Source organism: Castanea sativa, chromosome 8 (assembly GCF_040712315.1).
Source record: "Castanea sativa cultivar Marrone di Chiusa Pesio chromosome 8, ASM4071231v1".
Taxonomy (NCBI): Eukaryota; Viridiplantae; Streptophyta; class Magnoliopsida; order Fagales; family Fagaceae; genus Castanea; species Castanea sativa.
The window spans coordinates 30,201,743-30,321,513 of NC_134020.1; the positions used below are offsets into that span (position 1 = coordinate 30,201,743).

Sequence of the window (119,771 nt, forward strand, 5' to 3'; positions counted from 1 at the left end):
AAAATTTGCACCTAATAATTCACTCGACATACAAATTTAAAAATTAGATGAGACACATGACTCAAAATTAGACTCTAGTTTAGAATTTAATTGAATTTGCCCTTAATTTTGGCTATTAATATATATATATATATATATATATATATATATATATATATGGCTTATAAACTTGAATTGTTTTTAGTTATACAAAAAAAAGCTCATAAATATAAAATCATTCAAAAATTATTTTTTTATATGGTTTACTTATATTGGACTCCTCATTTTTTTACAATAAATTAACTCATTTGACATAGAAAATTAAAAAATTTAGATTAGATGGGACACATGGCCGAAAATTAAACTATAATTGAAATCCAATTTTTACATTGAATTAACTCAATTGACACAAGAATTTAAAAACTTAGATTAAATAGGACACATAACATAAAATTAGACTCTAATTTAATTCTAATTTGAAATCTAATAAGATTTTCTCTCAGCTTTACTTATTATGAATTTGTTCTTAGTTTTGGCTATTAATATATATATATATATGACTTATAAACTTGAATTGATTTTAGTTATACACAAAAAAGGCTCATAAATATAAAACCATTTAAAAATTATATTTTTTTATGGTTTACTTATATGGAACTCCTTTTTTTTTTACACTAAATTAACTTATTTGACACAAAAAATTAAAAATTTAGATTAGATGGGACATATGACACAAAATTAAACTCTAATTGAAATCCAATTTTTACATTAAATTAACTCACTCGGCACAAAAATTAAAAAAAAAACTTGGATTAGATAAGATACATGGCGTAAAATTAGACTCTAATTTAATTCCAATTTGAAATTTAATTGGATTTTCTCTCAGTTTTACCTATTATTATATAAATAGATAACGGTTTAGCTGCACAGACCTTATAATTTAAAAAAAAAAAACAGATATTTTAATTTGATTCATCTCTTGTCCAATAAATGAAATTTTGGGGGTTCATATAATTTCATGTCACAAGGACAAAAAATGTGTAATTATGAGCAAGGGGAGGAGATAAGGAGTAAAAAAAATCTAGAACCTGATCCTTTCCGGTTAATGTGCATGTGTGCACAGCAAATCCCATGTTGTTTTTTACCTTAAATTTAAGATATTAATAATTTTTTTATGATAGGATTAGATTATATATATATATATATATATATTTTTTTTTTTAAATTTAGTTTGAAATTATCTTCCTCCAATCCAATTCATTATATGACGATTAAAAATATCATTTAACAAATATAATTTTGGTTACATAATTTTTTTTTTAACGAGCCATATAGTTAGTTTTAATAATACATATAAATAATTTTATTAATTATTAGATAATTTTATAAATACTACTAATATATTAATTAATAAGGTAGATATCAAACGTTTTCTTATCAATAAAGTTAAGTTTGCTAAAACAGTAAAACTATCGAGACTGAAAAGAAAAAAAAAAGAAAAAAGAAGAAGACAAAACTCATAAATTCACCAAGGATTGCACAGAACATCCATACACCCAAGGGACCGACATACATCCTTTATTTAAAACCAACGTTAAAAATAACTGTAAAACTACCATTCCAACTTTCAAGGTTCAAAAGCCCATGTCACCAGCATTGAAATTGAAACCTTCCCCCATAACCAAACCATTTCAAAATTCTTCACTTTGACTCCACTGCAAACCTTAGGTGCGTGTACTCTCTCTGACCCACACTCTTGCCCTCTCTTTCTCTCTTCGCTCTAAAAATTTCTGTCAAATACTCGATCAAATTAAGTAGCAGCAGTTGAAAACTGCTTTGAAACGATCGTGATCGCATTCATTGAATCGCAACCTGTACTGTGCTAAGGTATGGAATCTCTTCTCCACTCAAAATTTGTGGGTTTTCATATTCAGATTATTTCATTTCTAGGGTTTTGTCTTTATTTTTTTTTAGGTAGAGACGTACTGAAATGGTCATATTAATATATAGGCAGTACTGTTAAAAAAAAAAAAAGACTGTTACTCTAGTGTTGCATAATTTGTTGTACTGAAATATATTTAGCTATTAGAATCGATCAAGATTGCTTTAATTTTTTTTTTTATTATTATTTGGATATTAAGAAAGAATTATAGGTTACCCACTTAAAAAAATAAAAATAAATTATTGTTAATGTACCATACTTTTGGGCCTTGGTGCTTTTATAGCAAAAGCTGACAGATTGCGAGTTCAAGTCAGGGAATAATGTCTCCAAAAAAATTAGATAAGGCCGTCTATCAATCACTTTACCCCGACTCTGCAAAAGTGGGTATGACCTACCTATATTAAATGGTTAACTTAGGATATTTGTCTTATTTAATATATATTTTACAATAATAAATGAACAGTTAAGACTAGGTAAGTATGGCATACTAACCACCACATACTCTTGGGGCATCACTCCACAAGTATAAGTGTTTGTGAAGTGTGGAGGGCAAGGACCGAGATTTAAGTCTTCAGGAGGGAGCTTCACACGCGTATACACTTAGATTAGGCTAGAGTAGAATTATATTTTGTATTAAAAAAAAAAAGTATGGCGATACAACAATTCATGAAAATCTAGGATATAGTGGAGATACTTATATTAATTAATTATTAAATGTATTTTTATTTTTTTTTATATATTGTTAAGCATTTATTTTTCATTGATTGTTTAGCATTTATAAATTTAAGAGCAATAATGAATAATAAAGTGGATCCATGTTTAGAATTTAAACTAAGATCCAAAAAAGTACAAGAAAAGATAGCTAGATAAGTGTTCAACATTGAAACCAATATATAAAAAATATAAATAAAAGTCCTCGCAAATCTTTCATTATCGGAGGGTTGGGTTATGACCGTATTCTGGCTGTATCAAGAGGGTATCCTAGATGTATCGGCACTTTTCTGAGAAAAAAAGAAAAGAGGAACGGCTGAGACATGCATGCAGAGGTATCCGGTAAGGGTACGTATCTGATACTGGTACTTGAACAAATATGGAGTATCTGTGCTTCCTAGATGGTACATACAAAAGAAAAGTGTGAAGTGTAGAATGACCCTTGGATGAATGCTTCTTTGACTTGAATTTATTTGTTTCCCTAACAAATGGTATTTGAATTTTATAACATGGTATATGTTATTGTTTATTTTGTTGTCTTCAAATAAATTGTAGATGGTTGCAGTGTTGTGAAAAGGGGTTTTAGCTTAAGAAGTTGATCAAACAGCGAAATAGAGTGTGCATTGTTGTGTGACATACCTAACTTTTGAGAGAGACAGAGAGATTTTATGGATCGCATGTTAGACCATCTGTTAGAAAAACTCATTTGCAAGTTGTATGCTTCATTTTTCATATTTTCAGCTCTTATATGCTGTTATCCACTATGCTTGTCTGACACAGTATATGTACTTGATGAAGGAAAATGAGAAGAATCGATTGAGCTTTGATTTATCTACGTGGTTGAGTGCAATGGGGTTTAGGTTTAATTCGAGTGTTTGGAGGCCATGTGCAGCTATTTGGTTATGGATTGCTTTGGTACTTTTGCTACAGAATGGTAGAGGAGTAGTCTCAGATTCCAAATATTTGATTGGACTTGGAAGTTATGACATCACAGGACCAGCCGCTGATGTTAATATGATGGGCTACGCTAATACAGAACAGATCGCATCTGGGGTTCACTTTAGGCTCCGAGCTCGCACATTTGTTGTTGCAGAGCCGCAAGGGAACCGGGTAGTATTTGTAAATCTAGATGCTTGCATGGCTTCACAGCTTGTGACAGTGAAAGTGATTGAGAGGTTAAAGGCAAGGTACTTAGTATACTATGTCTCAAGCTATTACTTTCCTTAGTGATCAATACATGTCACAAATTCCACCCCATGATGTAAGAGCAACACGTATTATGATGTATAATATGGAGATATTTTTCAAAATACAAATGGTGCTATGTGTTTTTAAACAGGTAGTAATTGGTGTGTTCTTGAAATGATTGAACTTCAATTAATCATACTAAGTTCCAAAATTTGAATTTGTTGGATACCACAACATCTCTATCCATCTAACTGAAGTCAATGAAAATTGTTATTTGGCAGGTATGGGGACCTTTATACTGAAAAGAATGTAGCTATTAGCGGAATTCACACCCATGCAGGGCCTGGGGGTTATCTCCAATATGTTACGTACATCATAACATCTCTTGGTTTTGTGCGTCAATCATTTGACGTCCTTGTTGATGGAATTGAGAAAAGCATTGTAGCAGCTCATAAGAATCTCCAGCCAGGATCAATTTTTGTTAGTAAGGGTAAGCGAAAGGTTCATATACTGACCACATCATTTCTTTTGATAAGGAACGGAAATTTTATTGATCAAAAAGAAAAAACCCAAGAACACCGGGAGTGTACTTGGGGCGTACAATCAATCCCTCAAATAGAATTTGACCATTTGAGGTGTTTAATTCTTTACAGAGTTCTCATTTGCTTGTTTTCTAATATTATTATTTACTGCAATACTATATGCTTCTTTGGCCAAGAGTCTTGTAGCTTAACTGATTGGTACCTTCTGGTGTTTCCAAGAAATCCAGGGTTCAAATCCCCCTTCCCATGTAACTATTGAAATAGAAATACTATATGCCCCTTTGGAACTGGAACCTATGCTACTCTTTTGTCTTTGGAGCACCTATTTTGTATGCCTACTTGTGTACTTAGTCAGTTGCCCCCTTTTGTCTTTTAATATTTATGGAAACTATAAAAAAGCTGGAATCCATTTAGCAGATTTCTCATGTTTGTACCGTGAGCTGTTCACTTTGGTCAAATGTTGTTTGTGCTATCAAGCTACTACTTCAATTCAGCCAATGAACTCTAGCTTTACTGTCACCTCATCCACTTATAAGTGCTAGGTGGATGGTGTAATCGTTGGTTCAAGAGCCATTGGGTGTGCGTGTGTAACTAACCAATCAAAAAGAAAGGTCTATCACCTCAATTCACCCCCTTCTTTTATTTTCTTTAACTCTTATAAACTCTGTATGATTTGATCCCAATGACTTAGTTTACCCTGCTTTAGATATTACCCGCATCTGTTAGGAGGACCCTGTAATTTACCTAATGTGTTTATTTTTCAAAAGTATGGATTTTCATCTGTCTAGATCCAGTTCTGTGCATATAAAGCTAGTGTCAAGGTTTCTTTAATAAAAGGAAAGGGTAGTTCTCTTCTTCTGTAGATGCATTCAGCAGTGTGCTACCTTGTTGGACATATAGGTCAACTGGAAAGTAGAAAAATAAGGCTCCTATTCTGAACTTGGAATCCTACAGTTAAAGAACATTATTATATTGTGTTGCTTTCATCCTGCCACGTACCATGTCGCACCACTGGTTGTATGGTGTTTTGGTAAGTTGTTACTATACCTTTCATTTTACAATTATAATTCACATTCTGACATAGGTTTTGGTTTTTAACTACAGGAGAGCTCCTAGATGCTGGTGTAAGCCGCAGCCCTAGTGCTTATCTCAATAATCCAGCAGCAGAGCGCAGTAAATACAAGTATGATGTTGATAAGGAAATGACACTTTTGAAGTTCGTAAGTGATAAGTGGGGTCCAATCGGTAGCTTTAATTGGTTTGCCACTCATGGAACTTCTATGAGTCGTACAAACTCATTGATAAGCGGGGATAATAAAGGCGCTGCTGCAAGATTTATGGAGGATTGGATTGAGCAGAAAGGTATTGGAAGCTCATATTTTAAAGGATTTGGAGCTGATGGAATTCCACAAAGAGCCTCAAACATAATTACCGACCTTCCTAATAACCGTAAGTTACTAGCTCTCGCATTTTATTACAGTACAATTATTTGAAGATGGTTTAGGCTATAAAGTTTTATAATATCTAAAGCAGGCCCCAAAAGATATTACACTATTTAAATGGTTTAGGTCTTGGGTCTGTTATAGGACAAATTGTCAAATCTGTACCATGTTGATCCGATATACCAAATTTGCAATTCTCTATGTTCTGTATATCACTAATTATGAGTGATGACTGTGCTGATGGGGTAAAGACTGTGTTGCAGATGAACCAGTTTACCTGAATATGTTGTATATTATTAAACAGTAGTTGGATTGGTTTAAAAATTAAAAGCATGATATTAAAAAAATGGTCATGAACATATCTTTTGTTGAGTTATTTATTTGATTGTTGGTGCATTTGCATGTTAAAAGTTGGATCTCATTGTATTTTAGACTTTTTCATGTTTGTGGATTCAGTCAGGGATGTCTGCCTACAAGGTATATTTGTACTTGGGTAAATGTGATACGTGCCAGTAAATAAGCTATATCAGCCTTCTATATTAATATTTGGGTAAAGTAAGCAAACTTGGGTATGATATGGATACTTTACAGACAAATTTTGTTTCAAGACAGCACATGTGATAGAAATTTTGAAGGATCCAACTGCTGCAATTAAGGAAAATCAACTTTGTTTATTCAACTTTTACATTCTTTTTCCTGATGCAGACCATGAGTTACTGGAGCTTGCTGCATCCTTCCAGTCTCCTCCTGGTAGGCCTGCAGCCAGCATTCAAACTGTTGCAAGACGTGTCAGGGGTTCTCCCAGGCAGGATAACAAGCCTAGATTTGTATCTGCCTTTTGTCAATCAAACTGTGGTGATGTTAGCCCAAATGTTCTTGGAGCATTCTGCATAGACACTGGGTTACCTTGTGACTTCAATCACAGTACATGTGGTGGGAAGAATGAGCTATGCTATGGACGAGGACCAGGGTACTTATCCCTCTGTGTGCTGAAGTTTTTTTGGTGGTTTAACTTATATGTATCTTATGCTTGTGTATATAAATTGCATTCTGTATTTAAAATGGCAGCTACCCTGATGAATTTGAAAGTACACGTATTATTGGAGAGAGGCAATTCAGAAAAGCTGTAGAGCTTTTTGACAAAGCATCTGAACAGTTAACAGGGAAGGTTGACTATCGCCACACTTATATAGACTTCTCACAACTTAATGTGACACTTCCTAAAAAGGGAGGAGGGTTTGAGGTGGTAAAAACATGCCCTGCTGCAATGGGATTTGCATTTGCTGCTGGAACAACAGATGGTCCTGGAGCTTTTGATTTTAAGCAAGGAGATGACAAGGTAATCTGTAATAGCAATTCTTTGTGGGCTGGGCATTGTGAAAATGCCCATGTACTGTTTAGAGGCTGCATGTTTTGCATCTTCACTGTTTACTCTTATGATATGTCAGGGAAATCCTTTCTGGAAGTTGGTGCGAAACTTACTTAAAACACCAGACCAGGAACAAATTGATTGTCAACAGCCGAAGCCCATCTTGCTTGATACTGGTGAAATGAAGGAACCATATGATTGGGCTGTAAGTTGCACACTTGTTTTCACGTAGTTTTTATAAGTGAACATATTTTTTATGTGAGTAGATTGGAACAATTTACTGCCTGAACAAGGTCCAATCATTCTGTTTTCCAAACCAAATAATCTTGATCAGCATGAGGTTCATGTTTAGCCACATTATTTCTTTTAATTTGGTGTTAACAAGCAGTACCTGTATGCATTTTATGAATAAAGATTCTGTATTGTATGTGATTGTTACAATTCCTAGAAGTGATAATTTTATATATTTCCTCTGTACAGAAACCTTATGTATAAGATATAAAAAGTTTTAGGTGAAGATCTAGACTGAGTGTTGAGCGTCTTTCTGAAGTCAAACTTAGACTATGAAAACTTGGTATAGGTAACTGTATCTGTGTTGGAAATGACATTCCAATGAATGATATCTGACAATTTCTAGGTTTTATTCAAATAGGTTGTGCACAGTGTTGACTGATTTTTAGAATTCATATGAGTTAAATTCAGATATGGGACATTGTGATTTCCTTTTGAGCTATGCTAGACTATTGAGCTTGCAGGCATCCACATAGTTGAAGAGAAATCCATGTTGTGAATAGATAGCTCCAAGGATTACTAAATGCATTTTTCAAAGTGGTAGTTCTGCTGGAAAACTTTGTCAAGCAATATGTAATTGTAAGATTGCAGCCATTTGATTTATGAAATTGTTTTCAGGACATTTACTGCCTGTCAAAGAGTTATAATTGTTGATGTAAAAAATTTTAAGCTTACCTCTGTGGTTCATATTTACTGGTGTTGAGACCACTGTTCAGGCCTTTGATTCCTCAAACCACCACTCCCTCAGCATAAAGGTTGATTGTTGTACTTGCTAAAAATTTTGTATGTCATTGGTTTTTGCAGCCTTCAATACTTCCAATCCAGATCCTTCGAATAGGGCAGCTAGTCATTCTCAGTGTACCTGGAGGTAGTGGCTTGCCTTGTATATTCTTCTGTTCTTCTGTTGGTATTAAGCAATTCATGTTTCATTTTCTCAACTAACTCCTGGGTCTGACTAGAATGAGAAAGTGGAAATTATGCATTTTTACTTTCCATAAAGAGAATTATGAAGGAGAACATATACACCTTTCTTGTCAATTACTTCTTACAGTTGTTTCTAGACTCTAATTAATTTTTTCTTCTTCTTTGTGTTGTTCAGTGGGTTCTTTCTGCTCATTTTTCTGATTGTTTTGGTTCTCACAGAATTCACAACAATGGCTGGGAGGCGTCTGCGAGATGCTGTGAAGTCAGTGCTCACAAGTGGTGGTCTTGGAGACTTTAATAGCAATGTTCATGTTGTTATAGCAGGGTTGACTAATACCTATTCACAGTATGTAACTACATTCGAAGAGTATGAAGTGCAGAGATATGAGGTCAGTTCTTGGTTTCATGGAACAAACATGCATATAGAGTTATAGGTTCAAAAAATGGAGTAATATTATCTATGAAATTCCACTAGAAGTGAACTCTTAACCAAGTGGAACCATTTGATGTCATTAGCTTAGAAAATATTATATGCTGCAAGAGAAACTTGGGGGACATTACATACAATCTGTTGCTTCTTAATAATGATTAGAGTACTTGCTGTTTATTTATCTATTATCTTGTTCCGTAAGGTTTGAACCCAAGTCATTTCCCTAACCCCACACCATTCCTTACTACTGAAGGCCTAGAGCAAAGCATCCAAGAGCTGCAAACCTTAAAATTTTGTATAATTTGATTTCAAAAGATATGAATAAATGCCTGCTATATTGGCATACCTATAAGATGGCCTTGAAGTCATATAACCTCTCTGTTTAAAAAGTAGATCTTTAGGTCAAAACACAGCTGTGCAAACTGCACACACAAAACTAAAAAAAATAAGTAAAGTGCAGTCAAATTAGTGATCATACTCTTCCATTTACTTTTGTAAGATAACTATTGTTGCTTATAATTATTTTTTCTCCTCTCTTTTACCGATATTTTGCTTCTCAGGGAGCCTCCACATTATATGGTCCACATACGCTCAGTGCCTATATTCAAGAGTTCAAGAAGCTTGCAAGTGCTATCATCAGCAGCCAACCTGTTCAACCAGGGCCACAACCCCCAGATCTCTTGGAGAAGCAAATAAGCTTGCTTACCCCAGTCGTGATAGATGCAACACCTCGTGGTGTAAATTTTGGGGATTGCGACTCTGACATTCCTCAAAACTCCACCTTTAAGAGAGGTGACTTGGTGACGGTTACCTTCTGGTCAGCTTGTCCCCGAAATGATCTCATGACTGAAACTACGTTTGCCCTTGTGGAGATCCTCCAAGGAAAGGATATTTGGATTCCTGCTTATGATGATGATGATTTCTGCCTGCGTTTTAAGTGGTCAAGACCATCCAAATTCAGCTCTCGAAGTCAGGCAACAATAGAATGGAAAATCCCGGAATCCACACCTCCTGGTGTGTACAGGATAAAACATTTTGGTGCTTCAAAGGGCCTTATTGGATCAGTTCGCCATTTCACAGGCTCATCTAGTGCTTTCGTGGTAACATGAGAATCTCTATGTTGTTTGTTTATGTACGCCATTATGTAAAGTATTTCTGTGGGCTATGTATGACAAGCGGTTAGCATGAGTACGTTCATCTTGTTTGTATATGTAAGGCAGTAGGTAAAGCTATTACGTTGTGCTGTATTGTATTCCTCGTTTCCGGCATTGAACTCATTGCATATCCAAAAGAAGAATAATGTTAATGCCAATCTAATTATCCCCACAGATTGTGTATGATGCATGATCAATTGTTCACAAGCTAAATAAATGAATGAACACATTAATTTATGCAGCATTTTGTTGAGTATGGATTTGAGTGTGCGCTGGTGGAAATTTTGTTTTAGAATTGGTTATGTATACTAAGTTCTCTTGATAGCTGAAACATCGTGGCTTGTGCAAGCTCGGTGAATATTTAGGAGTAATTCTAGCATCAATAAAAGACCTGCTAAACATTGAAACGTAGTGGGCAGTAAGGAATCAAGATCCAACAAAGTTTTATGTGAAAGAGTTGATAAAGATCCACCACAGTTAGTTGGGACTTGGGAGCTTCAACCTTCAGAGTTGAATAAGGCTCCAGCTCTAATCGAATTCCATGTTTATTCTAGCCAACTTTTGTGTGTACTCTCTCTCACTCGATACTACAATGATTAAATACGCTACATTTGACATCCTACTCACCAATCCGACTAATTGAATCCAATCCAAAGAGCATCTTCATCTTGTGATTGCTCGATGTTGCATGTCAAACTGTATTGTCATTGAACATAGGTTTGGTTGGTTTCGTTTGGATATGACATTTTCTCTAACCAGATGTACAGAAACCAACCTTAACATTTTTTTTTTAATATGGGAAGACTGCAAGAACTTTAATTAAGAATGAAAAGCTACTAGTACATCATGGTTAAGAGCTTGTTTAATAAAACAATGATTTTCTTCAACCTAAATAGAGAAATTAGCAATGCCTAGAGTATGTTTTGCTAGTAAATGAGATGGTCTATTGCCTTATCTACGAACATAGGAAAAATCCACATGAAAAATGCCATGAGAAGCCGCCACAGAGCTATACACTAAAGCAACCTTAACATTTTTAATTACACTTGTATTGTTTTTATTGACGATCTTATTACCCTATTTACCACAATCAATCAAATCAGTTTTCACTTACAATTTCATCCTAATCCTATTTAATAAGAAGATATCTAATCTTATCTCTCCCTCTCTCTCTCTCTCTTATATTTTTTCATTCTCACTTTCTCACTCTAGTCTTTCCACAATTACTTTATATGTTTGAGCTAAAGTTAAGCGGATGGGATTGGAGATTAAGCAATGTATTGCTTTAAAAGGTGGGCTTACTTTTACAATTAAATTTACAATACCACCCCATCAAAAATAAAAAATTTGCAATACCACAAATAAATTTACAATTTTTTTAACAAGCAAATTATGATTAGTTATTTACCATTTTTATATAAGAAAAATGTTAGCACTATAATTACACCTGTATTGTTTTTATTGAGGATCTTATTTTACCCTATTTACCACAATCAATCAAATCAGTTTTCACTTACAATTTCATCCTAATCCTATTTAATAAGAAGATATCTAATCTTATCTCTCCCTCTCTCTCTCTCTCTCTTATATTTTTTCATTCTCACTTTCTCACTCTAGTCTTTCCACAATTACTTTATATGTTTGAGCTAAAGTTAAGCGGATGGGATTGGAGATTAAGCAATGTATTGCTTTAAAAGGTGGGCTTACTTTTACAATTAAATTTACAACACCACCCCATCAAAAAAAAAAAAAAAAATTTACAATAGCACAAAAAAATTTACAATTTTTTTAACAAGCAAATTATGATCAGTTATCTACCATTTTTATATAAGAAAAATGTTAGCGCCATAAATTATTTTATAAGATTTTTTACAAACCATTGATGGGTAGTAAAAAAATTGATGCTTAAAATTTGCCATATTTTCATGTTGCACACGTTTTTAAAAAAGTTTTGTGACTTTTTAGTACATAAGAATTTTTTTGCCAAGGTGCGCTGGTCTTTCATGAATTGCATTGCCTATCTCAGAAGAGAAGAGTTAAAAGTTCTTAAACCCCGCGAGCTGCTGCGAAGTGCGAAGGTTTTCAAGTTTAGATAGTAGCGCAAAGTCTCTGTGATTCAAATTCCCAATTCCCATGCCACTCACCAAGTCGGCATAATTAGGGCTTAACTCTCTCTCTCTCGACTCCCAAAGGTTTCCAGACTTTCTAGCACAAGAACAAATTCTTCAGAAAAATCTTGAATTCGTTGCACACACACATTATAAATCTCAAAAGAAATACAAAGCAGAACGAGAAAGAAGAAGCAAGAAATGTCGGTGCAACAGTACCTGGAAAAGCACATGCTCTCTCGGAAAATCGAAGACGCCGTCAATGCCGCCGTTAGGGCCAAAACCGGCGATCCCGTCATCTTCATCGTAATCCCCTCTCTCTCTCTCTCTCTCTCTCTCTCTCTCTCTCTCTCTGTTTCTTTCGCCTCTGTTTGGTCCCCGAGAAAATGCAGGAAAAAAACGAATAATATGAATTCTTTCTAGCTTAATTTAGTTGAGATCTTCATTTCTGGTCAAAGTTTTATTGTGAATGATTCTGTTATGTAGTTTATGTGATTTTTTTACATTGTGGTTGTGAATCAACAGTCTCATCATATGAGGAAATCGGTTCCTTCGGTGATCACGAAGATTAAAGCGAGGCAGATCCTCGATAGCAGAGGAATTCCTACCGTTGAAGTCGATTTGTTCACCAACAAAGGCATGTTCCGAGCCTCTGTTCCAAGCGGCGATACTACTGGAATGTAAGCTTTTTTTATTCTTTTCAAATTATCTTGTTTGGTTGCTCACAAAATTTTGATTAATTTGATATGTGTATTGAAAGAAAAAAGAAATCTACTAGTTTAGCATCAATGAATTTCACAATCGCTTATCCTAGTATTGTTTTCGGACTATGATATACCAATACTACTTTGTGTTGACTATGTCATTCAATGATACATATTTTCTATGGACACTGTTCCTAGTTGTTCTCTTGATGGCCTCTATGGCTGTACTTACATTTGAACTTAGTGTGATGTAATTGTATTATTCGTATCAATATGGCTCAATCATGCCTTTAGAGGTTAACAATTCGAAATGCTTCTTCCACTTTTTTTAGAAAATGTCCGAATTAAATAGCAATGGTTTGAAGCAAGTCTTTTTGTAGTATTTTGGAAACCCCAATGACTCAAATGATATGAACGTGTAAAATACAGGATTTCCAATCATATCAGGAAAAGGAGGGAAATGGATACTCAATTTAGAGCAAGTAAATAGAATTTCATACTCGATCTCATAGATACATATAGGATTCTATGTAAGGTGTATTCAATGAAAGTCGCATGTAAGGCTTGGAAGGCGATCGTTGGCTGTATTGCAAAATCTGCCTTTGTTAATTTGTTTGTGTCTGTTTATCTTCTCAGAAATGAATTTATCTCAAGAATGGTTTTTGTTTTTGTTTTTTTTTTCCTCTTTCATAATATATGACATTCTTATGCCTCTTAGAATTCTATCTTGTTTTATAGTGTTAGAATGCAAGAATTTATTTTTCACTCTATCAAATTCTGGATGTATCAATCCCAGGTATGAGGCGGTTGATTTACGTGATGGGGACAAGGGAAAATTTCTTGGAAATAGTGTGACTAGAGCTGTTAAAAACATCAATGAGAAGATATCTGAAGCATTGATTGGCATGGATCCAACACTTCAGTCTCAGATTGATCATGCCATGATAGACCTGGACAAAACAGAAAAGAAGGTAGTGTTTTTATTTTCTCATGTGATTAAATCTAATTAGTTGTTCTGTCAATGTATTTTTATATGTGATAGCTGACAAACGCTAGATTTCTGGACAAATGTTTAATATTTTAGAAGACCCAATTCCAAAGCTGGTAGGATACTTGTTTGACTTTGCCTATGAGCTCTAGCTCATGTAGGAGCTCCTCCCTTGTAAGAGTAGGTGGAGGGTAAGGTTTTAGGTTCAAGACCTACTAGGTGTATTTGTATCTTACCAAAAAAAAAAAAAAATCTTATTTGACTTTGTCTAGTCCAATGTTTAAAGGTATACAAATATTCTTATGTGACGTTTAAATATAATTATGATAGACATCTTTACCATGACCAGTCCAAATTCTGCACAGAAGCATTAACTACAATTATGATAGATATTTTTACTATGACCAGTTCAAATCACATCAGGTGATAACTGACCCACAGATCAATAATTTAATTCTTGGTTTATGCTGCATTTCCTTTTCTGGATATAGTTAATTCTGGATAACACTCTTTCCAGATCAGGCATGTTCAATTTTTCCCCTTCGATAAAAGAGAAACTATTTACCTTGCCTTGAAACATACCATGGTACCATACAGTCTAACTCACAAGAGATTTACGTATGTCACAGAGGACATCAGTGGTTAATGCACTTTTCTTAATGCAATACGGAAGGAGAAAATTTTGCTTTAAAATAGATAACATTTTGGGTTCAGCTAATGTAAATATAGTAAGTTTATAATCCCAATCAAAGGGTTGGTTGTAGCTCTATTCTAAATTTTGTCAACATAGTTATTGGAAGTGATTTACTTCTTCAGAGTGCTTAGGCCTTTAGCACCATGCATCTTTTACTTTTCAACATTCACTTATGATTTTCATATTATTATAATTTGTGTCCTGGGAAAGATTTCCTTTTCATTAAATTGTGAGTTAAATGTTGTGAGGCATTGTGTTTCTTAGTTAGAATTTATCTTTGCAGGGTGAACTTGGAGCAAATGCAATATTAGCTGTGTCAATTGCTGCATGCAAAGCTGGGGCTGCTGAAAAAGAGGTTTATTGATTTCAAATTTTTATAGTTTTGCATAATTACACAGCAATGTTTCTTTTCCTTAAAAATTCTGAGGAAAAAATATAAAATGATAGGTTCCCCTATACAAACACATTGCTGATATTTCTGGCGAAACCAACCTGACTCTTCCTGTTCCTGCCTTCACCCTCATAAGTGGTGGAAAACATGCTGGGAATCATCTGGCCATTCAGGTATGCTCTTGTAAGGTTTAGTATCTAGTTTTGTGCATATTATACTGTTTGGAATGAGTTGTGATTTATGCTCAGAGAGAGAGAGAGAGAGAGAGAGAAATTTTGTCAATATGGATGTACCTTTTTTTTTCCAGATTTGGGGTAAGGATTGGCTGCGCCTTTTTTGTGTGATATATACATCAAGATTTTTGAAAGATTTATAACTTGAAATATCATCAGGAAATCATGATTCTTCCAATTGGAGCAAGCAGATTTGAGGAGGCACTGCAAATGGGCTCTGAAACCTATCATCACTTAAAGGTGATCCTGCTTAACTCAACTGTCTAAGCTTTTGGATTTATCTTCAATTTATAGTTTCCTTGTGATATTGGTTTGTGAGGATTGCATCAAATTATGTGCATTTTTGTGCAAAGATATAACTGGAGATATAATGTCAAATGTGATAGGAAACTTAGAAATGGTTTCTTTCTTAGTGACTTCGTTCTTTGTTAGCACAATAAATCATTTCAAGCTGACACTGCTCAGTTAAATTTTAGGAACACTATTGGCAATTGCTCTCTATTATTGTCCATATGTTCTCTTTATCTACTTCATTCCTTTAATTGAGTAGTTTTCTATTAATACTATTTTTTCTTACCTATCCAAAAAAAGAAAAAATTTATTTTCTTGTTATCTTGATTCATGTTGATATCATTTCATTTTCACTCTTCGTTTGAGCCATGTCAGTGATGTCAATGCCCACTTGTTGCAATTATAGGTTTCATTGCACATTAGTTGACTGGCAAAATTGTCTCTCCTAAATTGCCGTTAGTTGCTGCTAAATTAATTTTGCCTGAATATATACATTTCAATTTTACTTTTCTAATATTCAGTGAGTATCCAATATTCTAATGACAGATATATTAATTTTAAAACTGCAATCCATTCAGTGAGTATCCAATATTCTAATGACAGATATATTAATTTTAAAACTGCAATCCATACGTGGTGAAGTGTTTTGCAGACAAAAAGTATCTGGCCAAAATATCTTTGAATTTGGCTCGGGTCTTTCTTTCTCCAGTAGTTTGTTTGCGTGCATAGTCAGGCATTAATATTTACTATTTTTATGATGCTTAAGTTCTCTTGGTACAAACATAACAAGCACCCACTGTAATCTCAGAATAAATGTGAAGTTTTCCTTTTTCAACAGCACTTGTGAGATGACTGTGAAGAGTGAACCAATTTTTGGATATACATCAAATATCATTTGTACTATATACTCAAGTCAATAGTCAGCCATTTTATTCTTGCTCAGTTGTTAGAAGTATGTGGTTAAATGATTAAATTTACCATATCCTAATAGCTTAAGTTTTTGGGACAATCAATAATTTAACATGGTGTCATAGCAGAAGGTCTTGAGTTCGATTCCTGTCTCCTCCACTCTACATCCCATTTAAAGTCCCACGTGTTGGGCTAAAAGAGAGTTTGAGCCCACTCGTGAGGATGAGTGTTAGAAGTATGTGGTCAAATGATTAAATTTACCATATTCCAATAGCTTAAGCATTTGGGACTATTGGTAATTTAACATTATATGCACATGATTTTTTTAAATTTTTTTTTTTTTTTGTTGATAAGTAAGATGTTTATTGATATCAAAAATGAAACACCCTAGTACACAGGGAGTGTACAAGGGTTAAACAGTCAAGAGCACAAATTACAAGAATCTAAGAAATCAAGAAAAGATACAGATGATTGGTTCTGCAGAGCAGTCAACCAATCTCTAAGGGTTCTAAAGAAAAATAGCTTCAAGTCTGAAATTGATCTCTCCTTATCTTCAAAGCACCTGCTATTTCTCTCTCTCCAAAGACACCACAATAAGCAATGTGGAACAGTCATCCATATATGCCCATTTCGATGGCAACCAAATTTGCCTTGCCAACATGCTAATAGCCCCACTACAGATTGCGGCATCACCCAGCTAACTCCAAACAATCCAAACATCATTGCCCACATATCCATTGCAACCGGACAATGGAGAAAAAGATGATCAACCGATTCACCATTGCACTTGCACATGTAACACCAATCCAATATCCAAATCTTCCTTTTACGTAAATTGTCAATCGTTAAGCACTTCCCCAAAGCAGCAGTCCAAACAAAGAAAGCAACACGAGAAGGAATTTTCTGTTTCCAAATACTCTTCCAAGGAAAGCAGCAATCATTGGAGCCCACTAAGAGACTGTAATAATCCTTAACCATAAAACCCTTCTTTCTATCAAGTTTCCAGCACATCTTATCCTCACCAAATCCTTTCACCGAAGCACCATAAATGGTATCCATAAAACCAGCCAATGCCTCTAATTCCCGAGCATGCACACTCCTAAAGAAACTTACATCCCAAAAGAGAACTCCATTATCAAACTTCATAAGCTCAGCCACACTAGCCTCCTTGTCTCTGCAAAATCTATACAATTCCGGATAACTGACTACAAGGGAAGTCTCACCACACCAATGGTCTTGCCAGAATTTCACTCTTGACCCATCCCCAACATCATATAGAATGTGGCGAGAAAAAGAAGGCCATCCCTGACAAATATTTTTCCACAAACCCACACCATATGGACCATTAACAGGCCTAGTACACCAGCCACCCCCTTCACAGCCATATTTTACCTCTATCACTTGCCTCCAAAAGGCAGTCCTCTCCATCCCGAATCTCCATAGCCACTTTCCAAGCAAAGCTTCATTAAAAAGTCTTATCTTCCTTATCCCAAGGCCCCCTGAAGCAATGGGACTGCATACAGTAGCCCATTTAACTAAATGGAATTTTGGCTCATCTCCAATGCCACCCCATAAGAAATTTCTCTGTAGTTTCTCAATTCGGTTAGCCACATTAACAGGAATAGGGAATAGAGATAGGAAATAAGTAGGTAAATTAGATAGAGTGCTTTTAATTAAAGTGACTCTACCTCCCTTTGATAAGTACAGACGTTTCCATCCTGCTAATCTCCGTTCTATCTTTTCCAGAATTGGGTTCCAGATTGCCTTATCCTTGCATTTAGCTCCTAAAGGAAGACCCAAATACTTCATTGGAAGAGTACCTTGTTTACAGCCAAGAATAGTCAACAATAAGTCCAAATTATGCACCCTACCAACAGGAACCAATTCTGACTTGCCCAAATTGATCTTTAGGCCAGAAACCACCTCAAACCAAATAAGGATCATACGGAGAAACAGAATCTGGTCCAAATCAGCACCACAAAAAATCAAAGTATCATCCGCAAAGAGAAGGTGAGACACCACCAATGATCTTCCCTCTACACAACCCACACTAAAGCCTGACATGTGACCATCATGAGCAGCCTTTTCCAACATCCTCCCAAGGGCTTCCATAACCAATACAAATAATAAAGGGGATAATGGGTCTCCTTGTCGTAACCCCCTAGAACTCTGAAAAAACCCACAAGGAGAGCCATTTATCAGAATAGAGAAACGAACTGTAGATATACAAAAGAAAATCCACTGACGCCATTTAGCAGAGAAACCACCCTTTACTAACAGCTGCATAAGAAACCTCCAGTTTACATGATCAAAGGCCTTCTCCACGTCTAATTTGCAAAGTAGTCCTGGCAAATCAGATTTCAATCTACTATCAAGGCTCTCATTAGCAATAAGTACAGGGTCAAGAATCTGTCTGTTTCTCACAAAAGCATTTTGTGATGCTGAAATTATATCTTCCATGACTGTACGGAGCCTATTAGCTAAGACCTTAGCAATGATTTTATAAACCCCCCCAACAAGACTAATGGGGCGAAAATCCTTAACTTCAATTGCTGCATTTTTTTTAGGGATGAGAGTGATGAATGTTGCATTCAAACTCTTCTCAAACTGACCTTTAACATAAAAATGATTGAAAACAGCCATAAGATCAGGTTTGAGAATTCCCCAACAAGCTTGGAAGAAAGCCATAGGAAACCCATCTGGACCAGGCGATTTGTCACCATTAAAATTCTTTATGACCTCAAAAATTTCTGCCTCATCAAAGGGTCTATCTAACCAATCTGCATTATCGCCGGATATCCTTGGAAATATCAATACTTCTGGAAATGGTCTATCAACTTGCTCCTCAGAGTATAGATTCTTATAGAATTGAGTAATACAATTAGCAATCATGCCTTGATCGGAAGAAAAATTTCCATCTACCATAAGGCTCTCAATGCCATTATTTCTTCTATGTGAATTAGCCATTCTATGGAAAAATTTGGTATTTGCATCCCCCTCCTTCAATTGCAACATTCTAGACTTCTGCCTCCAACTAATCTCTTCTAAGAGAGTGAGCTTTTCGATATCCGTACGGAGATTATTTTGTTCTAACTTTTCCTCAGCTGTTAAAGGCTGAATCTCTTCTCTAACATCCAGATCATTTAATTTGTTCCATAGATGCTGTTTTTAAATTTTATAAGCGTATATGTTCATGATATTATTACAAAAGATGTACAGGTAATTTGATACTTTTAATAAGGAGATGACATTTGTCCACTCATTCATTGTTTGTAATTTCCGTATTAAAAAGACAGGCTGTTATTACAGAAAAATATGGTGCACATGAATGTAATGTTGGTGAAGATGGTGGTTTTGCTCCAAATATCTCAAGGCAAGTACCACCTGTATAATTCATAAAACTGTAAATTATTTTTAAAGAAGCATGCAGTGTCTTTATATGATATCTTATTATCTGTTGGCAGCTTGAAAGAAGGGCTGGACCTTTTAAAAGAGGCTATTGGCAGAACAGGGTATAATGACAGAATAAAAATCGCAATTGATGTTGCTGCTTCTGACTTTTGCATAGGTGATTAATTCTTCCAGGAAAAAAAAAAGTCCTTCTGTAATAGTAGCATATGAAACTAATTATTATTATTATTATTATTATTTTTTACTTATCAAAAAAGAAAAAGAAAAAGAAATAGTTGTAATTGACCATCATGTTTGATCCATTGTGCAGTCACACTTGAAGTTATATTGTTGAATGTACATTGAAGAGACATACTATTTTGTTAATGGATTTCTATGCAGAATAAAAGCCTGCTTTTACCCTGCTGACATTGCCTACCTATTATTTCTGGATTCATCTATTGCGTCCATTGCTCAGGATGCACTTTTTTGCATGAATGTTGCTTGCCTACTATCAAATAAAGATTAGCTTTCTCTTTTCTTCCTAATTAGGCACAAAGTATAATTTGGAAAAAAAAGTTCCAAACAAATCTGAGCAAAATTTCAAGTCAGCAGAGGACATGATTGAGATGTACAAAGAACTATGTTCTGGTATGTCAGCTTATTTTATGTTTTAACATGTTTCTGGTTGCTTTTGCTGCCTTACTTCCGCAACCATGACTTAATGTTGTTTTCTCTTCCTTGGGTTCTTAGAGTACCCGATTGTTTCAATTGAAGATCCATTTGATAAGGAGGACTGGGAACATGTCAAGCATTTTTACAGTCTTGGAATTTGTCAGGTATGTTCTGCATTTCATTATTCTTATATAAAGTCATTTGGGATTTCTACCTATCACAAAAAAAAAAAAAAAAAAAAAAAGAAGGAATTTCTATTGAAATTAACTTGTTTTACATAAGGCATAAATACTGTGGTGTTAGGTCCCACATTTTCGAAGGTGATATAGATATTTACAACAATAAAATTAGATTTGGTTACTGATTTTTATTTTTTATTTTTTTATTTATAAAATCTGGATGCTAGCAAATGTTTTCTTGACCATCCTTGTGGCATAAAAATTGTAAATGCCAATTGTTGTAGGCTATAAAATATTTCCTTATTCCCAATGAGCTCTAGCTCAAGTGGCACTTCCTCCCCTTGCAAGTGCTTGGTAGAGGGTGAGGTCGTGGGTTCAAGATCCACTGGATGTGTGTGTGACTTGATTAAGTTGCCCAGGGTCACCATATGGTCATAGCTGTGCATCTGCATAGGTTCTTGCATGCATAACTCGATTAAGTTCTTCAGTTGGTCGCTGGATGCCTCTGGTTTTTTTTGTTTTTATATATTTATTTTTCCCTTTTCCCTTAATATTTTTTCCAGATTGTTTTAGGAGTGCTTGATTTTGCAGGTAGTAGGGGATGACCTATTAATGTCAAATCCTAAACGTATCCAGAGAGCAATTCAAGAGTCAACTTGCAATGCTGTTCTCCTCAAGGTATTTAGCCATCTTAGATATTAAAAAAATTTAGGATCTGGTACTTTTAAGTGCTTATTCTCTCTCTCTCTCTCTCTCTCTCTCTCTCTCTTCTGAATAAATTGGCACCACCCTGATTTTAAGAATTGGGAAGATACTTTTTGTGCATTGGCTATCTTTTGTTTTCGGATTTGTTCTGCTAAAGACAATTTGTATTAGTGATTTTTTTATGGCCTGAATCACAAAGTGTGCTTTAGAAGTCTAATAGTTTCATTGTTCAAATTTAGGTAAATCAGATCGGGACAGTGACAGAGGCCATTGAAGTGGTGAGGCAGGCAAAGGAAGCTAATATGGGAGTGGTGACATCTCATAGATGTGGGGAAACTGAAGATTCTTTCATTTCCGATTTATCTGTTGGGCTTGCCACTGGTCAGATCAAAGCAGGTGCTCCTTGCAGAGGAGAGCGGCTTGCAAAGTACAATCAGGTACACTTTCTATCCAGTTTCTACTCATTTTGTTCATTTCTCTTCCATATTGTGTTTTTCAGATACATAACAGCTGAAATTAGATAATAGAAATATATTCCACAGAAAAAATAAAAAGAAAACAAGAAATTTGAGAGATGTTTAAACTCACTAAATGCTTCATTTATATTGATTTCAGAGAGTTCTTTGTCAAACGTGTCAAATATGCGAATTTTTTTTTTTTTTTTGGGTAATAAACCTTTCACATGCTCTATTCTTCTAAATTTTTAAATCCCATTCTCGGTTATGTAGTTTTTCATGCTCTTATGTTAAGAAAAAACTGCTCGTCTTGATATCCAGATCTATTGTATTGGCTGCGTCTAAGAGAAATGTTAAAATACCTTTAATAATGTTCTGAAGCTATCTACAATTACTGAGTGACTCAAATGCTTGACGAGGAAGTGTGAACTTCTGTAATGAGTTTGATGACAGCACAGAGCCCAAAGTCAAATATGACCCAACAGTAGTTTAGCAAATGGGACCTTACTATCTTTTGTGTTTATGGGTTTTTATAACAATTTTTTGCTCATTTTGCTTGGTTAAAATCTAAGCCAAGTAAGATTATGAACTTACAGCCTAGTTTCTTGCAGTTGCTTCGAATTGAGGAAGAGCTTGGGGATCAAGCAGCTTATGCTGGCCAAGATTGGAAAGTTTCATCATGATCTGTCCTTACCCTTAAATCTATTTCATTTTTCAATGTTTGGTGTATGTTTGGTGTTGATTCTGTTGACAGGTCCCATCAAGTTAAACAGCTTGGTATCATGTTGCAATTATTTCTGCTTTTCTTTTCTTTCCTTTTTTTTTATTTTTTTTTTTATTTTCCCCCTTGTGATTGTGACCGGAGAGAAAACATTCAAAGAATGTGTAGTTTTTGAGTTAGCATAAATCCGAGAGATCTTATCAAGCCTATGAAATTGGCAAAGCGCATTATCAAAAAAAAGAAAAAAAAGAAATTGGCAAAGCGCAAAAGCTTTTCCCAGTGGAAAATGACCCCAATTTTTCTTTTTCTTTTATTAAATGGCTCCTATTGATGTATAGCCAGGGTACCATGACTCTTGAATGCTGTAATGGGCTTCTGGCCCTACTGCAAATTTCCTCTTAAAAACACCACGATTGCCATATACCATATATAAAAGTAATTAAGGAGACTTTCTATGTATCAGAGCTCTACAATTCCAGTGGTAAGGCTGGAACCATCAATTTAAACAAAACCCAGTTTCCCTTGTGTTTATTTTTAACCTCAAATGCAAGCCTGGCTGGCCCCTGCCCAGTACCCATCTCTACACTCAGTTGTACTTTTGTCATAATTATTCAGAATTTCGATTCGTTAACCAAGGTTGTTTTGTATAGAAAACGAATTGACAATGAGCTTTAATTGGAGAAATTAAAAGAAACGGAATCCAAGGCTTAAGTGCATTTTATACCAATCATCCGGCGGAAAGAAACAATTTATTATGTTTTTTGTTGGGTTAAAGTAGAGAGAGACGGAGACATCGTTATTAATTTTTCTGTTTTTGTGCTAAAGATGTTATTAACATATGTAGACTAATGTAGTCCACCAGAAGTGGCGTTGAACATTTCCGTGGTGTTTTCTCATGTTCCTATTGGTTTCGTATATCTGTCGGTAAACATTTCCGTGGTGTTTTCTCATTTGCCTATTGGTTTGTTTATGCTTCATATTGTTGTCGGTAAAGGGCATGGGAAGTTTCACACACATTTTTATAATTATTTTATACGATAGATTATGACTAACTATCTTTCATTTTCACATCATTTATTACTTTTTTTTGCTCCTCACAATCAGCCATATTAGACATTAAACAATTGTAAAAATTGCTATGAAATTGGTTGGGTACTCTGGAGATGTTACGTCAGATGTAGCAACCCCGGATGACCACAAATAAGTACAGGCTGGATTCAATTCATCTGATCTAAAGACTAGATTAAGATACGAGAAAGTTTTAGGGACACAATGACGAACTCAACTTTAATCTCTCTCTCTCTCTCTCTCTCTCTGGGGTAACATAAATCAACGTTTTTAAATAAAAATTTTTTTTGGTAACCACATAAATCAACTTTAAAAAATATTGACAATTTTTTTAATTTTTGATAGAATTTTACTAAAAATAAATGACTTAATGTGTATCTTACCGCACCCAAATAGTTAATAACACGCCATCCTCTCTATTTATTTGTACTTTCTTTCTTGTGTGTCAATGTCGAGGTGAATTATATGGGAACATAAACCAAAATTGAAGGAAACTACGAACACAACTGCATAACTGCCAAAAACATCCCTAGCAACTGTCGGTCAGGTGAAACTAGATAACACTGTCTGTCCTTATACTTCTAAAATTGAAATACCATTTCCCATTATCCAAAACCCTTTTCTTTAAAATTATTATTATTTTTATTATAAAAAAAAAAAACAAGAAAATTAGAACAAACAAGTCTCCTCCTACTATATGTCGTACATATATATAAATATCAATATATACATATATATATATACACACACAGAGACACATATTCTCTCTCCTCATAAACTTTGTCTCTCTGAACTCTCTGAACCCACCCACATTGCCTTTTTGTTCCAAAATATTCGATTTTCACTTCCAAATCCAAAACCCAAAACAAAGCAAACCCATGAAGGTCTCAAGCAGATCCTTCACGCTGGGACTAGTAACAGCATGGTACTCCTCCAACATAGGCGTGCTATTACTGAACAAGTACTTGCTTAGCAATTACGGGTTCAGGTACCCAATCTTCCTCACTCTCTGCCACATGCTTGCTTGCTCTCTCTTCAGCTACATTGCCATCAACTGGTTCAAGCTTGCTCCATTGCAGACCTTGCGCTCTCGCCTCCAGTTCCTCAAGATTTCGGCTCTCAGCCTTATCTTTTGCTTGTCGGTGGTCGCCGGCAACGTGTCCTTACGCTATCTTCCAGTGTCGTTTACTCAGGCTGTTGGGGCCACCACGCCGTTTTTCACTGCGGTGTTTGCTTGTTTCATGACTTCGAAGAGAGAGAGTTGGGTTACCTATCTCACTCTTGTTCCTGTTGTCACTGGTGTTATCATTGCCACTGGGGTAAGTAATAAAGATACAAAGAAATTCCTTTGCTTTTTTCAATTGGGGAATTGGGTTTTTCAATGGTAGCAATTTGAATTCGTTTCAGTTAATTGTATTTCTTTTTTTAGTATTTCAATCCTAGAGTCCGTTAAAGTGGGTGCTTTGCTTATTGACTTTTTTTTTTTTTTTTTAAATCAATTGAGGAATTGGGTTTTTCAATGGTAGGAAATTTAGGTTTCAGTAAATTATTTGTTGTTAGCAAATGAGGGGTTTTTTTTTTTCTGTGTTTAATTAGGAAAGTGTTGCTTCAGGATTTGCTTCTTCATTGAACTTCTTCTTCTTCTTTTTTCTGAATTATTTTTTTTCCCTTTTTTGAGGTGGAGGGGGATCCTTGATTGGAAATGGTAAAACTGAACCTCATTGTCCAAACTTTGAATTGGTGTTGGATTAGGTAGATTATAAGTATGTTTCTGTCATTTTTAGGTTTGGTGATGACTTTATAATAATTTCACTTGTTAGTGAGTCATCGGAAGTTTGTTAAGTCACCAACTGCGTTAGTTATACATATATTAATTAAGAGTTCCTCCTTCATTTGAATTTTATTTTATTTGGAGGGGGAGGTGTTCCCCTTGATTGGAAGTGGTAAAACTGAATCTCACTGTCCCAAGTTTGAATTGGGGTTTGATTAGGTAGATTATAAGTAATGTTTCTATCATTTTTAGGTTTGGTGATGACTTTATACTTTCACTTGTTGGTTACTCATCGGAAGTTGAAAGTCTGTTAAGACTTAAGACACTGACCAAAGTAGTTATACTAATTAATTAAGAGTATTTCTCAACTTGCTTGTGATTTTTTTTTCTAATATTGGTGTCTAGAGCTCTTCGAGCACCTAACTATTCCTCGGTTGTGTTGTCCCCCCGCTCAACTCACACCAAGTAATTATAGAGGGGGAATCCTTAGAGGTGGCCCCAATATTCTGGTTAGGACTTTGAACCCTGGGCTTCATAAATTTCATACCTATCAAAAAAGGACTTCATGGTTTTGTGAAAACTACTAGACCAACCCCTTGCCGTTGCTTGTGAAAACCTTTTTGAATGTTCATTTCAACTTGTTTACTAGGTCACTTTCCCATTGCAATTGCAAATTCAAATTCAGAATGATGGTTTTAATTACTCACTCTTAATGTTCTTTTTTCTTACATGGCTGAAGGGGGAACCAAGTTTTCATCTCTTTGGATTTATAATGTGTGTTGGTGCTACAGCAGCACGGGCGCTCAAGTCCGTGCTTCAAGGGATTTTGCTATCTTCTGAAGCGTAATGAACACCTCTATACTTACCTACTAAAAGTTTCAACATTTGCCTATTTATTATTTTAAAAAATCTATGATTGGATGAGTGCCATTATCTTAATTCTTAATCAATTGGCATTTGAACTTATTTTCTAAACTAGTGGTCTGGTAGTACTGAAATTCTTTTTTTGATTTCCCAGGGAAAAGCTTAATTCTATGAACCTCCTTATGTACATGGCTCCAGTAGCTGTTATATTCCTTCTTGTTGCAGCACTTGTGATGGAAGAAGATGTGATTGGGATCACAATTGCACTTGCAAGAGATGATGTGAAGATATTGTGGTATCTGATCTTCAATTCTGCACTAGCATATTTTGTAAATTTGACCAATTTCTTGGTCACAAAGCACACCAGTGCATTGACTCTCCAGGTATTCCTCCCAATTCAAATGCTAGGATTTTCTGTACTCATTAATATATGTAGCATGCGTTTAACTTTTATTCTCCTTTGTCAATTCCTCCCTATCAAACTTCCTAGTAACTCTCTATATTCTGGGGTCCTGCTGAACTAGAATGTATTATTTCAATAGAATAGGAAAGCAGGAAAAGTGATTTAAGAATATGTTATCATGAAAAGCTAGATCAATTTATGTGAAGAAAATAAATATTTTTTATATAATTAGTTGAGCTTCTGTCTGCTGATTCGTTTTTAAAGCTCCATTTCCTGCATCTGTCTTCATACCTACAAATGACCATCACTTACAGTATGTGTTTTCCCAAGTCTGTAAACAACGAATTTTCTTCCCTACAATGCATGCATTTTTTTTTCTTCTAGAAAAGTAATCAGTTTGAATGGTGCCTGGTCTCTACATGATATGAGAGTTGGGTGGCCAGTGTAATTTTTAGATTGTAGAGGACGAAATTATAGGAGAGATGAGTGCTTAGTTGGGCTTTTCATAGTGTCTGAAGCGCACATATGATAATACATGCAAAGCATGCGCATACAAACATAAAAATACACACGTGCCTGTATGCACATGTACATGCATCTACATATGTATATGTGTATATGTATCAATCATGTGGATAGTTTAAAAAACAGCATACATTGAAAAGCAAAATTCTTGATTGAAAATATTTGTGCTTGCACACTGGGAAATCTAGAGAGCTACTGATAATGTTAGGTTCTAGACACCATCAATTGTCTCATGTATTATCCTTTCTACGATTCAATCTATATGCCAATTTGTGTCATAAGCAGAGTCATTTTGATGAGTTTGTTTCTGAGAGAGAGAGAGAGAGAGAGAAGGGGAAAAAAAGTTTATCTCAAATCAAATGCTCTTTTCGAATTCGAAGTATCTCATAAAAGATCTCTAACATAGTTTCACATACACACTGATTCGATCGTTAATGCATGTGTTGTTTACAAGTGTCACTGTCATATGGATGGTGGAAAATTGTGATCTCAAGTAAGCTTGCGAATTATAGAAGATTTTAGGCGTAAATGCACTTTTGGTCCCTACATTTTGGGTCATTTTTCGATTTGGTCCCTAAATTGATTTTGCTCCTAAGTGAGTCCCTTCTTTTTCATAGTAGTTTTTAAAATGGTCCCTGCCGTCAACCCAATTATGGAAAATGTTGAAGTGGCAAATGAAATTCACTGTTTGCTGACGTGGCTAATAAAATAATAATAATAAAATATATTTAACATTTTTAAAATGCCATGTCAGCATTTAAATTAATAAAAAAAAAAGCCAGCTAAGAAAATTTTTAAAAAAAAGTAAATTAAATTAAAAAAACCTAAAATCTAATTTAAACTAAAATCATTTCTTAAAAAATAAAAATTCATAATCGTTTTAATTCTATTTGCTTTTGTTTTTGGTTAACCTCATCAGCTTAAACCCATAAATTGAGATGAACCCAAAATTTTACATGAAATCCAAAAAATGAAGTGAACATCAAACCCATAAATCAATATCAAACAACAAACCCATAAAAATTACATCAAACTCGCAAATTTACAACCCAGAAATAAACATATAGAGCGATCAAGCAACAAACCCACTGAGATAAACAACCCAGAAACCATAAGTAGCTCCTTATTTCAATCATCAACAAACCCAGACCTCAAAATCTCGTCAATGGCCAAATCTGAAACGTCACACCGAGTCACTGAATTGCAAGGCCAACAATGATGGCTTTCGTGACTCGATTTCAACGAGCTCGGTCTGGGCTCACCCGTTTCATGGCTTTCATATCTTCAAAAGCGCCACTTAAGACCCACAACCAGCAGCGTGATCAGCTGTCGTCACCGTTTCCTTCTCACGGCCACCCACCCCCACTGAAACCCAGCCTCTCCAACCAAACCCAATCCAAGACCCATGGATTACCTATCTCCACCCCGACCACCGATCTCCACCACGACCACCCCAACCACACCGATCTCCACCTCCATTACCGACCACCCCACAAAAAACTAGAAAAACCCAGAGATTAGAGAGGATTTGAAAAAGTTTTTTCTTTGTTTTTTATTTTGAATTTTTTCAGTTTAATTTTTTAAAAATTAATTTGATTTTTTTATTAATTGAAATGCTGACTTGTTATTAAAATGTTGACATGGATGCTAACGTGGTATTTTTAATATTATTTTATTAGTCACATCAGCATCTAACATGCCACCTATGCACTCCGTTTGCCACCTCAGATTTTTCTGTTACTGGGTTGACGGCAGGGATCATATTAAAAACGATTTTAAAAAATCAAAAACTAACTTAGGAGCAAAATCAGTTTAGGGACCAAATCGATAAATGGCCTAAAATGTAGGGACCAAAAGTGCATTTACACCAAGATTTTATCCTAACAGACTCACTTGAGCTGTCACACCATGAACAGTTGCATAATTGGTGGGGGGAAAAGATAGGCCCTGAGGATTTTTATTAGATTGGACCCTGCCAATTCCATATTTTTGTGCTTTATGTTACTTATTTGTTACAATGTTCTGTGTCCAAATGGAACAAACTGGACACTGTTAAATTTGTAGCCAAACTCTATACCATTTTCCTTGCTAAAGTTCTCATCCTACATTGAGAATTATGTAGAGGCAACGGAGCTTCTGAAAGTTGCATAATAAATGAATTCTAACCACCTCCTCCCCAACCCCTTTTCAAAAACAAAAAAAAAGGTATAGGTTTGAGACATGGACAATGGGACCAAAACATAGCTTCTAAATGTAGTCACCACTACTGGTTGTGCATTTCATATCATAATTTGAGGATACTGTGTCTTCATCAAGATTAAGATATGCTGGCTGTTACAGGTTTTAGGAAATGCCAAAGGAGCTGTTGCAGTGGTTATCTCAATTTTGATATTTAGGAATCCTGTATCAGTTGTTGGGATGCTCGGGTACATCCTCACAGTCATTGGGGTTGTCCTCTACAGTGAAGCCAAGAAGCGGAGTAGATGAGGCATCCTAGCTTGAGCATACAGATATGAATTTCATATCTTAGGCAGCAGCCGGCTTCTTCAATTCAAAAGAAGAAACATTCGTCTAGCAGATGCTATGGATTGCACAATCTAAAATTCTTTTACAGAAGGCAGAAAGAGGTTCTCCATCGGTTGTCAAAGTGAAGCAACACAAAATTGGAAGAATCTCCAATAAATTGTGAATTAATATGTCAAGTTATAACCATTTTCCCCCCAAAATGAGGTGCTGGTTATATTTTTACTGAACCTTTTGGAAGAAGTGAGAGAAGATTCTAACTTCAATCTTTTTTCATTCGTTTTGGGATAAGCACTTATTTTTTATTCTTTTGTATAAGTCTGTACTTATGAATTAATGATAGATGATAATTTCACGTATTTTTCTCTCTTTATGCACAATTGATTTGGATTTCCAGTTGCAGAGCATTTTCACTTCTGCACGTAATGAGCCTTTTTCAACCTAACTTGAAGTCCATAGATAACTTGTTTTTATTGATAACAAGTTTTGTACTAAAAGGTTTTAATGTGGGTTTGGCTCTCATTGGGAATTTTTTTTTTTAAATTACTATAAAAACCAAACTATATCATTAATTAGCCAAAGTTTGAAACAAATTTGATATCTAACAAATCGAGTCCAAAGGACTCGATTCTGGAATGCTAAATCGAGTGCACCAAACTCGATTTCAATGTGGTTTGTAGTTGACGTGGACAAGTTGGCCAAGTCAGCATAGAACTCGAGTACGTAGGACTCGATTCCTGTCAAATAGAAAGCGAGTCCTACAAACTCGATTTCGTTTTGTTTCAGAAATTTAAGTTTTGTTTCAACAACCGATGTTCTTCTCTTCCAAGCCATCCCATTCTTCCAACCGGCATAAGTTATAATTTATGCCGTCCCACTCTCTACTTCCAAGCCCCAAAAACCCATGAACTAATCAAATCCAAAACAAATCAAACCCACTCTTCAATCGGTGTTCTCCTTCATTGGAGCGGCGGCAAGAGACCACGATCTGATTTCCATCGCTTGAAGTTTTCGCCACCTGGGTTTGGTTGGAATCGGTGCCTTGGTTGCTAGGTTTTAATCTCTGGATTTTGCTTCGACGTTTGCTTCTTTCTTCTTCGTTCTCTAGTTGTTGATCGTTTTGATTTCTGCTTTGGCGTTTGTTTCTTTCTTCTTCATTCTCTGGTTGTTGATCGTTTTGATTTCTAGGTTTAGGTACTAAATCGAATCCATAGGGCTCGATTTCTGTTTGACAGAACTCGAGTCCACTGGACTCGAGTTCTATGCCGACGTGGATCTCATCTCCACATCAACTACGAAAGATGTTGAAATCAAGTTCGGCCCACTCGATTTAGTATTCCAAAATCGAGTTCAAAAGAGCCAATTTGTTAGATATCAAATTTGTTTCAAACCTTGACTAACTAATGATATAGTTTGATTTTTATAGTTATTTAAAAAAAAAATCCCCTCTCATTGCACTAGACCCAATACAGACATGACAAATGTAAAAAATTGACCACAAGTTACTCTCTTGTCTCATTCAGTGCACTAAAACACTAGACCAAAGCTTTGTCCTTTCATTCAACACTGCACTCTACAAACATGCAATCATAAATCCATGCAAGCAGGATTTCTATTGAAGACTCTACTGCAGTACAAAAGAACATTAAACATCACTACAGCCAAATAGTTAACAGCTCACTTCAGTCTTAGAGTTCATTTCGTGGAAAGTCTCCAAATTTATCTCCCCCGATTTTTAGAAACCACAAATTGTATAAACATACATCTCACAAAGTTCATCCTAACTATAAAACGCAACAAAAATAAATTCATCAGTTAGCCAGAATTATCACATTCTTCTAAACTACCAAACAATTGAACACAAAGAAAACCGAGGATAATACATAAGAAAAATCCTCAACATAATCTTAAACAAACAGCAGTTTGCACGAACAAGAAAAATTGGTTGTGAGCTGGCACAACACCTAAGCTTGAGGCTTTGTCTCATCTTCATCCTCTTCTATCTTAGGAGCCAAGTAAAATCTAATATAACCCATCTCTGCAATCTTGTATTCAACCACCACAGGGAGCTCTGAAGACAAGCTAATTGTAACCGTGTTTGACAATGGGGTTGCCTTTGTAAAGGAGTTCATGTACCTCAGTGCAAATGTCAATGACACTGGCTCATTCATCTCCACAATTGTTGCCTCTTCTGGCTGCAAAATTTTTAAACCAACAAAACCCATCAACTATAAGTTCCAAATTGCATTGAACTAAAACTGCAGCACACATTTTCATCAAGCCACTTCCAAGTGCTAAAGCTTTATTTTTTGTAACAATAGACAGGAGAAAACAATAACAATGCTTCAATATCATATTCATACCTTATCTACTGTGGTATTCTGCCTGCAAACAATATTTGCAGTTCCAATATCACCTCTTGTGGAGAACTTCACACCTTCCTTAGTCACAGAAATTACAACTGCAAGCAAGAATTGACCCAAAGTTTTTACAGAATTCAACAAAGAATAATGCTATAGACACTAACATTTTCACCAACTGCTGAATTGACAAGTTATTATTGACTGTCATATAGGTTTATCACTAACACTACTTTCTTATCTACAAGTAAGAACTTGCCACCTCCACAATAATGAAAAAACCACCACAGATAATTGAATGATAACAAATCCATAAATGAAATCCAACAAATAAACCACAGTAGTACCAGTGTCACCAATGCTGCTGAGATCCTTGCAAATCCTAGCAAACTCAGCTGAAGGCATCCTAACAATAGCATGGTATTCTGCCTCTGGAATCCCAAGGTGCTCGCTATCGATGTCCATCAGTTTCATCTCAAAATCAGCAATTTTATCTTGGGCTTTAATCATCAATTACCCCAATCAGAAGCAAAACAAACAAACACATGTCAAATACATCACTCAACAAATTGTCAAAAATAAAACATAAAAAATAGAAAACAAAAAAAATCTCAGGTTAATCAATACAAGTACAACAATTACACCACAAATTTCACAACTGTTCAGGAGGCAGGTTGTGATTATTGAATAATAAAAGGAATAAATCTAGGACACAACAAATTTCACACCCAAATTTACAACATGTTCAAGCAATCAATTGTGAGCAGTAGACACTTTCTGCTCACCACTTTTTCAGGAATCGACTACTTTTTTCCCCCCACCACTTTAACGATTTGTGAAATTGGGTGTGTTCATATTATTGTTGTTTTCAAAAGTATCACAGTCTATTACATCAAATGTGTAAACACAAATTTTAAGTCTTGTATTTGGTATTCATAGAGGCTCAAACTAAATAATTTTACAATAACCAAACAATAAGAGTCTCCCAAGTTTAGTTTCCACTGCAACCAAACACAGAACAAAAAAAATGTTCTTTTGTAAAAAATTAAGACAGCAGCTTGAATTAGCAGAACTAAAAAGAAAAAACCCACAAATGAAAATGAAAATCGAAAATCACAAAATTAAAACTAAAAACAGAAGAAAAGTGGGTACATACTGGGGCTCTCAAACATGAAAGTGACGGTGTCGCTGCCATCGTCAGCCTTGATGGTGATGATGTCATCGTTGCCAGCACACTTGAGCATCTTAGACATGTTGTTAAGGTTCATACCCATGGAAAGGTTACGGTCACAGCGGTAGTGCTCAAAGCCCTCAGATCTAAGCAGCAACGCCACCAGCGCCACGTGGCTTGAATCCATGGCCTGGAGCGAGAACCCAGTGGCGGAGCAGTCGAAGTTTGCATCGTTCACAAGGTCCTTTACGGACTCCAGAACCTTCTTCAGTAGCGAACCCTGGACTAGCCGTAGTTCCAACATTTTCGCTTTTTCTTTCCTTTGGGACTTCGGGGGTTCTGGTTCTTGGCTAGGGTTTTTTTTATTTCAGAGAGTGAGAGTGTGGGAAAGTGAAGGGTAACTTGGTGCGGTTCGACCGGTTCGGTTTTATAAACGAGTAGCGGTTACGAATTGGAATTGGAATTGGAATTGAAATGAATTGGTAGGATTCTATTGGCGGGATCGGAAATGGAATTTCGTTCCCGCCATTGACTTTGGGAAAACTCTTTGAATTCCTAGGGTTCGGTTCTATTATTCTAGTAGTCCTTGTCTTTGTCTTGTCTAATTTTAACTTTTAACCAGTTCTTGGATTTTTTTTTTTTCAAAATAACAGCCATTTTCAATCAAACAATTTTGTTAGTTAGTATCATTTTCAAACTATTTATAAAACTAATATCTCAAGCATAAATTACTCGAGTTTACTGTAGCAACTCAAGTGTATAGGAATCGATTTCAAATGGAACTCGACTATGCAAAAAACGATTTGCAGTGGAACTCGAGTCTAGTTCCTGCTCTGCACAAATAAAAAAGAGAGAAACAGCAGGAAAACTATTAGGATTAGTGCCCTTAAATCCTATTGTATGATGTTATGTATGATATTATGTATGACTTAATGTTGTAATTAATAAATTTATTTTATTATTATCTAAAATAATTATAACATGAATATTAGGACATTATCATATAGTCCATGAGATACATAGTATGTGATTTATGTGAAAAGTCACAAAAGACATAAATCACAAGTTCTTTGTAAACTCAAAATTTTAGTTCATAGTTGGTGATGAAATTTGGCATTTCATCTGCGAAAACTATAATATATCAACTAACATTATTTGACTTGATCATAGAAGGAGAGACTTCTAGTTGGTATGTTGATATGTTTTAAGAGTTAAGACACATTGAACTGGACCGCTTTGAAATTTATTATTCTCCTAACGACTATCAAATGAATAATAAATCTTATAACTTCTATTTACATGAACTCTTAATCTTGAGAAGATAATAGACATGATCATGAAATGTAGGTTTTTTTTTTGTGAAAAAAAATAGGGGTTCGCTAGGTTACGCTGGCCCCTGAGGAATGCGCTAGAATTAAAACCTTTGGGCCAACTCATGTGGATGCCCACCAACGGACTCCTACTGTCAGTGGGACTCGAACCTAGGTGGGTTAGATGCAGTGCTCAAGTCTTACCAACTGAGCCAAGCCCCCGTTGGCAAATGAAGGTTGCTTTGATATATTAGGAGTGAGATCTAAAGACACGATAAAATTTCAGTATGTTGGGCAGCCACATTTAGTGTTGATGGAACATATATTCTCAAGACGGAATTCATAGTCTCTTAACGGAGATGCAAATATTCCCTTAAGATAAGTTTAATGGATTTGGTTATTCAGAATATTAGGCCTAACCACTTTAGTAAGGAGTTACTAAAGTATATATTTATGAAATTGGATTTCATAAATATACGATGAATAACATGGAGGATTAAACCGGGTACTCAAAGATTAAGATGTAGTAATTTACAAAGTGGCAGTTTACATTCATAACTTTGTATTACTACAAATATTTAATGAATGGGTTGCATGTATAATAAAGTATTGGAATCTAATTTATAAATAAGGCCTAGAGTACAACTATATTTATACAGTGGTATTAAATATATTTAATGGTAACTTTGGACCTGTCAAGAGTTGACAGAAAAGCCCAAAACTCATTGGAACTAGTGTCTTATTGGTCCCTTTTGATCTCAATCCAAACCACACACTAAAGTCCAATTGGAAAGGCCCAAAAGGCTAGCTTAATTAGATAATCAGTTAAATACAAAGAGAGAAACATACAAAATTTTGATATAGTATGACATCATTGTAAAATGGTGTGTATGTGAGTGCGAGACACTTTCTTATTCTCCCTTTAAAAAATTGATTGAGAGACCACACTTTTTGGGCGTAAAGTAGAATTAGAGTGAAGATCAAAGTGTTCCCGAGTACTTATGATCTTTTGTTTTAAATTTTATCGCACCAAGGTACGCTCTCTTGTTCTTAAATTTTGAAATTTGCATAGTACAGGTTAACAATTGCGAATGAAGTAGATCAATTAATTTTCCGCTGCGTATGTTTTGTATGCAATACAAACATGTAGTTAACCAACAATTGGTATCAGAGCAGTCTTCAATTTCGAATCTGTATAACATATTTTGTGAGTTTTGAAATTAGAGATAATAGTTTCATGATGTTAGAAGATTATATATTTAATTTTCTGCACAGTTGTTGAAACTATGGTTTTATGAAAACTGATATTGATGTTATGATGTTGTTTAAATTTGAATTTAAGTATGTTGAATTGAACTTTAAGGCTATAACATCAATGGAATTCAGTTTTGATATCAAATTCTAATTTTTATGCTCATATGGTGGTTGTTTGTTCATGAAAAACTATTGAAAACTGTCAACATCTTCCCTTTAAAAACTAAAAACATGCGTTTTTCGCAGGTTACCTTCTCGCGAAGTTACTCGCAAAAAATGCCTCTGAAGCACAAAACTTTTTGCAGTTAAGCTTTACTCGCGAAACAGTGGCGAGACAGTCACGAAAGTTTTTGTCTAAATTTTGTGTTTTCACTATTTTGCCTTAACTCATTTTCGCGAGAACAGCTTAGTCTTGAGTTTCTCGCGAAAATGCCTCTGAAAGGGAATTTTTTGAATTTTTTCTAAGTGTTTTCAAATGTATAAAGTGCAAGGCTGTGTGTGATCAGATTACACATATTTACAAATTAAAAACCTTTCTTTTAAAACATCTAGTGGGAGAGAGATACAAGGGTTGGATCTCACGGCCTCCATTGTCGGTTCATAGTAATGTGAAATATATACTTTGTCTTTGCTTCGAGCTTAGCATTCCATGCAGAGAGTATTTATTTCATGGTCCTACAAGATTGAATTTCTTGGTTTATAGTGGTTTGATCAAACACCTTGTCTTAGCCTCAAGTTTTGCATTCCATGTGGATGGTGTTTTATATCATGGTACTACAAAGTAAGCCTGTTAAGGGGATAAAATGTGGCTACACATGATTCTAGACAATGGTATACACTAGACTAAGTATCACAGTATCCTCTATGCTAAGTTCTTACTATTATTACTTAGAGGCTAAATGTAAAATGACATATTATTAGTATTTAATAAGAGTTATCATGATAGCACTAATAGTGAGAATAGTTCTCAATCAATCATAGTATTTAATATTCACTCTATGTTGAGGCATATTGAATATGAGATTGGGTTGTTATTGCATATATTTTATTATGGTTTTATTAAAGTTTCATACTATATGTTTATATGCTAAATTGATAATGTCCAGTTTACTTATTATATTCATGTTTATTGTTTTCAGATTGAAATCATGGCATCGTTTATCTCACTTGTTATTATTCTTAATCAAAACAAACTGACTGGATCCAACTATGTTGACTGGAAAAGAAATTTGGACATTGTTCTTACTACTGAAGAGCACAAATATGTGCTTACTCAACCATGTCCTAGCTTTCTATCATTAGATGCTCCTCTTGAATAAAAATAGCGTCAAATGCACAAATTTGACCAAGTGCTATATCTTGGCATCTATCTCAAATATTCTACAACATCAGATGCAGGATGTAAAACTGACTTCGAACATTATTGCTAAGTCTGAAGGAGATATTTGGTGGGCAGGGGCCGTTCTGCAAGGCAAGAATCTATGAGGTAGATTTATAATACCAAAATGGTTGAAGGTACTTCAATGAGGGAGCATTGTCTTAGGATGATCTTCAATTTGAATACATTGGAAGTTTTAGGTGCCGAAATTGATGGAGAATCCCAAGTGGATACGATACTCTACTCACTACTAGAATCATTCAAGGAATTCAAACTTAACTATAATATGAACAACAAGATTTATTCATTGTATGAATTAATGAATGAGATGGTAGCGGCGAAAGGTATCTTTGGTACTTCTAATGTTAATGCCAATATGGCTGAAACTTCTACTTCTCAACCTAAGTCAAAAGGTAAGGGTAAGAAGAAGAAGAAGAAGAAGGACTTCGCCAAGCAAGATGGTAAACAAGTTGCCTTAGGAATTGCCAATAAAGGAAAGAAAACCAAAGAAAAGTGTTTCCGTTGTGGTGAGAAAGGACTTTGGAAGAGGAATTGTTCAATATTTAGAGCTGCTAAAAATAAGGGTATGAAAAGTTATTTTCTTTTTGAAATATGTTTGATACAGAATCCCACGGATTCCTGGTGTGTGGATTCAAGTTATACTAATCATATTTGCAATTCTTTGCAAAGGTTCCAAGAGACCATAAAGTTGAATAAAGGATAAATGTTTCTTACCTTGGCTGATGGGAGTATGATTCCAATTGTAGCTGTTGGAGTGTTTAAATTATGTTTTGAATTTAGAGTTTTAATAATGGAAGACTGTCTGTATGTGCCTAATGTTTGTAGGAATTTAATTTCTGCAACTTATTTAGGTAAACATGGATATTGTGTTATCCTGAAAAACAATGTTGTAATAAATAAAGGTAAAGTGCTTATCTGTACTGGCAATATTGTTGATGGTCTTTATATTTTAACTCTTAATAAGCATGAATTATACAATTTTGAATTAAATAATAACTCTCATGTAAAATCATTAAAGAGAAAGTTTTCTTCTACAAGTGATGCATATCTTTGGCACTTGCGTTTGGGTCATATTAATTCAAACAAAATTCAAAGACTTATCAAAGATGGACTTTTAGGGCCCATGGATTTTGATGGTTTTTCAATTTGTGAATCTTGTTTAGAGGGTAAAATGACCAAACAACTTTTTAATGCAAAAGGTAAAAGAGCCCAAAAGTTGCTGGAATTAGTACATTCAGATGTATGTGGTCTTATGTCAATCCAAGCAAGAGGTAGCTATGAGTATTTCATTATCTTCATTGATGATTACTATAGATTTGATTATGTATACCTAATAAAACGGAAGTCCAAAACTTTTGAAAAGTTCAAAGAGTTTAGGGCTGAAGTTGAGATTCAATTAGGTAAATGCATATAGGCTATTCGATATGATCGAGGTGGCGAATACTTTCTTAGGGATTTCAAGGATTACTTAACTGAAAATGGGATTATATCTTAGTTGACTGCACCTGGAACTCCACAACAAAATAGTGTAGCAGAAAGAATGAATAAGACTCTTTTAGATATGGTTAGATCCATGTTGAGTTATTCGACTCTAACAATTCCTTTTGGGGATATGCCTTAAATACTGCAATGTATCTTTTGAATTTAATATCTTCGAAGTCTGTTCCTAAAACATCTATAGAGTTGTGGACTGGGCATAAGCCTAGTATGAGACATCTCTATATTTGGGTTGTCCAGCACATGTGTTGAAAGGAAAGTTTGACAAGTTACAGTTTAAAACAAAAGTGGAATTCTTTGTAGGGTATCCAAAAGGAACTACTGGAGGTTTATTCTATAGTCATAAGGATAATAAAGTGTTTGTTAGCACAAATGTCAAATTCTTGGAAAATGATTATATGAATGATTATACTCCTAGAAGTAGAGTTATTTTAGCTGAAATGAATGAACTTATAGTTGAACAATCAATTAATGAAACTAGGGATGATGTGGCTGTATTAGATACACCACAAGATATTACTCATGAGATGACTAGTACACAGGTGCCTCGTCGTAGTGGAAGAATTGTTTGGCCTCCTATAAGATTTATAGGCTTTGGAGAAACTTATGAAGCTATCTTAGAGGAGGTTGAATTGGACCCCTACACTTATGAGGAGGCAATGAATGATATAGATGCACATCATTGGGTCAATGCTATGAAATCTAAATTAGATTCTATGTATTCCAATCAAGTTTGGGACCTTGTAAAGGTGTCTAACGGTATTAAACTTGTTGGTTGCAAATGGGTTTACAAGAGGAAGAGAGGGATAGATTGAAAAGTTGAAACCTTTAAAGCAAAACTAGTGGCGAAAGGATACACACAAAAAGAAGATACTGATTATGATGAAACTTTTTCGCCAATAGCCATGCTTAAATCTATCAGAATTATCTTATCCATTGTTACTCATTATGATTATGAGATTTGGTAAATGGGTGTCAAGACTGTATTTCTTAATGACAATCTTGAAGAAGAAATCTATATGATGCAACCGGAATGTTTCATAACGAAGAACCAATAACATATGTTATGTAAGTTGAAAAGGTCCATTTATGGACTTAAACAAGCATCTAGGTCATGGAACATCAAATTTGATCAAGCAATCAAGTCATTTGGTTTTGAATAAAATCTTGATGAACCATATGTGTACAAAAGACGTCGAAACAAAGTAGTAATGTTCCTAGTGCTTTATATTGATGATATTCTACTCATTGAAAATGATGTAGGGGTAATGTTATCAGTAAAAGTTTGGTTGTCAAGCCAATTTGATATGAAGGACTTGGGTTAAGCTAACTTTATTCTAGAGATCAAGCTTTGGCGAGATTGCAAGAATAAGATGTTAAGTTTATCACAAGCTGGATATATAGATAAGGTTCTAAAACGGTTTAACATGCAAAACTCCAAGAAATGATTACTTTCTTTTAGACATGGAGTTCCTCTATCTGATGACCAAAGGCCTAAGACTCTTGAGGAAGAAAATATGATGAGACAAATTCCTTATGCTTCTGTAGTAGGAAGTCTCATGTATGCCATGCTATATACTAGGCCGGATATTTGTTATTCAGTTGGCATGGTTAGCCGATATCAATCAAATCCATGACCAAAACATTGGCAAGCTATAAAGCATATTCTCAAGTATCTACGGAGAATGAGAAATTATATGCTTGTTTACCATAGTGAGGATTTGATTCCCATTGGCTATAAAGATTCAGATTTTCAATCAGATTTTGATTTCAGAAAGTTCACTTCAGGTTGTGTGTTCACCTTAGGAGGTGGAGCTATAATTTGGAGGAGTGTTAAGCAATCTTGTATTGCGGACTCCACTATGGAAGCTGAATATATTGCTGCTTGTGAAGCGGCAAAGGAAGTTGTTTGCCATAAGACAATTATAACATAAATTGAATTAGATTTGATCTATGTAATTGAATACACTTACCTTGACAAGACATTCTTCTGAAAAAAAAAAAAACAAAAAAAAAACCTTGACTAGACATGTATACAGCCTACAACATCATTGGTGGTGCAAAAAATTTAGCAATTTAGCATCACAGAAGGCTACTTTATCTATTTTAGAGCTTTCACCGTAAAAGAGTTGAAAATTTTAGCTTTTAACAACTCAAAAACATAATTTACCTATTTTAACAACACACTTTACAATATACCCAACATCAAAACTTCTATTTTAACATACACCACGTTAAAATAATATAAACAACCTAATAAAATAAATATATTAAAACCATAACTCATAGCCACCATCAACCTCAACAACCCACTAGCATTGTCAACCACAACCCACTGCCACCATTAACCATAACCCATAAACACCCAGAGCAACCCACTGCCACCATAAAAACCAACATAATAGCAACAACCACCTCCACCGTCGCCCCACTGGCCATAACTACAAACCACAATAGCAGAATTAAAAAAATCCAACCAACCAATGAATCTGACCACCACGAACGAATTTGACCACCACCTCCACCATTGCCCCACCAACCCACGAATCCGATCTCACAACCACGCCGATGCCTAGCCAAACCCAGTCAATAGAGAAGGGAGGAGAAAGGAGGGAATTAAAAAAAAAAAAGAGAATGGAGGGAATAAAAAAATGTTTTTTATGTTTACCTACATGCTATAGTGAGCCGTTATTGATAACAACCCATTGTAGCATGAAGGTAAAATATAGTTAAAACTTTTAGTTATATCAACTTTGCTGTAGGGCCTTTTTTGTGATTGAGATGCTAAAATAACTTTTGAGTTATTTTAGCATCTTTATTGTGAGTACTCTTACTATCGTACTTTTCAAAACGCTTAACATCAATAGTTTTATTTTAGCATTCAACATAATAAAATGATACAAACAACACAATAAAATAATATATCTACTACAATAAACAACAACCATCACCGCCAACACAATAAAATAAGAAAAATGCTATGTTCACAATAAATCTAATGTAGTAGGTTGTTACGGCCTTACGGGTGGTTATTAGTGAGATAGAAAAGTAATTTCAATGATAAATTCAAATTAAAACTAATAATAACTAACCACCTATGATTTGTTATGAAAATATTGTGGACGTAGCAATTCTCATAAAATAATATATTTTAATAAAATATTATTTTTTAAGAGAAATGTTATGTTTACGACATTTTCACAACAAATCCTACGTGGCAGGTTGTTATTGGGTAGAAAAGTAATTTCAGTGATAGGTTCAAATTAAAAATAAAAACGACTAACCACTTATAATTTGTTGTGAAAATATTGTAAGAATATTGTAGACGTATCACCTTTTTTTTTTTTAACCATCTAAGTTACAGTGCACTGCCAAAAAAATTGGCTTTTCCTCCACTGATGCAGGAGCATTTGTTATGTTTGGTTGATAAATTTAGCATTTTAGCAATTTGCTTCCACCAATTCTAATGCTCTTAGACATAATGCCATCCATAGGCCATTTTTTTAATTTTTTTTTTTGTTCTTCCTCTCAAAGTGAGCCTAATATTGAGAGAGAGAGAGAGAGAGAGAGAGAGAGGAAAAAAAGAGCCTTTCTAGTTTTTGTATATTATAGACGGAAACTCCTTAATTAGTAGGCTTTGCTAGTTAATTAAAGCGTAATTATATCTCAAAAAAAGAAAAAGAAAAAACTTAATCCAGACACTTTCTGCATGACAGGAACAAAGGAATTACTGATTATAGACTTTATAGTGACACATAAAGCAACCCTCCATCCTTCTACAAAAATAAATAAATGTAGGAAATATATAAATTCTACTTTCTGCAGCTCACACGTCAAGGAATCTTTCGCACAGTGAATCCAGCATCTAAAGTCTACCTTTTTTCTTGATTTACATACATATATAAAATAACCACCGCAAAGTGATTCTCAAAAAAAACAAAAAAACTTTAAGTACCCTAGGACCTAGGAGGTTGAATATATCTTTTAAAGTATCCGAGATTATCGGTAATAACTAAATAAGATATCGGTTCCATTTGTATTTGTCTGAAGGGGATGCTTAATTTTTTATTACGTTATACGTGGATGAATTACATCAGTACACTTTGAATATATCAGATCAAGATCCACTGTTTATATAAATCATTTAGAAAATCAAGTATTATCTTTTCAACATTGATTCAATGTAACGAAAAATTATACTAGGATTTTTATTTTTTGGTATCGCTGTAAATATTAGAATGATATTAAGAACGATTAACTGCCATAACAACTCCCACTTACCAAAGATAATACATTATTAATTGAAATGAAAGTGACAACGAAAGTGAGTGAAAAAACCCAGTTGCACAGGCTTCTATCCTATGACTATGGTGTCCAATGTTTTGTAGGCGCTTATGTTTCACGTGCTCTTCCTTCGTTGTTACACATTAGTAATAGCCTTTCTCTCTATAAAGTAACAAAACCCACATTTTCTTTTTTTCAATATTTGCCACTCCATTGCCAATTCTTTGCTTTCTAGCTTTTCTTTTTAGTCTATATAGTATATACTATATAGCCTTTGCAGCTTCCAATGGCAGATCTCAAGCTTGTGACCGAGATTTCTTTCGCTGAAATATTCCTGTGCAGCGCTTTCGCGGCTTGTTTTGCCGAGGTACCATTGATCTTCCTGATTTTGAATTAAAATTGTGTTCATTCAATTCTCATTTATGCGTTTTACTTAATTTGATATCTGGGTATTAACAATCTTTGACTTTTCTTTCGTGTTTTGAGCTCAAAGAGTATGCTTTGCTTACTAATCTGGGTTTTAAAGGAGATTTATTATTATCAGCGTAGTGTGATTCTTTTGATTTATATGTCTCATTTGGGTGTTCTAGGAAATGTGGTACAGCTGAATTTCAAAAACCATGTGTCTATCTGTCATCATTTTTTTTTTTTTTTAATTTTAAATTATTACTAATTTTCATGTTCTAGGTTATGTACAATTTTTTAAAGTTTCACTTTTTTCTAGCTACAACTATAATTCGATCAAGCATCGACAAATAAGCAAATAAGCTACTGCTTCTTTCTTTTGTTGAAAACAGGTCTGTCTGTTGTAATCAAAGCTTATGAAATTCTGTTACTTGAATTTGATGTGTTTGTCTGCTGGTGACTACCAAAACGTGATCTGGGAGTTTTGTTATTAACTATTAATGTAATATTGCTGTTAGAAAAATGGTTAAATTGTTAAGTTACCATTTTCTACTAACTTAAGCTTTTGGAATAATTGATAATTTATCATGTTCTTAACATAGATGGACACGAGTTTGAACTCTGTCTCTACTCTTACTCCCATTTAAAAGGGGGAGACTGCGCCTACCAAGGATAATTGGTAATTTTGCAATTGATGTTTGGTTTTCAGCTATATTCTTTTATGATTTTCTTTTTAAAATGTGATTTTATAGGTATTAGACAGCATTGCCCTAGTTTACTGTTGAAGGATTTTAGTCAATGAGTAATGGTATTATTCTACATTATGTGCTAGGTTCTATCTTTTTTTCCCCTTTACTTGTTTAAGCTTATTTGACTTCAGATAATTCCTCCTGATTCTCAAGCAGTTTGAAATTCAGTTTTGAAAACCTGTTTCGTTTATAAAAATTGTCCTTTATGACAACGAAAGAAACACATTACTTGATTATCTAAGAATTGTATTCTGATTGTAAAATTGATGCATTAACTTAATAAGGCAAAACAGGAGTACATGATGTCAAAGTGATGGATTTTGTCTTAGCCTGAGTTAAGGTCTTAGTTTCCATAATCTGTTTTTGTAGTTAAGCATTATGATATAATGGTTCATGCTCTATGCAGTATGCATAATAATGCATTTGCTTTCTTTAGTAATGTCACAGTTCTTTTCTTCTAAAAACACACGCACACACACCTATTGGAGCTCACAAAAATATGAGTGGATTTCACTTGTCATTGTCTTCATTGATTTTTTTTGCAGTTCTGTACTCTTCCTTTGGACACTGCTAAAGTCAGGCTTCAGCTTCAAAAGAAATCAGCAGCAGCTGGGGTGGATGGAGTGGGTTTTCCCAAATATAGAGGCTTGTTGGGTACTATGGCCACCATTGCCAGGGAAGAAGGTTTGTCGGCACTTTGGAAAGGCCTTATTCCAGGATTACAACGCCAGTGTCTTTATGGAGGCTTACGGATTGGCTTATATGGTCCTGTGAGTTTATTATATGCTCTTTTCATGAATACAATTAATTCTTATGCTTTCTCAGCGGCACAAGTTTATGTGTATTCATTAATTGCATGTTGAACAGGTCAAAAGATATCTAGTTGGCAGTGAATTTACTGGAGAAATTCCTTTATACCACAAAATACTTGCTGCTTTTTTAACAGGTGAGAATGTTTCTCACTTCCCTGCCTGCTGTTCGAATTTGCATACAACCTGCATTAACTTTCTCAAACTATTGTCACCATTCCCATTGCTTCTTTAGTTTTCATAATAAACTTTTTTTTTAATAAATAAAAAAACTTGACAGGTGCTATAGCAATTATTGTGGCTAATCCAACTGATCTTGTCAAAGTTCGACTTCAAGCTGAAGGAAAATTGCCGGCTGGCGTGCCTAGGCGTTATTCTGGAGCTTGGGATGCTTATTTCACCATAGTGAAGCAGGTCAGTTTTCTTGCAGTAGTATTGTGCTTTTCTTTTCTTCTTCTTTTTCCCAGTATCTCAGTGTATCATTTCGAATATCTATATAAAAATTAGGAAGGTTTAGGGGCGCTTTGGACTGGCCTTGGCCCCAATGTAGCAAGAAATGCTATAGTAAATGCTGCTGAACTAGCCAGTTATGACCAAGTGAAACAGGTAACATAAAAGTATTAAGTCTTTTAAGTTGAGCTTGTTTTGTATTTTGAAGTTGTTGCCACGTTAAGTTACTTCCAAAATGTCCTAACACACTATACTTATGCAGATGATTTTGAACATTCCAGGGTTCATGGACAATATCTTAACTCATCTGCTAGCTGGTCTAGGTGCAGGTTTCTTTGCTGTCTGTATTGGTTCTCCTGTTGATGTGGTAGGCATTCTTTTTCTGCTTCCTCTACTTTTAGCCACGAATTGTATGGTTTACAGTCTTCCAATAGTCTATTTTCATCTTCATATGCTTTGATTTATAGTTGTATGTTTGTATATGACAAGTTGACATTCACTATTGTAGGAATTTATTCTGTCATTATTTCTGTGATGTTTCTTTGTTTCAATGATTCTGACAAATCAGCTCTAAATTCAAGCTTTTATATCAGACTCAGTCCTCCAGAACTATTTTCATTTAAGAAAATTTCCGTTGAACTTTGTTGAAATTTTGCAACACCGATGGAAAAATTGATAATATGATGGACATGATGCAAATCTTGGATAATTTAAAACAGGCACGACATGATAATTATAAAAACCAACTATTTTGGATTCAAAAGAGTCACATGCTGTCTCTCATGTGTGTAACCTTGTAAATAGTACTAATAACATTTAGATATCTTCATAAGTTCATTTTGACTATGAGATGATATTTTTTTATATGAGTGAATCTGTGCAAGCTTTCTTGCTTTTCTAACTTTTTATTGCTGTTGAAGCTGTTTTCCTGTTGTAGCATAATCTGCAAAATTATTCGCTGCAGGCTTTAACGCGGCTGTGCTAGTGAAAGATTGTGATCAAAATTTGTTTCTTATCATATGAAGCAATTTTATATAGTTTTTTAAGGATGAGCTAGTCAGTCAATGTTGGCTTGGATGCCATGCTTGTTATGTTCCAGGTGAAATCTAGAATGATGGGAGATTCAACTTACAAAAATACGCTTGATTGCTTCATCAAAACTTTGAAGAGTGAGGTATGTTGATTTGTCTTTGAAGTTTATAATTTTCTTTTATGTATTTGTGAATATTACTCTCCTCTCCCCCCCCTCCCTCTCTCTCTCTCACTCTCACACACGCACCTCACAAAGATGCTTTAGATTGGACTCTCTAGAAGGCTACCGATTTTCAAAAAGGAGATCATTCAAGGAAAAAAAAACTCTTCTATGTTCCATTTTTTTTTTGCCCATTATTACTTTTTGGAATATCCCAACACATTATCTACTTTGAAAAGTCAATAAGAACAATTTTAATAATTTTCCTAGCCAAGAGACTTGTAGTTCAACTAGCATCTCTTGGTGTTTCCAATGGAGAGATCTAGGGTTCAAATCTCTCTCTCCAATTCTAACTATCAAATTTTCAATTTTAAAAAAAATTGTACACCTCTTATTATTAATCTTTCTAATTATCAAAAAAAAAAAAAAAACCTAAAATTGCCTTTTATTGTATTGAAAAAAGTTATTATTTTTTGTCCTCTTGTTTTGTACGAGTTTTAATTAAAGATGATAATATTGAAAACTTATGCCTTTTAATTTAAAAGATGATGCATAAAATAACACATCCCCTTAGAACATTGGATTCTAAAGTGAACATATAAAATGGGACAGAGGGGTTCAAGTGATAGTTCAACGGCAATGACATCCTTTGTGGGGTCCCACATTTGTGGTTCCAATTGCACTACCTCCCTCCCCTACTATCTACTTATCAGAAAAAAAAAGGAAAAAAGAAAAAATGAAAAGAAAAAGGGATAGAGGGAAAATAATGAGAAACCAGTGATCTCCTCTGCCTAAAATATAGGGTGGAGGCTGAATGCACGTGGAACTTAACAATAAATAAAATCAGTTGAATTATATATTGTAGGGATTTTTTTCCTTTTAAAATGAGAAACAAGTTCTTACTCTTGATTAATAACTTGACATAAATGTCTGCATGGACCGTCAACTTCAGTAATAAGCACTAACTCATAAAAAATTATTATTGCAGGGATTTCTTGCCTTTTATAAAGGGTTCTTCCCTAATTTTGGCCGGTTGGGTTCTTGGAATGCTATTATGTTTCTAACTTTTGAGCAAGTAAGATATTAAAATTATGTTAATGCATCTTGGTATTGAATTTGAGTTAAATCTAGGTACTTACATGCACCTGATTCTGGGGATTGCTATTCATCCTGCAGTTTCATTCATATGTTGCAATGGAGTTTACTATTTCATTCTTTTAGACGTAGAGAAAGTGTACTAGAATTTGGAATGTTAAAACTACTTTTTTCTAGACTAGAAGAATTGCATATGCTCATAGGAAATTGTAAATTGGTGTCAAGGTAGTGCACCAGGTCTCTTCAGTTTATCCACTTATGGTTTTTCATTCATGGAATGTGGATTTGCTATTGAAATTTTGTCTCACTCTATCTACCATGAGTTTCACTGGTTCAGATGTGCAAACTAGAGTTCCATTTCTAATGCAGGACTGCTGAATTGACCTGATGACACTCTCCACATATGAAGTGGGCACAATTCTGGAATTGCATGACCGTTCACATTAGACTTTAGTAGACTACTATGTTAGTTATTATGTCTTTGAACCTTATGGATTATCCTCAACTAAGAAATAAAAAAAAAAAAAAATCTTTTTAGGTTGGTAGATCTTTTTGTGTACATGATTCTCTGTGAAGCTTGAAAGTATTGATTCTTCTAATATAAAAATTTTAATAATCATTTTGAGTGTTTGCAGAGTCAATTAACCACTCTGTAATTGAAAATCTTGAAAGTGCTCATTATTTCATCTCCATGACAGGCCAAGAGAATTTTCTGAGGTGAAGTCCAACTCTGTAGCTTTCCTGGTTTGGAATTAGTAAAGCAGGAAGGTGCAGCCTTTGCTTGGAAATTGCCTCTTCATCTGTTTCTGATTTTTTGTGGAGAGATAAGATTACCACTACATTTTTTGGTTCACCACTCAGTTATATATATATAGGGTAGTGTATGTAACATTGAATACTGTCAAACTAGAGTGACTTGAAAAGTTATTCATTATTATTGATCCTTTTGTGATAGTTTGCAAGCTACTTTCCTTGCCACTTCTCCATCAAATTTGACATTGCAGACATTATTACGTTGTAAATTTAATGAAAATAACCCACTATATTGTGGGATCTTCATCGTGTACTTGTTTACCGGCCTGAAAGGAAAAGAAATTGAGTGGTTATTCCCGTGGCAAGATCTGGGGGTTGAGTTGTTCTCGATGTTATCTGTATAGATTTTTTGGATCAATTTACTGAGATGTTATGCCGGTTGCTCATTTAGATCTCATCTAGACTTCAGATTGATATCATTGTTAATTACCTAGCCAATGGTGATATCTTGCAGAACATCTTGTACATTTAGCTCTTTATAGCCTGGTGACCCGTAATTTTAAATACAGACTGATTGGACTGGTAAGGCATATTTGAAACTGCAATGAAATGAATATCAGAACACGCTTGTTTCATCTGCAATATATCTTGGTTTCTTATGCATAAACATGGTCCTTCATTGATGGCAATAGCTCTAACAATGAAACATAAGCCTGCATTGTCTGGAACAAAATGGAAAACATCAATTAAGACTGATTTAGTACTGAGGTTCTGGATTTCAGGTCTAGAATCTGAAGCGGCTACATCCAGTTCCGAAAACAGCAAATGTTAATATTACATTTACCTTCTCATTAGTGACCTAACCATCTTAATTACAAGAATAACCTAATGATATCCTAACAGCATTAGTAATAAACAAACAATCCCAAAAAGCCCTTTAATTGTTTAAGAACAGCCAGCTTGACATGTAACAACCTCAATTGTTTGCCTTACGTCCTAGACCAGATAAACCCTAGCCTTAATAACCGAACCGTTTCCAAGCTTGAATCCAGGACTAACTGGGAAACCCACAATTTGACCTGCAGGCACGCGCCCATTTGAAAACTTAATAACACTCTCCATATACTGTGGATGAAACTCAGCTCCCCGACTTGCCTCGAACTGACTAGGTGCTGGGTCAAGTGAGAATGCCAGCAAGTGAAGCAGCCACACAGCCTTGGCAAGCAGCAAGAATTCAACATAAAACTGACTCCTAGGATGGTTCCCGGCCAATACCTGGCGCTGCTGTTCCAAGTCTCCAAACAAGGACTCCTCCATTTTGGGATGAACAATGGAAAGGTACTTCTTGGAGCAGAATTTGCCAAAGTGACAGGTGGGCAAGATCCCAAGAAGTTCAGAAGGGTCCATTGCCTTCATATCGCGGTACTGGGTGAAGCAGTCACGGCGAAACTGGTCTGGATTGAGGAGGGATGAGAGGCTGCCATCCATGTAAAAGGTCTCATGGTCAAATCCTTGAAAGATTTTGCGGGAAATGTAGGATTCAAGAGCATATTTGGCATGGTGGCTAGCAATGACAGATGGAGTGTTGTTAGTAAAGGTGATACTATCAGTGGCAGTGGCAGTGGTGGCGGCTTCAATGGAACGGACAGCAGCAGCAATGTCCCAGTGGGCAGAGCGCATGTGGGAGAGGAGGAGGGATGTGAAGGACTTGGATGCCTCTCTAACCTGGCTCATTGTAGTTTCAAAGAGCTCAGAAGTTGGGGCTACTGCAACTGTTACAATTAAAAGTAGGTTATCAGATTCCTTGCATATTATCAATGCAACCAGAAGAACATGAAACCTTCTAGGAAATTTTATTGTTTTAGTGCCTACAATTTAGGCTAAAATTTAATTAGTCCTTTACCTAATTTCTTCCCCTTCAATTGTCAAATTAGGCCATAAGGTTTAATTTTTGTCAATTTTAGTTTCTTACTTTGTCAAAATGAGACAATCTAGACCTTCCGTCCAAATTTGTTAGCAAATGTAGCTATGTAAACATTTTTAAATCTTTAGAAAAATCACTCATCATGAATCAATTAAGTTTTTAATAATAAAAAAAAAAGCTCAAACAATGTCGTTTACTAACAGTCTTGGACAAAATGACCAAATTAATTCATTTTGATAAAGGGAGGGACTAATTGACAAGATTCAAACTTTCAGGATTAATTTAACAATTGAAGTAAAATCAAGGAACTAAATTGAGTGAGTTCTAGTCAAAACTGAGAAGATAATACTTTCTTTCCCCCCCCCCTCCCCCCTTTTTTTTTGGAATAAAAAGGGAAGGGGGGACAATTTTGGTTGGAAAATTATTCGGTACTAGTACTCCCTCCTTTCATCTGTCCTATTAATTAAATTCATGGTAAGTCTCATTATTCATGTGAAAGAAAGGAGTATAGCATCATAGTACTTTTGAATTGCTCAATAATTACTAGTTTTGGTTCCAATGCCAGGCGATGTTGATGATACTATTGGTTTAGAATTAAAGTAAACAGTTATACACACATCTATGTAAAGAGTTGATGCTAGGATTATTAGCAATTTTACTTAACAAGCTTCACAAACTGAAGTGCCAATTTTTTAAACACTATCCAAAAATATAATTAAGAAATTTATATCTCATATTATTAATGTACACAAGCTGCATTAACTAAATGAACCATGAAGTGTGCAGTGTGCAAAGATGGGGTGTAACTTTTTTTTTTTGCTGAATAAAGATGGGGTGGTAACTGTGAAAACTAAAAACAACCTAAACATGAACCACCCAACAAAACGAGGTGTCGTAGTAGAATTGATAAAAAGTTGGGAAAGAAAAAAACACTAGAGGATAAAATTTTAGAGCTTGACCTTGAGGTTGAAGAGTGCAAGAAAGCTTCTTTTTTGACAAAGAGTGAGAGTGAGACCGTCCCTTCTTTCCCTTGGTAACAGTAGTAGAGAGTGTAGCAACATTCCTAAGCTTCTCCTTGAGATTCTCCACCTCCACTTCCCTCACCTTCACCTCCCTCTTCAGCTCCTCCACCGCCGCCTCATACGGCGCCACCACCTCTCTCACCCCCACTACTCCTCCACTTCTTCCTCCTCTACTACTTCCTCCATTGTAGCTACTCCTCCTAAATCTCTCTCTCAACACACCTAGCCTCTTCAGCTCACCCACCACTGCCACGTCAGCCACCCTTATCCTCTCCGGGTCCCACGGGCAATGCGCTTGTTGTAGGGTCGAGTAAGCTCTCTTCATCGACGACACTGCCTCGAACACTTCCTTCATCACTCTCTCCATCTCCATCATTTTCTCTATCCTCGCCTCTTCCTTCGTCCCTTCCCACCATTCCTTGTACTTTTCCTTTTCTTCTTTTTCTTCTGCTTCTTCTTCTTCCTTGGACTTGAACTCTGCCTCTGCCTCTGCCTCTGACTCGGACTCCGACTCGTCTTCCTCGTCTCCAGCTCGATTCTCGTGGCGGGTAGCGGCTAGTGGATGAAGTAAGCAAGAGGCGGCGACTCTTTGGATCAGATCCGAGAAATTTGACGCCTTGCTCGCCATTTTCTCTAATATATATAGTTCAGAGAAGAAGGAAGCAGCTGATCAGATAAGCTCAAAGCTCAAAGCTCAAGCACTATACTCACTGTTTCTAAAAGCTTTTTCGTACTATAAAAATGAAGGGCCACCAGCATTTAAGAAAACAAAGACCCTTTATTATTTATTAATTATTATACATACATAATTAATGAGCAGAGCAGGACACAAAAGAAATATGCAAGTGCAATTGATTAATGAAACTCATTTAATTAACATCAAAGTCTAATTTCCTTTTCTTTTCTTTTTTTTGGCAATACTTAATTGAAATGTCATTGAAGCAAGTAAACAACTTTGTCAAAAAAGTAAAATGTCATTAAAACAAGTAAACAACTTTGTCAAAAAAAATCTATCGAAAACAAAGCTTTGTCAAAACAAGGAATGTCATTAGATTAAAACAAAGAAAAAATAAACAACAGCTACAGGGGTTTAATAAGTTCAACAATAGCTATCCTCTAGTAAAGAGGTCTAACCTATTTGTGTACTTTTGTTTGTCAATGTGCACTAAAACACAATCTTGTTTGCTTCTCTGGATTTCTCTCTGTGTCGACGAACAAGAGGCTCTGTCAATTTATGGTTTCAAATTGGGGGTGCTTTATTATTCCTGGAGAGTGGAGAGCGCTGAGCTTGAGAGTTGAGTGGTGGCAAGTGGAATAGTGGACCTGTGAGTCTCTCTCTGGCTTGGCTAGGAAGGAAGGAAAGGTACTGCAATAATAAAGGACTATGGGCCTCAACTCTCAACTGGCGGTTGACGCTACTGAACATTGTGAGTGAGAAGATTGGGAAGTGGCCAGTGACCACCGTCCCCACCCAAACAATTACTTTTATTATAAAGAATAGAATCACTCTACCAAAAAAAAAACCATACCAATTAGAATCACATTTAGTGTAAGCTTGGGAGAAGATCATTTTTACACTTATTTTATTATTTAGTTTATTTTTGCTATTATTTATGAGTTTCATTATATTTTTTATACTATTTATAAGTCTGACTGTACTATTTTAGCTAACTTTTACCTTTATCTATAATACTTTCAGCAAAAAATTTTCAGAAATTTCAGTTTCAACAAAATAAGTAGATTCTAAACCAACTCTTAGTGTGTGTTTGACTCCAGCTTAAAAAGTCAGCTTATTTTTGCTACTATTTATGGGCCACTACACTTTTTGATACTATTCATGGTTCTTATTGTACTATTTCAGCTAAATTTTACATTTATTTACGGTACTTTCTGTTAGATTTATGGTTAAGTGGTTAAATTCACCATTTTCTAACAGTTTAAGTTTTTGGGACAATCAGTAATTTAACATGGTATTAGAACAGGAGATCCTGAGTTTGATCTCTGGTTTTACTCTACTTCACATTTAAAATGTTAAATTCTCACTTATTGAGCCCTACTTATTAAAAGGAATTTTAGATCCACAAGTGAGGGAGACTGTTAGACTTATGGTTAATTAATTAAATTCTAGACTTATGGTTAATTAATTAAATTCACAATTTCAACAAACTAAGCGGATCCCAAATAGACACTTAGTCCCACAAATATATTTTTTTAGAATAGTCATACAACTTGGTATGTGTAAATTAAGGACAATTCGGTATGGTTATTTGAGCAATATTTTTCAATTTTTAAACAACATTACATATATTTCTACATATTTTTTTACCCACGCTCATTTCAAAAAATACCAATAAAATTACTAAAACAGCGTTACCAAGCACCCAAAATGACTATAGGGAAACTCACAATCTGAGTCGTACTATAATGTTATTGGGGGACAGGTGTATGGTCGAGATCGGGACTGTGTGGTTTTTTAAGCAGACGGCGAAAATAAAAAAATTAAGAAGATAAAAATTAAAAAGTTGGAATCTGTGAGACTGAGTTGACTCTGTGAACCGGTTACGCACGTGGACCATCTTTCCCATCTCTTTATTATCATTAATTATTGCCTTTTGGTTTGGGTCCGAGCACTTATGTTTTGTTTGGTTGAGGGTCTAAAATGTGGGGGCAAAAAGGGTTCAAAGTTTTTTTTTGGGTGTGTGTTTGCCGTTAATGGTCATGTTATTGTTACTAACATAAAATGGGTAGTATGGCCAATATAAAAACAAAATTAAGTATGAAGAATTAAAATGATAAAATTGAAATATAAAAGATCAAAATGAAAATAACTTTAAAAATTATCAAATTAGTTTTAATTGATCCAATTGGTGTTTGATTCTTCTCTAATCCTCTCATGATGTTATTAATTTCCTTTAGTTTATGGAATTGAATATATCTAATGTGTACTCCATTCTTATTAGACTTTTTAATAATATTTTACAATAATTATCTCGAACATCATTCATTCCACTCATTCTTATTAAAAATTTTAATATGATTTTACAATAATTATCTTAAACATTATTTGCTCACAATAATAATGAGATCTAGATCTCTTCGCAAAGAATGCATATGCCAAATGCAATAAAGGGATCATAGGATCGGGTGAGAATTAGACTCCTCTTGGTGCATGTTAGCTACTTGCTACTGATATGTGCCTGAGCTTCTATTCTATCGATTGCCATTGCAAGTGTCAGATCGTGCGTTCCTCAAGAGTCATACCCTACCTTTCTTATTGATCTCTCTGCCTCATTTGTGGGTTTTGCTGCTTTTGCACCACTCCGAATATGGAGTCTATTGTCATGGTTCTCTTGCTACTTCGCTTAGAGTTTTTCTTTCAGCCTTTAGGGGTTGTCAACCCTTACTCCCCATACATTTAACTTGGGAAGTAGCCTTTTTTTTTTTTTATTAATTTTTTTGGAATTTAATAGTCTTCATTTTTTTTTTCCGCTGTTATAGATTTTTTGTTATAGACTAAAGTTGTATTGGTCACATCTTTATGATTTACGATTTGTATAGTTATTTGGCTATATTTTCTTTGGCACTGCCTTCCCTTGACATATGCTCCTTATAAATATTTGGATAAATTTCACAAACATACTTGAGGTTTGTGATAATACTAACTAGGTCCAAAACATTCTAAAACCCACCAATTTGGTCATTAAAAGACAATTTTGTCCTTGATAGCCAAACACCGTTACTTTCATTTTCTCTTCTTCCTCTCTCTTTTCTGTCTTCCTTTCCCCTTATTCTCCCTCTGTTCTCTAAGTTCTCTTTCTCAAAAACTCTCTCTCTAACCTCAGGCTAATTGTTTAGCAAATCTTGCCAGAAATCAATTTTATTTGAGTGGTTATAATCCCTAATAGCTGAAGTCTTGAACACCGTTACTTTCATAATACGTTTTACAAGTAATCCCAAAGTACCAGAAAAATCAGCATAGTAACAATACCAAAATCTCTGAATCCATAAAAAATAGTATAAAAAACTTTTTAAGAAAAAAAAATCTCCACAAAAAAGCACAAAAAAATATGCAAAATTTAGCTACAAACTCACTCAATAAAATAAATATTATTGCATATTTTGAAAATCTAATCGTTGATTTGCATGTTTCTTACTCTCTTAATACATATGTCAAATTTTATGTCAATTGGATATTATTTACTACATAATCTATAAACTTATATTTTATGCATAATTTTAAATTACAAAACCTTGCAATTTAAAAATGTATTGATGACATAGCTATTGATCTTTAATTTTCTTGAAATTTTGCAAATAATAGAGGATATAAGAAGAAGATGTAATCTAATTGTGGATTTATCAAAATTCACCTCCAATAAAAAGATATTGAGTGAGTTTGTAGCCTAAGACTACAATCAATTTTGTAACTAAACTTTATATATATATATATATATATAAAAACCTTTCAAAACCAATAGAAACCCAAGAAAACCAGCAAAAATCTCAGCCAAACAACACACAAATACCTTTGTAAATTCCTAATGAAATCTCCTTAAAAATCCCAAAAAAAACCCAAAAATACCAACAAAAATCCCAGCCAAACAACATAGAAAACCAGCATATCCCAACTATCTTCATAAGAGAAACCAGAAAAAACACACCATATCACAAGATCGACCATGCTGCGATCCACGCCGCCGCCGCGAGAGTCTGTTGAAGGCGAGATTTAGATCGAAGCACCACCACCACCACCATTGCGTAGGTTCCGATTTGAGAGAGAGAGAGAGAGAGAGAGAGAGAGAGAGAGAGAGTCCATCGACAACTTTGATTGTAGTGGGAATCGAGAAGATCCTTGCATGGTGGTTTTTCTGATGCAGTGACCAAGCCATGAGTTTTACCAGAGCTAAGCTTTAGGGTTCGTTTGATTGAGAGGATGGAAAAATGAGAGAGGATGGAAAAGTGGGAGGATAGAAAAGATTTTAGTTTTTTTCATTTGTGTTTGGTTGGGAGGGTGGAAAAGTGGAGGATGGAAAACTTTTTTGTTTGATTGAAAATAAAGTTTGTATAAATTTACCATTATGTCCCTATTAAATAAAACAAAAAGTATCACATTATACTTTTTAAAAATTTGTGTATAAATGGACACTTCATTAAAGTAAAAAAAAAAATAGTATAAAAAATTTACCGAAAACTGTTTTCTAAAAAAAAAAAAAAGGAACAAAAACAAAAACAAACCAAAATTAATGAGAAAATAAACATATGAGCACCAAAAAATTAAGAAAAGAAGAAGAAGAAGAAGAAAGATAACACGTTCAGACAAAATCAAAGAAAGAGAAGAAAAAAAAAAAAGGCCAAAGCATGTTAGTAAACAGAGAAAGAAAAACATCAAAAGAAAAAAAGAAGATGCCAAGCACGTCAGTAAACAGAGGAAAAAAATCAAAGGAAAAAAAAAGCCAAGTACATAAACAGAGAAAGAAAAAATCAAAGGAAAAGAAAAAGAAGAAGAAACTAGAAACGTTAAAAAAGATGGGGTAGTTTTGTCCAAATATTTTTCTTACTTTTTACTTCAATTTTCTCTCCAATTTGGAGAGATTATATTTTGAAGGGGGAGGAGAGAAAACTTGTGGGCCACACCACTTTTCTCTCCCCCTCTCCCTCTCAACCAAATAGTGAAAAATGTCATTTTTCACGTTATTTTCCTCTTCCTATTTTTCTTCCTTCCCATTTTCACTCCAACCAATTATACCCTTAGTCAGAGAGAGTTTTGAGAAAGAAAACTCAAATAACAAAGAGAGAAGAAGGGGAAAGGAACAAGACAGAAGAGAGAGAGGAAAATGAGAAAATGAGATTAACAGTGTTTGGCGGTTAGGGACAAAATTGTCTTGTGAGGACTAAATTGGTGGATTTTAGAATGTTTGGAACCTAATTGGTATTATCATAAACCTCAGAGTAGGTTTGTGAAACTTACCCTAAATATTTTTATGGGTAAAATGCAAAACTAATTCTCTAAATTTATTCACATTTCATTCAGTCTGCTAACTTTGCTTTTGTTTATTTTGGTCCTCTAACTTTCAAGTTTATTTAATTAAGGCTTTTTCATCAATTTTGTTAAATGTTGTGGTTCATTTTTCAATTTTATAAATTTTTCTTCAAAGTTTTTAAATTAAAAATTTTCAATTAATGATTGAAAAATATTTTCTAAATTTTTTTTTTTCAAAAAATTTTAACAAAAGTTAACGGAAAGATCTTAATTGAATAATTTTAAAACTTAGAAGACTAACATAAATGAAAGTAAAGATAGATGATTGAAATGAAATATGAAGAAAGTTAGAATGTCAGTTTTGAATTTTAGCCCATTTTTATTAGCAATATTTTTATTGCCAATTTCATTAAGAAAATTACCCTTTATTTGTCCTAAGCTCTTATTAAAGAGTCAATAAATTAATATTTTGGGGTATACTAGCTTTAAAAGTTCAGCAAAACACATTTAGATTAAAATTGACTAACCACCAAATATCTTTGTCTAGGGGTACCTCCTATAGGAGACACTTAACGTTCAATTTCCCATAGTGGAACTCTTACTGTAACCAAAAAAAAAAATTAAGACAATATCTTACACATTTTTATAATTGAGACATATGATTATCATATTGCCAGAGACTTTTTTATACAATTTTTACCATTTCCTCGCGAGGCTACATTGGTATATGATAAAATGTAAAATTGTATTGAACAAAGTTTCTCTCCAAACTAGTTTGGAGAGAATCTCTTCAAACTTCTCATATATTTCTTTTTTAGGTGTGAATTTTGAGAATCTAACCGTTGAATTTCATGTTTCTTATGTTCTTAACATACGTATCAAATTTCGTTCAAATTGGATATTATTTACTATTTGATCAATTAACTTATTTTTTATATGCAACTTTAAATCACAAAAACTTGAAATTATAACATTCATTTGATGACATAGCAATTGATCTTTGATCTTCTTGAAATTTTATAAGCATTAAGAATGTAATAAGAACATGCAATCTAACGGTTAGATTTTCAAAATTCACACTCAATATAAAGATATATGATGAGTTTGTAGGGTTTCTTTCCAAACTAGTTTGGAAAGAAACTTTGTTCAATTGTATTTACCTATAGAAGTTATTTCTAATAAGAGATTTGGGGTTTCAACTAGTAAAAATAATTATTTGGGGTTTCAACTAGTTATTTCTATCATATATTTCAAAAAACTAATTTTACCAAAGTTTTAAAATCTATCCATTAAACATTCTAATTTGTCTATTACTTTAAAACAAAATATTTTGATATCTATATATTTTATAAATTTAAACACGAGCACAAAATTATATAGATGTAATATGTGTATGTAGTATACTCTTGTAATCAAATACTACTAGTCCTTTCTCAAAAAAAAATACTACTAGTCGGTCAAAAAGTCCAACTTGTCACCTATCTAGTATCTACCAGTCCCTCAGACCAGGAGGAATGCCATCAAATCTAAAGTCATGACTCAATGGATAAGCTTTCCAATATATTTTTCGTAAATGATTGTACTACATCAAGTCGACGAAATCAAAGACAAAAAATATCTGATATCATCTATTTAAGCATAGGCATATCTGAATTCTGTAGCTCAATTATAGCAAAAAGAAAGAGACAGAAATTTTGATAAGAGAAAAAATGGAGTGTTGAAGGGAAAGGCCAAATAGGAGTGACATTCACTTGTCGGTGGAAGAAGAAGCAAAGTTGGAAGCAAAGGCAAGAGGCGGCGATTCTTTGGATCAGATCGGAGAAATTTGACACCTTGCTCGTCATTTTCTCTAATAAATAGTTCAGAGAAGAAAGAAGCAGCATATCAGATAAGCAAAAGGCTCAAGCATTACGCTCACTGTTACTATAATTTTATTTTTTTCTTTCTGAAAACTTTGTAGGTTCGCCACTTATTTGTTAAAAACTAAAAATTTATTATTAAAAATACTGTAGCAATATATATTTTTTTAAATGCTGTTCACGTGTTCTTAGCCTATGATTGGTCCATGAACAGTAAAACCAGCCGAACGCAAACGCAAAACCATCCCCTCGCAAATGCACTATTATATATGGTGCTGGTTTGGATCCAGCTTATTAGTACTGCGTCTGCGTTTTGCTTTTTTTTTTTTTTTTAACCCAGCCGCAAGGTTGGACTTTTCAGCCATAAGGTTGGACTTTTCAGCCATGAACAGTGCACAAATGCACTGTTTATAGGTCCCACAAATTTTACTTTTCAGCAACTTTTTCATTAAAAATAGGTCCCACGGTACTATTCACACATTTAAAAATTATTTTACTACAGTGTTTTCAGTTTTTAGTTTCAGCAAAATAAATTCTATCCAAACGGACCCCATGATAGTATAAAAGGCCACCAGCATTTAAGATAACAAAGACCCTTTATTATTTATTATACATTTATACATAATTAATGAGCTGAGCAGAGCAGGACACAAAAGAAACATGCAAGTGCAATTGATTAATGAAGCTCATTTAATTAACATCAAAGTCTAATTTCCTTTTTTTGCAATATTTAATTGAAATATCATTGAAACATGTAAACAACTTTGTCAATATATAAAAGAAATGTCAAGTAAACAACTTAGTCAAGAAAAGTAATGTCATTAAAACAAAGAAAAATAAACAATAACTAGACGGGTTTAAGACTTTAAAGTTTAAAAATAGCTAGCCAACCTCAAAATAAGTCTAATCTATTTGTGTACTTTTGACTCTGCTGTGCAGTGTACAGTAAAACAATGAAACACAATCTTGTTCGCATCTAGAGAGTTGAGTGGTGGACTAGTGGACCTGTGACTGTGAGTCTCTCTGTGGCTTGGCTATACGAAGGAAAGGAGTGTGGGTCACAACTGACGCTTCTGAACATTAATTGTGAGTGAAGAAGGATTTGGAAGTGGCCAGTGCCCACTGTCCCCACTCCCTACCCAAACAATTACCAGTAATAAAAAGCATAGAATCACTCTCTAAAAAAAAAAAGAAACATAGAATCTTGTTTGGTTGAGGTGTAAAAATGTTAAGATCCTTAAAAGTTTTTAAGATAGTCTAGGACATGAGTTATTTTAATTTTAACTTTACATTCTATAATAAATGATTCAAATTAGAATTTTTCTATAATATAAAAAAAATTAATGTCATCAATCCACTTAAAAACCCTAATAATATTTATCCCACTTCAGCTATAATGATTCCAACTTAGTTTTTCAAACTGACAGGTAAAATTTTAGTTTATTCCATAAAGGACTCGGATACGATGCTGGAATCAAGGAAATCTAGCGAAGGTCGCTTTTCCTTCGTGGCCTTTGATGTCAATATCATCCGGCCTATTTTCTCATCGTCATCGGCATTATTGATTCCTCTATTTCACTCATTTTTGCCATTGCCCCCGTTACTGTAACTCTTGTACCTTGAGAGTTATTGACTTATTGTAGGCTTTGTTGCAATTAGAAACCAAGTGGTTAATTGGAAATCTTGCCATTATGTTAGGCCCCTTTTGTAATCAATAGGATGGGTGCAGAATTCAATCATGATGAGAAGTTGGTAACATCAAAACCTGGCAATAAATAAACTGAGCCGCTAAATGCATTAAGAATGAATGACACATTCAATCAAAAAAGGAAAAAAAGAAGAATGAATTACACAGTTATGATCAAGGAGTTTGTTGTCTGGTCCAAAAGAAACTTTTAGTTAGCTCAAAATCCAGAGAATGATAAAAAAATTGAACACGTATAACTTTAAATTAAAAACTTTTATTTTTTTTTGGATTTACAATTGCTATTACTGCTAAAACCGTTAGTTAGAACCCTAAAATTCCCCACTTGAGACGCATGTCATATCAGGAACTATTGTTGTCGCACTTGCACTGCTGCTACCATGTGATCATGTAAATATGTTTTACCTTTTAATACTTTTATTAATGATGAAGATATAAATCAAAATTAGATGTGTTGATGCTTTGCACCTTTTCATTTTAATTGTGTAAGAAGCAATGTTTGAAACATATTTTGTAAAAGGACATAGATTACATATTAAAAATTAACCAAAAACTTGTTCAAGTAGATGCATTTTAGTTTTTTACTTTTAATATCTTGGGCTTTCTTTACTTTTAAGTCCAAATTAGTCTTTTATAGGTTATTAACCCATTAGTTTTTTAGGTTAATGGGTACTCTTAGACATACTCAATTCGTTTATTTGAAGAAAGTTTTGATATCACTTTTATATAAAATATAAAAGGTTGTAAAATAAAAAAGTCAATTACTTTTTTTTTCCTCATTAAAAGTGTCTAATTTTTTTTTCTAAACCAATACCCTTAAGGCATTCATTAACTTTCCTTTAGTTTATTAGTCTAACTTGGAGCCCTAAATATGGAGTCCTACCTAGAATTTATCCCTTTTACTTCCTACTTATAATTTTAAGTCAATTTCTTCCTCTTACTAGTCAAAACCCTAAAACCCCACCTAGAATTTATCCCTTTTACTTCCTACTTATAATTTTAAGTCAATTTCTTCCTCTTACTAGTCAAAACCCTAAAACCCCACCGTATATTTCTAACAAATAACCATTAAAATATATATATATATACCTCATACCATAGCTAACTTAGTACCTTAACCCTTAAAATTCTAAATGAAAATGAAAATTAAATAGACATTTTCCATCTTATTTTATTCTGCAAATGAAAATAAACTGATTTTATTAATAAAGACATCACACGACCCCGACCCCGACCCCGGGCTCAACTTCATGTTGCAAGAGCAGAATTCCTGCTTTGTTGAATCATGATCTACTCTGCAAAATATACAGGATATAAGAAAAGCAAACTCATACAAGGACGCATGTATTTTATGCAATGGCATAAAATAGCTTGGGTAACATTGAACCACATGCTTGCCACATGAATAGAGCAAAGCTATAGCAATATATTCTAGACCAAGTGCACAATTATACCACAATGTATAAACTTCAACAAAGAACTACTTAAAATGCCAATTTTATAGTATGCACTTAAAATTTTTTATTGGTAAGTTACACAACTAGTGCACTCTTTTAAGTCCATGAACTTATCTTCTGCTTTTGCTCTAATAGGGATTAAAGGGACAAGGTGCCATTCAAGATAAAGTTCATTGGCTCAATTATTTATTTATTTTTTATAAGAAAAATTTTATTTAAAAAAAGACTACTTCATGTAAAAAATTACGAAGAAGTTGAAAAAGATATAAAAGAAAACAAAAAAGATTATGTTAAAAAAAGAAGAGAATATGTAAACATCGGGAAGGATTTATTAGACATGAGACCCCAAGCCTGAGACCAATCAAACAAAGTGCTTACAAACGAGTTAAGAAGCCGATCCCCCAAGTTCTCCACATCCTTGAAGATGCTATGCTCCCTCCAAATGCACCACATCAAACACAACTGTGCCATAGTCCAAATACTAGACAAATACTTCCCCAACTAGTTCCTCCACCCAGTCAGTAAATCTAGCACTCTTTCTAGTAAGACCCAAGAAACCCTAAATGATCTAAAAGCAAAGTTCCACAACTGATCAGCCCCTTGATAGAGGTGATCCATCGTTTCCCTACTACATTGGCACTTACAACACCAATCCACAAGGACAAACCCTCTTTTCCACAAATTTTTACTAGAGAGTATCTTCCCCCTAGCCGCCATCCAAAAAAACAGGATACCCGCAGAGTAACCTTCACACCCCAAAAAATCTAACAATACACCCCCGAAAACCCTCTTCTCCTCAAATTTTCACTCGTGAGTATTTTCACCAATCCATTGGCTCAATTATACACTAACAAAGAAACTAAAGACTTCTGGTATTTGGTAGAAGGCAACGAGTATCAGACAACTTCCACGAGTTTCAAAGTTCTACTTCTCAAAAAAAAAAAAAGTTTCAAAGTTCTATAAAAAGAATATCTTACGCTATGTGTGATCACAATGGCAGATGAAATTCAGAATCCTATCCTCTTGCATGTAGTAAGAGCAAGCATATACCAATAAACACTGATTGACATCAGTCACCATAAAAATGTAGGAAACTACCACCAAAATGAAAGATGGATAACAGATAAGCACCTTTGCCTCTTAAAACATGTGCTACATGTCTCAACAAGATTGTTTCATTCACATGCAGATGGCAATGAAGAGACGGCAACAGCAATTGGGGTGCAAGTTTCTTTACTTGCAAGTATTGCAGAAGCATCAGAATCCATTTCCTGACTTTCTTTTTCTATTCAGACGTATGACTTCCTGACATTTTCCCAAGACATCATCAAGTGACCCTCCATTCATTGTGGAATCTATCAACTAAGGTACTTGCAACTTTCCTTCACAAAGCAATCCACCTATACCCTTTCAGGGTCATCACTCATCTCTTTGGCCATGGCATTATAAGAGGATAGAGAATCACCACTCAGCAAAACTTCGATGCCATCACCATCATCAGACCAGCAAGTTTTGTCCGCACTTCACAGGGCTATGCCTCTGGCTTGGGTGGGACAATTACACTCCAGTTACCTTCTAATATTTGATGTTTCCTTTGTGAATTTATGTAAACTAGAATCTGATCCGACCAAAGCTCTCCAAAAAGATTCTTTCCTCAGTTCCTACTCCCTCTATAACTGCATTTATCATCCCCACAATTGCTGCTACCTCCCAGAGAGAACTTCCCTTAATCAGCCTACTATGCTCTCCATGATGAGCTATAACTCAAGCCAAAAAAAGTACAAATGAACAAAATCACTTATTCAGCATTTTTCTTGTAACAATATAGTTTTATACAAGCAAACAAAACAGAAGTTGCTATTATTGAACATCATAAGAGAACTGGAATTTATAACCACCAAGATAACTGTGTGCCCTACAACCATAGTTGCAAAACATTATAGATTCCAACTGTTGCATTCATTCCACTAATGCCTTGTATTTGCAGTACACTTACTCCCCAGATTAAAAAAGAGCATGACTTTAAAGAATGAGTAATCAAAAAGTAAAGTGAAGGGCAAAGAGAAAATTCATTTACCTGAAGCATTAACCTTCCTTGGTTGTTTTTTGAAGAACACCCTATAAGCACAAGCATCCATTCGCTTTTGTTTCACTGATGATTCATCCTCTTTTTCACTTTGGCCAACTTCTTTAGTTTCCAGTGTCAATTGTTTCACGCTCTTCTCCTTTTCTTCCCTTTTGAGATCTCTGAGTACTTGGAGGGCTAGGAATCATCTTTCCAGTTCTCTAGCAGACCTTAAACCAGCTGATTAAAAAGTGGAGGCATTATAAAACAATGCTTGCTCTAAGAATTAAGACATTTCAAACAAACTTAGCTTCCCATGGCAATGTTATAAAACTGGAAGAGAACTAATAATAGCAAGGCATTGTTTTCATTTGAACCTCAAGCACTGTATACTTCAGCTTAATAAAAAATTGGTTGATGACTGTCAAGAATTATTGCAAATGCTTTGAACTCACTGACTTGTTTCGTCATGACTGGACACTTAGAACCCTGTAATCTTAAACCTGCTTAAATCAACAAACAAGATCCTCCGAGACAGAAAGCTATTTTTCAATCATACTCAACTGCTTAACTAGCTCCTCATTTTCAAATTTCTTCAGGTGTTCAGCTATACTGTCAACATAAGAAGCTTTCAAGCTAATTCCTGTTTTGAGCATAAACCTCGCAAGCTTTGCAGCCTCTACCAAATGGCTTTGTTGATAAAGCCCAACTAAAAGAATAGAATAAAGATCAGAATCAATAAAAGTAAAAAACTCTAACTTCTCAACTTCTTCAGATAAGTAAAATCCATCTAGCACTCATCCCTCCAAACAAAGCTCCCTTATCAAAATGCTACATGCCAAACTATCAGGTTTCACCCCAGTAGCAAGCATATTCCTAATGAACTTCTCTGCCTCCTCAAGTTTTTGAAATTTTACAGGACAATATTAGAGAACTATAGCAATCACCATATGAAACATTGCCTCCCGCAACAACTTTATCAATCACCTTATAAGATTTTTCGACATGCCCCTCCATACAGAAACCGTTTATCAAAGTACTAACTATAATGTGATTAGGAGCACACCCAAAAGCTTCCATTCTATCAAAAATTTCCAATGCCTCCATTGTATGACCTTTCTCACAAAAGCTCTGAATCATAGATGTATATGTAACAACATGAGGACTACAATTTCCAATTTCCACGTTCATCAAGAAGGGCCGAATACACCCAAGCCCCCTTATAAACTTAACCAATCCACAAGCATCCTCTAACCTGCCCACATTACAAAACCCTTTAATCATGGTGACATACGAGATCATATCAGGATAAATATCACTCAAACACATCTCATTCATCAAATCTTCAGCCATAGCCATATCATCCTTTTCACAAAACAACCTTATAACCACATTATACGCTGTAGTATCAGCCTGCAAACCAAATTCATTCATTTTCCCAATATCCACAAAGCCTCATTAGCAAGCCTAGCTTCAATACACAAATTCAAAAACACCTTAAATGCCTTAGCACTAACCACATACAAGAAAGCACGGGTGCAGCTCTAGAGCCGCCACACCCGCACCGGACTTATCCCGACGCGGCATCCGGCGTCTGACGTGCTGATTCGCCTCTTTTTTTTTTTTTTTTTTTTTGATTGCGCCGATTCGGGTTGAAACCGGCCGATTCGGCCAGATTCCGGCCGAAATGGTCCAATTCCAGCTGAAACAGACCGATATGGCCATCAAAACCGGCCGAAATGGCTGCTGGCTGCCATTCTTCTGCTTCATGTGGCCTTGTGAGAGAAAAAAAAAAAGAGAGAAGGAAGAAGAAGATGAGAAGACACAAAGAAATGGTTAGAACTTAGAAGAGGTGAGGAAGAAGAATAAAGGTATATAACAAAAGAATATAAATTAAGTAGGTGAGAAAGTCATTATTTCATGTGGGTAGGCTTGGGAATTGGAAAAGGGGTAAATGAACCTTCTTGAAAGGTGGTTTTTTGTTTACAATTACCAAAAATATTGATTTTATTAAAAACAAATCATAAATAATTGTTTTTTAATAATAAACTCTACCCCTTTATTTGAATTTTTTATATAAAAAATATTAAATTTACTATATAAAAATATTTTTAATAATATTTTATTCGCGGCACCCTGCTACACCCCCACCCTACTTTTTAAAAAATTGTCGAATCCTGCACCCGCACCTGAATCTGGAAATGCACCTGTGCTTCATAGACCACATACCCATCAACCCTATAAACCTCAACAATATTAACAACACCACCTGGGTTTTGATTAATTTGAAGCAATTGACAAGCTTTGCTGTACATGAATGAACTATGCCTATATTTGGATTGAAGGCCAGCCAGATGAAAAACCTAAGACCCATTTGAGATTGGTTGGGTTGACATCTATGTAAGACCTCAGTGACACAATTGGAGTCCAATGTGGCATTAACTGTGGCCGGGTTTTTTTCTATGTTCTTGGCACCATTCCTCTGCAGGTGAGTGTAGGATTTCTCATCAACGGGACTCAGCAATTGAACCAAATAAAGTGACAAAGCTGAATTCCCCCGATACACATTTTTCAACAATCCGACTAAAATAAGAAAGTACTGTAAACATCGATCATGTAGATCTTATTGTACTTAATGCTGCCATGCAATTAAAGAAGACAGTATTTCTCTGTTAACAATTTCTAGAAATCAAAACCAAAGAACGACAAGCGTTTCAATGGTCTCCCAACCAAAATGGGGGAACCTGCATATAGATGAAATGAAAAGTATTAAGTACATACATTGTAACAAGCTAGACAAAATCATGGTTTTAAAAACAGGATTGGTCAAAGAACCAAAAATGGAGGTGGTTCTCGGTTTTATGGTTCAACAAGGGTTGGACCGATAGTCGAACCGATGATGTCATGAATAAATAATTAATAATTTTAAATTTATAAAATATAAATATAATAAGTTTATTACTAATAATATGTAGGTAAAAAATAAACAAAAAATTTATGTGAATTTTCACATCTTATATTTAGAAAATAAAAATAGCCAAATGTAAACATATAACCACTACAAAATCATCCTAAAAACATAACATTTAGTGAACTTTTCGTTTTGATTTAATTATTATCTCAAAATGAAACATAACATATGTTTAATTGTAATCATGAAAAGAAATTTTTTATAATATATAATGAATTCAAGTTAAATAAAAATTAATTGACTTTTAAGTTAATTCCCATAATTAACTATGACTACTATTTCTTTCTAATCATAATTATCGTAAGAAAAAAGAAGAAGCTAAATTCACGTGACTTAGATCAAGTAGTTGTACTTTCTTTTTTAATGTTCCTAAGGACAAGTAGTACCGGATTGGTGTCCAGTTCTGAATTGGTCTAACTGGTTGGTCTAGTCTGGTTTTTAAAACAATGAACAAAACATGAGTGAAAGAACAATAAGATAAGAATGATTACTGTGACATTAAGGTAAAAAACAGGAAAACCAAGTTAGTCATCTATTCGATAATAATGACTAATGGAGACATTTCTATTATTACATGTCATACACCTCTTTGGTTTTATCAAAATTTTATTGTTGAACATGCATGTTTAAACATAGATTTTCAACATATTCTCTTTACACAAATTTCACACGATATAGACATGTTTCAATGCGGGCACTCTCAAGATATTTAAACATTCAATCAAGGCACAAAGTCAATCTTAGAGCAGCAAAAAAACCGAGGTGCAGAATGCCAAAGACTTTCTTTAGGACAAGCTTCTGATTTAGTACATGACCAAGCTAAAATCACATTTTCAAACTCAAATAAGGCTCAAGAACAAGTTTTGGTCTACAGGTGAGGGAGAAGGGGGGATTTGAACTAGTGACTCCACTTCATAAGGCATGGTCCCTGGCCAATTATGCTACCCCTTGGGGTATGACAATTTTTTTAAGTTTAGCATGTTATAACTCTGAAGAACTCTTCTAGCAGTAATACACATCCTCTGCCAAATAAATATAAGCATTTTCCAACCAAAAAGTTGCCTTAAAGTGATTACAAACAATTATGGCACAACCTCTCACATGATGATTCCATCACTGCACATCATATCATCTTTTTCTCTATGACCTCTGAAATATTAAATCAAAACTAGACAGCTCATTGAGGACTAAAGATAATTTCATGCAACTTAGTTAAATTATCTAGCCAGGCGGCCCAGCCCATGATTCATGAGCTTGCTCAGCAGCTGCAAAAGCCAGGTTTAAATAAGAATATCCAGACTTGATTAAAGCGCTCAAGTGAAGCTTGAACACACTAATATTAGAGTTTGGTTAATGGGTGTCCTTAGGGCATTTGTTACTGGACTGTTTCAGGAAAAATTTTATACTACTTTTATGGGAAATATAAAAGGTTGTCAAAAAAATAAATTACTATTTTCTCTTCCCATAAAAAGTTTCTAAAACATTTTTCTAAACCAATGCCCTAAGGGAATCCTTTAACTTTTCCCATATATTATTTAAGCTAAGCCCGGGAGCCAAACACTAGGCTCAACTAGGCTTGATTGGGGCCTACACAATCCCACCCTCACCCAAGAAGAGCAGCAGAAAGAGGAGAGAGTGCAAGAGGATCTAGAAGAAGCAAGGATGGTTGAAGAGGAGAGATTTAGGAGATTAGAAGAAGGGAAAGAGAGACAAACCCAAGAAGAGCAGAGAAGGAAAGAAGATGAAGAAGAAATGAAAAGAAGAGAAAAGAAAAGACGCGAGGAAAAGGAAGAGATGTAGCAGAGATAAAGAAGAGAGAGGATGAAGAAATGAAGAAAAGAGAAAAAGATAATTTTGACAGGATAAGAGTCTAAACTAAAAATAAAAAAAAAAGAAGAAGAAAGAGGAAGAAGGAAAACAAAACGAAGGAGTAGAAGAAAAAGAAGTTTCAAAAATTGAAGGTTCGAAGGCCAAGGGCATAGAAGAAGACATTGAGAGCTTAGGAAAAGTACTTACACTTCTATTGGCAAACCACACTCTCAGTGTTTTTGTTGAGCCAAAATAGTTTGCTTGGCTGAAGATAACCTTACATCGTCAAAAAAAAAAAAATCACCGTTTTGATAGTGTTTTCTACCGGCTCATATTTGCCGCAAGCTCTCTTTCTCTCTCTTTTCAACTCCACCTGCTCTCTGACTCTTCCCCTCTCCCTCTTCCTCTTCCAACTTATATTTATTGACAAACCACACTCTCTCATCTAAGGATTTACAAAACCCTCTCATGTGAATCTTCTAATAGGCATTATTATCCCATCAAAGTGAGGGGTAACTATGAGGGACAGTTGTGTTTTAACCATGACAACAGGGGTCAAGGATCACACTCGGAAAATTATTCCAATCTACGCCAACTGAATCACTCTCTTAGGTGTTGTCTGAAGTACGCCATCTTATACATCGACCTCAGGAGTAGTTGCATACCTCATGGGCCAGGGCAAAGAGGAGGAGCCACCACCCTGGATATAGGTCTAGGACCCACTTTAAACTTAATTTGTAATTGACTACTAGTATGTAATAATTCTGTTTTTGATGTTTAGTTAATGAGAAACAGTTGGGAAATACAATGATATTAAAAGAAAAAAAAACTAGGGCAATTATTTTGGAACTAAGAGTCCTGCATCACATTCAAAACCCAAGGGATGAAATTGTAAAATGGACACAAAAATGAATAAGAATTGAAAAGTGAAAACCCAAAGCATTATGGAATAACCTAACCATTCATTTGAATAGCAGTATTTTTTTTTAACTTAAATGACTTTAATAAAGTATGAAAAAAAATATATTGATAAAAATTATGTATAAAATTGAGTTTTATAATATGCTGATTTAAAATAAATAAATGAAAAATATCATTTTAAATCCATAATATCATGAGTGTTCTTGTTTTATTGAAATATGCAAAGTTTAAATCATCAGATGTTGCTAAGTTCATATGAAGCAATTTATATTAACAATTATTGTTCAAAAAACTCGACTTTTTCCTCAAATCCAATCCCCACCTGGAGACAACTTGGTTTCTCCATAAAGCTAAGTACAGACAGGATACCTTGCATGATTATTTGATAGTTTATACTCTAAAACCAACACTTCAAAATAATCATTTCCACAAGTAACCCAAATAATAAAAAGTATTTAGACAGTCCAAATTCACAAATAAGACAATGAGAAGCTACAGCATCATGAAAATCACAAAATGTTAAAGCTTAGTAGTATGGTAAACAAGTTCAGGAAAATACCAACCTTCTTATAAAGAAAATGTAGCACGGCCAGTTGGAGTATCAGGGGGATGGCCTGTGAAATCTCTAAAAGAGACAAGTAATCAAAACCAACCAAGTAAAATTAAGTTAGATCCTCTATAACATGAACATAAATCACAAAAAATAGCAATGTTGCCCTGGATAATACATGGTAAGTGGTAACTAACTTAAAAGAAATGTTTGTTGAGACATGCTACATAAATAAAGGGGAAGGATTTTAGCAAAAAATACAAATAAAAATGGGAAGTAATAGGTCCATACATATGCAGACCAATTTCTTGGATAGATGAGGTACAAAGTACCAGTGAGCGAACACGTTTGATTTTATAATAAGGAAACAATCAGTTCATTCCATAGCTTCTCTGATCCTATATAATCAATGTAATCTCAATTCATTTACGAAAAAATTTAAAGAATGGTCTTGTAGACTGTAAACAACACATATAAAATCCAAAATTTGTGATTTGTTTGAAGCTTTTATCTAATTCCTGTATACATCTATCAACTCACTAATCCACAACATATCCACAACCTACAGCAATCAACTCACTAATCCTTTGATAGTACTCTCTATCATAACAAACTCTCTGTGTTTGGAATATCCTTGTTGAAAAATTCTCCGTTCATCGAATGCCCCTGAATTATATTGACATCCTTCACCTAAAAATAATTTTTTGTGAAAGGCATGGTTTCTTTTCCAGCCCCATTAGGCATCTCAACCTTGCATGACTGCTTCTGTGTATTGGAGCTACAGCTCTGTTACATTTGCATTTTATTAACCCCTTCATATGATTCCTCTTGAAGTCAAGGAGGCCACCTCTGTAACAAGGTTAAAACGTTTATCTTCATTGATACTACCTGGATCCTCTATTAAAAAATGTCTCCTTCTTATGGCTACTTAAATTCAAGTAAGATTTCCTTCATCAGGTTTTCTTTGTAATTATATCCTGTTGTCACCTCTTGACTGCAAAGCTGCATCCTCAACAGAGAATTAGTTTCTCAAATATCATGTAATTTGTCAAGAATCCTCCAGGTTACAGCATCTGGGGCGAGCCCATTCCTTCTCATCTCTCCCACAACTTGATAAGCTTCTTTCATTAATCCCAACTTGCATGCACTGTCAATCAAAATATTGTAATCGAAAATGTTTGGAAAGACCCCAGAATCAAATAATTTATATAAGAAATGACAAGCTTCAATAAATTTGCACGAGCAGCAAGGCCCTATGACAAGGGCTGCATGAACATAATTATCATGATACTTTGATGGCCATATGACATCCATTATTATAGTACAAGCGATACTATCCACCAAGACACCATCACTTGCCAATCTATTAAAAAACCCCATTGCTTCATTTGCTTGCTGAAGTTTACACAAGCCATGACGAACTGCATTATATGTAACAACACCAGACCTAACACCTCGTTCTGGCATTATGTGATACAAAAATTCAAAAGCTTCCTGGGTTATTCCAAGTTTTAATAAACCCTGTATGATAGCAGTGAAGGTTACAGCATCTGGGGCACAAAGTTTGCCTATTATCATTTTATTTAATACCTTCAAAGCTTCTCCAATCCTCCCCATATTGCAAACCCATTTATAACTGTGTTCAAGGTAATGACTTCAGGCTGACACTGGTTTTGAAGCATAAAAACAAATGTATTCAAAAGCTCATTTGGGTTATTGATAAGACAAAGAGCTCTTAAATATATATTGAACATTCTAGTTCTGTCCACACCCTACTTATTCAGCATATATTGGAGAAGATTCCTTGCCTTGTAGAGGTTCAATTCTCCGCAAAGACCTTCTACTAGAACCTTATATGTATACTCAGATGGAAAGTACCCAAACTCACTTCCTTCCTCCAACAACTGTTATGCTCATCTGTATTGTACGACGCTAAACTTGGAAGAAACACCCTCTTCCGCATTATGTAAACAACCCTTGAGGCCCCATGATGAATGAGATGATGAATTACATGTAATGCAGTCTATGGGGTTCGAGAAACAAGTAACCTGGCAATAAGAACATTGCAGGTACACTCGTTGGGGATGCAATGAGAAGATATAAAGAGTAGAAGAGGTTAGATGGCAGAGTGCATGAATGATGGTCCATTATCCTCAGAGGTTGAGGCAGTCTAGAAGGCAAAGTGCCTCGTCAACATTGCAGTCTTTGGTGCAAGTCTATGAATCTTTTTGGTCCAGTATGACCTGTTGATGATGCTAATGCTGATGTTATCTTCTGGTTCTCGTGGTTCATGTTTTGGTGGTTGGTATAATGTGAGTGAAGAGGAAAGCAAGAGGTAAGATTATGGTCTTGGGGATCATTGGTGATGGGGTGATGAAGCGGAACATTTTTCATATGCAAACATTCCTGAACTCTAACACCACCGCAAACCCAAAAACACTTACATTCAAGGACATTGATGATCAAACACGATCAGATCAAACTACTTCACAAGGAAAACCCAAATATGCTAAAAAACAAAAACCATCCAGATCAAAATTGTTTCTTTTTCGGCATGAAGTTAGTTTCCAGGATGAACTCACTGTAGTTGCCATTGCTATTCAATTGAATGCCCAGGGGAAGCTCTTGCAGTGGCCATGGAGGTTGGTTGAGATTGGATGGTAGTGATGAGGGTTTGAAGGGTGTGACTGTGAACAGCCTAAGGATTGGGCCAAGTGAGAGAGAGGAGAGGAGAGGAGAGAGGAGAAAGAAGAAAATATTTAAAAAGTGAGTAACAACTGCCATAATGAACTATTGTTACTAATTTTTTTTTTTAATTTTAAAACAAGTAAGCTTTGTCAAATGTAAAATGTTTTACCAAGCTGCATATGCCAAGACCTTTTGGAGGAGCAGTTGCTGATGAAGGTGGACAGCTTGAGGATTGGGGAAGACATTGGCAGAAATGTTCTAATTAAACTCATAAATATGCACTCAAACTAAAATAATAATAACAAAAAATGATTCCAGAAAAGGTAGACCTAAGATCTCAAGAATAAAGTGACAGGGCAAGATGTGACTATCCACTTCGGTAGCATCAACCAAAAAAAAGAAACATTGAAAGAGGACACGCGCCGCGGGGGGGGGGGGGGGGGGGTTGGGATATCAGTATAGTTCACATGTTTCTGGTTTAAGGAACTCAAGCTGAATAATATGCAGAAGCTTACATGCTTTCCATGCTTAAATGATCAAAGTCATGATAGTGAGCCCCACTATGCCTAGTACAACGGAATTATATTTTTCAACCAAGTAAATTCTAGATAAAATCCATGAAAATCAGAAGCACAATCATACCATTACTATTACAATAGGCTGACAAAAAGACTTGGTTCACAAATTATGATAGGTTGACAAAAAGCTAACCTAATGAGTTGCAAGCTGTCGAGTTTGCAAAGGAAAGATGAAGGACAACAGGCTAAGCTGAAGCATTTGGGAACTGTGTCCTCTCTTTGACTCACCAACTCTGTGTCCTCTCTCTCTCTCTCTCTCTCAGTGTCTATAAACTCTGGAGTTCACGGTGAATTTCGTTTTGTCTTGAATTCTACTTTGACTAAAATGGTGACTATTCTCTCCAAAAGAACCGTTTTGCTCAACACAAACCAAAACTTGACTAAAACAAGACAACTGTAGATAAGGGTCTTTGTGCATTTTATATAGTTAGAAGAAAAGCAAAGAAAAAAAAAAATCAGAAAGCTCTAACTCAAATTGCACCTCCTTCCCCAGTAAGAGCAACGTGTAAGGTGAGGAAATGAGTTCTCAATCCACTTGGGGTATGTGTAATCTACAAATATAAATATCCCTAATTTTCCAAATCCATCCAATTCAATCCAAAATGGTGTTTAATTATCACCAAGAATTGCACAATTCAAAGTTTCAGCAACTATGTGCCAGTAATCCAGGCTAAGCAGATGAAACATTGGGAATTTATTCAGCTCATCATATCCACGTAGGGGCTAGGGCCATAAAGTCCTACAGAAATAATAAACTTCTCTTCATTCTAATGAAAAACCAGATAAATGTTGTAGAAATGCCTTTAAAAAATTTCTTAGGAAGAAACATACCTAAAGTTTTTCAAAGTATTTTTGCACTTTCCCAAAAGGAGTCAACTTGGTCTGAGTAAACTACGAAGCTTCTATGCCGGTAAGGAAACAATAATTTATAGATTCACTCTCTTGTAAAAATGGTTGCTACTCTGCATGCCATTTTATATGTTACTCCTAATAGGGTGTTACTCTTCCTGGGTTCATGAAATTTGTCTAAGTCCCACAGATCAGTGATAATGTAGTCCAGCAATTATCCAAAAATAAAACTTTCTTGTTCCTTCCTATGTTATTCCTAACAGTGTGTTACACTCCCTGGGTTCATGGAATTTGTCAAAGACCCATAGATCAGTGATATTGTGGTCCAAAAATATCCAAAAAGAATAACATTTATTGTTTTAAACTCATAGCAAGAACAAACAGATTGAGGCGATATCAAATAATGCTTTCCCTTTAAAATTTCTTGTTTAGAGCACAAGCACAATCTCAGATACAATCATTTAGAACAAACACTAATAGCGTGAGATGATATCAAATAATGCTTTCACTTTTTTATATTTTAATTTACGAACTCCATTAGCAACCCAACAGAGTATAAAATTGAAGAAGAATTTGGGTGAATACCTAATCATGGTAGATGGAATGATGGGAAATTCGCCCTTTCCAACCACTAAAGCCACTACAGAAAGAAAAGAAGCAAAAATTTTAGTAAGAGGTCAATCAAAACATAAATGGAAATGGAAATTTAGAGAGAGAGAGAGAGAGAGAGAGTGAATAATAAACAGAGAATATATAGTAATAGGCCCAAAAAAAACCACTCCATAGATGAGGTAGAAGTAGTAATAATGCCTAGATGCTTTTTTGGGAGCTAAACTTTTCTTCTTCTTTTTTGAATAAGTAAGACTTTATTAAAAATATGAACATCACCCTGCACACAAGAAGTACATGCAATGAGAACATATAACATGTAATGTGGTATATGGGGTTCAAGAATCAAGTAACCTGGCAATAAGAACAACAAGAACATACAACGTGTAATGTGGTATATGCAGTTCGAGAATTGAGTAACCTGGCAATAAGAACATTGCAAGTAAGCTTGTCGGGGACACAATGAAAAGATATGAAGAGAAAAAGGCGGTGGAGAGCTTCGGAGAAGCGGTTAGAGTGGCAGAGTGCATGAAAGATGGTTTTGATGTTGAGAGAGTCTGGTTGGTATCCTCAGTGGAGGAGGCGGTCTAGAAGGAAGCACCATGTCAACATTGCGGTCTTTGGCGCAAAGTCTGGAAATCCTTTTGGTCCAGTATGACCTGTTAATCTTTCAAGTTTTTTGTCTTAAATTATTAATACGTCTTCTTCAAATAAAGAAATTGAACAAATGAACCTAAGTTAAAATTGTAAAACAATCAATAAATTTAAAGACATTTGAGTTGCAGCTTATTGCCTTTTTCAAATAACCTTCCACAGCTTTAGGGTGCTATCTTTAGAAGCAGCTGCCACAGTAGTACCTTCAGCACCTGTATATACAGAACAACTTTAACAGTAACCTCTTGGAAATGAAGCCTTTGAAAAGCATACACTGTGCAAGTATTAGAAAGAATTAAAACAAACTAAAGTTGTCCAATATATGAAGGATTGTAAGATAGAAACAAAAGCAAAAGGAAGAGAGAGAGAGAGCTTTATCGCCAAATCAAACTCCACTGCTTGCCCTGCCATTCAAATTAGATAATATTATAACCACTTAATCATATATATGCATTTCTCTTATCTAAGGCTTGTAAGCCGCAAAACACAGAGAGAGAGAGAGAGAGAGAGAGAGAGAGAGAGAGAGAGAGATGGTTACTCCATTCCAAAGAGTTGCTTACTCCAAATTAGGGTGTCCGTGCATCCTCGCATATAACATAGTACCGTAAATGGTTACTTCATTCCAGAGCAACAAAAAAAGATGCAATAAAGTGAAGAAAATCTCTCTCTCTCTCTCTCTCTCACACACACACATTTGGATACAAATTCTTCAAGAAAGCAACCCCAGCCTATTTTATTTCAAATCTAAGAGACGAAACTAAAAACATAATCACGCACCCAAGAAATATGTAGAATTACATACTTGATCCATAGATACATACACCCTCATCATTGTCAGTTGAAACTAACAAAAGTAGCATCAATATCATGATTTAGCTTGAATGAGTTCCACTAGTGTAAACATTGGCATGTCAACTTGTACAGCACAAAGCAACCATTGAGCAAATTGCAATGTATAACTTGCAATCAAGGAAAAGAAAAGTTTAATTGAGAAAGCAGAAATTTAATCCGCTGTGCTAAATATAAGATGAGCACCCTAAAAGTTGTCAATTGAATAAGAATTTCAGAAATGTTTTATCTTCTTGATCCTCTATCCTCTCACAACCCTCATATATTCCTCTCTTCATTCACCCTCAAGAGCGGAAACGATCAAATTTAATCTCTTGAATTATAGGACTTAAATCACTCTTCCTATATATATATATATATATATGTATGTATGTATGTATGTGTGAATATATATATATATATATATATATATATATGTGTGTGTGTGTGTATGTATGTATGTATGTAATTTTTTTTTTGTCTCTCCCTTTCAATAGGTCTATGGTAACCCCTTTACAATGCAACTATCTTAGACACCTAAAATCTATCTTGCTCCCTACTGGTGCCATCTGTAAGGGAAGTGAATGTTATGAAAAGACAATAGAAATAATTGAGCACCGTTTGGGCCATTGATTTCACCAGTGAGGAACGGTGAGCTTCTGCACCTTGAAAGCCCCATGAACTACAAAATAACATCAAGGAGACAAGTTGCAGATAATGTGCAACAATATGTGAGAAATAATGCACAACGGCATTTCAAGATAAATGTTCCAGACAATTACCTTGTGCAAATCATCCTTTGTATTTGCAGGAAAAAAACTTACAGTCCTCGGGAAATTCTGAAGCAAGACTCAATATACACATCTTCCGACTTACTTTCTATCGCTATTCACTATTCCTACTCATGTGGCTAATAAAATTGAAAAGTTGCAAAGGGATTTCCTTTGGGGAGAGAGCAAGATTCATTTGGTTGGTTGGGACAAAGTTTGTGCGCCTATAGCCAATGGTGGCTTAAGGATCAGGAAACTCACTACCTTTAATAAGGCTTTGTTGGGGAAATGGTTGTGGCGGTTTGGAAAGGAAGAGGGTCGGCTATGGAGGCGGGTTGTAGCTTCAAAATATGGGGAAGAATGGGGGGAATGGACCTCAAAGCTGGGTAGGGGAGCTCATGGGTGTGGTTTGTGGAGAAGCATCCGCATGTGTTGGGAGGATTTCAGCAAAAATTGTCAGTTTGTGGTTGGATTGGGGAATAGGGTGAGGTTTTGGCAGGATGGGTGGCATGGGGATCAACCTTTTCAATTGGCTTTTCCAAGGCTGTATGGCATTGCCATTGCGAAGGAGGCTTCTGTTGAAGCTTCTTTGCATAGGCAGGGGGCGGAGGATAGAAGATTTTGGAATGTTCGGTTTAGTAGATTTTTTAATGATTGGGAGATGGATGAAGGGCTGCGGTTTCTTCGTATGTTGGGTGCTATAACCCCTCCTATGGATGTTGGAGATCGGATGAGATGGAAATTGAAGCCTAATGGAGCTTTTGACATCCGGTCGTACTATAACAAATTAAGAAATTCTCCTTCAACTATCTTTCCTTGGAAAGCTATTTGGAGAGTAAAGGCCCCAAGGCGAGTTTATTTTTTTGTTTGGTGTGTAGCTTGGAATAAGATCCTAACAGGAGACAATCTGAGATTGAGGAGATTGGATTTTGTGGATTGGTGCATTATGTGCCGTCATTGTGGAGAGACGGTAGATCACCTTCTTCTTCATTGCGAAATGGCCTACCGGTTATGGAGCTTTGTTTTTATAACTTTTGGCTTGGCCTGGGTTATGCCTAGATCGATTCCTGAATTGCTTTTTGGTTGGTGGAATTGGCTGGGGAAGCATTCATCTCAGATCTGGAATTTAGTCCCGCTGTGCATCCTTTGGTGTATTTGGAAGGAGCGAAACCGGAGGACTTTTGAGAATTTGGATAGCTCTAGTGATCAGTTGCTTGTTTTTTTTAGTGGAACTCTCTTTGATTGGTCTCGCGCGTGGGGACTCACGTCTAGTGATTCCCTCCCTTCTTTTCTTTGTTCCCTTTTCCTTTAGTAATTTACTTGTTGTCTTTGTTTCTCTTTGCTTTCTTCTTCTTGTATCTCCTAGGTTGCTCTGTGTTTTTTTAGGCATTGAGTAACCTTTCGTATATATATCATTCTTACTTATCAAAAAAAAAAAAAAACTAATTTATATCTATAAAATATTCATAACTATACAATGAGAATGAAGGAACATACAGGAATCAGAACAACAGTGTTTGGCAAACCAAGATACCTAAACACAGCAAGGCATTGACTTCAACTATAGCAAGAAGGGCTTACAGAGTCCACAAAGGCAATTAAATAAACTACCTATCATTGAAGAAACGCCACAAAACTCATTCCAGCATTTTAAGTTGAACAAATGACTTACCTCCATTTTATAAATTGGAATACAAAATTTATGGAAAGAGTTATTATAATTAAATATCACTACCACCATCATAACAGCTCCTTTAATGCAAATAAAGATCAAATTTTTATGTTAGTTTGTACTAGATTTAAAAATGAACTGCATCATTTCAACCCTCCACCTTTAAAATGAGCACATCATGCTAACAAATTCTATCTTGCACAAGAATAAAACAAACTATGGGGCTGCCATTTAATAGAAAATCAACAATTTACGAGTGCTGACATGCACATTTGTACCTAACAAAAAAGTGTTTATTGCACATATCACGTAAATTAAACAGCCAACTAAAATTAATTGACAAAACACACAAATGTCTTGAGTAATGCAAATGTTTTCTCCTTAGTTCCTCTATTTAAAAGACCATAAAGAAGCAAGCATAGAGAATGAAAATGAATTTGTTTCCACTGACATGTAATCAAAGCAAAATGCACTTACATTGATGGCATTCTTTTAAATAACCTAAGATCCCACACATCTTGGGGTATGACATATGCGTTTATTTATTAAATCCTGGAAGAAGAACAGGTGACCTAGAAACACTTTCTAAATAAAAGCATGTATATTTTTGTAAATGGGCTATTATAGAAGGCATCACCTAATTGCTTAGAAAAAATGATAATGCAAATAAAGTGTGAGAACACGGTCTAAGAGGATACATGCTCTGGCACTCGCATATGAACATTAGAGTGGCAGCTCAAACAAACAATTAGAAAAAACTTGCAAGCTATGTTTATTTCATACTATCAACAATGAGATCTTTTAGGCTGTGTTTATTTCATACTATCAACAAACCAGAGAAAGGTTGTCTATCATCATAACTATGATTCATTAAGGTACTTATAAAAAAAAACAATATTTTAGTAAGTCATAACTTATAAAAATAAAATTACACAAACAAAAAAGAAGAGCCAAGCTAGGTGAAAATTTAAGGTGCTCAAAGAAAAATAAGTTGAAGAAATATACAAGAACTCGAACCCTCAATATATTGAAACTATCGAAGAAGATTGACACTGGCTAAGAAAATTATACAGACAGAACTTACAACAGCTATATTGACATTACAAAAGAAGATTCCATAAACAAAACTTACAACTGCAGTTACTGAGCTGAACATTGGTAGCCCATGCAAGAGACAACTCCGTATTACTTGCCAACTACAGTCAAACTGCAAAATTTTCTCAAAAAAATAAGTCAGTTTTAATTTTCAGAATGAGAATAACAATATTAATTAGAGCAATACAGAAGACATATATGATCATTAATAGGATTTATAATTTTGTGATTCGTAAAAAGTTTTCTCGCAAAAAAAGGAACTCAACCACACATAGGTGCATAGGAGGATCCCTTCAAGAAATTTATAGAACTTTACAATGCCCGGAGAACAATAAAAGGATAGACCTAGCCCAAAGGAAAAAATTAGGTAACTATTGCTGAGTATTCAAAAATAAGACAACATACTAAGAAAATAACTCCCAGAAATTATGTAGGGACTACAAGTGATAAAGATCGTGATTCTCATAAGAAAAAATCCACCACACCCCCCCCCCCAAAAAAAAACCCAACAAAAGTTCATACACACATAATTACAATAGAACTGGTATTGAATCATTGCTACATATCTGGAAAATTAAAACAAATCTGAATGATTATTACGTGATTAATGAGAAGGCTTACCATATAGAAAAATGTTCACACTAACCAGCATCACTCTTCTTCTTAGCACTAACAAGATCTATAGATATCAAGTCAATCTGAATAAACGGCCCATCTGACTTGGAGACAGTATTAACATTGCTCTTACAATGATTCTACTCACCGTTTTAACCAAAGTTGAGACTAAAGCAATCTCTAATATTTCATATTATTGGGCATTTTCACAAACATTAAAATGCGAATGCACTCAGCAGAGACTCCAATTTCAAATGAACAAATTTCCACTAACAAAATAAAAAAAAATAAAAAAAAAGAGAGGAAAAGAACCCTATGGATATTCACTTTCATGTTCTCAGACCTCAAACCCCATAACAATTTTTTTATTCTATGAATATGCAGGACAAAGCAAACAGATAAAGTTGTTCAAGAGAACACAATTGAATTAAAGGAATGAATGGAAGTGAAAATGACCAATAAAGATAACAAGGACTTACCTGTCGACTATGTGATTAGTGGTCTTTGAAAAGATAGAAAGTTTCAGCTTCACAGCTCAAGGAATCTCAACAAACATGTAAATATTATTATCTTTTGGTTTTTCTACTCGGCTAGCATATATTTTATCACCAAGAATTGCCCAATTCAAAGTTTCAGTAGATGAAACATTGGGAATTTATTCAGCCCTTCATATCCAAGCTGGGCCATAAAGTCCTACAGAAATAACAAACTTCATTTCATTCTAATGAAAAACCAGATACATGTGGAAATGACTTAAAAAGATTTCTTAGGAAGAAACATACCTAAAGTTTTTCAAAATATTTTTGCACTTTCCCAAAAGGAATCAACTTGGTCTGAGCAAACTACGAAGCTTCTATGCCAGTAAGGAAACAATAATTTATAGATTCACTCTCTTAGAAAAATGGTTGTTACTCTGCATACCATTTTCTACGTTTCTCCTAATAGGGTGTTACTCTTCCCGGGTTCATGCAATTTGTCTAAGTCCTATAGATCAATGACAATGTAGTCCAGCACTTATCCAAAAATAAAACTTTTGTTTTCCTTCCTATGTTACTACTAACAGTGTTACTCTCCCCAGGTTCATGGAATTTGTCAAAGATCCATAGATCAGGGATATTGTGGTCCAAAAATTATGCAAAAAAGAATAAAATTACTTGTTTAAAATTCATAGCAAGAAAAATTAGAGGGACAATCTAAATGGAACAAGCCTGTATGTAAAGCACAAACACAATCTCAGATACAATCATTTAGAACAAACACTAATAGCGTGAGATGATATCAAATAATACTTTCCCTTTATTATATTTTAACTAGTAAGTTTCCCGTGCGATGCACGGATACTTAATGTTTTATGTAAATTTATTTTTAGAAAATATTAGACATATATTATAGCATATTTATTCTAAAACTTTGTTAGTAATAAGTTCATCATAAAAAGTAACAATTATAAATTGCTCACATATATCTATTATAATTATGTTGTTCAAGTAATGAGCAATAATTAAAACGACTTGGAGTAATATTGTATAATAAAAATTGATAAAAGCATATTAATTCATTCTATATTATTGATTTTTATTATATGATGTAATAAAAAGCTTCATTACGAATTTTTTTTTTTTTTTGTTTCTTCAATTAAGGTATGGTGATGCTTGTTATCGTCATCAGTTTCTCTATCTTCAACGTTTGAAGTTTAGTCTGTCCATATTTTTTCAATTTTTGAACTTTCATCATTTTTTTTCCTTTTGTTACATCATTTGTGTTAATCACTAATGAATTGGCATCAAGAGATTCTTAATTGGATCTTACAAAGTTTGGACTTTGTCGCTAAGATTATATATAGTATTTGCATTTATATTAAATTTCAATTATGTTATAGTTTTTTGTAAATATATATATATTTTTTATTTTTGTTAATTTTGGAATAGTGCAGCAAAAAGAATTAATATAGCATATTAAATTGTGTATTTTTTTCTTCCATACTTTTTTATCATTTGAAGGTGCATCAAAAATCTTAGCAACTATATAATTTTCAAAACCATCCTTTAGATTGAATTCATTCAAATGAAGTAAAGAAATCCATTTTTTTCCTAATTTTTTTTTCCAAATCACGCGGAATTTGTTCTCCAATATCAATATTTTTACAATAATTTAAATAAGTTGTACCTCAGTTTATTTTTCAGCAAAATATCTTGTAGATTCAATTAGGATTTTCTCGGCATCTCAATCAAATATCACAAAATTTGTTTTGATAGTTGCATCAAAAACTTCAATTTGAATCATGTATCTGAAGTAGTTTGCAATTGTATATATATAGTAGTTATAGTGAGATAAATATATTATAAATATTTGGAAAGTATGTAGTTAATGTGAGTGCCTCTAACTTTGGGATAGAAAGATTTATTTTTGTTTCACATTTTGCATACCAAAATTATTTTACTTGTGGTTTGACATTCTTTTCACAAAGTACACATAAAATGTAATACCAACCTATTGTTGTATCAATATTACTTATTATTGCAATACCCTAGCAGTTCACATCTTGCAATGAACTTTGAAATTAATATGTATTATTTTTTTTAATGTAAATAATATGATGTATGCTTATTTTTTTACGTAAATGATGAGTATAAATTGAAATGATTAACAAACCTGTTTCGTAGGATCTCATTCAGTGCATTTTATCTTTACTATTGTCTTCATAATATTAAAGATAAATCCTCCTATGAAATTTTTTTTGCATGTATTTTTGGTACTTCTTGTATTAGATCATGTTTTTTACCATTCCTATCATTGAATTTTTTTAAAGAAAATATTAAGTTAATGGCATTTTGTGAGATAGTATATGATATTTATTAGACTTTTTTGTTATTATTAATTTTAGAAATATGCACTTGTCAATTATTTCAGCAACCTCAGGGATCTTAAGATTTATATATATTTTTGTTGCACTGGTCGATGACAGAGAATTTGTCTGCATAAATTGCATAGAACATTATTAAAAGACAAAAGCATATTGAATTGAAATTGGGGAAAAATGAAGACATGATTTCATGAGGATGAGATTTTCTAGAAGTATCACCTATACGTAGGGGAGGAAGAAGAGAGTTTGTAAGAGGGTAAGAGTTTTTGCTTTGATTTACACGTGGGAATGGTCAAACTTGGGTCATGATATGTAAGGTAAGAACTGGCTTGAGTTTTTTATAAGGTTTGGTCTACTTTTAAAAGGTAGTTTATTTTATAGTGAATTAATTTTGGTCTAATGGGTCTAATTGTCAAGAACAGCCCATATTTTATATAATAGTAAAAAGAAGTTACTATGATCTATTGGGTAACAGTAAAAAAAACTTAATAAAAAGAGGTAAAAAATGCTAAATTTATATAATAATAAAAATAAGTTACTATGATCTATTGGGTAACGGTTAAAAAAACTTAATGAAAAAAAGGTAAAAAAAGGTTAAATGCAATATTAGAGTGCCACGTGGTAGGACCATAAAAAGAAGTTACTATGATCTATTGGGTAACAATAAAAAAAACTTAATAAAAAGAGGTAAAAAATGCTAAATTTATATAATAGTAAAAATAAGTTACTATGATTTATTGGGTAAGAGTTAAAAAAACTTAATGAAAAAAGGTAAAAAATGTTAAATGCAATATTAGAGTGCCACGTGACAGGACCTCATGTATTCTCACATGAGGTCTCTGCTTTTATATATATATTGATTTACGAACTCCACTAGCAACCCAATAGAGTATAAGATTGAAGAAGAATTTGGGTGAATACCTAATCATGGCAAATGGAATGATGGGGGAATTCGCCCTTTCCGATCACTAAAGCCACTACAAAAAGAAAAGAAGCAGAAATTTTGGTAAGCGGACAATCAAAACATAAATGGCAATGGAAATTTAGAGAGAGGGAGGGAGAGAGAGAGAGAAAGATTACCTGGTTTGTAGGTGAGCCAAAAAATCAAACCAAAAATATTCTAATCTGCTTCTCTCTCTCTCATTCTACAACAAACCGACACACAACCCCTATCCCAAAAAAAAAAAAAACAGACCGAGCAGGTGAAATGGAAAACCACCTACTCTCTGTTACCATCTTTTCCATCTCCCACTCACCAACTCCAAACTCTGCAGCTAACAGTGAATTTAGTTTTGACTTGCATTCTATTATGACTAAAATGGTGACTCTTGCTATTCTCTCCAAAAGAACCGTTTTGCTCAACACAAACCAAAACTTGACTAAAACAAGACAACTGTAGATAAGGGTCTTTGTGCATTTTATAAAGTTAGTAAAAAAGAAAAGAAAGAAATCAGAAATCTCTAACTCAAACTGCACCTCCTTCCCCAGTAAGAGCAAGGTGTAAGGTGAGGAAATGAGTTCACAATCCACTTGGTGTATGTGTATAACCTAACAATTTAAAAATCCCTAATTTTCCAAATCCATCCAACTCAATCTAAAATGGTGTTTAATTATGCACCAGATGAAGATCCCAACCTAGCTTCAATCCAAATATCTGATGCCATTGGCTGATTGTGCACCACAACACCCTAAGGAATTCAAAAGACAGCTCATAAGAACTCACAAACATGAAAATCAAACCAAAAAGGGAAGAACTTAAGCAGAATTATACTCCACACCACACAAACATATTTGTTGAAACTTGACAAACAAACATTTACCACCTCCAAGACTTCTACCAAAGTAGACCAACGTAAAACACACAAGCAAATTTCAACAAAACCAACAAAAACAGAGCTCTAAAATAGAACTTTTTAGTGAAATTAAAATACAAAATATTAATTCACCTTTTTAGTTTCTTAGCTGCAAAAAAAAAAAATTAGAAAACAAGATAAATAGAAAATTCAGTTATAAAGGTAATGAGTCTCAAGAATAAAGTGATAGTGCAAGACATGACTATCCACTTCAGCAGCATCAACCAAAAGCAAGAAAGTACCAATGAAAGAGGACACATGTTTCTGAATATTTTACAGCAGCTTTCACGCTTTCCATGCTTAAATAATCAGTCACGATAGTGAGCCCCTCTATGCCAAGTACAACGGAATTCTATTTTTCATATGGGTGAATTCTAGATAAAATCCATTAAAATCAGAAGCACAATCATACGCCATTACTATTACGATAGGCTGACAGCAAGACTTGGCACACAAGTTATGATAGGTTGACAAAAAACTAACCTCATGAGTTGCAAGCTGTTAAGTTTGCAAAGGAAAGCTGAAGGACCACAGGCTGAGCTGAAGCATTTGGGAATAAATACAACAAGAAGTGAGAAACACAATATATAATACAGATTTTGGCATGTAGAAACATAATATGGTTAACAGTACAAAGCATCACAAAATCTTAGCAGGTTGCACTTGCTCCATTCTGGGCAAACAAAGCATCCCAAAATCTTTAAGTTCCTAGCCAATGAGCTCTAGTTTAAATGGCACTACTGCTTCCAACAATAAATGAAAGGAGTGTGAGGTCATGATTCAAAAAAGTCAAATGCATGTATAACTATTAACCAATCCAAAAATCAACAAAACGGTTCATTTGTTTTTGGCATAAACTGATTTTGTATTTTCAGGTATTTGGTGCGTCTGAAAATTTTAGTCAACGGAAAATTACAGCAAATAGGCAGAAAACATTTACACTTTTTTTTTTTTTATAAATCGAAAACATTTACACTTTTAAAAAACATAAACTGTTTTCAAAAAAGCCTTAGCGTTTATCCCTACCATCCTTAACCCTTTTAACTCCTTTATGCTGCAACTCCCCCCCCCCCCCCCAATCTGTGGGACAATGACTGCTGCCATTAGCTTAGCCACTGCCCCCTGCCGCCACCTATTGGCCACCAGTTGCCAACCATCAGTGCCACCAACCACTGGCCACCAGCTGTCACAAGGTCCACAAAAGTAAATCATAATTTTTCCTCTAGTAGACACATCATGGTCAAAGTCTTAGAACAAGCAATAAATAGCAGGACATAATGAAACTCCAGTGTTTAGCACAAACTAAAGAAACATTCAAGCAGAAACATTAATCTTCACATGTTGGGGAGAGAATGATGAGATAAATTAATAAAAAGAGATTATTGCCATAGGTCCTCATATAAAAATTCAAGACTTATGCACTCTGTTGTAAACTAAATCACAATTTCCCCATCAGTAGACACATCAACCTTCAATCATTCTAACTATATAATAAACCTCCAGTTGAAGGCTGAAAAAAAAATGACATCGATGATGAAATAGACAACAAATAGCAAGACTTCAATTAACAAAAGGAAGCTGCAGGCGGATGAACTAAAAAAAACACACAAGCAGAAACATTATCATTCAGCTATTATGAAGAGAATAGTGAAATCAACTGATAAAGAGATTATTGCCTTTGGTTCTCATAAAACTCCATCCAAAGTAGACATACCATACCTACACATATTAAACAGATTAATTTAGGGATAACAAAATCATAAAAAACTTCTCTTGCATTTAGAGAACTGCTATTCTTAAGGCATGAAGACAAAATAAAGCAAAAATCTGTATTATTTACCCTCGGCAACCATCTTAAGGTCACAAACTTTGTCATTTACCTGTCCCAGAACAATAAGAGGCATTACCATATTCAAATTGAACAAGACAAGACATAGGAACAAGAATTGCAAGGAAAATTCAAACCCTCACACTAGGTGAGACAGAATTTATAGCAGTGTTTGAGAAAAGCAGTTATAGGTCCATGAATTATAAAATTAAGACAAGCCAAAAATTGTATAGTTCTTATGATTGCAAGAGACTAAGGACCAACAACAAAAATTCCTGTAGACACATGAGGTATATATTTATGTCATGCACTAAGAAAGTAAAAAAACTAATGAAAAAACTACAATATTAAGTAGAAAACACCAATTATATAGATAAATTATTCTAACTCTAAAGCCCTGGTCTTCTCTATTGCCAAATATTTGATGACAGCTATATCAATCAGCAACAATCCAAGTGCACAAATTATGACACAAATCCAGAAATATAATGTTAATTCCACATAAATGCCAAAAAGTCCAACTAATCTAGGAGAAGAGAAAGCAGAACCTGTATTGTTTTCCCTCTACAACCATATTCAGGTCACACATAGTTATATTCTTGCCCCAATCCAATAAAAGGCATTGCCGGATTAGCCTATAAATTCATTGCTGAGGTTGCAAATGCAGAATACCAAAAATTAAATAAGCCATTAATAAAAAGGAAAAAGAATTGCTATATCAGTTTAAAACCCTCACTCAGTGAGATTGGAATTATAATCCTACTAAGAAAGCTACTCATAGACCCAAGTATTAGAAAGAATTAAAACAAGAAAAAACTATCCTTCAAACTTTTATCATTGTAGTAGAAAATAAAATAAAACGGGAGGAAAGGAAGTCCTACTACCAAATCAGACTCCACTGCTTAACCTGCAAAGTACCAATATATATATATATATATATATATATATATATATAACCTGCGTACTGCATAAACACAATAAGTCACAAACCAAATTGGATACGGTGGATGAACAGTTCCCCTTAAAGCCAAAAATATTAACAGGAACAAGACAAGAAGACAGATGTATTAACCTCACATCCTTGGTGGCATTGGCATTGACTCCCCGCATAAGCAAACTGGAAAATATAGAATCCTAACCACACAGTTTAGGCAACATTAAATTACATAATACTACTTAAAAGCATGTTTCATTCAAAAGCAAAAACCAAATCAACCTTAGGTCCACCACAAGCAAATGCAGCACCACTAGAATTAAATAAACCCTGATAGTGCAGCCTGGGAAGCACAAAATCCAAGCTAGAAGAAAATACCAACATTATTATTTTAGAAAAGTATAATCTAAAACACGGTGGCAAAAAGGTTGTGATATACAACAACAATCAATATAAAAAACTTTTTAAGTCACAATAATGGGAAGAGTAGCAATATGAAATAATTGAGAAAACCAAAGAAAAGTGTGATGTCACTCCAACAATTTGTTTTCCTCACTCATGAATATCTTAATCCAATACTTATATCTTCAAATTTTAGGATAAGAATAATGAAATACAGAGATAAAGAGAGCTTAATGGCTTAAAAACTTTGTTTCCCAAGTAGGATACCAAACTGATTTAGAGAAGTCAATTTTGCTACAATGAACGCCTTAAAAAGCAGCCAAGCACCAAAATATATAAAATAATAATAATTTTGAAAAAAAAATACAGAATAGTATCATGTTTGGGCAAACAGTATTTTTAAAAGACTCGCAAGCAAAAGGAGAAATCCAGAGAAGGGAAGAGTTTGCTTATTGTTGCAGTCACCATAGCACAAACTCCTGCTCAAGCATGTTAAAAGTCCAATTCACAATTTTCCCCTCCTGTAGACATATAAATCAATAACACCAAACATCACCCTCACAAATTTACAAAACAAACATTGGCAGCTTATCAAGAAGAATATTTTTGTTTACTGAATTTGAGTCCAAAATAGCAAAACCTTCAAACTAACAATGGACTAGGCAGGATGTTGACAGTATCTTCTCATTTTCAATGACTACAAAATCAATTAGCAACAATTCAAGATTACAAATTATGATGCAAGTCCAGAGAGATAAGTTTATTCCAGAAAGCACACCTCATGCCCATCACTACAGGATAAAGAAAAATCTGAATTACTTTCCCACGACAGCCATATTTAGGACACAATCTCTGTTAAACTACCGGCCCGACACCATTAAGATGCATTACCAAGCTGAAATGCAATGGAAGTTTCAAAAAACCTCTATAAAACCAACATCTAAGAAAAGCAATCACACGCCCAAGTATTAGATAGAAATCAAACAAGCAAAAACTTATCCCTTTAATTCTTATGATTGTAGTAGAGATTAACAGCGGACTAGGTTGGACACTGACAGTATCTGCTCACTTTGATGGCAACAAAATAATCAGCAACAATTCCAGATTATTATTATGATTAAAATCCATGGACACAAGTTAATTCCAAGCACACCTTATGCCAATCACAACAAGATAAAGCAAACCTGTATTATTTTCTCTTCGCAACCAATTTCAGTTCACAATCTTTGTTAATCTACCTGCCCCACACCAATAAGATGCATTACCACTCTCAAATTGCAATGGCAGTTTCAAATCCTCTAGGAAACCAAAGTCACCATACCAACTAGTAGAGCAATAAAAGGCCTTCAAAGAGTCCAAGTCATGCAAATCACCACAGGATCTGCCACACCTATAAAAGGCATTACCACATATAAATTAGATACTAGCTTGCCAAAATAGAATGACTAAAGTCAAACAAGAATTACAATGGAAGTTTCAAAACCTCGTTTAGTGAGACTGACTCAAGGAAACAAAATCCTAAAAAGAAGCATAAATGGCCCAAGTATTAGAAAGAATTTATACAATAGGAAAAATATACTTATAATTTATATAATTGTAGAAGAGAATAAAGAAAACAAGGGGGAAAGTAAAGATTGCTTATCGCCAAACTAAACTCCATTGCTTAAGCTGCCAACAACAACAAGAACAAGAAGCTTTAAGCTGCCGAGCCCCAAAAAAAATTTCCGTTGAGAATTTCTCACATGCACCTAGAATTGCAAAGGTTGCAAAACAAATAGAAAAAACTCTTCCTTACAAGGAGTATCTTATATTTTTTTAGCATTCAAAACAACCATTTTTAAACCGCTGCTTTTATCTTATATGACTGCCCAGTGACAAAATTTATCTTAGGTTCTTAAAAGTTGTAATAACTACACTTTATAAAAAAATAAAAAATAAAAAAAAGTTGTAAAAAGTACATGTAGATGGCAGTTAGAAAAAGGGGTGGACAAAAATGTCAAGTAGTGCCGGGATTAGTTAAAACCAAACAAATGGAGCCTAAAAAACTCATAATGCAACCACCAGTTTTTGATTACAATGTTAATTTAACTTTTAAAACTCATCAATACCTACCAGCCAACAATACAGATTGTGCTCCTATACACAGGAACCAAATTGATCTAGAAAAACCAATGTCACTGAAACAAATGCCTTAAAAGAGCTGTTGAGGACCAAAACCTATAAATAAATTGTTCAACGAATAGTATAGTATCACATTTATTGGGAACACTATATTAAAGGACTTTTAAGCAAAATGTAGAATTCAAGACAGTAAGAGTTATCTTATTGCTGTAGTCAATACAACCCAAGTTCGAGAAAGATTTAAGACTTCTACACAAACTTGACTGCTCAAGTACAAGAAAGTCCAAATCAGTTCCCCTCCTGCAGACAGATCAAGATAAATAATCAAACATTCTCCACATAAAACAACAAAATGGATATCACCAACTTATAAAGAAGCATGTCATTCAGTGCTCAAATATGAGTCCAGAATGGCAAAAACTTCAGATTGAAAATGGATTTGGTTGGACGTTGACAGTATCTACCCACTCATTTTCTACAACTAAAAAATCACTTGGCAACAATCTGAGGTTATGAATTACTAAACCTTTCTAAATGAATTAGCTGCTTGATAATTGTAACCTACGATGCAAGCCTTTCAAACTTTTATCCAAAGAACTATAATGAAAACCTAGAGACATAAGTTAGATCCATGCCATTCCTCAAAAACCCAACTCATAAAAATCTTGACAAGATAAAGCAAAATCTGTATTATTTACCCTCAGCAACCATCTTAAGGTAACGAACTTTGATATTTACCTGCCCTATAACAATAAGTAGCATTACCATATTCAAAATTGAAAGACCAAAAATTGAACAAGACAAGATAGAGGAACAAGAATTGCAAGGGAAATTTCAAACCCTTACTAGGCGAGACATTGAATTTATAGCAGTCTAGAAAACCAAAGCCTGAGAAAAGCAATTATAGGTCCAAAAATTAGAAAGAATAAAAACAGGCCAAAAAATGTATAGCTCTTATGATTGCAAGAGAGAAAAATGACGGCTGGGTAAAAGAGAGATTGAAGTTAAGTTATAAAATATGAAGGTTTAGATGTTAAATCAATGAGAATAGTGAGAAAGGGAAGAATAGAGAGACAGAGAAAAGAAAGGTTGAAGGCATTCACTTGTCAACCCCACACCTTAGCATATACTTATATCAGGGTTATAACAAGATTACAAAAATACCCTTATTAATATGCTAAAATAAAAAACTAGAAATAACCTTAACACATTAAATCAAACTTAGCCACTTACGCTGCTAAGCACCAAAAATAAAATAAAAAAGGCTCCTGAAGGCATACGCAAAACAATTAATTGAAGAACTACTATATTTCACTAGAATCCAACAATTATAAAGATAAATTATTCTAACTCTGAAATCCCTTGTCTTCTCTAGCCAAATATTTAGTGACAAGGATATCAATCAGCAACAATACAAGTTCACAAATTGTGACACAAATCTAGAAATATAATGTTAATTCCATGAGATTCCCAAAAAGTCCCCCCTCAACAACCATATTCAGGTCACACGCAGTTATATTATTGCCTCACACCAATAAGTAGCATTGCCAAATTAGCCTGTGAATTCATTATTAAGGTTGCAAACACAGAATGGCCAAAAATAAAATAACACATCAAGAAGAAGGGACAAGAATTGCAATAAAAGTTTTAAACCCTCACTCAATGGGACTGAAATTTATAATCCTCCTATAAAAGGCAGACAAGTATAAGAAATAAGTAAAACAAGAAAAACTATAATCCTTCTCAAAAATGAAACCTAGGAAATTCAATCACAAACCCATGTATTAGACAGAATTAAAACAACAAAAATGTATCCTTAAAATTCCTATGCTTGAAGGAGAGAGAGGTTAAAAAAAAGAGTTTTAACACCAAACTCAGCAGAATAAGCTGCGAAGCACCCAAAAAAAAAAATTCCTGGCTTCCTGCATATAGACTGAAAATCCAAACTAGAAATAGAGCTGCAAACAAAATATAAACAAGTTCCACTAGAAGCAAGAAAACACCAATAGATACAAGACAAGAAGACAAATGTACAAATGCTACATAAAGCTGACAGACATGAGCAAACTGAAAAACAGAACTCCCACTACATAGTTTGGGATAACTTTAAATGATAAGATTTTTTACTTTTAAAGGAAAAAATAAAATAAAATATTACAAAGAGCAAGACTACTCAAAAGCATGTTTCCAAGTGAAGCAGCAAAACAAAATTGACCTAGCTAAACCGCGAATGCATCACCACTTCAATCTTTTTTTCTTTTTTTTTTAAAAACCTCACAACACAGACAAGCAAGGGGTTTTTTTGGCATTTAGCATCAATTTTCAGACAATTACGTTAGTTGTCAAGTTTATGAAACTATTTTGCAAACTAGCATCTCAAGTCTCTGAGACTCGAGGTTGGTGACAAAACTGGAACCTTTAAGACATGAGTTCCAATGCTAGCACACACCTGACGTGGAAAAATTTATCCACGTGGAACTTGAGTCTCTCAGTCTCAAGCTCTATAGAACGAACAAGGAGATCTAAAGAAGAAGAAGAAGGATTTGGGAAGAAGAAGGAGGAGATGGAGATGGAGAAGGAGAAGGATCAAGAGAACGGAAGAAGAAGAAGGATCTGCGAAGCAAAAGAAGAAGAAGAAGAAGAAGGATTTGGAGAATAGCAAGAACTGGAGCACAGATCTGGAGAACGGTAGCAACTAGTTATTAGCAACTAGTTATTATTACTATTGTAGATTAAAATAATAAGTGTCATTATTACTATTTTCGAAAAAAGTTACAAAGAAAGAAAGGAAAATATATAACAGAAAACCCAAAACCTCTGAAGGGTCAAGCAAGTAGTTGAGGGAGTATTAGGATCAAAAGCAAAAACTAAAACACAGTGGCAATAGAAGCCTGTTCCCAACCCAATGTCAATCCTACAAATTGTTTTTCTAACACACACATATCTTACTTCAGTACTTAAAACTTCAAATTATAGAAAAAGAATAATGAAATCAAAACATAAAGAGAGCTTATTACCTGAGGTACCCCATCAAACTTTGCCACCCATGTTGATATACAACATGATAATTTTTAAACACAAGAATTGGGGCAACAGAGCCATAAGACCCAAAATATCAATAGAAGTTATAGCACAGTCCAACTATACAAACCACATCCATAAAAGTTACAACTTTGAAACCTATACAGAACACACAAAGAAGGCAAAAATTTTTAAATAACTATAAAAATCAAACTATATCATTAGTTAGCCAAAGTTTGAAACAAATTTGGTATCTAACAATTCGAGTCCTTTGGACTCGATTTTGGAATGCTAAATCGAGTGTAATAAACTCGATTTCAAGGTCGTTTGTAGCTGATGTGTACAAGGGGTCCACGTCGGCATAAAACTCGAGTCCAGAGGACTCGAGTTTTGTCAAATAGAAATCGAGTCCTAATTTCATTTTGTTTCAGAAATTTAAAATCTGTTTCAGCAACTGAGCGTTGTTCCAAAAACCAACTCGGTGTTCTTCCAAGCCAAGCCCCAAAAACCGAGCGTTGTTTCAGCAACTCTCCACTTCCAAGCCCCAAAAAATCGTGAACTAATCAAATCCAAACAAATCAAACCCACTCTCCACTCGGTGTTCTTCTCCTCCATTGGAGCGGCGGTGAGAAACCACGATCTGATTTCCATCACCTGAAGTTTTCGTTGCCTGGGTTTGGTCAGAATCGACGCCTGAGTTGCTGGGTACATGTTCTTCTCCTCCACTGGAGCGGTGGGGAGAAACCACATGCTCAATCCGATTTCCATCACCTGAATCGGCGCCTGGGTTGCTAGGTTTTGCATCGTTGCTTCTTTCTTCTTCGTTGTTTATCTTTGGTTGTTGATCTCTGCTTTTTGATCTCTGGGTTTTGCTTCGGCGTTTTGATCTCTGCTTTTTGTTCTTAGGATTTCTTCTTCGGCGTTTTGATCTCTGGGTTTTGCCTGGGTTTTCATTTCTGGTTCTTCAACGTTTTCTTCTTCAGTGTTTGGATTTCTGGGTTTAGGTGATACGAAATCGAGTCCTATGGACTCGATTTCTATTTGACAGAACTCGAGTCCATAAGACTCGATTTCTATGCCGACGTGGACCAGGTGTCCACATCAGCTACGAATGAGGTTGAAATCGAGATCAGTGCACTCGATTTAGCATTCCAAAATCGAGTCTAAAGGACTCGAATTGTTAGATACCAAATTTGTTTCAAACTTTGGCTAACTAATGATATAGTTTGATTTTTATAGTTATTTAAAAAATTTTGCCCAGCATTATCTTCAACCTTTTCCTCTTTTTTCTTGTTGGTGACTCCTTCCACCGTCTTTGGCTTTCTGGGTCTCATCCTACCAATGTCTCAAACAAGGGAACCTCCTCCTCGTCGGATCCTCCGGCAAAACAAGAACCATCTCCCACACGGGCAAAATTTTTTAAATAACTATAAAAATCAAACTATATCATTAGTTAGCCAAAGTTTGAAACAAATTTGGTATCTAACAATTCGAGTCTTTTAGACTCGATTTTGGAATGCTAAATCGAGTGCACTGATCTCGATTTCAACCTCATTCGTAGTTGATGTGAACACCTGGTCCACGTCGGCATAGAAATCGAGTCCTATGGACTCGAGTTCTGTCAAATAGAAATCGAGTCCATAGGACTCGATTTCGTATCACCTACCCAGAAATCCAAACGCTGAAGAAGAAAACGTTGAAGAACCAGAAATGAAAACCCAGGCAAAACCCAGAGATCAAAACGCCGAAGAAGAAATCCAGAGAACAAAAAGCAGAGATCAAAAAGCAGAGATCAAAACGCCGAAGCAAAACCCAGAGATCAAAAAGCAGAGATCAACAACCAAAGATAAACAACGAAGAAGAAAGAAGCAACGATGCAAAACCTAGCAACCCAGGCGCCGATTCAGGTGATGGAAATCGGATTGAGCGTGTGGTTTCTCCCCACCACTCCAGTGGAGGAGAAGAACATGTACCCAGCAACTCAGGCGTCGATTCTGACCAAACCCAGGCAACGAAAACTTCAGGCGATGGAAATCAGATCGTGGTTTCTCACCGCCGCTCCAATGGAGGAGAAGAACACCGAGTGGAGAGTGGGTTTGATTTGTTTGGATTTGATTAGTTCACGAGTTTTTGGGGCTTGGAAGTGGAGAGTTGCTGAAACAACGCTCGGTTTTTGGGGCTTGGCTTGGAAGAACACCGAGTTGGTTTTTGGAACAACGCTCAGTTGCTGAAACAGATTTTAAATTTCTGAAACAAAATGAAATTAGGACTCGATTTCTATTTGACAGAACTCGAGTCCTCTGGACTCGAGTTTTATGCCGACGTGGACCCCTTGTCCACATCAGCTACAAACGACCTTGAAATCGAGTTTATTACACTCGATTTAGCATTCCAAAATCGAGTCCAAAGGACTCGAATTGTTAGATACCAAATTTGTTTCAAACTTTGGCTATCTAATGATATAGTTTGATTTTTATAGTTATTTAAAAAAATTTGCCCACAAAGAAGCATAAACCTGTACTGTTCTGGAATATAAAGAGCAGCCACGTTTAAAAAATGCAAATGTTGAACCTATATGATTGCCCAATAATGAATCACAATTTATTATTTATTTTTCACAGTATAGGCCAAAGCTCCAACAGGCATAATAGTTGCAACAAAATGATCTTAAGTTCTAAAGTTGTCATGAGTGCAAGTTGATGGCAATAGAAAAAGGAATGAGGACAATCATGCTGAGTAGTGCTAGAGTTTATTAAAACAGAACATATGCAATCTAAAACACAGACAATGCAGCAATTTTCATTTACAAATTGAATTTCAAATACATGGAACACATAATAACCTGCCAGACAACAGTAAGGGAAGAGACAGTATACATATTTGTGCTCCAAATAAAGAGGATCAAATTGATCTAGAAAAGCAGACATCGATCCAACATACATACCTTAAAAAATCTGCAAAGAAACAAAGTCCATAAAATAAATTGAACAAGGGACGAGATCATGTTCAAGGGTAAAAAAAGTGAAATCAAAAGAGAATGATAATCAAAAGACTTCTACATACTCTTGCTGCAAAAGTAAATCATAATTTTTCCTCATGTTGTATCATGATCAAAGTCTTTGACCTAGCAATATATAGTAGGACATAATGAAACTCCAGTGTTTAGCACAAACTAATGAAACATTCATGCAGAAGGATTAATCTTCACATGTTAGGGAGAAAATGATGAAATAAATTGATAAAAAGAGATTATTGCTTGAGGTCCTCATATAAAAATTCAGGACTTCTATACACTCTGTTGTAAACTAAATCACCATTTCCCCTGCTGTAGAAACATCGAGATTGTAAATCTCAATTTCCCCATCTGCAGAAACATCAAGATTCAATCATTCTGACTACCAACAAATAGCAAGATATAATAAACTTCCAATTTCAGGCTAACAAAAATGACATCGATGATGACATAGACAAGTAATAGCAAGACTTCAATTAACAAAATGAAGCTAAACACACAAGCAGAAACATTATCATTAGGCTATTATGAAGAGAACAGTGAAATCAATTGATAAATAAATTTTTTTTTTTTTTTGATAAGTAAGAATTATATATAAACGAGCGGCTACTCTATGCCTGAAGAACACAGAGCAACCCAGAAAATACAAGAGGAAAAACAAAGAGAGACAAGAGAGAGAACCAAACAACTAAGAAATTACAAAAGGAAAAGGGAGCATAAAAAAGAAGGGAGGGAGTCACTAGACGTGAGTCCCCACGCCCGAGACCAATCAAAGAGAGTTCCACTAAAAGAAGCAAGCAACTGATCATTAGAGCAATCTAAATCCTCAAAAGTCCTCCGATTCCGCTCCTTCCAAATACACCAAAGGAGGCACAACGGGACTAAATTCCAGATCTGAGACGAATGCTTTCCCAGCAAATTCCACCAACCAAAGAGCAAGTCTGAAATCAATCTAGGCATAACCCAAGCCAGGCCGAAAGTTCCGAAAACAAAGCTCCATAACCGATAGGCCACCTCACAATGAAGGAGTAAGTGATCTACCGTCTCTCCACAATGACGACACATAATGCACCAATCCACAAAATTCAAACTCCTCAATCTCAGAGTAGACATACCATACCTACATAAATTAAATAGAATAATTTAGGGGTAAGATAATCATAAAAACCCTCCCATCCCAAAGCATGATCCAACAATATAAAAAAAAAACTACATAACTTTGAAACCCAACCTACTAACCTATAGAGTAGGTATAAGGAAGCATAGACCTAAACTTCTCTTGTATTTTAAAAACAGTTATTTTTAAGGCATGAAGATCTTATCTTATATTGGCTGCCAATGATAATAAATCACCATTGACTATGATGCAAATTTTTTTTTGATAGGTAAGAAAATGTATATTCAAGATAACTGCTGAATGCAAAAAAGCATCAGCAAATCAAAAGTACAAAAGAGAAGGAAAAGCAGAAAAACATAAACAAAAACGACTAAAATTAGAAAGAAAGAGAGCTAAGGAATAGGGGAAGAGAGTCACTAGATGTGAGTCCCCAAGCTCTAGCCCAATCAAAAAGGGAACCAGAAAAGAGGGCAAGCAATTGGTCCTCGGATCTATCCATATCCTCAAACGTCATCCGGTTACGTTCCCTCCATATGCACCACATCAAACATAGTGGAACTAAGTTCCATATGCTAGATGTATTCATCCCTAGCCAATCCACCAACTAAAAAGAAAGTCTGACACCGTACAAGAGGGAACCCAAGAAATCCCAAAGCTCCTAAAGACAAAGCACCACAGCTGATAAGCTTTTCCACAGTGTAACAACAAGTGATCCACTGTCTCACCACAGCAACGACACATAATGCACCAGTCAACGAAGTCAAAGCCCTTAAGCCGTAAGTTATCCCCCGTAAGGATTCTACCCCATGCACCTGTCCAAACAAAGAAAGAGACACGTCGGGGTGCCTTAACCTTCCAAATACCTTTCCAAGGAAAAGTCACAGAGGAGAAGCCAATGTAAGTTATGATAATATGATCGGATAGTAAACTTCCCATTTTTTGTCAACTTCCATTTCAAACAATCACTATCAGTCCCTGCAGGTACATTAGATGCCAAGAACCGAAAGAACTCGTCCACCACATCAGACTCCCAATCATTAGGACCCCGATTGAACCGAATATCCCAAGTTCTCCTAACCCCTGCCCCTTGACCTATCAAAGCTGACTCTACGGAAGCCTCTCTGTTTGCAGCAAAATTGTACAATACTGGAAAAGCCAATTGGAGAGGAAGATCTCCACACCACCTGTCATTCCATAGTTTCACTCTATCCCCCACCCCAACCTTATACTGAACATTGCTGTTAAAAACTCCCCAGCCCATTCGGATACTTCCCCATAAACCACAGCAATGACCACCCCTCCCCAACTTAGAGGTCCACCCCCCCCCCCCCATTCTACCCCAAACTTCAAAGCTATCACCCTCCTTCAAAGCCTATTCTCCTCGGTCCCAAAACGCCAAAGCCACTTTCCTAGTAAAGATTTATTGAAAGTGGTCAATTTCCTAATACCCAAACCGCCATTAGCAATAGGCATACACATCTTATCCCAACCCACAAGATGAGTCTTAGGGTCTCCCCACAAGAAGTCCCTTTGCATCTTCTCAATTTTGTTTGCCACGTGTAGGAATGGTAAATAAAGATAAAAAATAAGTGGGAGGCTAGAAAGCGTGCTTTTAAGCAATGTCAGCCTACCACATTTCGATAAATACAACTTCTTCCACCCTGCTAGCTTCCGTTCCATTTTTTCCAAAATAGGGTTCCAAATAGAGGGGGATTTATGGGACGCCCCCAACGGCATACCCAAATAAGTGATTGGCAAGGCCCCCACCCTGCAACCCAATATCTCTACCAAAGCATGCACATTATTTACCACCCCTATAGGAACCATTTCACTTTTAGCTATGTTAACCTTTAGACCGGTCACAGCCTGAAAACAAAGTAGTAGTAGTCGTACATGAAGAATTTGCTCCACCTTAGCATCACAAAACAAAATAGTATCATCCGCAAAAAGCAAATGTGAAACACTTTCCCCTCTACCCCTCCTACCATCCGCCCTAAAACCACTAAGTAAACCTACCCCCTCCATTTTCTTCACCATCCTACTAAACACCTCCATCATAACTAAAAATAACAAGGGAGACAACGGATCCCCTTGTCTCAAACCTCTAGAGCTACCAAAGAAATCAGCTGGGGACCCATTGACCAACACTGAAAATTGCACTGTAGAGATACATGTTCGAATCTAACTACACCATTTCTCCCCAAAACCCATTTTCTTCAACAACTTCAGAAGAGCGTCCCAATTGACATTGTCATAAGCTTTCTCAATATCTAATTTACAGATCACTCCCGGAATCTTACTCTTTGTTCTGCTATCAACACACTCATTAGCAATGAGAACTGAATCAAGCATCTACCTGCCTCCCACAAAACTATTTTGAAATTCAGATATCAATTTATCTAACACCATTTTCAATCTATTTGCCAAAACATTGGCCAAGATTTTATATAAACTCCCCACCAAACTGATAGGTCTGAAATCACGAATATTTGAGGCATCATTCTTCTTAGGAATCAAAGCTATGAAGGTAGCATTAAGAGATTTCTCAAACTTACATTGTTGATAGAACTCTTCAAAAACTGCTAAAACATCTCTTTCTACCACTCTCCAGCAATGATGAAAAAAGGCCATAGAAAAGCCATCTGGTCCTGGAGCTTTGTCCCCTTCCATAGCTTTGACCACTGAAAGAATCTCGTCCTTCTCAAATCTCCTCTCCAACCAGCCCCTCTCCAACTCCCCTATTTGATCAAACTCCGGTCCTTCCACAAACAGTCTCCACTCCTCAGGCTCCTGATACAAAGTTTTATAGAATTGAACTACCTGAGCAACCACTTTTGCTTCATCCTCATAAATCACCTCATCCACTTCTAAGAAACTCAGATGGTTGTTCCTTCTATGCGAATTGGCCATCTTGTGGAAGAACTTAGTATTATTATCTCCCTCCTTAATGCATAGCATCCTCAATTTTTGTCTCCATGAAATCTCTTCTAGAGAAAGGAGATGCTCTACTTGCGCTCTCACTTCCACCCTCTCATCTTTCTCCATGAAATCTCCTCTAGAGAAAGGAGATGCTCTACTTGCGCTCTCACTTCCACCCTTGCATCTTTCTCCGACTCAATAAGTCCAAAGACCCCTTCCTTAGCATCTAGTAACTCTAGCGCCCCCAATAAATCTTTCTTCCTACGACCAACATTGCCAAACTCTTGGCGATTCCACTGAATAATATCTTCTTTCAAAGCTTTCAATTTTTTTGCAAACACATAACTAGGAGTACCCACAATAGAATGGCGATTCCACCAAGAATCTACTCTGTCAACAAACCCATCCGTTTTCAACCACAACTCATGCAAAAATCACCACAAGAACTACCCACACTAATAAAAGGCATTGCCACATATGAATTATATATAAGCTTGCCAAAATAGAATGACTAAAGTCAAACAAGAAAGCAAGACAAATGGACAAGAATTTCAATGGAACTTCCAAACCCCCATTGAGTGAAACTAAAATTTATAATCCTCAAGGAAACCAAATCCTAAAATAACCATATATTGCCCAATATATATATATATATATATATATATATATATATAATATAAAATAAAATAAAAAAAGGAAAAATATCCTTATAATTCATATGATTGAAGGAGAGAATAAAGAAAACAAGGGGGAAAGAAAAGATTGCTTATCGCCAAACTAAACTCCATCACTTAAGCTGCCAAGCACCAAAAAAATTCCCAATTAGATTTTTTCACATGCCTACAATTGCAAAAGTTGCATATCAAATAGAAGAACTTTTCCATACGTAGGAACAAGAATTGCAAGGGAAATTTCATACCCTCACTAGGTGAGACAGTATTAATAGCAGTCCAAAAAACCAAAGCCTGATAAAAGCAGTTACAGGTCCATGAATTAGAAAATTAAGTCAAGCCAAAAATTGTATAGTTCTTATGATTGCAAGAGGCTAAGGACCAAAAAAAAAATTCCTATAGACATATGAGGAATAGATTTTTGTAGACACTAACAAAGCAAAACAACTAATAAGAAGACTACAATATTTCAGTAGAAACCAGCAATTATAAAGATAAATTATTCCAACTCTGAAAGCCCTGGTCTTCTCTATTGCCTAATATTTGATGACAGTGCTATCAATCAGCAACAATCCATGTAATGTTAATTCCATGTAATTCCCAAAAAGTCCAACTAATCTAGGAGAAAAGAGCAGACCCGCTATTGTTTTCCCTCTATAACCATATTCAAGTAACAGTTATATTCTTGCCCCAATCCAATAAAGGGCATTGTTGGATTAGCCTGTGAATTCATTATTAAGGTTGATCAAAAATTAAATAAGCCATCAAGAAGAAGGAACAAGAATTGCAATATCAGTTTAAAACTCTCACTCAGTGAAAATGGAATTATAATTGGTATATTAATCCTCTCATGCAATGCCCGAAATTTTGAGGACATTGAGAGACCTATTGATTTGTTGAAGACTTCGCTAGCCAAGACTTTATTTTGAGTGGTCTCATTTTTGGGGTCTTATACATTGTATTTTCTTGTCTGATTTCATTATTTCTGTTAGATTTTCCTTTTGATTTGAATGTATTTTTTTCATTGCTATGAGTTTACTATCGTAAACAAATTGTAGTTTTGCCATCAATAAAACTTTTATTACCTATAAAAAAAATTTTAAAAATTCTCCTAAGAAAGCCAGTCACAGACCCAAGTATTAGAAAGAATTAAAACAAGAAAAAACTATCCTTCAAACTTTTGTCATTGTAGCAGAAAAAAAAATTAAAAAAATAAAAATAAAAAGGGAGGAAAGGAAAGCCTACTACCAAATCAGACTCCACTGCTTAACCTGCAAAGTACCTATATATATAACCTGCTTCCTGCATAAACACAGTAAGTCCTCACACCCTTGTTGGCATTGGCATTGACTTCCCGCATGAGCAAACTGGATAATACAGAATCCTAATTAACTGCACAGTTCAGGGCAACATTAAATTACATAATAATACTTAAAAGCCTGTTTCATTCAAAAGCAAAAAAAACCAAATCAACCTTAGGTCCACCACAAGCAAATGCAGCACCCCTAGAATTAAATAATCTCTAATAATGCAGCCTGCGAAGCACAAAATCCAAGCTAGAAAAAAAAAAAAAAAAAAAACCTGCATTATTATTTTAGAAAAAATGATTTGAAGAAAGAAAAAAGCTAGGCAAGTAGGTACAAGAGAACAAAGATCAAACTTTTTAAGTCACAACAATGGGAAAAGTAGCAATATAATATAACTGAGAAAACCAAAGAAAAGAGTGATGTCAATCCAACAATTTGTTTTCCTCACTCATAAATATATCTTAAGTAGGATACCAGATTGATTTAGAGAAGTCAATTTTGCTACAACAAACGCCTTAAAAAGCAGCCAAGCACCAAAATCTATAAAAATAAAAAGAAAAATGAAAAAAATACTGAATAGTATCATGTTTGGGCAAACAGTGTTTTAAAAGACTCACAAGCAAAAGGAGAAATCAAGAGAAGGGAAGAGTTTGCTTATTGTTGCAGTCACCACAGCACAAGCTCCTGCTCAAGTATGTTAAAGTCCAAATCACAATTTTCCCCTCCTGTAGACAATTTGTTATCAATAACACCAAACATCACCCTCAAATTTACAAAACAAACATTGGCAGCTTATAAAGAAGAATATTGTTGTTTAGTGAATTTGAGTCCAAAATAGAAAATCCTTCGGACTAACAATGGACTAGGCAGGATGCTCACAGTATCTTCTCATTTTCAATGACTACGAAATCAAATCAGCAACAATTCAAGATTACAAATTATGATGCAAATCCAGAGAGATAAGTTAATTCCAGAAAGCACATTAAATCAAACTAGAACTAACCCAAACACATAGCATAAATTTATATTAGGGTTATAACATGATTTATATTAGGGTTATAACATGATTACAAAAATAAGAGGCGATGCCAGATTAGCCTGTGAATTCATTATTGAGGTTGCAAACACAGAATGACCAAAAATAAAATAACACATCAAGAAGAAGGGACAAAAATTGCAATAGAAGTTTAAACTAAACCCTCACTCAGTGAGAGTAGAATTTATAATCCTCCTAGGGAAGGCAGTCGCAAACCCAATTTTAAGAAAGAAGTAAAACAAGAAAAATATAGCCTTCACACTCTTATCAATGTAGCATGGGAAGAAAAAGGAGGAAAGGAAAACCTATTGCCAAATCAAACTCCACTGCTTAACCTACAAAGGACCAAAAAAATAAAATAAAAAATCCAGCTTCCTGCAAAAGCACAATAAGTTGCAAACCAAATTGGATATGATGCTGCTAACATAGGATGACCAGTTCCACTTACAGCCAAAAAGACATCAACAAAAACAAAGACAAGAAGACAGATGTAGAAAGCTCACACCCTTGGTGGCATAGGCATTGACTTCCCACATGAGCCAACTAAAAAACAAAGAATCGCAACTACATAGTTCAGAGTAACTTTAAATTACATTAATACTACTAAAAAGCATGTTTCATTGAGAAGCAACAGAACCAAATCAACCTTAGGTAAAGAAAAGTCATCACAATCTTTGGTAATCAGAGGATTACCTCTCAAATTGCAATGGAAGTTTCAGGTCCTATAGGAAACCAAACTTAAAGCCTAGGCCCTAACTGCACTTTTTTCCTTTGCTTTCTTTGTTAACTCGTTCATACCCAATTCTCCTGTCATGAGAAAAAACAATCACATGCCCAAGTATTAGAAAGAAAATAAACAAGCAAAACATTATCCCCATTATTCTCAAAAATTGTAGGAGAGAGTTATAAAAACAGGAAGAAAGGTGAGCTTCTCGCCAAATCGAACTTCACCCAGCCCAAAAAAAAAATCTGCTTCCTGCAGATATGTTAGGATTGAAACATGCACTCAGAATAGCAGAAGTAGCAAAACAACAGAACATCACTCCTCTCTGCAAGATAAAACTTATACTTCAAAAGCAATAAGAGAAAAACAGAGAGATCACCTGAAAAAATAGAAAGAAAAAAGGGGGCCCAAAAAAACAAAAGTATAGGAGCTCAAGAGACATCACATCAGACCACTTAATAGCTAGTATGCCCAAATTTGTGACTAGGCAAATAACAAGAACTGTTGCATTTATTCTACACTAGAGTGTTAATGAGACTTCCCCAACAAAACGAAAGAGAATCAACGCTAGATGGACATAGCAGTCCAAGACATGCCCATCACATGGAGGAAAAAAAGGCCACAAAAAAATTTAAAAAAAAAAAAAAAAAGACCACAGCTTGCAGGACAATTTTGTTTTAAAAAAGAAAAAGAAAAAAAGGACAAAATTAGCAGTCCAAGACATGCCCGGAAAAGGAAAAACAAAGAAAAAACAACAAAAAAGGAAACGAACACAGACACAAATAAGAAAAGCATAAGTATGACATTCACTGACCCATATATAAGTTTATAACAGAATTTATGCTATACATTTTGTAACCTTTTATAAACTTCTTTCAAAATTAAAAATGGGACTATTTGAATATGGCATTTCAGTGGTTGAAATAATGGAACTCATTCTCCATGATCTTAAGAGTCAATGACTCTCTACATTTTGAACTTTCTAATATGAGGAAATCAATCGGCAATAACCTAAGATTACAATTATGATGCAAATTCTCCATTTAATTCCCAGAAAGCCCAACTCATACCAATCACTATGGCATGTGATCTGCCCACACCAATAAAAGTCATTACTACATACAAATTAGATATAGGGTCCGTTTGGATAAAACTTATTTTGCTGAAACTGAAAACTGAAAACTGAAAATACTGTAACAGAATAATTTTTAAATGTGTGAATAGTGCCGTGGGACCCATTTTTAATGAAAAAGTAGCTAAAAAGTAGAATTTGTGGGACCCATGAACAGTGTACAGTGCACTATTCACAGTGGAAAAGTCAAATGTTGCGGCTAAAAAAAAAAAAAAAAGAAAAAAAAAGAGAAAACACAACATTAAAAACGCAGACTTGAGATAATCTCTATCCAAACACATTCATAAGCTTGCCAAAACAGAATGAAAAAAAAAAAAAAAATCGAAAAAGAAAGCGGGACAAGGGGACAAGAATTCCATGGAATTTTTAAACCTTTGTTGAGTGTGACTTGAATTTATAATCCCCAAGGAAACCAAACCTAAGAAATGCATACATGTCAAAAGTATTAAAAAGAATTAGAACAAGTGAAAAAATATCCTTATAATTCATTTGATTGTAGGAGAGAATAAAGAAAACAAGGGGGAAAAAGAAAGCTTATCGACAAACCAAACTCCACCACTTGAGCTGCCTGGCACCAAGAAAAAAAAATCCAGTGAGAATTTTTCATAAGCGCCCAGAATTTCAATAGTTGCAATAACGGCAAGAACTCTTCCTTACAAGGTAAATCTTATACTTCTTCGGCATTCAAAACAACTATATTTGAAGCTGGCTGCTTTTATCTTATGTGGATGCCCAATGATGATATTGATGACCTTAAATTCCTAAAAGTAGTAAGAAGTGCAAGTAGACAGCAGTAAAAAAAGGAACCACAACAAAAATGCCAAGTAGTGCAGGGATTAATTAAAACCGAACAAATGAAGCCTGAAAAACACACAATGCAAGCACCAATTTTTGTTTACAATGTAAAGTTAATTTTTAAACCCATCATTACCAGCCAGCCAACAATAAGGGATTCTGCTCCTATAGACAAGAACCAAATCACTCTAGAAAAGCCAACTTCACAGAAACAAATGCCTTCATAGAATAGTATAGTATCACATTATTGGGAACACTATATTAAAAGACCTATAAGCAAAATGTAAAATTTAAGACCAAAAAAAAAAAGAGTTTTCTTATGATTCTGGCCTACACCAATAAGAGGCATTGCCAGATTAAGCTCTGAATTCACTATTGAGGTTGCCAACACATAATGACCAAAAATAAAATAAGACAGCAAGATAAAGGGAGAAGAAATGCAATAGAAATTTCAAACCCTCACTTCGCAAGACTGGGAATTATAATCCTTCTCAAAAATGAAACCTAGGAAATTCAGTCACAAACCCATGTATTAGACCAAATTAAAACAACAAAAATGTATCCTTAAAATTCTTGTGCTTGAAGGAGAGAAAAACAAAAGGAGAGAAAAAGAGAGTTTATCGCCAACCATCTTAAGGTCACAAACTTTGTAATTTACCTGTCCCACAAAAATAAGAGGCATTACCATATTCAAATTGAACAAGACAAGAGAGAGGTACAAGAATTGCAAGGGAAATTTCACCCTCACTAGGTGATTAACTGGGAATAGACTAATGATAAAGTAGTTTATAAGAGCTTGCATCAAGATAATAAACATATGTCATACCACAACATAGCAAAAACTACTCCATAGACTGAGGAGAAGTAGTAATAATCTCTAGATGCTTGTTTGGGAGCTAAATTTGTTTTTTTTTTTTTTTTGAATAATTAAGACTTTATTAAAAATATGAACATCACCCACCCCGCACGCAAGAAGTACACACAATAAGAACGTATAACATGTAATGTGGTATATGGGGTTCGAGAATAAGTAACCTTGCACTCACATATGAAATTATGCTTCCAAGGAGCATCAAAACAGCATCTACCTGCATGGAAATTAAAATGAACATCAAAGTGGTGGCTCAAACAAACAATTAGAAAAAACTTGCATTCTATGTTAGTAAATTTCCCAACAATTAGATCTTTTAGGCTGTGTTTATTTCATACTATCAACAAACCAGAGAAAGGTTGTCTATCATCATAACTATAATTCAGAAAGGCACTAATAAAAAAAAAAACTATAATTCAATAAGGCATAACTAACTTACTTATAAAAATAAAAGTACACAAACAAACAAAAAAGAAGATTCAAGCTGGGTGAAAATTTAAGGTGCTCAAATAAAAATAAGTTGAGGAAATATACAAGAACTTGAACCCTCAATACACTGAGACTATCAAAGAAGATTGACACTACCAAAGAAGATTGTACAAACAGAACTTACAACAGCTATATAGACAATACGAAAGAAGATTCCATAAACAAAACTTACAACTGCAGCTACTGAGCTGAACATTGGTATCCCATGCAAGAGACAACTCCATATTACTTGCCAACTACAGTCAAACTGCAAAATTTTCTCAAAAAAAAAGTTAGTTTTAACTTTTCAGTATGAGGATAACAACATGAATTAGAGCAATACAGAAGACATATATGATTATTAATAGGATTTATAATTTTGTGATACATAAAAAGTTTTCTTGCAAAAAAAGAAAAAAAAAATGAGTGCAAATCTATGAACAAAAAGTTTCATTAGCAAGAATCGACACATTGGTAAGAAACATGAGACCAAAATAAAAGATTTTGAATTTGAATTTGACAGAAAAAGTTTTTGTTTTTCCATATCAGTAAGAAACTGTAATAATGAATCACCTTTTCATGAATAAATTTTATCAATGCTTCAACCCTCAATCCTCTAGGAATGATTCCTTGGAGGGTTGTGAAGATAGGTGCTAGGTTCTGGTGCAAACTGCAAAATGCAAACATACCACCCATGGCGAAGAAGCCTACAATGCACAAGTTTAAGCCTACAATGCCACACCCACACCCACACCCACACCCACACCCAGTCACACCCATTCAAAACAACCACAGCCAAACCCACGCCCAAACCCCAATCAAAACACCCATCACCCAGAAATTCGAATCTAAAACCTCCACAAACACATAAACAAGCACATGATTAGTAATTGAAATCTAAAAGCTCTCTACTTTCAAGGACGAAAGCACCAAAAAAAGATACATAAAACAAATAGAAACAGTAATGACAATAAACCAAGAAACAACTATACCGATGATGTTCCGTTTGGTTGCCGAGAAAACGCAGGAAAATACAATAAACACGAGAATCACAAATTCAAAATAATACACCTAACCAAATAGTATGGGAAAAGAATCCTCAACTTTATTTTCTCTACATTAATATTGAATTTTCCAGAGCTTTCTCGGGAACCAAACGGAGAAGAGAAAGTTAGGGTTTAGCAAACCCACAATATCAAAACACCCAACATCACAGCCGCAGACAAACCAACCCCCAAACCCACCACCAAACACAATCGGCTTAGGGAAATCGGTGGTGTGTGGCTGGTACAGGAGCAGGGAGGGAGAGAGAGAGAGAGAGCTCTGGGATTTGAGGAGAGTGAAAGTGAGAGAGCCGTTGGGACGTGTGAGTTTAAATGAATAAATAAACCGATGTGCGGGCCCACAAATTTTGGATTTTTTACAAAACTGCCACTTTTTTACAAAATTGCCTATTCGTTTTTGTTAAAAATTGAAAAACCCCCCCCCCCCCCCTCCCCCCATAGTTTTTTTTTTTATTATTTATTTTTTGAATTCCAAATCCAACTTTTAGAGCATTCTTATCAAACCTTTTAAAAAATTTAGCATTTACACTCTCAAAATCTATATTTATAACATATAACACACCACTTTACAATGCAACTTATATCAAAACTTCTATTTTTTTTACAATTTCATTTAAATATTGTTTCTTTATTATTTTTCAATAATTTTTTATTTTTTCCTCTCTCCTCTGTCTCTCTCTTTCTCACAGCACCGCCGGCGGCACCACACTACCAACCACCGACCAAAAACCCACCACAACCAACACTAACAAAAAAAGAAAAAGAAAATCACAGCAGAAATAAACCTCCACATCCATATCCACCCACAACCATCACATCCACCACCAACCACCCAAAAAAAAAAAAAACCTCCACCGATGAGGGCAAATCGGAGGATAGAGGGAGGCGGAGGATAGAGAAACCCATCAAACCCAAGACCCACACCTCAGCCACAGCAACCCACCTCCACCACCACCCACCCACCTCGTTCTTAACCCCAACCAAAACCCACCACCCCGATCTCAACCCCAGCCAAAACCGTTGCCAAGCACCACCGATACCCACCAAACATTACAGCCACAGCTTCGGTCACAACAAGAAACCACCACCACAAGAACCACAAGACACCGGCCACAACAACCACAAGAAAACACACAACACGCCGATCTCCACACCGGTCTCCACGTCGTTCTCCTCGCCACCAAGCCGGTCTTAAACGTATGAACTTGTTGTGAGGGAGTGAGGAAATGAGAGAGAGAGAAAGAGAGCCCAGTGAGGAAATGAGAGAGATGTAGGAGACAGAGAGAGAACCAGAGAAAGAGAGGGATGTGGGAGACAGAGCTGGAGAGAGATAATAAATATATTAATACAATATTATACAATACTGCTACAGTGTGCTCTCAAAAATGAGAGTGCACTGTAGCAGTAGTGCAAATTTTATAACATTTACTGGGTTTGATGGAGTGGATTTTTGGGTTTAAAATGCTTAAAAATAGCATTTATAGCATATAGAAGGCTTGATAAGAATGCTCTTACAAAATTCATCGTCTTTTTTTATTCTTTCTAAAATGTAATAATAATAATATTCAGTTAAAAAAAAGGTAATAATATTAAATACAAATGGATTTGTTTGTAAAAGACTACTATTATAAGAATTCAAAATAGTAAAAATTTATTTCTAGCCTCTATCAAGCTACTATCTAGGCACATGAGTAAAATGTGTTGAAAATGTGTTTTTCTTGAGCAAACTTCGTATCTTCAATTTGCTCTTTAATTACAACTTTAAGACATATCAAAACTCAATAAAAAACACGTAATTTGACATGGTTTGACAATACAAAAACACATGAACCTAACACTTTTAACTACCATAAAGTTTAACTTTGTTACAAATTCACGTTACTAAGCTCAGCTTGGTTGGTCGTTCTATGGATCCGTTTGGATAAGGCTGAAAACTGAAAACTGAAAATACTGTAGCAAATAATTTTTAAATGTGTGAATAGTATTGCGGTACCTATTTTTTATAAAAAAAATTGTTAAAAAGTGCGTGAACAGTGCGCACACAATGCACGCACAGTGTTTTTTGTCCCCTCGATGTGTGAAACGCGGCAGAAAAAAAAGGAACGCAACCTGAAAACTGAAAATTGAAAATACTGTAGTAAAATAATTTTTAAATACGTGAATAGTATTGCCGAACCTATTTTTAATAAAAAATTGTTAAATAGTGCACAAAAAGTACAAGCGCATAGTACGTGCGCATGCTGCGCACAATGCTTTTTATCCCCTCGAAGTGTGAAACGCAGCCAAAAAAAAAAAAAAAGAGGGAACGCAAGCGCTGAAAGCGGACACGTTATCCAAACCAAGCCATACTTGTAAGCCTATCCAGCGGTTAATGATCATAAAGTTGATGGTGTACACCTTTGAGCACCACAACCACTTGGTTCAGATAAGGATAGAAGAAAGTGTAGATGATTTCTTTCGAATGTATTATCTACTAGGCTCCATGATAAATTGCACTGGCACTCTAGCTAGTTCTCGAATGGTTTTGAAAAGATGACTAGGCTCTCCACTCTCTCACTAATATTGGATTGTTCCCACCCATGAAATTAAAGAGGGTGGAGGGGATTGAAGACTTGAATCTCATCAGTACTGATGAGTGGGTACATAGTTTAAATTTATATTGTATGCTTTATGCAAAATTCAATCCATGTAAAACGGTGTTGGAAACATCGATGCAGATGGCACTCAATTATTGGGTGGGAAGAGCACTAAATAAATTATAACATAGAGGGTAGAACTCATAAAAAAGAACAAAATAACCACATTAATTAACTACTGAAAATAGAAACACACATGATAAACATCAATACATCTTAGCCATCAACCTCAAAGCCTTTGAAGTTTTTGAATTTTCCATTGCATTTTACAGCTATTATTAGGTATATCATGATCATAACTTGGCTGGGCTGACACTAATATCCTCATAAACGATTTTCTTGAAAGAATCCATGTATTGTGTTTGCAATCGAAGTGCTATAATGAGAGATCCATCAGCAGTGGGACTTGGCATAATGAATGATATACCATCCATGTGTAGCAACGCCGCAGGACCCACGTATATAGGCTTTCCCCATCCAAAATCTGCATTGTAGAATGGTAGACCTATCCAACTGCCAAGAGAAATGTTAGGGTTCCCTAGGAAAGGTGCTTCCGAGTATCCTTGAATCTGAAAGTTAGACCTTAGCCCACTCACATCCTCCTAACTTGATATAAAATCAAGAGCAGATCTTATATACTCATCATCCATTCTCTCAGTGGCTTCTCTTAGTTTCCCAGCAGAATAACTCAATGGCTTGGACAAGAGGTCTTTATAAAGACATATTGGTGTCACAGTACCTAAAGTTGCATTCCCAAAATATCTTTCAGGGAGAGATGGCTTTAACCGATTACGAATGTCAACTGCAAGGCGAGCTCTTGTTGATTGACTATTATAACTATCAATTGCACGTACCTTACATGCACATCTCCACATGTGGCTGGCAATGGCCTCATATCTAGAATAGGGCCTTATTGTTGTTACCCCGACGACGTCTTGATTGGCTCTCTTCTTTAGAACCTCCACTTGCTCCCTTGTAAGTTTTAACAAGGTCGCACTAGTTTCCTTCTTTCTCTCTTCATTTGCATCCGTCCTCCCAATCAAGACTGGTGGCTTTGTGGTATATTCTATGGGATCAAAGTGTGGAGTCTTAACTGGTTCACTTGATCTCAAAACAGTTCGATCAAGAAATGGCATATCAACGTCCTCCAGATCATATCCCCGTGACAACTTTGCCCATGAGTTGATGAAGTGAGTTACAGATCGTCCATCAACCATGGTAAAGGATATTGCCACTCCAACACATAGGCCACCACAGTGAAATCTTGTCACTTGTACAAGCAACAATGGCCACTCCTCTATTGGAGTAGTATAATCAACCTTTGGAACAAGATCTCGCACTGCATCGGTTGGTGCAAAATCACCAAGTTCATCCAATTCTGCTTCAGAATTAGCTTCCAATAGTTGCACTCCCATGGCATTGCAATCAAGTTCTAGACGACCACCTTCAATCCAGTATAGCCGGCCAGCCAACGGGTAGAAGTGAATCAAAGCACGGCTTAGGGAATGTTTCATTGCCTCAAATGAACATGGGATGGTGGTGTTGTTGGACTTGGCTCTGTAAATGTATATGAGTTGTGCATGAGTCCATTGCTTCACTTGATCAGTCTCAGGGAGCCAAAAAAGGCCACTTGGAGTAGGCTCGCTTGGAACCACTATGGAAATAGACCTGATGCTTGTCATTTTTTTTTCCTTGGTACTTCTTCAAATAAATCTCTCTACGCTCTAACTTCGGTGGTGCTTATAGTGTTAAATATAGGGTTTGCTTCAATTGTGTTTGATCGGTAAAATGGTGGAGTGGGTGTGAAGAAGAAAGAAAGAAAGAAAAAGGAAAAGAAAGAAGAAAGAAGAAGAAAAAAAAAACCTGGTGTGGGTCTGAAGAAGAAAGAAAGAAGAAGAAAAAAAAAAATATATATATATATATATATATATATATATATATATATATATATATATATATATATATATATAAATAAAAGGTGTGGTATGAATGACTTGATAGTGACAAGTCAGAAAAATAGGCTCACAAATTTGATTTTTTTATAATTTTGTCGGTATAACTCATATCCCATAATTTGAAAATACAAAAAGTTATTTTCAATTTTCATCGCTCATGTTTGGTTAACTCTTTTAAATTCAAATTTTTACATTTTAAATAATTTTACACATTTTTTATCTATATAAATTTCAAAAAATTACAAAAATCACGTTTCAAACTACTCTATCAAACACCCCTTACTTCAGTTTTCATCGCTCACACTTAAGCTTATTTGGTTAACAATTTTAAACTCATATTTTTACATTTTAAACAACTTTACACACTTTTTATTCACACAAATTTCAAAAAACTACAAAAATCACATTTCAAACTATCCTACCAAACACCCCTTTACTTTTGTAAAAAAAAAAATCATTTGCTTCTTTATGAATAAGATTTTTTCCGTGGATTCTCAACAAAAACAAAAACTTGTTGGTGATAATAATTTATAGTCACATGCATATGCAGGTGATAATAATTTATAGCTCCAAAGGTGATTTGGACTTTGGGGGCAGGTGTGACAAAGACTTGTCATGTTAGCCATTTGAATTTTTTGTGGTTATTGAGTCACGTCATTTCTTTATATTTTTTTTTAACCTAGGAAAAAAATAATTGTTTTGCTTCAAATTATAGTACTAATACATTAATTGATTCAAGACAAATAAAAAATGCGAGGAAAAAAAATCACACATAAAAACTGTAATATTTATAAATATATTGTACGCAAAATTATTATTATTGACAAATATATATTTATGAGATAACATTTTAGAAAACTTATTAACTTTATAACTCCAATAAGTATGCAAAAATTGTATAATTTGATATTAAATATGTTCAAAAATATTAACAAATTAAAAGAACATAGTACTTGTGTGTGCAATTTTTTGTACTCCAGGGAAACTTATTCCTACCTCATCAATTGCTCTCCCTAATTTCTCACTTATAAGCTTGCGCCGAAGAAATGAGTGTACCATCAGTTATTAATAACTGATGGTACACTACTCCTTCAGCTTCAGGTTTATAAGACAGCAAGTAGGATAAGATCTTTACGATGTGCGACAAAAACAAGTTTCCAGGGAGTACGGAATAAGTTTCCCAGGAGTACAAAAAATTGCCCACACAGTACTCATATGAAAATTATGCTGAATAATGATTTTTTATAGAATTAAATTCATCTTCTAATATAAAATTAAGAAATTATCTACCAAAGTGAATGAAAAAACATTTTAATAAAATCACTGAAGTTTTCAAAGACATAAATTATCCAAAACTTTAATAAATATAAGAATATATTTTACAATAAATAAAAAAACTAATTAAGAAAACAAAAATTACCTTATTTCAATAATTATTATACCAATTGAACAAAAAAAAAATTCTTAAGAGTTTCATCGGATAAATTCAAATATTATTGATAACTTCGATGGCAATTTTATGAGAAACACATGTATTAATTTTTTTGAATCGCTATCTTATGATGAGAATGAGATGTTCACATCAAAATCCATGGCGTATTTTGGCAGTTGACTTAATCATTATTTTCTATTCTTTATTGTGAGGACCCAAGGACCTAAGAACCCGAGGACCCGAAGAAAGGAAGACCAACATACATTATGCAAGATGAGGTAAGGGAGGAAGAGAAGGTCTCCGGGTGTGCCCGAAGATGAGGTGGCGTGGACGATGGTTACGTAAGAGACATATTGCAAATATCTGGATGTAGTAGGCTGATTTGGAAGGTTGCATTAAATGCTCGGCAACAACCATTCTGGCCGCATTAATTAGCAAGCATCACCTCTATCCGTCGCATTAATGTGGACATGACTTGAACAGTGCGGAACGCAAAGTAGAATCTTGCTCCGTTGCCGACGGACAGATGTCATGGGAAAAGGACCGTAGATTGCAACGTGTAGGGCTATGATGAAAGCAGAAAATAATATAAATAGGGATCAAGAGACTACGAAAGGGGGACTTTTTGTTGTTGAACCCTCTCTACCAAATGTATTGTAGAAGGACCTTGAGTAAATAAACAAGCAGAAGAATCTTTAAGTAGACTGTTGTTTTCTTATATTTTTGGTCCTTACATTTATAAATCACACTCACTTTTTTCTTCTATTTTTTAATGAGTTTCAACTTATGACATCTGTTTCTAATAACCTCTTTACTATTAGACCAAGACACCAATGTAAGTCCAATAAAACAGAAGTATAAGTCTCCAAAAAGAAAAGTAGGCCAAGAATTCAACCTAGTACTTTATTTATTTGACATTTTTACATTAATTGTCTGTCAATATTGTGGGGGCAAAGTTGCTTAAATACACATTTGGGCCTTGGGCCTGGTTTGTTGGTATAAGTTTGTTCAATCAGAGTCTTCGAGGCCCACAGGCCAGTTTGCGCTACAAGGGGCAGATGAGTTGTCCGAGGATGAGTATCTCATCGGACGGGCCCAATAAAGGCCATGGGACGTGCTAAAGGATTTAGAGACAGAATTCTGGAAGATCTGTTGGGTAAATGCGTGATCCAAGCACTCGTTAGAAGGAGGAACATGCGAGAAATATTTGAGGAAAAAAGCTGCTACCACCACATTAAAGGCCTTGCGTCTACCTCCCTGGCCGCATTAATGGAGAGATGACCTCTAAACAGTAATATTCAGCCTTCTAGCTATTATTTGAAGACTTCAAAAAGGTGGTGGATAGGACAAGTATCTAGAAGGAAAATCTGTGCTACACGTGGGAGATAAAAAAAAGAAGAAGATGGATATAAGAGGACTGGAGAGGTATGAAGAGGAGAGGAGGACGAAAAACTTGAAGACCAATTGTAATCTTTTGCTTAAAGAGAGAAAGGCAATACACGTGATCTTCGGCTTACGTCCGAGGAAAGTTTTTTGTGATATTCATCTATTATTTGCATAGATTGCAGCATTCTAGCTTGTTTATCAACTCTTCAATATCCTAACCTAGATTTCAAACCTATACTCTACAAATTTCATTGTATAAGACTCTTTGAACCTGAGTCCATCTAGTGATTGGACCGGGTACAAATTGTGCACATACAAATATCAAAAGCTTTAATTAGTTGTTAGCCTCACAAAAGGGAAAACAAGGTCTAGAAAAATCCCAAGTTAATTGATCACATTACAAATGCGGCAAACAAATGTGATCATCGATGCCTTGGGGAAATTTTCAACATCTCACAACACTTCATGCTTTAGCGGCCACAAAAGAACAAGAACAAGAAATTAAATGGGTGTTGTACATATGTTCACAGTGTTGGGAGTTTTTTTTTTTTTTAATCTCATTACTTTTAGAAATTGCATATTTTTTTTTCGATATCTTTTCACCAAAAAAGAATTGATATCCACACAAAATAAAATATAAAATATACAATATCTAAATAAAACATATATAAAAATTAATTATGAATTGTAATATCCACACCTTTTTTTTGGAGAGTCAATAATATTGACACAAACCACACCTTAAGTGACCTTTTTGTTTTTATTTCCCCGAGAAACCCACACCTTAAGTAACCTAGATACAATTTACAGTGGAACTAAAGAGGCTACACGATAGGCATAAATGCATAATGTGTGAATCACATGTAATTATGCAATAATAGGGATTTTTTTATTTAAAATCATTTTAATTTTGTGCAATTTGTGTTGCTTTACACCACGTCTCTCTTTGTGGGAGCACTCAAATTTGACATATGTGAAACTTTAAATGGTATGCAAATTACAGGATTTTTAAGGAAGCTATGGTAAATGACACTTTGTTTGTGAAATGGGCAAATAAGAAATCTATTATATCGGTAAAAGCTCCACTACCAACTTGACAAGTTAGAGTGACTCTAGGGCCTTGACATAGAACAAGACAAACAACAAGGTAAGCTCAAATACTAGACAGACTAAAGATGGACCTAAGGCTCAAAAGACAAAACTAGATATGTCTAAGCTCCCTAAACAAGATAGGGATGGAGCTAAGTCCCAAACAAAGAACAAGGATAGGACTAATGCACTAAAACAAAACAAAGATAGGCTAATGGTACCAAGACAAAACAAGGATGGACCTAAAACCACTAGATCAAGGACAAAATGGACTTAATGCCATAGACAAGACAAATATTGGCTAAGCCCAAATAAAAGTTGAACAAAAGAGATGGGCTTCAAGCCCCTGGTCAAAATCACAAAACCAAAAAAGAAAGACTCAAATCATCAAACAAATTAGGCCACAAGTTAAGTCAACCTCTAAAAATATTTTGAGTACAACTTTAAAGATTTCTTTGTAAGGGATTTTTTTTTTTTTTGAAACTCCATTTGAATTTGTAGGGGAAAAAAATTATTTGCTGAAAAAAACTTTTTTTTTGTTTTGTTTTGTTTGGGATTTTTTTTTAACATTCATTTTTTTTTTTTACTTCTTTGAAAAATCTTGAAAACTTCTTTTGTATTTTTTGAAAACTTAATCAAGAATTTATTTGAAAAGAGATTAAAAAAATTTTGTATAATTTTTCTAGTGGTTGACTTTTTCTAATAGGCCTAATAAACAATACAAATACATTTGGGCTAATGCTACATGTCATCCCAACAAACAAAGCAAACACACATACAATTGGGTTAACCCTATAAGTTGGGTTCTAGGGTTTTCTATTTGTGGGTAAAGACAACAACTTCTCCTTCTCCTCCTCCTCCTCCTTCAAAAGGCCACCTATAACTAGGGTAACTCGTTCTCCAATCCATGTAGAGTGGACCCTTAATGGGTTGGCAAACCAACCTTTTAACGTACTTATAATCCTTTATAGGTAATGGCATATGTTGTGAGCTAATGTGGTAAGGTTCAGAGAGCTTAAGTTCGAGCGAGAAATAACCTTTTATGTGTAGGAAAACTATGTATAGAATGAAATATAGAATTGTAAATTTATAGTAAGAGGAAGGGAATAATAAAAGCCAAAAATAAATGAAGATAAAAGGATAGAGGAAAAGTGATATTAGTGGAGAAATTATTAGGTTTACCTAGACGACTGCTGAAATGGTCATCACAACCAATGAAATAGTGTCATTTATGCAAATATATGAGTCAGCTTCCTAATCAACACAAAAATTATAAATAAAAAAATTACTAGGTGATGTCATATTTGCATATATAGTAGCGTTTTATTAGTTAGAAGGACCGAAAGAACCACTTCAGCAATCCTCCTAATGGACCTAATAATTTCCCATAGTAGTGAGGAGATTCAAAGATAAAAACTCATAGGTTTTACAACCTATTGGTTGATTAGTCATTGACCTAAACAACTAAACCCAGTCTAACCCGAACTAGACTAACTCGGCATGTTTACTAGGTATGGGGCATTAGTTAAGTTAAAAAAAAAAGAACCAAAATAAGCCCAACCTAAATCCTCTTCACACTTTTTAATCCTAGTTTGAGTTGCAATTTTATTTTTTCAATGTTGCATGTTTTAAGTTTTATTATTTATTTATAATTTTTTTGGCAATTAGATCAAATTTAACATAAAATTATTAAAATTATTATTTTAAAAAATATACATAATTCCTATAACTTACATACCGTTTTCAACTGTCCATTTTATTTTATGGGTCCCTTTTAAGTAAAATTTTATTGCTTATTAGGAAGCCACGGTCTAATTTTGAATTCAATCTTTAAATTATTTTATATATTTATAGTCTATATCTATATGTAATATAAAATAAAATATCAAAAAAGATTTTTTGTTAATTTCTTCTATTATTTTCGCATAAATTTTTAAAACAATTTTTTTCATGTCATTATTCTAATATGCATATTTTTTTTTTTGTTGAGTTTAAATTCTATAAGAATCCACTATAAAAGCTCTTATATTTACCGTATACATTAGAATTTTGTCACATTATATTTTCTTTAAATAATATAGTAGATTCTGTAAGGACACGTTTTGCTCCACAGCCCAAGAGATTTGGACAATGGCCCAATGAGCCCAAAAAAAGTAAATTTGATAGAGAATGGATTTGTTACTAAACGTTTAATGAATTAGAATGTAGATCACAAT

General features: G+C 34.8%; 6 protein-coding genes, 1 long non-coding RNA gene and 3 pseudogenes across 8 annotated transcripts; 4 read left to right on the forward strand and 6 right to left on the reverse strand.

Moving 5' to 3' along the window:
- The first annotated feature begins 1,593 nt into the window (after window positions 1-1,593).
- Window positions 1,594-10,144, forward strand: LOC142607444 (neutral ceramidase 1-like). Its single transcript, XM_075778945.1, has 10 exons — window positions 1,594-1,866; window positions 3,431-3,819; window positions 4,102-4,310; window positions 5,467-5,811; window positions 6,510-6,774; window positions 6,873-7,143; window positions 7,253-7,378; window positions 8,269-8,332; window positions 8,608-8,777; window positions 9,379-10,144. Exons 2-10 carry the CDS (start codon window positions 3,482-3,484, stop codon window positions 9,925-9,927), a joined length of 2,337 nt encoding a protein of 778 aa, XP_075635060.1. The 5' UTR covers window positions 1,594-1,866; window positions 3,431-3,481; the 3' UTR covers window positions 9,928-10,144.
- A 1,781-nt stretch (window positions 10,145-11,925) lies between these two features.
- On the forward strand, window positions 11,926-22,629 carry LOC142607467 (cytosolic enolase 3). Its single transcript, XM_075778976.1, has 13 exons — window positions 11,926-12,386; window positions 12,606-12,760; window positions 13,581-13,755; window positions 14,750-14,821; window positions 14,914-15,030; window positions 15,250-15,330; window positions 19,587-19,663; window positions 19,755-19,858; window positions 20,233-20,331; window positions 20,434-20,519; window positions 21,126-21,212; window positions 21,479-21,676; window positions 22,306-22,629. Exons 1-13 carry the CDS (start codon window positions 12,282-12,284, stop codon window positions 22,375-22,377), a joined length of 1,428 nt encoding a protein of 475 aa, XP_075635091.1. The 5' UTR covers window positions 11,926-12,281; the 3' UTR covers window positions 22,378-22,629.
- A 1,601-nt stretch (window positions 22,630-24,230) lies between these two features.
- On the forward strand, window positions 24,231-29,928 carry LOC142607759 (putative sugar phosphate/phosphate translocator At3g11320). The gene is made up of 4 exons (XM_075779371.1): window positions 24,231-24,802; window positions 25,994-26,097; window positions 26,273-26,501; window positions 29,387-29,928. The coding sequence occupies exons 1-4, from the start codon at window positions 24,362-24,364 to the stop codon at window positions 29,531-29,533; spliced, it is 921 nt and encodes a 306-aa protein (XP_075635486.1). The 5' UTR covers window positions 24,231-24,361; the 3' UTR covers window positions 29,534-29,928.
- A 1,339-nt stretch (window positions 29,929-31,267) lies between these two features.
- LOC142608299 (proliferating cell nuclear antigen) lies at window positions 31,268-33,688 on the reverse strand. Its single transcript, XM_075780046.1, has 4 exons — window positions 33,086-33,688; window positions 32,277-32,429; window positions 31,933-32,030; window positions 31,268-31,764 (listed from the first exon to the last, which is right to left on the reverse strand). The coding sequence occupies exons 1-4, from the start codon at window positions 33,402-33,404 to the stop codon at window positions 31,534-31,536; spliced, it is 801 nt and encodes a 266-aa protein (XP_075636161.1). The 5' UTR covers window positions 33,405-33,688; the 3' UTR covers window positions 31,268-31,533.
- Window positions 33,689-42,891: 9,203 nt separating this feature from the next.
- On the forward strand, window positions 42,892-48,610 carry LOC142607422 (mitochondrial uncoupling protein 2). 2 transcript variants are annotated; one of them, XM_075778917.1, is made up of 9 exons: window positions 42,892-43,211; window positions 44,544-44,768; window positions 44,866-44,944; window positions 45,088-45,221; window positions 45,315-45,413; window positions 45,520-45,624; window positions 46,357-46,431; window positions 47,438-47,524; window positions 48,243-48,610. In XM_075778917.1, exons 1-9 carry the CDS (start codon window positions 43,131-43,133, stop codon window positions 48,258-48,260), a joined length of 903 nt encoding a protein of 300 aa, XP_075635032.1. In that variant the 5' UTR covers window positions 42,892-43,130; the 3' UTR covers window positions 48,261-48,610. The 2 variants fall into 2 exon arrangements, with proteins under 2 accessions (XP_075635032.1, XP_075635033.1); XM_075778918.1 differs by lacking the exons at window positions 47,438-47,524; window positions 48,243-48,610 and having other exon boundaries at window positions 42,928-43,211; window positions 46,222-46,357.
- A 405-nt stretch (window positions 48,611-49,015) lies between these two features.
- On the reverse strand, window positions 49,016-52,649 carry LOC142607421 (protein GRAVITROPIC IN THE LIGHT 1). Its single transcript, XM_075778916.1, has 3 exons — window positions 52,378-52,649; window positions 51,181-51,876; window positions 49,016-50,069 (listed from the first exon to the last, which is right to left on the reverse strand). Exons 2-3 carry the CDS (start codon window positions 51,869-51,871, stop codon window positions 49,294-49,296), a joined length of 1,467 nt encoding a protein of 488 aa, XP_075635031.1. The 5' UTR covers window positions 51,872-51,876; window positions 52,378-52,649; the 3' UTR covers window positions 49,016-49,293.
- A 9,325-nt stretch (window positions 52,650-61,974) lies between these two features.
- Window positions 61,975-73,154, reverse strand: LOC142606174 (uncharacterized; annotated as a pseudogene).
- On the reverse strand, window positions 64,653-65,784 carry LOC142605560 (uncharacterized; annotated as a pseudogene).
- An 11,959-nt stretch (window positions 73,155-85,113) lies between the features above and the next one.
- On the reverse strand, window positions 85,114-86,694 carry LOC142607042 (uncharacterized). Its single transcript, XR_012839219.1, has 3 exons — window positions 86,661-86,694; window positions 86,118-86,174; window positions 85,114-85,469 (listed from the first exon to the last, which is right to left on the reverse strand). It is a non-coding gene; the product is annotated as an uncharacterized LOC142607042 (long non-coding RNA).
- A 25,181-nt stretch (window positions 86,695-111,875) lies between these two features.
- On the reverse strand, window positions 111,876-113,510 carry LOC142607201 (hydroxycinnamoyl-CoA:piscidic acid hydroxycinnamoyltransferase-like; annotated as a pseudogene).
- Window positions 113,511-119,771: the final 6,261 nt, after the last annotated feature.

Excerpts from the sequence above, each read along its gene's own strand:
- LOC142607444 (XM_075778945.1), top strand. The coding sequence starts at position 3,482 with ATGGGGTTTAGGTTTAATTCGAGTGTTTGGAGGCCATGTGCAGCTATT. Across the intron at positions 5,812-6,509 it reads TACCGACCTTCCTAATAACC|ACCATGAGTTACTGGAGCTT; the intron begins GTAAGTTACTAG and ends TTCCTGATGCAG. Across the intron at positions 7,379-8,268 it reads AGGAACCATATGATTGGGCT|CCTTCAATACTTCCAATCCA; the intron begins GTAAGTTGCACA and ends TGGTTTTTGCAG.
- LOC142607467 (XM_075778976.1), top strand. The coding sequence starts at position 12,282 with ATGTCGGTGCAACAGTACCTGGAAAAGCACATGCTCTCTCGGAAAATC. Across the intron at positions 12,387-12,605 it reads GCGATCCCGTCATCTTCATC|TCTCATCATATGAGGAAATC; the intron begins GTAATCCCCTCT and ends GTGAATCAACAG. Across the intron at positions 15,331-19,586 it reads AAACCTATCATCACTTAAAG|GCTGTTATTACAGAAAAATA; the intron begins GTGATCCTGCTT and ends TTAAAAAGACAG.
- LOC142607759 (XM_075779371.1), top strand. The coding sequence starts at position 24,362 with ATGAAGGTCTCAAGCAGATCCTTCACGCTGGGACTAGTAACAGCATGG. Across the intron at positions 24,803-25,993 it reads GTGTTATCATTGCCACTGGG|GGGGAACCAAGTTTTCATCT; the intron begins GTAAGTAATAAA and ends ACATGGCTGAAG. Across the intron at positions 26,098-26,272 it reads ATTTTGCTATCTTCTGAAGC|GGAAAAGCTTAATTCTATGA; the intron begins GTAATGAACACC and ends TTGATTTCCCAG.
- LOC142608299 (XM_075780046.1), bottom strand. The coding sequence starts at position 33,404 with ATGTTGGAACTACGGCTAGTCCAGGGTTCGCTACTGAAGAAGGTTCTG. Across the intron at positions 32,031-32,276 it reads CAGCAGCATTGGTGACACTG|TTGTAATTTCTGTGACTAAG; the intron begins GTACTACTGTGG and ends TCTTGCTTGCAG. Across the intron at positions 31,765-31,932 it reads AGAATACCACAGTAGATAAG|CCAGAAGAGGCAACAATTGT; the intron begins GTATGAATATGA and ends AAAATTTTGCAG.
- LOC142607422 (XM_075778917.1), top strand. The coding sequence starts at position 43,131 with ATGGCAGATCTCAAGCTTGTGACCGAGATTTCTTTCGCTGAAATATTC. Across the intron at positions 44,945-45,087 it reads ACTTGCTGCTTTTTTAACAG|GTGCTATAGCAATTATTGTG; the intron begins GTGAGAATGTTT and ends AAAACTTGACAG. Across the intron at positions 46,432-47,437 it reads TCAAAACTTTGAAGAGTGAG|GGATTTCTTGCCTTTTATAA; the intron begins GTATGTTGATTT and ends TTATTATTGCAG.
- LOC142607421 (XM_075778916.1), bottom strand. The coding sequence starts at position 51,871 with ATGGCGAGCAAGGCGTCAAATTTCTCGGATCTGATCCAAAGAGTCGCC. Across the intron at positions 50,070-51,180 it reads TTGCACTCTTCAACCTCAAG|TTGCAGTAGCCCCAACTTCT; the intron begins GTCAAGCTCTAA and ends TAATTGTAACAG.